Genomic DNA, 144,179 nt, shown 5'->3' with positions numbered 1-144,179 from the left:
TTTCCTATACCTGTGATGAAATAGCATGACCAAGGCAGCGTGACCATTGTGGCAGGGAGCATGGCAGCAGGCAGAGTCTGGAGCAGAAGCTGAGAGCTCACGCCCTTATCTGTAAGCATGAGGCACAGGGAGAAATAACTGGGCCCGGCAGGGGCTTTTGAAACCCCAAAACCCACCCCTAGTGAAACAACTTCTTTGACAAGGCCACACCTCTTAATCCTTCCCTAACAGTTCCACCAACTGGGAACCAAATACTTAAACATATGAGCCTGGGGCGTGGGGGCACATTCTCAATTCAAAACACCACAGGGAGGAAGATCCCTGTGTCCTCCCTCCCCTAGTGGATGCCAAGCTGAAAAACCACTAATAGAGGTTAGTTTAATGCAAGGGGAAGTAGAATGGGCCAGGGTTCCTTCTGTGTCAAGCTCAATGCCCATATCATCCTTTGGAAGAGAGACAAAACGTAAAAGATGCTAATTGTGGTTTGAGCAGGGATCAGACAGAGTGGGTGGGCAAAGAGAGGGAGGAGGCCAGAAGTTAGGTCGGGATTTTGGATTTCATCCCATGAGCAAAGAAACAGTTGATGAGAGTGTGCAGAGGAAACATTTTTAAAGTTAGAGCTTCGTTTACTTTTATTTAACGAGTATGGGTGTTTTGCCAACATATATGTATGTGCGCAATGTGCCTGCCTGATGTCCCTGGAGGCCCAAAGTTGGCATCAAATACCCTGAAACTGGAATTACAGATGGTTGTGAACCGATATGTGGATGCTGGGTACCAACCCTGTGGCCTCTGAAAGTACAGTAAATATTCTTAACCACTGAGACATCTCTCTAGACACCAAAGCATAATTGTATATAAACATCCAGGAATTGGTGAACAGAAACAGATGCAGGCTCACAGTCCACCTCTGTCTACTAGGACAGGACACAGGAAAACTAAGGGACCTAAGAACCGAAAAGGGGTCTCCTGAAGCCTCTTGTCAGCTGAGGAGCAAGGATCACTGCACCGTCAACATTTGCTGTGAGACAGTGTTTCTTATAGAGAGGAATTGCCTCAGCAGTAATGAACGACGGCTCTATGACCTTACTCACTTTCCAGACATTTCCTGGGAATCTCATCAATAAGACCAAACCTCTGTTTACAGGGAAAACATCTTAACTTCTCCTCATCCCTGCTGACCCAGGGTTTTATCTTATCAGCTGTAACCGTAGCCAATGAATAGGAGCCACTCTGTGGCTGCATTTCTGTCCCTTGGCAACCCTAATACCTTCCAAAGGCCCCGAAAGCCAGCACCCATGCCTATGAGAGACACCCACAGGTGACTGTGTGTATGTATGTGTGTGTGTGGTGTGTTTGTGTGCGTGCACATGTGTATAAGAGAGAGAGACCTAGACAAAGAGACGAGGAGAGGCTAGAGGTGAATATGAGTGTGCAGTGGTGTGAGTCATGTGTTCCACGCCACACATGAAAAGGGCGTGGCTTCTTAATCCATTCTAGCTGGCCCAAGAGCTTCCCGAGTCTCCTGTTTTGCTTCCCATTTCCGGGATGCACCCTAGGACTCCTGATGTGTGTACTGATGTTTGTGTAGGCTGTAGAGATCTGAACTCAGGTTGTGGTGCTCCTGTGGCAGTCACCTTTATACCCTTAGCCATCGCCTCAACCCCTACATAAGAAGTTTGAGGACAGCCAACTACATAGAAGGCCTTATTTCAAAAGGAAAAAGAGGTGGTCGGGGCTGGAGAGACGGCTCATCAGTGACGCGCACTTTACTGCTGCTGCAGAGAGCACAGGTTTCCTTTCCACAACGGTCTGTAACTCCAGCTTCTGCGGTCCAGCGCCCTCTGATGGCCTCCACAGGCACTGCATGCACACAGTGCATATGAACTCAAGTAATCACATACACATGAAGTTTAAATGTCTTGTATTATACTTACATGTGTATACAGGTGCATAGGTATGTATAAGCATATGGAGGCCATAGGTTAACTTCAGGAGTCTTCCTCAGTTACTCTCCACTTGGTGTTTTTGTTTTGTTTGTTTGTTTGCTTTTGTTTTTCCCCACATTTTTCCTTTTTTAACTTTATTTGTGCATATGTGTTTTTGTCTGCATGCACATCTGCATGCCAAAAGAGGGCACTCAATCCTATAGTATACTGCAGTTATAGATGGTTGCGAGCCGACACATGGGTGTTGAGAATTGAACTCGGGACCTCTGGAAGGGCAGTTAGTGTCCTTAAACCGCTGAGCCGTCTCTCTAGCCCCACCACCTTGCTTTTTAAGACAGGTCTTCCACTTTGCCTAGAGCTGGCCTACTCTGCAGGCTGCCTCCTGCCTCTACCTCAATCCAGAGTGTGTGTATGGGTGTGGGGGCGGGAAGTGGGGAGAACCCAGACGTGAACACTACTCTCAACACAAGGCTTCTTCAATCTAGTTTCGTTTCCTTACATTTTATTTTATTCTGTGGAGGTTGGGGTGTGGGGCAAGTGTGTAGGTGTGTGGGGAGGTGTGGGTTTGGGAGGAAGGGGGTGGGCCTAGGTGTATGTAGGAGTGTGGGTATGGGTGTGTGGAGATGTGTGTGCTGTGTGTGGAGATGTGTGTAGGTGTATGGGTATGAGTGTGTAGGTGTGTTTGTGTGAGTGTGTGTATGTGTGTGTGAGAGAGAGAGAGCGAATGCCCAGGAACACCTGTGAACGTCAAGAGACAACTTTGAAGAGTCTGTTCGCTCCTTCCACCGTGTGAGACTGAAGACTGAATTCATTGTCAGGCTTGGCAGCAAGAGCCTTTACCCACTGAGCTGTCACAGCAGCCCAACACTTTTCTACCTCCGTGCGGTGTTTGTAACGAGCTAGGTTTGATTAAATACAAAGCACATGTCTCTGGCAGGAGAGGAAACCATCACTAGGGAAAGTACAGCTAAGATGGTCTGACCTCAAGACGTGGCGAGAAGTGTGCTTCTCCCATTCACAGTACTTAGAAGGAGGCTTGGGCTTCTGTCACTAGGCTATTTCCGTACTGTGCGGCGTCTGCTGGGTTTGCTGCTAAGAGATTGCTTCAAAGCACAGGTCTGCAGGGACCAGGGGCTGGTTTCCAGTGAAGCTGTTGGAAGTAAAAGGCCAAACTGCCTGGATCTCAAATTAGGAGCCCCCGGATTTACTTTATAAAAATGAGGAAAACTTATATTAGGGAAAGACTAAATGGCCCTCACTGCCCAATTTGTAGATTTTCTACTAATATGCACGCTGTTAAGGCTAGTTGTGTTTTCCTTCAATGTTTCTGCTTTTCATTGCACCTGACACACCTTCTGCCTTTATGAGCAAAATTATGAAGCCAAGGCTATAAATGGGATGAAGGTCATCTTACCGAGCTCACTCACCCAGAAGCCATTAACTTGACAGAAATGAGATAAGGCACAGGCCGCCGTAGGTTATTTCTGAGGCCAAGTTTCTAGTTTGTTTTAGATGGAATCAAGACATCCACACTCCTGACACACCTGTTTTAGGGAGCAGGGGGCTCCGTAAAGTTGTGGTTACACAGAGTTACCAACATGTTTAATCGCAGGCTGGTAGATGTGTGGACACAGCACACGGCACGTTTTTGAAAGCTACTGACAAAGAATTCCTCTGCATGGTTTCCAGGACGTAATTTCAGCAGCCAGCCAGCCAGTAAACAGAAATATCTTCCAGTGAAATCCAAGAAAAGCAAGTCATTGCTGTGTGTTCAGAAACTAGAATTATAGCAAACAGGGTGCCAGCCTTGGGGACACCTCACCTAAGACCCGTCTCCCAATAATCCCTCCAAAATATGTATAATGCAGACATTTCTCTCTTTCTTCAAAATCTGGAGGGTAGTGTGGGAGCTGAGTAAGGTCTGTCCTGTGGCACTGGGTTAACTGATGGCACTGCTAACCGGGTTCATTTAAACAGAAGCTTTTAAAGGGTCAGTAACTCTACAGGCTGGAAAAGATGCTTGAAGCTACGAAGGTGATAAAAGCTGCTGGGCTGGGTGGCAAAGGCCAGTACCCCACAGCTACTGGGGTAGCTGAGGAAGGAAGGTCATTAATTAATTAACCATTGATTAAGGTCATTGATTGATTAATCAGGTCTAGTAGGGGTATAGAGTGAGTTCAGGAAAATCTAGGCAACTTCTCAAAGTTAAAACAGCCTAAGCTCACTTAAAAAAAATGTTAATGTTCTTTTAAAAAAATTAAGGATTTACTTTGTGAGCTCTTGCCTAGCATGTGTGAGGCCCCAGGTAAAACTCTCATAGCACATGCACAAACAGAATTAATAGACTCATTAAATTTTTTATACATACTACTTTTAAAATCTCACGTAATGGACATTAGGGCTGGTGAGATAGCTCATCACTTGTTGCCAAGCCTGATGAGCTGAGTCAGTCTCCATATACATGACAGAAGAAGAAAACCAACTCCCAACATTGTGCTGTCCCCTGACACACACACACACACACACACACACACACACACCTGCAAATATAATTTTACCATGAAATCTTGGTACATGATTCCAGCATTTTTGAGAAGGCAGGAAGAGCACTAGTTTAAGGCCAGCTTGGGTCTGTCTTGAGATTTAAGTAAATAAATAAATATTATATGCCCAAAGAGTTCTGTCTACCCAGTACTTATATTCACACAAAAGCATGTATACAGCTGTTTATACCATAATTCATAACTACCAAATGACAAACAAAACAAAACCAGAAAGGATAACAGGGCTGGGGTGAGTATGATCAAAATACTTTATGCACATATACGAAAATGGCATAATGAGATTGTGTGTAGTTTACATATGCTTATATAAAACATTTCCCCCATTTATTAAAAAGTGGTTCTTCTCTCATACAATGTCTCTTGATTACAGTTTCCCCTCCCTCCACTCCTTCTAGGTCCTCCCCTCCTTCCCCCTCCCCCCCCCCCGCATCCACTCCCTTTCTGTCTCTCATTAGAAAAAAACAAGCTTCTAAGGAATAAAACCAAACATAACAAAATAAAATATAATAAGGCAAAACAAAAACTATCACATCAAAGTTGGAAAGGACAAACCAACAGACAAAAAGAGCCCAAGAGAAGGCACAAGACTAGGAGACCCATTCATTCTCACACCCAGAAGTCTCATAAAAATCAACGAACTGAGCTGCTGGAGAGATGTCGCACAGGTTAAGAACACTGGCTGCTCTTCCAAAGGTTCTGAGTTCAATTCCCAACAACCACATGGTGGCTCAGAACCATCTAGAATGAGACCTGGTACCCTTTTCTGGTGTGCAGGCATACATACAGGCAGAACACTGCATAATAAATAAATAAATCTTAAAAACAAACAAACAAGAAACCATTGAACTGAAAACTATAGCATATACACAGAGGACCTGGTGCAGACCTGTGCATGCTACCTCAGTCTCTGTGAGATATAAAACATTTCTAAAGATTGGAAACAAGCCAAATACCTTTACCAGGCACATAGATAATCGCAAATAAGGGAAAGATACAGTCATTCTTGGTTGTTGTCATTTTGGGACAATTGCACTACACAGCCAAGGCTGTCCTTGAACCCACAATGATTCTCCCACTGCAGCCTTTCAAGTGCTAAGGTTAGAGGCATTTGCCACTATGCAGCCCTCTAGACTCTCCTCAGCTCAGCTCTCCCCATTTGATAATAGACAGTACCCTGAAAGGTCAGGAGGTGGTGCTTTGCTGTATGTCTGCAATCCCAGCATTTGGATGCTGAAAGAAAGATGCAAGTTGGAGGCTAGCCTAGAAGGATTAAGGCGACATCTCCGCCCCTATCCTCAAACAAGCAACTCAAGACACTGTCAAATATCCCCTCTGGCAACAGTCATTTCTGCTCAGCAGTACTGTGCCCAGTAAAAGATGTGCTAGAAAGATTATAGTGCGGTTAATTCTGTTTACATGCCATTCTGCACAAGAAAAACTGTATAGAGATTAACCAGCAGCTGCCAAGCACAAAGGGAAGCAGAAAGGTTAACCACAAAAAAGCTGGGGAGATTCTGGGATGAGGGCCTTGTTCGTGTCTTGATGCTAGTAATGCATTACTCACTGTCCATGCCTCAGGACTCACGGAACCTTCTACAAAACCAGCTTTACCTTATGGTAAAGTAACTTTGTGGAGCACACAAAACCCTGTCTCGGGAACATTTTAAAAACATGTAATGAGGTTGAGATGTGGGGCTTTAAAGGAATGTCATCCAATCGCACATTAACTGGTGATGTTCTAAACTCTCACATCACTCTCAAATAAGTTAACATGAAATGACAACAAAGCATATAAACAGGGGCCAGTGCGATGGCTCAGCAGTGAAGAAAGTCCCACCAAGCCTGATAAGCCAGTGTTTAATCACCAGGACCAAGACAGCGGAGGAAAAACTCAACTCCACAAATTGTATTCTGGCCTCCACATGTGAGGTGGAAGTAGATGCACACATGTGCGTGTGTGTTTGTGTACACACACACTTACCACACAGGGAAACCATATAAATATAAATATATATATACATATATGTGTGTGTGGTTTAACTGAATTATCTATGAACAAACATGGTTATCAGTACATAGAGGGGTTTCCTGTGTAGCCCTGGCAGTACACTGAAGACCAGGCTGGCCCAGAACTCAGAGATCCGTCAGCCACTGCCTCCCAAATACTCGGATTACAGGCGTGCAACATCCATGCACTCCCAGAGGGTGGCTCATTTCAATGAAATGGGTTTATAGAGCTCTATTTGTTTGGTCTTGGTTCTGGTGTTTGTTTGTTTGTTTGTTTGTTTGTTTATTACATATACATGCTCTGTCTGCACTCGAGAAGAGGGCATCAGATCTCATTGTAGATGGTAGGGAGCCACCATGTGGTTGCTGGGAATTGAACTTTGGACCTCCAGAAGAACTGAGCCACCTCTCCAGCCCAATTTTGGTTTTGGCTTAAAGACAGGGTTTCTCAGTATAGCCAGCCGTGGCTGTCCTGGAACTAGCTCTGTAGATCAGGCTAGACTTGAACACAGAGCTCCACCTGTCTGCTTCCTGAGTGCTGAGATTAAAGGCATAGACCACCACTGCCTGGTGAAGGTATAGACCTCTTAATTTCTAATATGAGACTGAATGTCAATAGAAAAGACTCCATCCCTCAGATGTTTTAGAAAAGATGGCATACATCTAGGTATGGGGCTGGGGGGGGCTTAATGTGTACAGGCACTTTTGTTTTATTTATATGAACCTACAGAAAAACTTCAGAACTGTAAAACAGAGAAGCAGCTTTCTTGACTTGGAGCCTGGAATATAGCCTATTGGTAGGACACATGCTTTAACTTGAGGAAAACCCTGGGTTCACTTCCCACAGTCAAAACTTTTTTTTTACCTTTTTTATTATTATTTATTCACTTTGTATCCCAGCTGTACCCCCTCCCTAGTCCCCTCCCAATTCCATCCTCCCCCCCTCTTTTCCTTCCAAGACCTTCCCCAGTCCACTGATGGGGTGGTCCTCTTCCCCTTCCATCTGACCTAGCCTATCAGGTCTCATCAGGACTGGCTACATTGTCTTCCTCTGTGGCCTGGTAAGGCTGCTCCCCACTCAGGGGGAGGTGCTCAAAGAGCCAGCCACTGAGTTCATGTCAGAGACAGTCCCTGTTCTCCTTACTGGGGTACCCACTTGGAGACTGAGCTGCCATGGACTACATCTGAGCAGGGATTCTAGGTTATCTCCATGAACGGTCCTTAGTTGGAAATTCAGTCTCAGAGAAGACCCTTTGCCCAGATTTTTTGGTTCTGTTGCTTTCCTCGTGGAGCTCCTATCCTCTCCAGGTTTTTCATCTCTCCCTTCTTTTATAAGATTCCCTGCACTCTGCCCAAAGTTTGGCTATGAGTCTCAGCATCTAAGACACACATGGTATATACACACTTGTAAGTGGATATTAGACAATAATATAGGAAAAACATACTAAAATCTGTACATCTAAAGAAGCTAAGCAAGAAGGAGGATCCTGGGTAAGATACTCAATCCTCATTCAGAAAGGCAAATGGGATAGACATCGGAAGAGGGGGAAAACGAGGAATAGGACAGGAGCCACCACAGAGGGCTTCTGAAAGACTCTACCCAGCTGGGTATCGAAGCAGACGCTGAAAAACTCAAAACATGTTTTTAAAAATTAGCCCTGGGGGGTGGGGGTGGACTGGAGAGATGGCTCGGAGGTTAAGAACAGTCGCTGTTCTTCCAAAGGTCCTGAGTTCAATCCCCAGCAACCACATGGTGGCTCACAGCCATCTATAGTAAGATCTGGTGTGCAGGCAGAATGGTGTATAAATAATAAATATATCTTTAAAAAAAAATAGCCCTCAAAGTGCAGCTTTAGTGACAGGAATAACAAGGACTCCAGACGTGACTTCCCGTGGGTCGTGAGTAGACATTCTGCCCACCGTCTGCCGTGAATCAAAGAATGGTAGCCCTAAAACCGAGCAGGAAAAGCCAAGCTAGCTACGAAGAGCGAAGAACACACTGGGGTCAGGAGAGCAGCTGTAGCCAGGCGGAACTTTCTCATTGCTCCCTGGAGAGCTGGAAGACAAAAGATATTCCAAGCTGGACACCAAGTCCACCCGCCTCTGAGTCTCAGACTAAGGTCTCCTCCTTTCACCAGCTCTGCCCAAACTTTAAAATGAGCGGTTTATCTTTGGTAAATACAATCACTATATGCTGCTAGATCTTGGTATTTTTGTAAAACATGCTACACGTCCAGAAGAGTATTCCTTTTGACCCAGAAAAGACCACTGATGAGCAGAGAGAAGCTCTTGAAAGATAGCTCAAATGGGAAGTTGCATACTTGAAAATGAATTTCACAGGAATAGCAAACAGCTACAGAACAGCGCTGGCTCGGGATAGACAGTGCTGCTTGGAGTAAGATCTGCCCTTTCTGAGAGGACTTGGGGTGCAAGGAAGAGGAGCTCGGCAGTCTCTTGTGCCCCTTGAGCACCTAGGAAGCAGAATGAGAGTCTCCGTGGGGCTGCTGAGAGGGGGCAAGCCACAACAGACGTCCCTGGATTGATGGTATGGACCTTCGGAGACCTGTGTGTTTGGACAAACCATGCCCAAAAGGAAGCTGTCTCCGCCGTCATCAGCTGCTCTTGTAGGTATTACCTACCTGGGGACTTTTGACTTGTTTTTAACCTCTGTGTATTTCAAATACACTTTTAATTTTTTTGAGACAGGGTCTCACTGTGGAGCTCTGGCTGGCCTGGAACTCAAGGAAATCTGCCTCTCAAGTGCTGGGCTGAAAGGCATGACCCACTATGTCTGGCATAATTTTTTTTTTAATTTTTGAGTGTGTGTGTGTGTGTGCACGCGCGCGTGCTTACACCATAGCAAGGAAGTTAGACAGCAGCTATCAGGAGCTTCCTCCCTCCTTCTCCCTTGCTAAAGTAGGTCTATCTTCTTGTTTCTGCGGTACCCACCACATTCGGGTTATCAGTTCACTCCTCCTCTGGCAAGCCATCTTTCTGTTAACTAAAAGCTAGTTTGCTGGGGCGGGGGGAAGATTGTTTCTTTCTTTCTTTTTTAAATATGCTAGGCCGTGGTGGCACATGCCTTTAACCCCAGCACTGGGGAGGCAGGTGGATCTCTGAGTTCCAACCCAGACTGATCTACAAAGTGATTTCCAGGAGAGCCAGGGCTACACAGAAAAGTCTTGTCTTGAAAACCAAAAAGAATAACAACAACAACAAAAAAAAAAAAATAGTATATTTATTGGTGATCAAAGTAACTTGGAATTAAGCCTCCTGTCTGTAATTCCAGCACATAGGAGGACTGAACACCCTTAAGGGCAGCCAGGGCTACAGACCGGAACCCTATCTCACAAAACTTCCTTCTCATTCTCTAACCCCCAAAAAAGAGAATGAAACTCAGTTTCCAACAAGTAAACACAGTATTCCTCTTGTGTTTGCATCTCTTGATACCCCTACGTCTCTCCCTTTCTCCCTCCCTTCCTCTCTCCCTCTCTCCAGCTTTCCCTCTCTTCCTCCCTCCCTCCCTTCCTTCTTCCATCTCTCCTTCCCTCCTTACTTCCGCCTCTCCTTTGCTTATTTTTCCTGTTCTCTGGTTTTATTTCCTTTCCCTATATTTTTGTTGTTGTTGTTGTTGTTGTTGTTGTTGTTGTTGTTGTTCCAAGTTTAAAATATGACTCTGGGCTTTAAAAAGCTAAAAAAGCTAAGGCCAGTGGAGACATCCCCAGAGATCTCTCCTCCCTGACACTAGAGAACAAAAGTTTACTTCACTTAGAAAATGGAAAGTCTAGGTCTTTTAACCTTGACCTCCAAATCCCTATCTTTCCAGAAAAATGTGATTTCTATAGACACATGCACACTGTCACCTGCCTGAGGATACAAGTCTGTCTCACCCAGCTCTGGCCTGTTCACTCCAGTGTTTGAAGAAGTCAGCCTTTCAAAAGAAAGACTTAGCCTTGTCTTCTGGCTTAGACACAGTTTAACTTATTTGGCAGAGTACTTAGGTAAATACAATTGTACTACCTTGGGACAATGTATTTCACCAGATCTTCAGAACTGGAACACCATGCTCATTGAGAGCTCCACCCTCAGCCATGGCTTCACTCCTTTTCAAAGACTCTCCCCAGCACCTTAGTCTTCTACTCTCAGGAAAACTTAGGGTGAATGCAGTATTTTGCAGATGTCTTTGAACTATTTGTTTTCATTGGGGAATGGTGCAGGCATTGCCAGTGTTATTTCGACTCCATGATCCTGGCTTGGAAGAACATTTTTTAATTATTTTTATTGTTATTAATTATAGTTTATTCACTTTGTATCCCTCCCGGTACCTACCTCCCTCCTCCCCTCCCAATCCCACCCTCCCTCTTCCCCACTTGTGTCCCTCTCCCAGTCCACTGAAAAGGGAGGTCCTCCTCCCCTTCCCTCTGACCCTAGTCTATCAGGTCTCATCAGGAGTGGCTACATTGTCTTCTGTGTCCTGGTAAGGCTGCTCCCCTCCTCAGGGGGAGGTGATCAAAGAGCAGGCCAATCAGTTCATGTCAGAGACAGTCCCTCTCCCCATTACTATGGAGACCACTTGGATACTGAACTGCCATAGGCTACCTCTGTGCAGGGGTTCCAGGCCATCTCTATGAATGGTCCTTGGCTGGAGTATCAGTTTCAGAGAAGCCCAGAATTTTAGGATCTGTTGCTGTTCTTGTGGAGCTCCTGTCCTCTCCAGGTCTTACTATCTCCACTTCTTTCATAATATTGCCTGCACTCTGCCCAAAGTTTGGCTATGAATCTCAACATCTGCCTCGGTACCCTGCAGGTTAGAGCCTTTCAGAGGCCCTCTGTGGTTTGCTCCTGTCCTGTCCCCTGTTTTCTCCCTCCTCTAATGTCTATCCTCTTTGCCTTTCTGAATGGAGATTGAGCAACTTAGCCAGAGTCCTCCTTCCTGATTAGCTTCCTTGGGTGTACAGAACTGGAAAGCAAAGGATACTGTCATCAAAACAAAACGACAGCCTACACATTGGGAAAGAATGTTCACCAACCCTGTATCTGACAGAGGGCTAATATCCAGTATATACAAAGAACTCAAGAGGTTAAAGAGCAACAAATAAATTAATCCAATTAAAAAATGGGGAACAGAGCTAAACAGAGAATTCTCTGTAGAGGAATATCGAATGGCAGAGAAACACTTAAAGAAGTGTTCAACGTCCTTAGTCATCAGGGAAATGCAAATCAAAACGACCCTGAGATTTCACCTCACACCCATCAGAAAGGCTAAGATCAAGAACTCAAGCGACAACACATGCTGGAGAAGATGTGGAGAAAGGGAAACCCTCCTCTATTGCTGGTGGGAATGTAAACTTGTACAACCACTTTGGAAATCAATCTGGCACTTTCTCAGACAATTAGGAATAGCGCTTCCTCAAGATCCAGCTATACCACTCCTAGGCATATATCCAAAAGATGCTCAAGTATACAATAAGGACATTTTCTCAACCATGTTGTAGCAGCTTTATTTGTAATTGCCAGAAGCTGGAAACAACCCAGATGCCCCTCAGTTGAGGAATGGATACAGAAATTGTGGTACATCTACATAATGGAATATTACTCAGTGATAAAAAAAAAAAAAAAAAAAAAAACAAGGAAATCATGAAATTTGCAGGTAAATGGTGGGAACTGGAAAAGATCATTCTGAGTGAGCTATCCCAGAAGCAGAAAGACACACAGAATATATACTCACTCATAAGTGGATACTAGACATATAATATAGGATAAACATGCTAAAATCTGTACACCTAAGGAAACACATTTTTTAACACCATATAATAGACATGGCAATGTGTGTGTTCGGGGAGTCACTGTTGAGTCTAACTGCTCCACTTCTGCTCATAAGAGCTAATTCTTCTCATGACTAACAATATTCAAAGTGGGACCACTGAGACAGCAGCAGAAAAGGGCACTTGCAGCCAAGTCTGATGACCTGAGTTCAGTGCCCGTGGGATCTGAATTGTGGAAGAAGAGAACAAACTCCCACGGCTTGTCCTCCGACTTCTATATGCGTACATACTCTCATAAAATAAATGAATAAATGTAATTTAAAAGAAAACTATATTTAGAGGCTGGAGGGATGGCTGAGCAGATGAAAGCACTGGCCACGCCTGCAGTGGACCCAGGATCGGGTCCCAGGAGCCACGTGGCAGCTCACGCCCACCTGTAACTCCAGGGCCAGGGCATCCATGCCCTCTTCTGGCCTCTGAAGGCACTGCATGTACATGTACACAGAGAAACATGAAGGCAAAGCACTCATATACATAAAATAAAAGTAACTAAACGTTTGAGGAACAGAATCTTTCCCCAGACACACACTGTTGTTTTCCTACATACTAAAACCACAGCTGTTTCATAAAAGAATAAACAGAATCACAGAAACTAATTCCAACAAGATGCTACTGATGGAGAAAAAATTTTAATCAATTACAAGTGTCCAGTCCTAAACTATATGATGGCACACACCTGTAACTCCAGCAGTTAAAAGGAAACTGAGGCTGGAAAATTGCAATGAGTTCTAGGCCAGCCTGAACTACAAAATGAAATGAAAAAAAAAAAAAATCCCAGCCAGTGAGGAGGGGCACGCCTATAATCCCAGCACTCTAAGAGGCGGAGGCAGGCAGATCTCTGTGAGTTCGAGGCCAGCCTGGTCTACAAATTGAGTCCAGGACAGCCAAGGCTACTCAGAGAAACTCTGTCACAAAAAGCAACAGACACAAGAATGAGGAGTAGTGGGCAGGAATTGTGATAAATGTGATCAAGGTACATTGTTTACATGTGTGAAATTAAAAATATTCTGATAGAAATGCTTTTCTCGAAAATTTTAAGGGTGACCTGGCTCTGTTATGCAATGGATAACTCCAGTGCACTGGAGTTCTAATTTGGCTGTATATATGCATGTGTGCCTGGGTAAATTTGTGTATCATGTATGTGTAAGAGCCCATGCAGCCCAGAAGAGGGCACCAGAGGCCCTGGAGCCACAGAGAGGGTTGGTTGGGTGCTGAACATGGGTCCTCTACAGAGGCTTAACTGCTGGACCATCTCCAGAACAACTTACTTTTTTGGCGTTTTTTGTTTCTAAGACAAGTAGCCATGGCCGGCCTGGAACTCATTTTGTGGACCAAGTTATCCTCCAACTCTGAGATCCACCAGCCTCTGCCTCCCAAGTGCTTGGATTAAATTTGTGTGCCATCAGGCCAGGCCAGGGATATAAAGTTTTTAAACCTTTTTCATGTGCCAGGTATGGTAGCACACACACCTACAGTTCCAGCACCCAGGAGACAGAGGCAAAGGATCTGCAGTTTAAGCTCATTCCCAGCTACACAAAGTACCAGACCAGCCTGGGCTACATGAAAACTGTCTCAACAACGACAACAAAAATGGGAATTTGAGGAGTTCTCACAAACATATCTGCATGGGCTGGAGAGACGGCTCAGGAGCTGAGCGCGGCTGCTCCTGTGAGGACCTGTGTTCTACTCCCTGTACCCACATGGGGGCTCACAGGATGCCATAACTCCAGGTCCAGGGGCTCCAACGCCTTTAGTGCCCTCCTCCGGCAACAGGCACACGAGTAGTGCACAGACGTGCATCCAGGCAAAGCACTCATACACATAAAAACACACAAATGATCTGGCTCTGTGGCACAATGGATAGCACATTGGACTGGGATACTGGGATACTGGGATACTGCAGCTGGGATACAAAGTAAATAACCTGTGATTCATATTAAAAAAATAAAAATGAAATATGAAACACGGTAATGACGGAAACAACAAATGGGAAATCTGAAAACATATGAATTAAGCAAACACTTCACCTGGCATCGCTCCAAATGACTATATTTAAAAGTTCTTTCTAAATAGATTACCCTTCGAGTAATAAACTAAACTCTAAAACTGAATTATTTGCACATTTTACAGATTGCAAAATCCCTATTAAAGTAATCTAATAAATTGTGCCACATGAGTAACTGGCTTTAAGTAACTGCACATGAACTTGTAAATTCTTAAGGCTACAAATAAAGTTAATTAGCATCGGTTTTGACTCTCCTTACACCCGTAACCATGGTTTCTGAAAAATAAAAGAAAACCTCAAAGAGAACAAAGTCAGTTTTAACAAGAAAAATAAAAATGCTCAGGGCTAGCATTTTCCAGTCAAGTAAGAAATAGCCTTATTCATTTGTTTGGGGTGCGTGCGTGTGCGTGTGTGTGTGTGTGTGTGTGTGTGTGTGTGTGTGTGTACGATGCTGCATGGTACATGGTTCTGTGTGCATGCATATATAGAGGCCCAAGGAGAACGTCCAGTATCCTCCTTTGTCACTGTCCATCTTATTTAAGTCGGTCTCTCCTTTGACTTGAAGCTGGTGTTTCCAGCAAGGTGGGCAGCCAGGGAACCTCAGTGTGCACATTACCAGTGTGTACATCACCAGTGTGCACATTACCACATCTGGCTTGTTACACGGGTCCTGGGATATGAACCCTGATCTTCATGGGTGCAGAGAAGGGACTCTTAACCACTCAATCATTCCAACCCAGTAAATTATCTGCACTGGAGAAAAGTCTATGTGTTAGGCATATTCTCTCTATTGACATCAGAGAGGGAGAGGGGGATTGGAAGGGAGGAAGAGAAGGAGGGAAGGTGAGAGGGAGAGCGAAAGCTATCGGACACCATGGACTTGTAATAACTGAGGCAACCTCTGTAGCCCATGCTTGCCAGAAACTCACTTTGTAGTTCAGGCAGGCCTCGAACTCCTAAAAGGCTTCTTGCCTCATCTTCCCAAGAACTAGGATTGCCCCGCAGCCTGACCTTGTCTCCTTGATCCTCTCTGGCCTCTATGCACTCACCACCTCTGACCCACTCTGTCCTCTGTTTCTATATGGGATCTCTTCCCTGGTTAACCCAGGGAAAACCACATTGTACTCAGGTCCTTCAATAACTAAAGTAAGTTTCTACTTTTTTCTCATTGTTAACTTTGTTTGTTTGTTGTAGAAGATGACCAGCACCTAAAGGAAAGGAGAAAGAAAAGGAAAGAGTTTAAAAAGAAGAAAAATCTCCCAGAAGAACAGAGAGTTGAAACAATGTAATGGAGCTCTCCCAGGCACCTGTGAATGCACAGAGGCATCCCTAAGGATGCGAAGGAAAGGATCCCTGGGAGTTGCTTACCTACAGTACTCAACAGGCCGGCAAGACCAAGGACATTAAAAGAAGCCTTCAGATCTTCCAGGATGTCAGTAATCACTAGGACTCAACACGGGGATCCCACTCCGTACTCTGTTTTGGACCTTCTTGTTCAAAAATATTTACGGTGCCTACTGCGAGCACTAGCTGAGACTCAAAGGAATACAGTCAAAGTAAAGTCGTTCAATGAAGAGAAAATATATGTATGATAATCTAGTTAGAGAAAATAACAGAAGCTGGGACTGTGGCTCAGTGGTAGAATGCTTGCCTAGCATGTTTAAAGCTCTGAGTTTGATTCCCAGCACTGACAAATAAATAAACAATACTATTTTAAAATTATGTGCATTTGTGTGTATCTGTACGTAGATATGTTTACATGAGTACAGATGTCCATGGAGGCTGAAGGAGGGCATCACATCCCAGAGCCAGAGCCTCAAGAACTGAACCCAGGTCCATAGCAACAGCAAATGCTTTTAATTGCTGAGCCACTTCTCCAGCTCCAAGAACAATACATTTTAACTGCTTTGCTTTCAACTGTATATGCACAGAGTGACCTATAAGCTTCAATTTTTCAGTTGCAAAACTACAGTTAACCATGATACTGCTTCTTCTATATCTCAAATAAACTCTAATGGCAAAATTATATTTTTCACAGCCCCGAGGTAGAAATTTGAAAGTTCCTATCAAATAGAAATACTGTCATTGCTTCAAAAATTTCAAGACTTAAAGCAATACAATTTACAAAGAATGAGGTTTTGGATGTTTTAGGGGGTAGTTTTTTAAATGTTTATTACCTTTTTTTTCCTTCTTTATTTTTGTGCATCCTCATGCATGCACATGTGATCTGAGAACAAATTGCTAGGGCAGGAAACTGCACTCAAGTTGTCAGGCTTTGGGAGAGACACCTCTACCTGCTTAGCCATCTCACTGGTCCCATACGAGTTTCCGTAGGAGGAGTTTACACAGTTCTAGCACCGTATAAAACAAATTATCTGAGCATCTAGGAAAAACTCTTATCTTTTGTCCTTCTTTTTCTTGAACTTTAAACGTACTTACCACATTGATAGATTGCAGTGAGTCATTACAACCAGTGTTGACAGGATCACAAAGACAGGAGGGAATAGGTGATATTGCCAACAGAGCCAACCCAACGGTCCTGATGTGAGAATCACAGAGTCACAGGTATAGGTCTCCATTGCTGGCCACTGAGTTCCAGCAATGTGACAGACCTCACTCACCTGCATCCCTCCCTACTCTACACTTTTTGTACTCAGGCAAGATTTACTACAAACGGAATCTTGCCATACATTCATGGAAGTAGAATTATAAACCAACTATTTAGCAGACTTAACCAAATAGATCCCAGGTCAGAGACAGGGTTTCTCTGTGTAGCCTTGGCTGTCCTAGACTCAATTTGTAGACCAGGCTAGCCTCAGACTCACAGAGATGTGCCTGCCTCTGCTTCTCCAAGTGCTGGGATTCCTGGCATGTGCCACCTTGCCCATCTTGTTGCATTGCTTTTTAAGACAAACATAAAGTAGCATCATGGTACTTGCTCCTGATCCTCTCTGGTACTCAGAAAGTAGAGGCAGAAAGATCAGGAATTCAAATTCACCCTCATACCTCATACACAAGAAGTGTGAGGCCAGTCCAGGTGACAGAAAACTGTCTCAAATAACAAACAGAGCAGGCAAGCAGAGATGAGTCTGCGTCTCTTACTTCCTCCTTTTTCTGCCTGCTAGAAAATTAATTCAATGTTCTTCCTGAAAAACCAGGATAGTAGAGATCTTCACAGGGTTGTTAAGTGAATAAGAGACAGCATGTTATTCAACGCCGGAGACGCTGCTAAACAAGAATGCCTGTATTTGAATGTTATTGTTTTTCCTTTAAGTCTATTACATACAATGTTTCTGGAAAGCAGAACAACCAAAAATAAAACACTTGGCTGCTGACCAGTCCACTCCTGTAACCTCATCTTCCCTCAAACTGTGCTCATGGGAATGGGAAGCTCTCCGCAATTCATGAAGAACACCATCAGGATAGATGTGAAGAGAGATGTAAGAAGAGCTCTCTCTATCATTCTGTGGGATGACTGCTAAAACCTCCTCCTAAGCTGGTCATGGTAGGACATGCCTGAAATTACAGCATTCTAGATGTGGAGGCAGGAAGGGCAGGAGACAGAGAGAGAGCATGCACATGTGCACAAACACACACACACACACACACACACACTCCTAAAAATACAAACAAAAAGATTACACAATGGGGTTTGGAGTTTATTGAAACTCTCAGACCCTTTGGAGTTTACAACATGAATGCTTTCTCTTTCACTGTGTGCAAAATTCCAGGTTTCAGTGTGCTTCACCTCTGAATTTGCTTATAAACATGAATTGTGATTTTTCCTTTATAAGAATGTTAGAAATAAGCATCAATTTTTAATTTAATCACACTCAATTAAAAAATTCTTCTGATTTAACAGCAATGTTCAAATGAACAAATAGTAAACCATGAACCTCTGCTGCTTGGTTTGGCTTCCTACACCCAGGGAATGAGCTGTTTTTATTCTCTCCGTCTCGTGAAGCATTTAAGAAGCAGTAAACAAAAGCTAAGACCTGGAGAAATATGGCGGATAAGCATTGTTTTTAAGCAAAGGCCTGTCTCCCATCCACACAGAGAGTAAGCATCAAAGACAGAAAAAAATGTTTACCCAGATAAGAGAAAGATTCCAGCAGAGACAATGAGACGAAAAGATAGGGGAGAGCAACGGACAGACCCCCAGAAGGTATGGTGTTCCCAGTCAGTAAACACTTCATTTTTGCTTTACAATGCAGGGAGAAGCGCTCTACTGTGTATCTTGCTGCTTCCTCACTATCTGTGTTTTAGCTGAGTAAAGACGAGTTTGCCCTCCTTTGGGAAGAAAGGTCAAAAGCAGAACTTAGAGGTTAGCCTTTTACTAGGAACCTTTCGCTTCAGGCGCTCGTGACTAACGAAACACTGAAATGTGCAGAGGACTCCATGCCGCCTCATCAGTGCCCACCCAAACACAGTGAACAGTGCCCAAAGGAGAGAACAAGCACGCTGGCCTGCCAGGGACACCCTCTGTTCATTGTTTGCGCTACCTGAAGACAGAAAAGCGAGAAAGCCTGATGAAATGGCTCAGCAGGTAAAGGGGCTTGTTGCCAAGCTAATGACTTGAGTCTGACCCCAGAAAGACTCAGATGGTGGCGAGAACTGACACAAGCAAGTTATCTTCTGACCTCCATGTGACCCCCACCTACCCCCACCTACCCACATACACACAGGGACAGAGCCGTATGAAATCTCCCAGTCTCTTACTGTTATCAGAATGCCCGCAGGAGCTCCCTGAAGTTGTTCGGTGACGTCATGCTAATCTCTCTCCTGGAATTTCTTTTTCTTCTTCTGAAGCATTCTTCGCAGCTGACTTATGTAGGTTTTCAAAGCCCGCCCCATCCCCATAAGCCTCCTACATTTATAGCAGGCAAAGTTGGGCTTATGAAACAGATAAGCAAAAACAAACCACTTTGTTGTTGCTGTTTGAGGCAGGATCTTTCTATGGAGCTCTCTTGTTATACTGGAACTTACTGTGTAGACCAGGCTGGCCTCAAACTCCGAGATCTGGGTCTGCCTCCTGAGTGCTGAGATTAAAGGTCAACAAGTGTCATCATACCTGGCTACAAATCACTTTTAAAAGACGGAAAAATCATGAACTTAATAAAGTATAATTACAAAAAAAAAAAGTGTTATGTTTGCTCATAACTATGCAAACTTACATGTACTATGATGAACTATTAATTTTGTGTGTATGAGTACCTAATGTCCTTCATGAAACTGTGCATTACAGAAAACTTGGTTTTGTTTTTTGTTTTTTGTTGTTGTTGTTGTTGTTGTTTTGTTTTGTTTTCCCCTGCAACAGTATTTAGTTCCTTGGTGTCTAAGTAACATGCAGTTAAGCTTAGCTCACTTTTCTTCTTCTAGGTTCCTCCTCCTCCTCCTCCTCCTCCTCCTCCTCCTCCTCTTCTTTGTTGGTTAGTTTTATTTTGAGACTGGGCCTCAGATAGTTCATACTGGATCTCACTTCCCATGTGGCTAAGGATTACCCTGAACTTTTGAGCCTCCTGCCTCTACTTCCTGAATGAGGCATTACAGGAGCCACTTAAATGCCTGGCTTTTTAAGTTACATTCAATATTTATTTTTATCACATTTTATTTTAAAATACTAGTAAAATCAGATTACAGTCATCTTTGTTATAAATTTACCCCTTAAAGATTTCCTGTTCTCAGCAATGGGCCGGAAATTGTACAAACTGCTAGCAGTGCAACTAAGGGACACAGATAGTTATGGAAGGGAGGTCTTTAAGGGTAACGCTTCATTAAGACATAACACACTTAGGTGAATACATTTGATGTCAAATGCTCATGGAGTCTGGGAAGATCTGCAAAAGGAGAATAGAAAAACAAGTTGAGCAAATGTTCTGCTAGAAATAATTAACAACACACACAGGCACATACACACACATGCATAGGCATGCACACACACATACACACACAGACACATCACATTCTCCTGTCGTTTTTTTCTTCAGGCCCTCATACCAGCTACATGCACTGGGTGTGGTTATATTCAACAAAGACGGACAGTAGAGGGAATTATGTTTTTTATTTGAAAACAAAAATGATTTTAAGATGGTTCTGTTTATTTTTCAAAGATTTGTTTTGTTTTAATTGTGTGCATATGTGTATATGTGTAATCGGGCAGATGTGAGTAACGTTCCTTTGGAGTCCAGAAGAGGGCACTATGTTCTCTGGAGCTGGTGTTACGAGCAGTTGTGACCCTCCACCCCTGACAAGGGAGCTAGGAACTGAACTCAGGTCCTCTGCAAAAACAGCAATCTCTGTTAGCCACTGAATCTCCCTCCAGCCTTGCCTTAGCCCTGGGTCAGTAAAGTTTTTAACAAATAATTTTCAAGACAAGTTTTAAGTGAAAGTCTAGAAGAGACAGGATGAACCCAGAGAACTCTGGGAGGAAATGGAGCATGTTTTCCTGTCAACTCACCTACCTAGGGCCTGGAACCCTTTCCATACAGGAAACCCAACATGCCTAAACTGAGTGATGACTCAAACTCACCAGCCCTTGCAGGTGTAGAAAATGCCCTCCAACAATGGAAACCATCTCTTGTACTTGGGAGAAAACAAACAGCACAGGCATTTTGGGATCGCTATGATTTTTTGTGCTTTACGGATGTAACTCGGCTTCAGCCGTGTGGAAAACTCAATACAACACATTGCGCACCCAGCAGTTCAGACTCTGTCCACTGTGCGGTTCCATCAGTGTTGAGTCATCAACTGCCTCACAGCTCATCACGTGACCAATGGATGGGGGAGCGGGTTCTGTGATTTGTTTGGTCTGGTTTTTTGAGACTGGGTTTCTCTGTGTAGCCCTGGCTGTTCTTGAACTCACTCTATAGGCCACAAACTAAGAGACTCACTTGCCTTTTATTCCCCAGAGCTGGAATTAAAGACATGTGCTACCATACCCTGCCTGACATACAATACTTTTTATTAAGTATCCAATTAAATGTATCACTGTAAGTACTAGAATATGTCTTTTGTGGCCCATTCACACAAGGATGTTTAAATCGATATTGAACAAATAAATTAATTAATCTTAATTTCTTGATATATCTTGTTCCATGTAAAAAACAGTTTGACTTAATATTTTCTTTCTTTCTTTCTTCCTTTCTTTCTTTCTTTCTTTCTTTCTTTCTTTCTTTCTTTCTTTCTTTTTTTTTCTTGAGCCAGGCAGTGATGCCATATATCTTTAATCCCAGAGCTCAAGAGGCAGAGGCAGGTGGATCTCTGAGTTTGAGGCTAGCCTGGTCTACACAGAGAGGCCTTGTCTCATAAAACCAAAAAAGAAAAAAAAAATAATTTTTTCCAGTTTCCTTGAAATGAATTGTGTTTTGTCCCTTCAAAAGTATAGATCATGGCATCAGCAAGGGATAGTGGTTTCTATCTTTAACCTCAGCACTCAGGCAGCAGAAGCAGAACTCTGTGAGTTTGAGGCCAGCCTGGTCTACATAGTGAGCTCCAGGACAGCTGGAGCTACATAGTGAGAACCTGTCTCAGAAACCAAAATTACAGCAGAAAAGCAGGCTCCATTCCACATGCCAAAATAAGCCAGGACCCCTCCTCATCTTTAGTCTTCCTTTTGTTTCTCGTTGTTTTCCTTCACCTTTCCACATGCTTTCGAAACTATGAACAGTTTGAACTATTCTTCTTGCCTTTTCTGTCACCATGAGTCTGAAGTAGCCGTGTTTCTCATGGAGACAGCTGAGGAGCCGGCCCTCTGTGGTCCCCATGTCTGCACTCACTCTCTTCTGTTTGCTCTCTGCCATGTAACCAGCATGATCTTTTCAGGCATCTGCTCTGGGCCTGGAGAATTGGCTCAGAGGCTGAGAACACTTGTTTTTGCAGATGACCAGGATTCATTCATTTGGTGATTCACAACCATCTGTCACTCTGAGTTCCAGAGGGTCCCTGGTCCTTTTCTGTCCTTTGCAGGCATAGGGCACACACAGAGGGGCACAGACATATAATTAGGCAAAACACTCAAACAGATAAAAATAGAAATTTTAGTCTTTTTCTTTTTAATCTGCTTGGCACCTTCACCTAACTTCCATCACCCCATCTACCTCTCCTACACTCCATCTCCCGCCAGGTATCCTCTGCCTTGATGGTCAAGTTAAAATCCCTGAAAGCCACCAACAAGATCTTGGGGGGGAAAAATCTGATACCTATGATGAGGTTGCCACGCTCATCTCAGGCTGGGCTCATCTTCACCACCTTGGCCCCACTGGCCTTCAACCCCCTCACTCTGTACCAGGACTGTCTTTTAACCATTCTGTTCTTTTTTCCTTCAAGACAGGGCTTCTCTGTGTAACCTTGGCTATCCTGGACTAACTTTGTAGACCAGGCTAGCCTAAAACTCACAGCAATCCAGCTGCCTCTGCCTCCCAGTGCTGGGATTAAAGGGACAAGCCACCACTGCCCAGGCCCCTGCAACCACTCATAAGGACAGCAATGAATACAGCCTAGTGGAGAGCTTATAACACTGTGGGGCTTGGTGGTTACCTTGTTTTGTGTTTTAGATGTGTGTGTCTGTGTCTGTGTCTGTGTGTGTATGTCTGTGTGTCTCTCTGTGTGTATGTGTTTTCCCTGCATGTATGTATGCCTGGTGCCCATGGGAATTAGAAGAGGTATGTAGAATTCCTTGTAACTGTGGCTGCAAAAGGTTGTGAGCCACCATACAAGTGCCGGGAACAGCTCCTTTGCAAGATCAGCAAGAGTCTTAACTGCTGTGCCGTCTCTCCAGCCCTGAACACACAGATTCTCAACATGAACTTTGCAAACACTAAGGTCCTGGGGGAAAGCTCAGTCAGTAGAGCCCTGACAGCTGAAGCCTGGGGCCTGGGTTCAGTCCTCCACGTACTTGTTGAAGGCTGCTTCAGTGACCTCACTTGAGATCTCAGTCTGGGCAGGTGGAGACATGAGGACCCTTGGGACTGCTGGCCAGCCAGGCTATCCTAATCAGGGAACACAAGGCCAAAGAGAGATGGTGTCTCAAAAGAGCTCAACAGCATGTCTGAGGATAACAACCAAGGTTGTCCTTTGGCTCCACGTACATATGCTGTCGTGATTATGCAAGCACACGTGCACACAGGCATTAAGACAGGGAGGAAAGGGCAGGTAGGCTGTCACACTTTCTGCTTACTCTCTTATGCCTGAAATGGTCTTGCCTGTCTGACCGATTCAGCTCTCTAATTTTTTTTTTAACGTTTTCTTATTTGTGTGTTGTGTGTGAGAAAGAGAGAGCATGTGTGCTCGTGTTGCGGCATGTGTGTGGAGGTCTGAGGACATCCTTTCAGGGAACTAACTCTGTCCATTAGGCTGAATACATTCTGGCAAAGCCCTTCTACCTGATGAACCATCCGGCCAAGCCTGTGTCTACTTTTTTCTTTCTTTAAAAATGTTTTGTTTTGTCTTTTTTCTTGTCTTATGTGGTTTGGGCCTCACTATGGAGTCCAGGGTGGCACTTACCTCATTATGTAACTCAGAGTAGCCTAAAACACGGCTAGTCGCCCTGCCTGAGCCGCCAGGAACTGGGATTGTTAGTGTGTTATACACAGCGCCCACTCCTCTGATGCTCTTTTCCGCAGATTCTAACCCTCTGTGCTTTTAATACACCTCTAGCAGATTTTATGTGTTTTTTTTTTTCAGTACTGTAGTTTGAACGTAGGGCCTTGTCTAGGCTATGTATCTTTTCTACCACTGACCCGTCCCCTCCGCTCTCCTTCAGTTTCCAGCTGACAAGTCTGTTGTCAGAAACTTTTCTTCCCCACCCCCTTCTCTCTCATATAACTCTGGCTGACATAGGGCTTCTAGATAACTGAGACTAGCCTTGAACGCCTCATCCTCCTAACTCTACCTCCCAAGAGCTGGCCTTACGGGTGTGTGCCCCCATGCCCAGCAATCCCTTACTTTGGCCCTCCTCATAGGTACCCTCTACCAAGCTGCTTTGAAACATGATTGCATTTGATGATGCTTGATTTGGTTCTGTCTCTGCCAGCATGAGACAAGACCCACTTTGGGAGAAAGCAGGATGCTACCAGGCAGGCTGTCTCTAACTTGCCTTACTCACCAACCTCTTCCAGATCAAAAGAAACAGGAGCATGAATGCAAACAATGGAAGCTGCAGACTGGAGCAAGCCTGCCCTTCGCGTGCCGGAATAAAGAGCTGAATGAGCAGCAAGTGTGTGGGGGCTTATCTGAACCTCACCTCCTGCTTTCCTAAATGGTTCCCAAAGAGGAAATGGACCTTGAATTATCTAAAGAAACCAAGTCCACCATTAACCTGAACCTTGATGATCAGCTGTGCTACTGGGATCAGATGGAGGCAGAGGAGGGGGCAGGGGAGACGTCTTTTTCTCTTTTACAAACCTGAAGAATGAGGGCCTGAAGCTTTTCCAAGAGCTAAGACATTGCAGAAGGCCCTCTGATGTCTTATCAGTGTTTACTCGCCCCTGTTGGTTAATGGTGGTCACAGCGAGGCCTGCCAGATAAACCCGCATCATTGTTTCAGTGTCTCTAACATGAGTGGCAGGAGGTCTGTGAATGTAGGTCAAAAGGCCTGTCAGTGATTACACAGAGACAGTATGCAGTGGCTATGGAAACCAGAAGTCAGTTGATTTGCATACTAATTAGGAACTTCTGAGTAATGCTTTGGGGGTCAGACCTCAAAGGATCATATCAAATAATGAAATTTGTGGCAAAATGTTCACATTCATTTTGTTTTATTGATGGAAGAACTGCTGTGATATATTTCCTCTTTAAAATCATTGTAAGACATGAGGGAACATTGGAAAGTGGGGTTTTCTGGATCTAGAAGCACATTCTCCCTTGACTTTGACATAAGATGAAAGATATATGTGCCATGGTGATGCTCAAGAGATACGTTATATTAAAGCTCACTGAGACAAGTCTTTCTTTCTAATTCCTGTGGCTTCTTTTTAATTTCTAGGCTTTGGTAGTTTATTAAGGAAAACGGTAGTGTTCTTTTTTAATCTGAAAATTGTTCTTTGTAAAGTGGATCCAACTAGGTGTGATAGCCCAGACCTGTATTTACAGAACTCACAAGGCAGAGGCAGGAGAATGGCCACCAGCTGTAGACTATCACGGTCTACATTATCGAATTCTGGGCCAGCCAGAGCTACATAATGTCTAGCCTGGTCTTTGAAGAAGAAAAAACAGCAGATACCCTGATTATCTAAAATACCTCAAGCTGGCCCCTGGAGACGTAAGAAAACAAAAATGAACCTAATCCTTATAAAGGCCTAATTTCTGACCAAAGAGTTTACCACAATCTAAAGATAGAAAACAGTCTAGGGGTATAAGCTCAGCTGAAGCAGTGCTTGCCTGACTTGTGCAAAGGCCTGGGTTGAATTCCTAGGATCACATAAAAAGAGGATGAGGTGGCGCATGTGTGTAAACCCAGCACAGAAAATTAGAGGCAACAGGATTAACAGTTCAAGGTTGTCCTGGGCTACATAAGAAATTTGAGGCTAGCTGGGGCTACATGAGACCTTATGATAGAAAGAAAAAAAAAAGGAAGGAAGGAAGGAAGGAAGGAAGGAAGGAAGGAAGGAAAAGAGACTGATTGATTGATTTTAAGAATACTTTTATAGAGACAAGAGAGATGTCTTAATGCTTAAGAGTACAAGACCCAAATTTGGTTCCCAGGACCCAGGTCAGGCAGCTTACAAACCCCTGCAACTCCAGCTCCTGGGCTCCTACACTCACCTGTTCATGAATGTAAAATAAATCTTTTCCGTAGCCTTTAAAAAGGTGGGGCTGGAGAGATGACATAATGGTTAAGAGCACTGGTTCTTGCAGAGGACCTGGGTTTCTTTCCCAGCACCCACATGGTGGCTCACAGCAACTCCAGTCCCTGGGGATCTGATGGGGTCTTCTGACCTTCATGACACCAGCCGTGAAAGTGGCTCAGATATACATGCAGGCAAAACACCCATACACATCAGTAAAAAGCAAACCAATTTTCTCCTTTATTCTTTTATTTATCTTTATTTCTTACTCTTTAAAATACTTGCTATGAAAGTGGCCATTTCCCACTGTGATGTCTGGGGAGGTCCCACAGATTGTTCTTCCCTTCTAGGAAAACATTCTTTTCCAGAATGTTAATTCAGGTTGGGGATAGGCCCCAGGTGCAATTCCCACCCTTGCCGAAAGAAAGAAAAAACAAAAAACTACAGATGTTAACATTCACAAGACCCTGTCTCTAATACTGTACTTTAAAGGCAATGTTTCATCCATTATCACAATTCCAAATTCCAGAAAGTCTGAAACTCAAGCTTGCTCTCCTTTTGTAAGACGAGGTAAGGTGGTCATGTGCTGCTGAAATCTGACTTGAAGCTGTTCACAGTCTTGCCCATGGAGGGTTACAGGAGCTGGATCATTAGATCAGCAGGACGGTGTGCAGTTAAGAATCTTGCGTGGACTCCAGCCCTGCCACTGCCTTCCGGACTGCAGACAAGCTAGCTAAGTAACCTCTCCTAGCCTAGCTTCATCTCCCTTCCTGGAAAGCACTGAGATTCCTAACTCAAAGGTATCCCTATGGTCTTAAGGTTTAAAAGTGTAGCAGAGATGTATATAAAGCATAGAAGCTGGCCCACGAGGAAAGATAATGTGTAAACGTGGTCATGTCATCAGTTCCATCTCATGAGACATCTTGATAGTCTCTCCGTACCCTCTACTCAGATGAGTTTCCATGGCAGTTTTGTTATTTAAATTCACCATTTTTATTCATAAATAAACAAGGACAATTTGTATTGTATTGCATATACTCCAATTTATGATTGTTTTTCCTTCTGCAGGACTATTTCTTCATTCCACTGTTAAACAGACATTCTTCCATTTATGCCATTAGCCATCTGTATGCATAATACATAAACAAAGACTTCTGAGGACCATCCAAATGCAAACAATGCAAGCCCCTTTCTCATCCTTATACAGTCAGAGCAAAAGGGAATGATATTACCTCTAAAGCCAGGAAATACAGAAGCATGCAAAAGCGCTAGCAAAGTGACCATGCCTTTAACCCACCCTAGGCACCAGTACCAATCTTAGTCACATTGCACATATTTGATAAGCAGAAATATGAGAATAGTTGACTTGACGCTGGAATGGGGGAGCGTTATTTAGCCACCTGAGGTGCTAGGCACCTTTCAATGGCAAATTCGTCCATCATGTGACAGGAAGACAAGGGAGGTATGCTCCTTTGTAACCAGTTTGCAAACTGCTCAGCTAAGCTATTGGAATGTAGTTTTATTGAAGCTGTGATCATTCATCCTCACTAGGCACAGCCACAGTTTTGTTGACTTTGGGTTGTTTCCCAGCCTTCTCCTTGGTATTATTACTCTTTCTTAAATCTTTTGTTGTTTTAGTTAGTGTCTTCTAGACAAGAAGAGTATGGTTAGTTTCTTAAAATTTTAGTAGTGCCTCTCTGACTTAAATTATCACAGTATTCTGATTGCAAGAATGATGTCAAAGAACATTAGCCCAGAGAGTTTTGGAAGAAAATGAAAAAAAAAAAAAAAAAAAAAAGGTATCTTTAATCTACCTTAGTCCAAAATCAAAGGGCACTAGATATAGCTCAGTGGTTGAGTGCTTGCTCAGCAAATATGAGAGTCAGAGTTCAGTAAGTAAGTAAATAAATAAATATCTTTAATGGACCTAAAGATCAGTTGATTAAGAATGTTCTTGTACACACCCCAGCCTTGACATCAGATGGCCTATAAAAATTCCAGGTCTAGGGGATCCCACGTTTCAGGGATTTTCAGGTTCCTGCTAGACACATAATTAAAAATAAATCTTTTTTAAACAAGAAAGTAGATGTAGTTGTTACTGACGAGTACAACGCTAATGGTATGAGAGGACTCTTTACCTCACTCAGGAGGCATCCTTGTTATTTTTCTGGCTGTTGGAGGGCTACAATATCACAAGGAATGCCACAAAAGAGACTTATTGGGGGTACGGGGTGGGGTGGGGGCAGTGTACCAAAGGCTGCCTCTGAGTGGAGGGGGCAGGGAAGGGGTGCAAGCCAAGGAAGCAGGAGCTTTAGAAAGGGCCACAGGGCAAACACACTACCGTCTGACAGTGGAGGCTGTGGCATAAGTCATGGAAGGCAGGCTGGGGAAGTGCCTCGTTCTGGAGTGTGAGCGGTTCTTAGTTTCTAGCATAAGCTTAGAGAAAACGACCTCTTAGATGGGCTTGATGGCACATGCCTTTAAATCCCAGTACTCAGAAGGCAGAGGCAGGCGGATCTCTCTGAGTTCAGGGACAGCCTGGTCTACAAAGACAGTCCAGGACAACCAGTGCTGTTACACAGAGAAACCCTGACTCAAAAAGCAAGCAAACAAATGGAAGGAAGGAAGGAAGGAAGGAAGGAGGGAGGGAGGGAGGGAGGGAGGGAGGGAGGGAGGGAGGGAGGGAGGGAGGGAGGGAAGGAAGGAAGGAAGGAAGGAAGGAAGGAAGGAAGGAAGGAAGGAAGGAAGGAAGGAAGGAAACTAAGTCTTTCTGCCTGTTTCTGCCTTCCCAGAGCCACATTGAAAGCATGAGCCACCATACCAGCCTAGAAAACGAAATCTTGATCACAAAGCTGGTTTCATATGATCCCTTGAAGTTATTTTTGACATCAGGAAGTTTTTGTAGACAGGAAGCAAAGCAAGTCTTTGACTCTAAGAATTACCTTTATCTCAACATCTACTGGACTCACCCAATCAAACCATGGCCCATGCTTGGGTTGATGGACCAATGTCCCATTTCATTCTAATTGCACAAGGAATAAACGTGACTTGTGCTATGTCCATCAGAAAACTACATCGCCAAGCCCTTTAAGTGTTCCTTGGGTATCCTGTGTGCCAGGGCTGTCAGCCTGCCCGAGTTGTGCTGAGGCCACTCAGTTTGTTGAGGAGCTGTGGCAAGGGATGACACTACAAACTAGAACAGAAAGAGAAGTCTAAATAGCAGTGCAAAAATAAAGTGCTCCTGCAACATTTCAGCTCTCCTGACAGGACGCGTAACAGCCATTTTAGAAGCACTGTTTTTGTACTCCCCAAAATCAATGTATAGTCAAGTTCCAAACTCCTATTTGTAGTAAATGATTTGTCGTCTGCAATTTTTTTGTCAATTTTTTCTAAACTTTCTATCGATTTCTTTTTATCCACATTGGCCTCAGCCTACAGAAAACACTCTGACTGTCAGCCCAAGTGATTGGAAGAAAAAAAAAAAAAAAAAAAAAAACATGATTTTTCAGCAAAACCTTGTTCCTATATTACCTGGGAGAGGGAAGTCTCATGACCTCAATGTAAGGTGTTGGGGGTAGGGGAAGGTTTTAGCTTCTCATTTAAATCTGAGCAACACAGAGAAATATTAACATCTTGTTAAACTGTGAAGTTACTTTTCTCTTTGTTCCTTTGGCAGCTATAATATTTACTTAGAACACATTGTTCACACATGGCCAAGCTTATTTTTTTTCTTCTCGAAATCTTAGAACTTCCTATTTTAAAATATTCTATAAAGCCATACACTATACCCTTATTAAGATAGCAGGGGTGAGCCCCAGTCTGCACTGCAGCTAACTGCACTATTCAGCCTGCAATGCAAATGAGGATCCAGTATAGTCCACTCTGTCCTGGTCCCTTTTCTTTCAGGCTACTCAGGGAGGCTTACTCCAAGAGCCTACATTTTAGCTTTTCTTCTTTTCACCCCTTAAATGACAACTCTGCCTAAAACTGTCAAATAAATTACTTTGGTTTTTTCAATATAGGCAGGGCAAGAATGAATAGCACCAAACCTTTGGGCACCAACTGGCCATATGTTTCTCATTGGGTTGGACCTGCTTTCACAATGCACTCCTGGATGGGGGTTGGGGGTGGGAGGAGTCTCATCAATGGGCTTGGGGGGATTAAGCTTTCTCTCTTCTCTGCGCATCTTTTATTAGCCTTCCTGAAGTTTCCTTGATCAGTCTTCTCTATTGTATCTCTCTGTGTACCTTTGAGAACTAATCTGCGTTTTACAAGCCCAATTCTTGTTCAAGGAAAATGTTAAAAAAAAAAAAAAAAAAAAAAAAAGTTTATTTTGTGCTGGAACAGCACTAGAATTCCAGAATGGGAATGGAATCTAGTGAAGGTTCAGATTTCCCTCTCTTTTCACTGTGATCATTCACCTCAAGATGGGAAAAGCTACAGGATATGGCTGGAAGGAAATCATTTTTTCTTGCCCATTGAGTAGCTAATGGTTGCTTCACAAGCAGAACTTTTCATTCAGGCCATTCCAAGTATTAATACTGAGTCACCATGATTTCTCAAAGCAACAGCCAAAGGGAAGTCAAAGGTCACTCAGCCTATGTGAGGCCCTGATTTCCATCCTCTGCACCAGGGAAGGGGGCTGGAGATCCATCAAAATCAGGCCATTTTCCTCACTTCCTGATTCATTGTGTGCCTAAAACGGAACAAATTTAAAAGTTTATTTTGTTTTTATTATTTTATTTATTTTATTTTTTAAAAAATTATGTATTTGGTTTTTTGAGACAGGGTTTGTATAGACTTGGCTGTCCTGGAACTCAATCTATAGACCAGGTTGGCCTCAAACTCACAGAGCTCATCCTGCCTCTGCCTCCAGATTGCTGGAATTACAGGCATGTTCCACCACTGCCCAGCTTTTATTTTATTTTGTTTAAGACAGGGTCTCAACTAGGTAGCCCTTGCTTGTTGTCCTGTAATTTGTTATGTAGGCTGGGCTGGCCTTGAACTCACAGAGATCCTCTTGCCTCTGTTTCCTGAGTGCTAAGATTAAAACTGTATGCTACCATGACCAGCATGAAAAGAATTTATGTAGACCTTGGTTTTGTGTTATGGTGTTTTGTTTTGTATTATTTCTGAGGCAGGGTCTCCTGTAGCCCTGGCTGGCCTCAAACTCCCTATGTAGATAAGGAGAACTCAAATTTGAGATCTTCCTGCCTCCAAATTCTGAGTTCTATGAAGACAGATGTGTCTCACCATGGCCAGTTTATGTGTTACTGGGCTTGACCATGGGGCCCTATGGATGTCAGTCACTGTAGCAACTTAAGATATGTTCCCAGCCCTTTGTACTTGTTCTTCTTTAAAGGCACTGGTTTGGAAACAGCCTCACATGTGTACACATGTACCATATAGAATGGTGTGTGTGTATGTGTGTGTATGAGAGAGAGAGAGAGTTTGCTTGCTTGCTTGCTTGTTTTCAGAGTTTTCTAGGGGCTGGGTGTAATGGTGTACGCCTTTAATCCCAGTACTTGGGAAGCAGAGGCAGGCAGATCTCTGAGTTTGAGGCTAGCCTGGTCTACAGGGTAAGTTCCAAGACAGCTGGAGCCAAACAGAAAAAACATGTCTTGAAAAACCAAAAAAAGAAAAAAGAAAAAGATATTTTGTTAGGTGCCAGAAAGGTGGCTCAGCAGTTAGGAGCCCTGGCTGCACATACGTACACTCAGGTAACACACATATACAGAAGAAAATACAAATATATGATGAATTAATTGTAACAATATTATATGTGATATAATAATTAATAACACTCATTAATGATTCATATTATATATGTGATAGGTATTAATTTTCTGTGTGTGTGTGTGTGTGTGTGTGTTTGTGTGTGTGTGTGCTTGCATACACCATACTGTGTATGGGGAGGTCAGAAGACAGGTTATAGGAGTAACTTCTCTATTTCCACCATGCAGGTTCTGGGGATCAAAGTCAACTCATCAGGCTTGGCAGTGAGTACCTTGATCCACTGAGCCACCTTGCAAGCCCCCACACCCAGCGTTTTAAATCACAGGGTCACAGGAAACACTGAAGGGAAAACTTCAAAGACCTTCCCTCCCAAGGGAAGGTGAGAATAGAGCATAACTTGTTCTACCAGCTTCCTGTTCATTTCAGGTTGCTGAGCTGCTAGCAACTTCTACAGTTACTTTAAAAAAAAAATAGCTGAACAGATGGCTCAGAGGTTAAGAGCACTGGCTGTTCCTCCAGAGGTCCTGAGTTCAATTCCCAGAAACCACATGGTGGCTCACAACCATCTATAATGGAATTTGATTCCCTCTTCTGGTGTGCATGAAAACAGAGCACTCTCATACATATTAAATAAACAATTATTTTTTTTTAAAAATAAAACATAAGTAAGAAACAGGGGGAAGAGGGTAAAATGAAAACTGTCCTGCCCTGTTGGCCTCTTTATTGTCCAGTGTTACCAAGAATCCTGCTAAGTCTGCCAGAACTGGCCACCTAAGTATGCGATCACTCTGGATGTCTGATCAGTCTTCCCATCATCACCATCCCCTGGGCTCCCGATCTTCCCATCCTCAACCTCACATAGATCAGGCATGGTGGCTCCCAGCTGCAACCCCAGCACCTTGGAGGGCTTCCTGAGAAGGTCAGAAGTTCAAGGTCATCCCTGCTTCCTAGCCATTTGGGACCCTGACCAAATTTATAAAAGCTGTCCTTGGCTTTCCTCAAAGATCACACACTAATAAAAAAATGTGCAGTGTTCATTGACACGTTAACTAATACTCCTGTGGTCATGATGGGTCTCTCAAGGAACACAAAAACCTTGCTTTTCTGATTGACATTGTATCTGTAAAAGTAAAGGAATGAAAAAGACCCCCCCAGGGTGGCAAATGGTTAGACATAGAGTTTTACACATTACAACATATAAAGATCTCTTCAGGAAGCCTTGAGTTGCTACCATGACAGATTAGAAAACTCAGGGGAGCCATGAGGCTTTTTTTCTCTAAACACTGAAAGGAACTAGATTCATTGTGGAATGACGCAAAGTTCAGAGCTAAAAGCAATAGCTATATCTTTCAAAGAGGGATAGATTAAATTTACTCATTTAGAAAATAATGGTATTTAAAATGTACAATTTTTTTAAATTTAAAGAAAATGCATTTTTAAAGGTAAATTTATGGAAGAGGCCCTGTGAGGGTGTTTGTTTGGCTTTTTTTGTTTGTTTGTTTGTTTGTCCCCTTTGTTTCCTTCTTGAGACATCATCTTGGCCTGAATGCACTGTATATCTCAAGATGACCTCAAGCTCACACTCTTCCTGCTTCAGCCTCCAAGTCCAACAGGCATGTGCTGCCAGCCCAGGCTCTCAAAACAGTTTTGAACTACCAGGCCAGTTCCTGACCTTATGTTAAATGAGTGTCCCTTATCTAAAACTCAAAACCGAATTGAAAAACAAAAAACAAAACATTAAAAAAAAAAAAAAACTACCTACTCCCCAGATTAGAAACCTGCATTCCAGCATGAACTAAGGAGTTAACTCAGGATCTAAAGAACAAAGATCTCAAGATCTAAAGAAGCAAAAATTCCAGACCCACCAAGTTTTACCTCCCACATGATAAAATTCAGTAGCAAACAAATTGCGTCATTTAAAAAATATTTCTTTCCTGTAGAGAGTTTCAAATTCATGTCTTGTAGGGCTTTGTTTTGCTTCTATTATCATGCTATGCTATGCTAATAGGTCCTAAAGCCAGGTTTGGTATTCTGCATTTCAGAAGGTTTCTCTGAATGCTAGCTAAAACGCCGGCCTGCCCATGTTAACTCTGCAGTCTTGAAAATACTGAAGGAGCAAAGGTCCATGGCCACAACCTCAGTGCTGAAGGTTACTTGAGAATTCACACAGGAGGAAGAAGCAAGTCCATGACGGCGTTATTTTCTCAGAAGGGTAAATGTGACTCTCCCCTTTATACATGCCTTCCTTGGATCATTTACTCCCTGTGTGAATAAAATTTGTTTTCTCTCCCCCAGTGAAGGGTACTTTGATGTCAAGACAGGGAAACTGGTCACTGTCTCACTCTATTGCCCAGGCTGTGCTGGGGCTAAGGGCATACTGTATATACCTTTCATCTGCACTCTCGGGGTACCCACTGCCTATGCCCCCACTTCTCCTGGCCCATTCGAAGCCCTGGATGCTGATCTGTTTAATTGACCTCTGGAACCTGTAGAAAAAGCTAAACGTATGAAACCACAGGTCCATACTGTTGTCTTGGTGGGAAGTTCTCCCTCTACCCTCTAGACTCAAAAGTTTCTGTAGGATTTCTTGAGAGTGAAGGAACCAAATGAGAGTGTTAGGTCTGACAAAGTGTGGCTTATGCTGCCACGGTGCAGGTGTCCATTCGTCTGTAGGGAAATCTAAACATAGGAGGGATTTTCTAGGCTGGGGATGTATTTCAATTGGTAGCATGCTTCCCAGCCTAAAGGAGACCCTGGGTTCAAGTCCCAAATCACATAAACTGAGGATGTTGGCACATGCCCACAATCCCTGTGTTTAGTGGAGGCAGGAAGGTCAGAAATTGTTCAAGGCCATCCTGGAATTCATAAGACCCCGCCAGAGAAAAAGGGTTTCCTCTTATGGATGTCAATTCTCTTTCCCCTGATTGAAATGGCTGGTAGAATCATGACTGTCTTCATGAAAGACAAGACCACCATTCCTACCTATTTGTAGGTAGGAGTGTAGGTAGGGACACATTGTCAGCATCTATAGACAACCCATCAATTCTATGTGCTCGTCCCAACACATGAAGGTGAGTTGCAAATGCAGCTCAGTTGGCAGAATGCTTGCTAGCAGGTACAAAACCCTGGGTTGGAATTCCCAACAGCATAAACTGAGCACAGTAGCACATACATGCAATCCCAGGACTCAGTGGTCAGTGGTAGAAGCAATGGGTTCCTAAATTCAAGTGTGAATCAATCAACCAGTCAAGACTACATGAGATCATGTCTCAAAAATTAAAAAAAAAAAATCAAGCAAATAAACAACAAAAAGATTCAGATAGGTGATAGCCCATAACCAAGTTTGGAATATATGCTTTGGGGTAGAGAGATGGCAAAGAAGGGCAGTGACTGGTCTTCTAGAGGACCTGGGTTCGAGTCCTAGAATCTACGTGGCAGTTCACAACCATCTATAACTCCAGTTCCAAGGGATCCAGTGCCTTCTTAGAGCCTCCTAGAGCAGTGAATATATGTTGTGCAGAAACATGCATGCAGAAATACCCATACACACAAAAGAATTAAAAAATTTTTGAAAAAAAATCTTGTTTTAGGTTTTTTTGTTTGTTTGTTTTTTATTTTTTGTTTTGTTTTGTTTTTTGTCTCCCTTTCTTCCCCCAAAACAGGGTTTGGTTTGGTTTTGGCTGTCCTGGAACTCACTTTATAGACCAGGCTGGCCTTGAACTCACAGAGATCTACCTGCCTCTGCCTCTGGAGTGCTGGGATTAAAGGCATGCATAATCACTGGCAGGTTATTAGTTAGGATTTTACATAACTATGGCATCTCTTATAAAGGAAAATATTTAGCTGGGGCTGGCTTATAGGTTCAGAGAGTTATCTTTGGTGGGAAGCATAACGCATGCTGGCAGACATGGTGCTGGAGAGGTAACTAAGAGTTCTATATCCAGATCCAAAGGCAGCGGCAAGAAAGAGGAACACTGGGCCTGGCTTGAACATTTGAAACCTGAAAGCCCACTCCCTGTGACACACTTCCTCCAACAAGGCCACACTTACTCCAACAAGGCCACATATCCTAATAATGCCACTCCCTGTGAACCTATGGGGACCACCACAAACCTGCTTGGCAAGTTTTAACCCACAAGCCTACCTACTGAATCTGGTGGTGATTCTCAGAAGCTTGCTCTCTTTGTCCATTTGTTTTTGTTGTTATTGTTACTGTTTGAGAATGTACCTCATTATATACTCCTGGCTGTCCTCTAACTCACAGTGTAGATAAAGCTGGTCAAATTTACAGCACTGCATACTCCTTTCCTCGATGCCTCAGGTGCTGTGAATGCAGGTGTGGGTCACTGCACACAGCTTTAAGTCACTTTCAATACCGATGCCCAATAGTCTCAATGACTCTGCAGTATAGGAGTACAAATGCCAAGGCCAAGCATGGTGACACACACCTTTAATCCCAGCACTCCAGAGGCAGAGGCATGCCAGCCTATCAGTGTAGTGAGTTCCAGGACAGGCAGGGCTATGTCTCAAAAAAAAAAAAAAGCACAGAAAACAAAGTCACCATCCCCAATGACAAAGGCTACTTTAGAAAAGAGAAAGATACTGGCTTTTGGATCTGCCATCTGCGGTAGAGTCTCCGCCAAGATGCAGATTTTTGTGAAGACCATTATGGGGAAGACCATCACGCTTGAGCTTTAACCCCCGGACACTATAGAAAATGTGAAGGCCAAGATCCAGGATAAGGAAAGAATTCCTCCTGGTCATCAGAGGCTGACCGCCGCTGGTAAGCAGCTGGAAGATGGCCGTACTTTGTCAAAAGGAGTCCAGCCTTCATCTTGTGTTGAGACTCCGTGGTGGTGCTAAGAAAAGGAGGAAGTCTTACACCACTCCCAAGAAGAATAAGCCTAAGAGGCTGTGGCTGAAATAATATACGGTGGATGAGAATGGCAAAATCAGTCGGTTTCATCAAGAGTGTCCCTCTGGTGAATGTGGTGCTAGAGTTTTCATGGCTAGCTATTTTGACAGACATTACTGTGGCAAGTGTTGTCTGATTGCTTCAACAAGTAGCTGTGTATGAGTTAATAAAAAGAAGGAACTGATATTAAAAAAAAAAAAAAAAAGGATATTGAGGGTATGGTCCAGGAAGCTGAGAAGCAAAAAGTTGAAGCCAGGAATCAGGGTGACAGTTAATCACTCTAAATTAATTTGATTCAAATATTTGATTATTTGAGTCCACTAATGAACTTTGTCTAAGAAAAGAATCTCAATACCTGTTGTATATTCGGTGAGATCATCAGAAAATGTAATTTTTATTCTTTGTGATTTCATGTAAGGAAAAAAACATCTCACTGTTGTTTTAAGTTCTATTTACTGAACTCTTATTGAGGCTAAGCACTTTCGTGCATATAATCTCATATTCTGTTGTTCCATGTATATTTTACTGGAATTGAAAGAAATGTCACTACATGAGGTCTTAAAAACTCAACTCTCCTTAAGTAAAAAAAGTTATTCCTTGACTATTTCATTATCAGCCCAGACTCAAAAATTCTAAGCTTTAAGTCCATGTAAAAGATTTGGCTTTCAGTATCTGAGCACAGAACATTAGAAGCTGGAAACTCGGTCCCAGGGGGATGGAGGGGGAAGCTCCCTTCTGCTACATCAGGGAGTCTGTCCTGCAATGTCTCATTAACCAATTATTCCAACACATACCTTCTGCTGGTATGCTGTGGGAGCTTTTATGTCCACCAGATACAAACATCACTTGCAAGCTTTAATTTTTGGAGAAAAGCACTATATGCACATTAGACACTGTAGGAAGGAAAAGAGAAAGGAAGGGAGGAGGGGGAATGTACCAATTTTGTGTTATTTGCAATTTAGCTTCTTCGGTTTAGTCTTCAAAGATATTAAAACACTGGTTCTAATTAAATGCCTATCTAAACATCTCACAAGCCCTGGGAGGGAGGGAAGTGTAACATTATTTTACTACAATACTGGAACAAATAAACTTTTTCTTAAAAGGACCAGACAGAGAATGTTTCAATCTTTCTTGCAATGATTCTACTTTGCTTTTATACCAAGAAAAACAGAAAGAAAAAAAAGGAAAGGCAAATATGGCTCTATTCTGGCAAAAACCTTATAAAAGGACTCTAAAGTTGTACTTTTATAGACTTTTCACATGTAACAATATGCTATTCCTATTTTAATTTATTTCTTTCAAGTGCTGGGAGTTGAACTCAGGGTCTTACACACGCTAAGCACGTACCCTACCTACATCTCAGTTCTTGAATTCTTTTCAACTATGTAAAAAGAAAAATCAAAGCTCAGTGGATAAAGGTACTTGCCTCCAAGCCTGAAGACTGGAGTTCAGTGCTTGGAACCAACTCTCAGAATTTGTCCTCTGACTTCAGTGCACACAGACTGAAATAAAATAAAAATAAATAAAAGCACATAAAATAAAAATAAACAAAAGCAAAAGTTATTCTAGAGCTCAGGGATCAGGAAATGGTAGCACATGCCTTCAATCCTAGAACTTGGGAGGCAGAGGCAGGCAGATCTCTGAGTTCGAGGCTAGCCTGGTCTACAGAGTGAGTTCCAGGACAGTCAAGGCTACACAGAGAAACCTTGTCTCAAAAAAAAAGAAAGAAAGAAAGAGAGAAAAGAAAAGAAAAGAAAAGAAAAGAAAAGAAAAGAAAAGAAAAGAAAAGAAAAAAGAAAACCCACAAAAAGTTATTCTGGGCACACAGACTGCGCAAAAATAAGCCTCAGGCTAGTGCCCAAGTCAGCACTTTGCCCACTCCTGATGTAACAGGCTGCCTATTTTTTAAACGAATCATCATTTCTGAGTGGGTTTTGAAGGTAAATGACGCATCTTGCTCTCTGAAAGAAGATATAATCCTAAGAAGTACACAAATGACCAACTACAAAGAGCAGATGACCACTGGCGCCTCTGAGTTAGAGGTAGTATTAATTCAAGAATTTGAGCAATTCACAAGACGCCATGGACTTAAAAAGGCAAGAACAACGGCAAAGTCCTTGTCTAGAGCGGCCACCTGTGTAAGCGTGGTAATCCCAGAGCGGCAGAAAGGCCACCACAAGCCTAAGACCATCATGAGCTACATACAGAGGTCAACATTAACTACAAAGGGAGGCCCTGTCCCAAGAAAGAAAAAAAAAAAGTTTTGTCTACATACGTCAGTGCTCAGCAGCAAGATAAATGTTTGTGGATGAAGCCCAGGAGGGGAGCTCATAGCTATGTTATGAGCAGTAATAAAAGATATGATAATGGGTGCGGATCATTAAAACTTTCTAGACTCCCTCGTCTGTACGATAAGGCCATCAAGTTAGATTGAGCCTGAGTGTTCTGTCAGCTGCGAGACCTCATCAAGTCTATTTAGTTACAGCATCCACCCAGCCACATAACCTTAGAGTTTACAGGCCCTGAATGTATAGCAGATTACCAAGTGACTCGGGTGGTTTTTCTGCCCTTCACAAATGTACCCTAGCTTATGTGCACTGCTACACATTAAATAAATAAATAGCTAGATAGATAGATAGCTAACTAGATAAGTAAATAAAATAAAATAAAGATTATTCCTATCCTTCTGATCCCTACATATTTTTAAAAATATTCTATTCTATTTATTTATTTATTTATTTATCTATTTATTTATTTATTTATTGTGTTTAGGAGTCACACATGTACCAGAGCACACCTGTGGACATCAGAGGAGAATTTGAGGGCATCAGTTCTCTCCTTTCACCACATGGAGGCCAGGAATGGAACTCGGGTCATCAGGCTCAGCAGCAAGCACCCTTGTTGGCCCCTGATGCCTAAGGTTAGAAATGAATAAACATAAACAAAGCATGGAGTGGCATGCCTGTAATTGCAGGTAGCAACAAACAAAAACAGATCCAGGCATGATGGCACATACCTTTAACTCCAGCCCTTCAGAGGCAGAAGTGAGTTCCAGGCCAGCCTGACCCACATAGTGAGAGCCTGACTCAGAACACAATAAGCAATAAAATTAACACCCATCAGTGATCAGGTATGGTAGTATTTCCAGGATTTGGGAGGCAGAGGCGAGCTCCGTGAGTTCAAGAACAGACTGGTCAACACAATGACCTCCTAGCCAGCCAGGGCTACATAGTGAGACCCTGTCTCAAAAACAAAACACCAATGGGAATTGGAGGAAGGCAAAGCCAAAAGGATTTTCTGACTTAGATATGAGAATTGAATATGAAAAGAGGTTAGCGGAAGTATACAGGGTGATTTTTATGTGTGTGTATATGTGTGTGTGTGTCCATCTGTCTGTGTAGATGTTGTCCTTTTACCTCCACATGGATACAAGGGTATGTAAATATCTCACTCATACACACACACACACACACACACACACACACACCATGCACCCATGTGAATCGTACATACAAAGAGACAAAACATTTTTTTAAAGAAAGCCTCAGTATGAGTCACTCATACAGTTAATCACTGTGGACCACACAGTGTTTAGTTTCTAGAACTATAATTTTAAATGCTTCTCTAAAGAAAGAATTCATCATGCTAAATATCTGCTGTGTTTTACTGCATGGTCTGCATTTAGATTATTTTTATTATATACTAAAACATGTTTTATGGTGAAATGGTAAAAGTATATATAAAAGCAGAGACAAAATATTATAAATCTGTACTCTTACCATCCAAAAATCAATTACTGTTAAAATTTTGTATACACTTTTCCAAATACATGCAAACCTCATATATACACCTTGTATTTTGCGTTTCAGCAAAATGGGTTTATACTCCATGGTGTATTTGTATCATATATCATATATATATACAAAATATATATATATTTTGTATTATGTATATATATGATATATACCATATATATCATATATATATGATATAAAATAAATAAAAGTCTATTAATGGCTAAGCAAACAAGCAAGTGACCATCTCTAAATAGGATGGAAATTGAGGACGGATACCTTATGTTGTCCTTTGACCTCTACACACACATGCAAAGGTCGTTAGCCTTCAAAATTCAGAGATGTGTTTCACCAACTCACTTCTCCATGCCTGTAACTTCAAGCTGTAGGAGCCGGTAGAAATCCCACACATAAACCCATGTGTGTGTGCGCGCACAATCAGAAGACTTTGCTCTTTGTCTGTGCCAACCTTATTTCCTCCACTTCGCATTGTTACCACTGTGATGAACAGAGCAAGGAATTCTCCCTAGGGTGTGAGAAGCCCAAGTCTTCCAGTCTTCCCTTGACTCTCTCTATTCAAAAGATTTCTCATAAAATAATTCAAATGAACTCGACAGCTAAACAGAAGACACCTGGGAACAACTGCCCAAAAAGCTGTTGTGGAAGTTGTTAACCTCATATAAACATAAGTAAACACACCAAATGACAGCTTGAAATATTTAGTTTAACCCTCCATGAATGCACCGGATGTGCGACTCATTTGTCTTGTAATTACCTCCCATCTCCTAGGCACAAATTTGTCTACTTCAAACATTCCCCAGCAGGGCAGCCTTCCCGTCCAAACGGCTCAGAACGGTTTAAAGAAAAAAGCCATGGCTTCCAGAACTTTGTGTAACCACATGCAAAGACAGATTTGCAATTTTCCCAAACATTTATCTCCATTTCTTATTCCACAAGAGGAGAATTTTGTCTTTGAATTCCAAACCAAGAGATGAAATATAGAAACCCTAAAATTTAAAACCCCTCACTACTGTGGATGCTCACACTGGAGAGAAACTTCAGTATTTTACTTTTAAGTATGGTTTACCAGACACTGCAAGGCATTAAAGGCTACGCGGAGCTCAGCACCTGTTCAGGAACACTTAATGAAAAGCAGAAGCATGTCCCTTCAGCCATGAATTCAGGCAATTTTAAATTATTACCAGTAACGGGCCTGAAAGCCATTATAATGGAAAGTGTGGGGTTCTGTACCCTGGAATTTATCTCACCAGTGACCCCCTGGAGTTGCTGGAGGTTTGGCTGCATCAGCAAAAAAGAGCAGGAGTCCACAACTGCCTTTTACCTCACTAGCCAATCAGGGGAGACACAGCCCACAAAGATGTTTTCGCCTCCATTCAGCCATGGTCTTTCTCTGTGAGACTCAAACACCTGTAATCTAGGCATTTAGGAGATAAACATAGGAGAATCAGGAGTTCAAGACTCCCCTTGGTAACTGAGCTTCGTGAGACTCAAGTTCAGTCCTCAAGGTGGTGGTGCATACCTGTAATCCCAGCACTCAGGAGCTGAGGCAGGGAGGCCACAGTTACACCCTGTCTCAAAACATTAACAAGGATCTAGAGAGATGGCTTGGCAGGTCTTCCAGAGGACCTGGGTTGAATCACAGCACCCACAATGGGTGGCTGTCTTAGTGAGGCTTTCTATTACTGTGATGAAGCACCATGACCAAAATAACAAGTGGGGAAGGAAAAGGGTTATTTGACTTACACTGTTCATCACTGAAGAAAGTCAGGACAGGGACTCAAACGGGGCAGGAACCTGGAGGCAGGAGCTGGTGCAGAGACTGGAAGAGTGCTGCTTACTGCCTTGCTCAGTGTTCTTTCTTGTAGAACCCAGGACTGTCCGCCCTGGGATGACACTCGAAATGGACCCTCCCCCATTGATCACTAATTGAGAAAATTCCTTACAGCTGGATCTTAGGGAGGCATTTCCTTGACTGAGTCTCCTTCCTTTTTGAAGACCCTAGCTTGTGTCAAGTTGACACAAAATCAGCCAGTTACAGTAACTTTCAGCTGCCTATAACTCCAGCTCCAAGGGATCCAATTCTTTTTCTGACCTTTTTGCAAACACACACACATGCACATGCACAAAATAAAATAAAAGCAATTAACTAAATGTTTTTTAAAGTCTCATTATAGAAATGTTAACTCTTTGTATTTTACCACTTAAACAATAACAACAAAATCACACACTGTCTAATCTATGGCAAATGTAGGAAGTGAGATTCCATTTGCTCTTGCCAATAAATCCCTGATAGATGGAGAAGGGACACATAATCACCTGTCGTTACGGAAGGAACCCAAGAACCTGGGTGCTCCTGGGAGCAGAAGATAGAGGAGAGAGATGTCACTGCTGACTTTCAAAAAAAGCTATTGCTAAGCTCCTACAAACTTCAATCTGGTAAAGGACACACACAATATCTAGTTCATCTTTACTAAGTATGGAATCTGTTCAGGACCTCAGAAATGCTGGGGGAAAAAACAACAACTCGGTTACCAAATCCAGTTCGCAATGCTGTCTTCATGGCCATCAAATAAAAATAAAAATAAAAAATAAAATAAATCCACCTTATTGTCACCACTTTATTGTTCAGCCACCTTATTGTCAACAATCTACCCTCTCCTCACACCTTATACCAGGACAGGTGAATCAGGGTGTAGGAAATGAGACTAAGATCCCTGGAAGTAATACTGAAGAAATCATGCACCATGCAAGACAGCAGTTACAGGGGCTGGCAAAAAGCTCAGCAGGCACAAAGCCTGATGCCCTGAGTTCAATTCCCAGTTCCACCTGGTAGAAGGACGTAACTAATTGATGTAAATTGTCTTCTGACCTCCACAGGAGCACTACATGCTCACACACTTCAACAATTTTTTTTTAAATTCCACTCATATTGAATAGATCATCATCATCATTCATTGTTTCAATATTAATATTCTTAAAGATTCATTTTTATTATTTTTACTTATGGGTGTGCATGATTATGTGGGGTTTGTAGGTGTGCATACAGACACCTGAGTACATGCAGGCACTCATGAGAGTACAACCACAAAAGAGCATCAAATCTTTGAAACCTGAGTTACAGGCAGCTGGGAGCCAACTAATATAGGTGCTGGGAATTGAACTCAGGTCCTCTAGAAGAATAGAATTATCTCTGAGAGAAGCCTTCTCTCCAGCTCTCAGCCTTATTTTCTCCTAGAACTGGGAATTGAATTTAGGACCCGGAGAAATGTCAGGCAAGTGTCCCCCAGCCCTTCAGTCTAAATTTCACATGTACCCTCTCATTTATCCTCCACCCCTTCCCATCACACCATATTCCCACTTACACAGGTGAAATTTAATTAATGAGGTAGAGTTTAAATTTACACCATAATCTTTCTGATTACAGATCTCGGGGTTCATAATCACTATGTTATACTGTCTTTACTGAAAATGGGATTCCCAAGAATCAAAATGAATGAAAGGAGGAGATGGGAAATAGAAATGTGTGAGGAAATAACCAAATTCTTCTCAAAAACGGCAAATTCCATTCCCGTGTGAAACATGTGGATGATGTTTCCTGCTGCATACACAAAATGTCACTATAAATGACTCAAGAGAAAAGTTCACTGTACTCTATGCGAGTTCCCCCATCCGGGTGACTATGGCATCGCCTGGGACCAGCTGCTGCCGATAGCCGAGGAGGTGGCGACTCCACGGCTCTTTTTGACCTGATATCCTCTGGAAAACAAATAGCAGCCTTCTCTCATGAAACCAGTTCGTCTTGATTTAGTGGCTAGACAGCAAATATGCAAAGTGCAAAGAAGAGATACAGGAATCAGCCACTTGGGGGAAAATCTATTCTTATCTGCTTTCCAAAGTGGGGAATTGCTGCCTTTTAAAGAATAGTTATGGGGCATGGCAGTCTTCTGCAGCAAGAATAATTCTATTTGATGGGGGCGGTGGGGCTGTCATCATCTGGGAAAGCATAGGGGGCTTGTTTCTACCTTTTAATTTGATCAGTATTATCGGTCAAACTAGGTGTTTTCAGATTCATCATCAATGTCCATTTGATCAAATGAAAAAGTTTAGGAAATAAAATAAAAAGATGGCTACATTTGTTTCGGTGATGCAAAATCATGATATTTAATACATTTAAAATAAGTTTGGTGTGCTGGCTAGTTTTATGCCAACTTAATACAAGCTAGAGTCACCAGAGAGGAAGGAGTGTCAGTTGAGAAAATGCCTCCATAGTCTTAGTTGTTGTTTGTTTTGAGACAGGGTTTCTCTGTGTAGCCTTGGCTGTTCTGGACTCACTTTGTGGACCAGGCTGCCCTCAAGCTCACAGAGATCTGCTTGCCTCTGCTGTGTGTTACTGGACAAAATGCAGCCAGGCTCTCACTCTCATGCCAGGTTTCCCTCCATAGAAAATGACAGAGCAACAAACAACACAACCATCAGAAAACAGGCAGAGGAACAGTCGTTAGAAGACAGGAGTAGCACGGAAATGAGGACACTTTCTAAGAAAGGAAAGGATATTGCAAAATGTTGATGACAGCAGCCCAAAGGAAGTAGTCATTCTTTATTTATTTCCTTCTTTCCCACGTCTACATTTTATGAGTCTTGTGTATGTAAGTGTGGAGTGAATTCAGAAAGATTTATGGTTTGAACCAGGCATGGTGGCACATGTCTGCGACCCCAGCATTTGAAAGGTTTAGGGAGGAAAATGCAGGGTTATTATTTTCTTAATTACATTTTTTATTTACTCTGTGTGTGTGTGTGTGTGTGTGTTTTGTATGTGTAAGGCTGTGCACATGCAGGAATGCACATGTGGAGAACAGAGCACAACCTACTGACATCAGCTCCCTCTTTACCAACTTGTGAAACCTGGGAAATGAATTCAGTTTGTCAGACTTAGCAGCAAGCTCCATCTCAACAGCCAGAGATCAGGAGCTCCAGGCCAGCCTGGGCTACATGAGATCCTGTCTCAAATAAACAAAAACAAACATGGAAACAGAAATCTCTGGACCAAATCCTCATCTGTGAAAGGAAAATGCTTAGATGATTTTGATTGCGACTGGCAGTTCCCACTGGTCAGGCAGGTTTCTGTCGCACACCACATAGTCAGGTGTTCCTTTTATTTATACAACTGTCAAGGAAGATAGTGCAGGGAGTTTTGCTGACATAAGGTAATTGAATTAAACTTGTTCCTGTGTGGTTGGAGCCACGGCTCAGTGGGTTTTCAGGACCCACATGGAGGCTCACAGCCATCAGTAAACACATCTGTAGATACACACACACACACACACACACACACACACACACAGTCTGATGCCCATGCATATAAATATATATTTATACACACAAGCAAAACACTCAAACACATAAAAATAAGCAGTAAAGAGCTCTTTAAAAGGAAACAGTTCCTTGCATTTAAACGTCAAGATTTTTTAAACATTAGTGTTTTAAAGAAAACAAAAATAATACAAATAACAAAATATCAGTGTATAGAACAGGGAGAAGATGGGGTAATACTTGTAATCACAGTAGAAGAGGTTGAGACAGGAAGGCTTCTCCTGACAACTTGGGCCACATAGGAAGACTACCCAGAACTAACAAATAATTAAAAAACATATACTTGTGATCATGGAGGAAAATTTTTTAAACATTTATTTATTTTTATATGTGTGTATTTTGCCTGCATGGACGGATGTGTATTATGAGCATGTCTGGTGCCCACAGAGGCCTGAAGGTGTTGGCTCCTCTGGAACTGGAGTTACAGATGGTTGTGAGCTACTATGTGGGTGCTTGGAATCAGATTCAGGTTCTCTTTGAAAGCAACAAACTCCCTGAAGTGCTCAGCCATCTCTCTAATCTCTGGAAAAGATTTTTTTTTTTTTTTTTTTTTTATGTTTGAATTTTAAGTGTCTCTAATAAAAGTCCTACCTCTGATGCCAGGTGTGGTGGTGCACTCCTGTAATCCCAGCACTCAGGGATCCAGAGACAGGTGAATCTCTACGAGTCCTAGGCCAGCTTGACCTACAAAGAGAGTCCAGGACAGACAAGGCTACACAGAGAAGCTGTCTCAAAAAAACAAACAAACAAAAAAAGCAAAAAGAATTCCTACCTCTGTTAAGTGTGGATGCATTTACTCTGCATTCACAACTGCCTTGTCTGTCATAGTCCGTTGTCCTATTCAGTTCCCTATAAAAATGCAAACTCAACAGTTGTACGACAGAGACAGTCAGTCGGTGGGTAATGGCCTGATGCTGCAGGCCTCAATCATGGTGTTTTCATCATAGCAATAGTAACCCTAAATAAGACAGCCAGCTTTCTCAAAATATCTGATACTAAGCCAGGCAGTGGTGCACGCATTTAGTCCCGGCGCTAAGGAGTCAGAGGCAGGTGGATCTCTGCGTTCGTTCGAGGCCAGCTTGGTCTACAGAGCGAGCTCCTGGACTGCCATGGCTGTACGTACACAGAAACCCTGTCTGGGGTGGGGGAGTGGAGAAAGAAAAAAAAATTAATCTCTTGAATCAAAGAGAGAGATCTCTGCAAAGAGAAAGGCTGATAGCTCTCTGTCCATAGGATGGTACCCCACAGTCTCCGCCCTCGTTAGAGGAAACACAAATTTGTTGACCGCCTTCTGCCTGGGGTGATGAGGGGTAAGAACAGGGTATCCTGCCAGCTAAGTGGTTTCCAGAAGACCTCGCTCCTGCTCTTAAGCTTCCTCAGATGCCTCTGCTTAGCCTCCGCTCTCCTCTGTTGACCAAGCCAAGCAGCATCCTGGGGCCTGGGAATTACATTTGCAAAGTAGATCTTTCCCAAAGCAAACAAATTAAAAAAAAACTGTTGAAATTCCTTCACGCCCAAGCTTCCTTTGCACCTTTCCCTTTGTCTTTCTCCCTCTTCTTTCTCTCTCATCATCATCAGTATTCCTCTTCTGCCTTACTCACTTTACTCTATGCCCTTTTCTGAGGAATAGATGGCTGCCGACAGGAGACGTCAATCTCTCTCTCAGTCTTTGTCTGTCTGCATCTACTGATCCGATTATATCTAAAACCCAACACAATTCCACCCAAGTAATGGGATCCATATGTACCGCCTTAGGGGATTTTACAAAGAAAGTAATTCCCAGGTGTTGTTTGGATTCAGAGAGTAAAGACAGAAAAGGCAGAGCACGTGCCTGAGATTATGGATCTGATTGGAAGATTATGGCCACTTGGAAATCAGCACAACAGCAAGAAGACTTTAATCTCGGTTTTATTGTAAAGTAATTGAATGTTTAAAAGAAAATAGCAGGTTACTTGATCCTGTAGTTTCTTTTCTTTTTTTCCTTCTTTCCTTTGTACGTTCTTTCCTTCCTTCTTTCCTTTCTTCCTCCTTTTTTTCTTCCTTCTTTGTTTTCTTCTTTCCCTTCCTTTCTTCCTCCCGTCCTTTTTTTAGACAGTGTTTAACTGTGTAACCCTGCTGGTCTTGAACTCACAGAGAACTGTCTGTCTCAACAACAACATATGCACAAACTCAAAAGAAAAATAAAACTGTAAACACACACACAATAGGGGCAGCAAAGTGCTATCAATATATATATATATATATATATATATATATATATATATATATATATATATATCTTAAAGACTTATTTTAGGCGCAAAAAATATTTACTTTACATTACCAACAGGCATGTATTTGTGTGGGAGTCTATATTTGTGAGTGCAGGGACTCATGGAAGCTAGAAGCACCCAATCCCCTGCAGCTAGAGTCACTGGTAGTCCTGAGCCATCTGAGATGGAGATCTCATCTCAGATGGCTCAGCATCTGAGATAGATGCTGGGACCCAACGGGGTCCTCTAGAAGGGCATTCTCGTTTCCTCTTTTCTTCTTCTTCTTTTTTCCCATGTACATTGGTGGTTTCATCTGCATTCATTTCTGTGTGAGGGTGTCAGATGCCCTGGATCTGGAGTTACAGACAGTTGTGAGTTGCCATGTGGGTGCTGGGAATTGAACCCAGGCCCTCTGGAAGAGAACCCAGTGCTCTTAACCTCTGAGCCATCCCTCCAGCTCCTGAAAGAGCATCCTTAATGGCTGAGTAATCACTCCAGCCTCGAACCTGAATATATTTGAGACAGGAATGCTTTGTCACATTCAGTATTTTCTCATAAAATATTGCAAAAGTCCTGTATGTACTAAGTATTCATTTCACACTTATTAAATGAGTGTGGTGATTCTGCAATTTTCAGCCAAAGGCAATCAATATTTTTTGTTCTTTTGTTTCTCAAAAGGCTGTCCTGGAACACACCCTATAGACCAGGCTGGCCTCGAGTTCACAAAGATCCAAAGTGTTAGGGTTAAAGGCATGTGTCGCCACTGCCCAATTTCAATTTTTTTTTATTTATTTCTTCCATTTTGTGTGTGTGTGTGTGTGTATGTGTGCAAGCGCGCACGTGTGTAAGAGTGAAGGGGCCAAAGAGGCCACATAATGTCTGAATCCTCTGGAGCTGGAGTCACAGGTGGTTGCAAGCCACCAGATATGGGTGTTGGGAATATTGAACTTGGGTCCTCTGGAAAAACCATTCACTCTTAACCATCTCTAGCCTCTCACAGATAATCAAAGTAGAGCTAAAAGTTAGGGTATCGAGGTATGGTGGTGCACACCTTTAATCCCAGCATCTGGAGGCAGAGGCAATCGGATCTCTTAGTTCAAGGTCAACCTGTCCTGAACTACATAGTGAGACCCTATCTCAAAAAGGGAACGAGGTAAGTCATAGAGCTTTGTAATGTCAACGCAAGACTAAATGTTTCACCTTACACTTTTTAATTAATTTCTTATTTTTACAGATTTTAGTTAAAATAGAATGGCGAGAGGGACTGGAGGATACGAGGACCCAGGATTAGTAGCGGCGGCTTCCGAAGAGGATTGGGCAGCAGTCTTAGGGGCTGTGGCCCTGGCCGAGGCCATGGCGGTGGTTGAGTCCGAAGAGCTCCTTCAGCGTAAAGTCGAAGACAAGGAGTGGATCTCTGTCGCCAAGCTGGCTGCCTGGTTAAGGACATAAAGTCCTTGGAGGAGATCTACCTGTTCTCCCGGCCGGCTGAAAGATCTGAGATTATTGGCTTTTTCCTGGGTGAATCCCTAAAGGATGAGGTTCTAAAGATCACGCCAGTGCAGAAGCAGTCACGGGCTGGCCAGCGGACCAGGTTCAAGGCTTTTGTCGCTGTTGGGGACTACAATGGTCACACTGGTCTTGATGTTAAGTGCTTCAAGGAGGTGGCAATCGGAGGGGCCGTCATCTTGGCCAAGCTTTCCATGGTCCCTGTGAGGAGAGGCTGCTGGGGAAAGAAGTCTGGCAAGCCCCACACTGTTCCCTGCTAGGTGACAGGCCGTTGTGGCTCTGTTTGTCTCATCCCTGCCCCCAGAGGCACTGGCATCGTCTCCGCTCCTGTGCCCAAGAAGCTACTGGTAGTCATGAGTGCTACTACACATCAGCCAGGGGCTGCACTGCCACCCTAGGCAACTTTGCCAGGACCACCTTTGATGCCACCTCCAAGACCTGCAGCTACCTGACCCCTGACCTCTGGAAAGAGACTGTGTTCACCAAGTCTCCTTATCAGGAATGCACTGATCATCTTGTGAAAACCTGCACCGGAGTCTCTATTCAGAGGACCCAGTCGGCTCCAGCTGTGGCTGCCACATAAGAGACTTTTTTTTATACGAGAAAAGTATAGTGACTTAAGTCTGTTAAAAAAATAGAATAACATAACTTCTATCTATTTTTAAAGTATTTTATTTATGTATATGGTACATATGTTTGTCATGGTGTGGGTACCCTCTGCAGCCAGAAGAAGACATCAGATCCCGTGGAGCTGTAATTGCACGTAGCTGTGACCTGTAACGCTGACGATGTGGACATGCTGGAAATCAGAGTCAGATCCTCTGGGAGTGCCCCTAGCCATCTCCTGCCCTGCCTCACTTCCTAAACGAAGAGTATGATTTTTTTTTCTTTGTTGACTAAAGTCAAATGTCTTAGTGACAGAAGCCAAGACAAAAAAAAAAAAAAAAAAAAAAAAAAAAAAAAACATCAGAGGCACTAAAGCCCTAAGGTCTCATGGCTTATGTCACACCTAGCTACTTTCGATTTCGGTTATGAACTAAGCCTCCAATCTCAAGATTCAAACAATGCTTCTGTTATCTGCTTACTAAACTCTCAGACTTTCAGGCTCTGTAGCTCAGCGAAGAGGAAGAAAAGCCATAAAGAATTCCAACAGAGTTGGAAGCTTCACATCATGTGTAATTACAAAATTTATATCAGTAATTTATATCAGTTGATGATAATTATTGCCTAGGAGTGACTGAGGTTTATGATGAAAATTCCTGAGACTGTTTTTGAAGAAACAAAGCACTTGGGTAAAATGACAAGCCGGAGGGGTGAGGGTAGGCCCAAATGTGTCTGACTGCAGTAGATTCCCCTTTGGTCAGCAAATTGATACCTGTGTGTGTTGCATGGATATGTACACGTGTGGAAGCCGGAGGACAGCCTTCCTCAAACACTCGTCATCTTAGCTTTTGAGACAGGCCTTGACGTTCTCTAATCCAGGCAAACTGCTAAGCAAGGCCCAGGATGGTAGGCACGTGCTGCTGGGCACCCAGACTCAGATCCCCATTTGCTCAATTAGCGCTTTAACAAGCAAGCCATCTCCAGATCCCCCCGGGGTGGTTTAAAATCTAATATGTTCCTCATTGGCATATTCTGTACTGATCACTAATCTCTCCTACACTGTCAGAGTAACACAAAGATCTTCTCGGTCAAGCATTCCAGCTCAGCTGGCTGGAGATGAGCCACCCCCTGAGCGTTTCACATACGTCACGACTCTATTATTTTTGTGGGTAACAAAATTGGGAGTCTAGTATATCCGTGGACCACATTATTTTTTTGTCATGTTTGCTAGATATATGAGGTTTGGGAGGATAGTTTTATACCATCAAAAGTGTGTCCCTTTTTTGGCATTATGGGTTCTTGAGAAAATATGTGCTTTGGCTCTGTTATTAACTTGATGCTGCACTTATGTTCAGTAATGTTTTTTCAACTAGCACATGTGCCCAAGAAGATCCTGGGAAAATTTTTGAGCAAGTATTGTACTGAGTAAATGTTTTACCACACTTAATATTCTAATTTTATATATTTGATATCTCCTCTAAGTAGGGAGAATGCCAATTTCTATTACACAAGTTTTCAGATTTCTATTTCTATTTCAGTTTTCTATTACACTACTCATTTCTCATTTTTTTCTACCCTCAATCAGCTTGGGTATTAGCCTTTTCATCAGTGTTAATTTGGAACTCCGGAATGTCGGTAGAAAAGTAAGGCCAGACGGAGGCCTGGTGAGACAGCTGGGGAGCTTATTGCACAGGCCTGGCAAACTGAGAACCAATTCCACAGTTGTCCCCTGACCTCCGCAAATGCCCATGTGCCCATACACATCACATATCATACACATAATAATCATGATGAGGATGGTGATGCTAATGATGGTGATGGTGAAATAAGAACTGAAAACACCTGACAGAGGCCTCTGACCACCACAGTGCATACACGACCAAGCAACAAAGCAGAAAGCCAACTTACACAAGTTGTCTTACATCTTCAAGTGCGTATGCATACATATATACATACATAAAATTAAACAAAGGCTCACAAATAAGCAAAGGTCACAGCGTCAGAAAGCTGGAAAGGGCCAAAACCTCATGCTAACTTTGCACTTGCTGACTTAATTCAGAACAAGTCACTAAATTTTCTGAGTTTGCTATTTTCTATGTAAATGGAGATGAAAATATATAAGATCACAGTCTGGCCCGCACCGTGTAACACCATAAAAGTGTGTTTTATTCAAATACATAGAAGCTTGGTTAGTGTGCTGGAGTGTATCTGCGATCAGCATTCAGAGACTGGGGTAGGACAACGGCAAGCTCAAGACTGGCCTGGGCTACACAATGAGATCCTGTCTAGAAAATGAAAATAAAAACAAATATATGGAGAAACTCCACGGACATATACAATATATGTATACATTGAATTATATAAATTTCTAGAACTGATATAATAAAGTATCACAAACTTAATGGCTTAAAACAACAGAAATTATTATTATTATTATTATTATTATTATTATTATTACTATTACTATTAGTTTTTTGGAGTTCAAGAGACCAAAAAGTCCAAAATCAAGGTCAGTAGAACTGATTCTTTGGGGGACTGGGTGGGAGGAGGGATTAAGCAATGGACCTGCTCTACCTCTCTCCTGGCACTCATGTCTTAGTTTGTGGCAGCATGTTCAAATCTCATCTGGCATTTCATTTCTGAGCTACAGACTAATGTTGCCCAGGCTGGCCTTTGCCTTTCTGTGTAGCTGAAGCTGGTTTTGAATCCCTCATCCCCTACCTCTGTCTCCCAGGTTCTGGGATTACAGTATGAGCCAATACACTCAGCTTTAATTTCTACCTCTGTTGCCTGGTGTTCTCCTGTTTATCACGGAGTGCTTTCGTCCCTTCCTTCCCCCCCCCCTTTTTTTTTCTTCCTCTAACTGTTTCTTCAAGTCTGCATTATGTTCTACAACCAACTTATCTTTCATTATGTAGTGAGGGCTGTCCTGGAACTCTTTACATGTGCCAGACTGGCTTCTGTCTGTTAAGTGATGAGATTAAAGCCATATGTCAGTACATCTCTCTATCCTCTTTTTCCTAAAAGGACAGATACCACACTGGATTTAGGAGTCGCCCTACCATAGTCCCTGTTGACCAAGCATTTGAACGCATGAATCTATGGAGCCATTCCTATCCAAACCACCACAGTCTGAGTTCCAGACTGACAGAAATTTTGAAGGGACTCTACTGAACTTTATTCAATAAAAGCATTGTTAACATATCTTTAAAAACAGTATTCTTTGAGGTTATAGTACATGCATATAATGAATTTTAGTCCTTTTCACCTCCATTACCTTCTCTTACCCCTTCCTTCTCCCATGAACCTTTCTTCTTCCTAAACTAGTTCTTTTCCTGCTTTCATTCCTTTGTGTGTGACTGGTGAGTTTAACACAGGTTGCTATGTGAGATGGGTGTGGAGATACTGGCTGGAGCACAGACAGCTTGTAAGTGGCTACGCCATTGATGAAAGTGGCATCCTTTTCCCAGTCATCATGAACTGCCAGCAGTCCCTCAGGGAGGGGTGGGATCCCAAGAGCCCTTCCCCCTTCCATGATGTCATCTTTTGTAGGTCTTGTTCAGATAACCATAGCTGCAGTGAGTTCATGTGCTCATCAACCATGTTATGTCCAGAAGACATTATTTGACAGGCCCTTCCCCAACCCCTGGCTTCCTTCCAGTTTTCTTCTACCATACTCCCTGAGTCTTGGAGTTGGGTGTGATACCTATGTCCCATTTAGGGATCAGCATACTGTTATGAAATATAATGTGGTGAGGTGTACCATGGCAGGCCATGACAAGGTGTGTCCCTGAGAAATTACTCCATGCAACAGATCTGGTTTAAAGGGGATTTATTGGGGGAAGACAGGAGAATGAAGACCTGGGAAAGGATGGAGGCAGCAAGTGAGCCATGAGGACAGAGAGAGAGAGAGAGAGAGAGAGGCCTCTGAGGACAGAAAGAGGGAAAAGAGAATGCTGAGAACAGAGAGAGAGCACGGGTGGTAAGCAGTCCTTTTATTGGGCTGCACATACCTGTTGCACCTGGCTGTGGTGGCAGGTGACGATGTAAGCAATTGCTAGGTCCCTGAGGGCAGACTAGCAGAATAGCCTGCAAGCTAACACACACCACAATCATGTTTTCTGCACTTTGACCCTCGGTGGTTCTCTCTACTATGTATTACAGCCCATTGCAAACGAAGTTTCTATGATAAAGGCTGAGAGTTGCACTCAGCTAGAGGTAGATAAAAATTTAAAAGACATGGACTTAGAGAGGAGCATTGGAGGAGATGAGGGAGGGAGAGTGGGATTGGGAGGAGAGGAGGGACAGGGATACAGCTGGGATACAAAGTGAATAAACTGTAATTAATATAGAAAATAAAAGTTTAATTAAAAATTTTAAAGACAGTTTGGATATCTTATTCTATTTTTCTTTTTCTTTTTTAAAGACAGGATCTATATGTGGTTCGAGCTAGCTTGGAACTCCTAAGTAGTGAAGAATGGACTTGAATTCCTTCTCCATTTCAGTGCTGGAATTAAAGGGATGTGCCACCACACCCAACAAATATCCTTATATTTACAATCTTTTGTTTTGTTTTTAAGACAGGTTTTTTGTTTTTTGTTTTTTTGTTTTTGTTTTTGTTTTTGTTTTTGTTTTTGTGCCCTAGATGTCCTGGAACTAGCTCTATAGACCAGGTTGGCTTTGAACTCACAGAGACCCACCTGCCTCTGCCTTCTGAGTGCTGGGATTAAAGGAGTATGCCACCAGGCCCAGTCTACCTTTATTTTTACACTGGCTTCAGTAAGCTACTTTTAAAATAGGAACTAGAATTTGCACCTTAATGAAGGAACTAGAACAAAATGATTGAAACCTCCGATCATGGAACTGACACCTACTTATTCTTCTTCCTTAACTACCCATTTTTTCATCAAGCAATCTGGCAGAATGATAGATACTTCAGTATTTGGGGTAGATTCAGTGAAGGAATGAATGAAAAATATTTAGATGGTACCTGGCCCAGAGGGACCATGATTTTGGCCCACCGTTGGAGGCAAGTCTGTGTGGGCACTAGCGTGGAAAAGTCATCATTTCAGACAGCTGCATGATGCTCTCTGCAGAGCCACCTGCACCATTCTGCCTCCACTTTCCTACCAAGATTTCTCCACCCTGGTTGGTCAATGCCAAGATGAATCATTGAACTGCACCATTGCCTCACACTTGCAGAAATGATGGTCACATGACATTGTTCTCCAGTGCCAGGCATTTCAGCTGTCCGTAATCATTTGTTATTGTAAAAATAACTCCTGAAGGCAGGTGTGGTTATACACAACTTTTTTTTTCTTTTTTTCTTTTTCTTTTTTTTTTGTTTTTTTGTTTTTGTTTTGTTTTGTTTTGTTTTCAAAACAGGGTTTCTTTGTGTTACACTGTCTGTCCTAAAACTTTCTCTGTAGGTCAGGCTGGCCTCCAGCTCAGAGGTCCTTCTGCCTCTGCCTGAGATTAAAGGTGTGCGCCGCTATCATTCGGCATCACAATTTTTCAAAAATTGTTTAAACTATATAAATAAATGTCTAAGCTGGGCACAGTGACTCGAGCCTGTAATCCCAGCACCTTGTCTCAAAAAGCTAAAAAGAAGTTTAACATCTCACTAGTTTAATATATTTCTTCACTAAACCTTTATAAATCCACCAATAGAAAAGCAAGTATTTAAATAGGCATAGTAGTACACACTTTTTTTGTTTTGTTTTGTTCTTGGGTTTTGTTTTCTTGTTTCTTTCTGCATAGCCTTGGCTGTCCTGGACTCACTTTGTAGACCAGGCTGGCCTTGAACTCACAGAGATCTGCCTGCCTCTGCCTCCCCGAGTGCTGGGATAAGAGGCATGTGGCACCATACCCAGCTGTAGTGCTACACACTTTTAACCCCAGCACACGGGAGATGGAGGAGAATCAGAAGCTAAGGGTCACTATAAACTACATACTACAATGTCCCTGCAACTTCCTGTGTTTTGTTGTCTCAACAACAAAACACAAAGCAGTATTTTGTCTGCATATGAGTGACCGTTTTGTTGTTAGTTAACAATTTTTAACATCTATATACTTATTTTTTATGTGTATGGATATGAGCACACAGTTGCCATGGTGTGCATTTGGATGTCAAAAGGATAACTTTCAGGAATTCCTTCCTGAATGGATCCTGTGGAATTAAACACAGGTTGTCTGTCAGCTCTGGCAGCAAGTGCCTTTACCAGTGAGCCATCTCACGGGCCTCCCTTTGTTCTTAGTGAGGTGGTGCTCAGCAGTCTCGGCAGCTACAGGAAATGAATATCATGTTTTTATTGAAGTCCACCAAGAGAAAGCTATTTTTTTCCTGGTCAAAACAATGGAATCTGCCTCTGTTCCTGGGTAACATGACATTCTGATCAGCTGCAAAGGTTGGAACATTATACACTATTATTGTTTCCTTCCTTAGGACTTAATACATCCGGGCCAAGAGACTGCCCCCAGGAAAGCTGATTCACCTAAAGCCAGGCTAAGAAAATGGGAAGAATAATTAATCCCTTACTGGGATAATACACCTGTCCTCCCAGAACCCTCTCCCCTGCAGTTGCTTACAGAGCTGTCATGCAGGAGTTATTCACGACAGCCTTGAACTCAGAAAAGTATAGTTTTCATTTTCCTTTTCTCATTTTCTCTTCTACTCAGAAAAGTATAGTTTTCCTCTTTCTTTTCTCCTTTCATTCTCCACTCATTCTGACACTTCTCCAAACCTGCACATGCTTCCTGGGGCTCTCCTGCTCTGTCTCTGAAGCTACTTCCATCATCCAGCATGAGGCTGCACTAAACGCCCTGGTCTTCTCTCTTCCTCTTCTTCATCCTCCTGTTTTGGGCAGTGTCCAAGATTTACATCTTGCCTGTCCTGTTCTTTTTTTCCCTCATACTCTGACAAAACTATCCTTAAGTTTCCTTTCAATTCTGTTTTAAAATTCTTTTATTAACCAGGCTGAGAATTCATGAAAGGGAAGCCCAGTTTCTCCAGAAATAAAAGTCTCATTCTATCATCCAAGCTGGTCTGGAACCCCTTATGTAGGCCAGAATGGCCTTAAACTCGTTAAAATCTCCCTGGACTCTGTCTCCCAAGTGCTGAGATTACAGGTGAGTGGCAACACATGGGGATTTCTTCTAAATCAATATTTGCTGTCTGGATTACGTCATTATTTCATTCATAGGAAGACTCTGTGCTGGGGCTCAAGAGACAGCTCAGCTGTTAAGAAGGCCATAACATTACAGACATAACATTCATTCATACATACGTACATACATACATACACACACCAAAATTTTCTTTTTGTTTTTTTTTTTTTTTTTTTTTGAGATAGGGTCTCTCTGTGTAGCCCTGGCTGCCTGGAACTCATTCTGTAGACCAGGCTGGCCTCAGACTCTGAGATCCATCTGCCTCTGCCTCCTGAGTGTTGGGATTAAGGGTGCCACCACACCTGGCTTAAAAATTCTTAAACAACAACAAAATATAAAACAGGTCTGGAGAGATGGCCCAGCAGTTAAGAACAGGAGCTGCTCTGTCAGGGGACCTGAGCTATGCCTGCACTCAAATGAAGGGTCACTGCTGCCTGAAACTCCAGCTCCAGGGGACCTGATGTCCTTTCTGGCCTCTGTGGACCTAATGCCCTCTTCTGGCCTCTGTGGGCACTGCATATACTATGTGCACAGACATACATAAAAGCAAAAACACCCACACACATAAAATAAATTTTTTCTATCTATCTATCTATTTTTGAGACGTGGATATTTTGTTATGTATCCCTGGCTGTACTAGAACTCACTATGTAGCCCAGGCGGACCTGGAACTCACAGAGATCTACCTGCCTATGCCTTCTGAGTGCTGGGATTAGAGGTGTACCACATTTGGTGTTAACTATTTTTTTTAAATATTTTAAAAATGGCTTTTTTTAAGTTTGCATAAACTGTTGTGTGTGCCTAACTCCTGACTCTAAAGATGCTAAATATAACAAAATTCCTGAAAATTCAAAATCACTTGCATGTACTTTAGATTTGCTCTCTTGGGTCTAATCACATTTCAGAGTATAGCTGCATGTCCTTCTGGCTTAGAATAATTACAATAATCCTCAAACACAGCAGCTTTTTTATTACAGGTAAGAAAGCCATTAAACAGGAGATCTTCCTGTGTGAGCAAGAAAAAACTAGACTCCTTTTGTTTCTTACGACCTTGTTTTGAGATGAACTACAAAATTCTTTTTCCACCTATAAGCTGGCCTCAGTGCCTGAGATATTCACCCGACATTCCACCACATGCAAAGTTACAGCAGGACCCTGATTTTGTGTCTGTGCCTTGCCAGAACTTCTTTTTGAAAACTCTAAGGTGTTTGCAGATGTAAACGATCTCCATTAGTTTTTAAATTGCACTTGAATAAAAAGATAAACATTTCACAGATTTACTTCTGAACATTCTAAACTCCAGAAATCTCTGATGCTGGGCGCCCACACACATGAAGCCATTCGGCCATTCAATATAAATAGGCACTGCTTTTTGGTAGGTTTGGCAAGGAGAACTCCCTCCAACTTAAAGTCCGCACAAAGCACTTGGGAATCTCGATTTAGAGCTCCAGCATTCCTTCTGCAAAAAGACAAAGGAGAAGCTTCCTGTCATTTCCACTGCTTTCTGCATGTGGGACCAATATGGGCAATGCAAAGTTTAAACAGATGCAAATGTCGAGGAGAGGAGGCATGCCAAGCCGCGTTTTACATATTTCTTCATAAACAGATTGAACTGGAGTCACTCTCTTCTGAGCTTTGCGGAGGAGAGACTTCCCACTGAAGTTACTTCACGCCTGAATGGTCCATTTCACCAATATTTGCTTATGGAAATAAAGGGGAGTGGCTGGGGAGAAGCACAGAGGAATGGGGGAGGGGCTTGAGGCCTGGGAGCTCTGACCACAGCCTAGTGCACCAGTAACCTTGTCTGATGTGATCATTAACCTTTTCTGGAAAAAGCAGCTGGCAGCCCTCTGAGGTCTGTCTGTAGGATGTGGGGTGAGCCGGACAGATACTGCCCAGGCTATTTACAGACGATCTCTTTACTTGGAGAGCTATTGTTCACTTGCGTGTAAATAATTAAAAAAAAAAAAGAAAAAGAAAAAGAAAGAAAGAAAAAAAGAAAGAAAAAGAAAAGAAAGAAAAAAGAAAAAAAATGAGATTTCATCCTTTTTTGATATTTTTTATTTTTGCGATGAGTCTGCTTCTGATCAGCGAACAGAGACCAGGTAGGTCTTTGGAACTTCTGGCCAGGGTACCTTGGGTTTTTGCCTGTTTGTGTGCCTGGGTCTCTGAGTGTGACTGCTTAGAATGAGAATGATTTAGGTGTACTTACAGTTAATAGTACTGAGGGGACATATACAACCTCTGCACTACATTAGCGATCTCATTGTGGGATAGCATTTGGGCATTTTTCTCCCCAACTGGCTGTACTTTAAAATATTGATAAATATTTTACAATTATTTTTCTAAGAAAACCAATCTTGAAACTATTGTACATTGTTGCCTTACAAGTAGATAGAAGTGAGAACGTTGGTTTATAAATGAACCTAAATTTTTAAGTAAAATGCAGGATCCAAATAGGTGTATCTCAAGAGGACGCATGTTGATGATTGGAAGAGGGCAATGTGAATTGAGATAGCGCTGTGCCAAAATCATGATGTGACAGTGTGAAATGAGAAAACACCCACCGGATGCAGTCTCTGGTTACGTAACTACACAGGGCAGGGTTGTTTGTTTGTTTTTAATCACTATGGAGTTTATGAAGGCAAAAATGTAGAAGGTGTGGATAGTCGACATTTTTTTTGCAAGGAAGGTGTCTGTTGCAAGTTTTCTGACTTCTAAAGCTTCAGGGTCCAGTTTCAACAGAAAGATGACAATAGTCACATCCAATCACCTGTCACTACGGGCGTGATGAAATGTTTCTTTGGCTAGGCGAAAGACAATGTGTGTCTGACTGAAAAGCTGAGCACTGATTTCAATTAGAACTTTTATTGCTCCAGGATTATTCAAATCATTCCTTCCACATACATTAAAAAAAAAAAAGTTACGAGTTAGCCGGTCTTTCTTCACTGCCTATTGCAATTGCCTATTACCCAATCCAAAATACAAACACTTGAGTTCTAGTTTTGAGAAATCCAAGAACCCTGGAAGAAACATGCCCAGGAGGGTGTTACCGTCCAGGTCAGTGCTAACACGGGGCGTTAGGAGTGTACCTGGGTGGCTATGTACTACAGAATTAGTTTACAGCTTAACCTCATAAACAGTTTTGCTGAAAAGACGCTGTCATGTTCCTCATGACAGCTATCTCCATGATAGTTTTTTTTTTTTTAATTGTTCTTATTTCTCTTTTCTGCAGTTAACTTTCCCAGGAGAAGAAAACTACACAGACACAACTGCTTTCGCAGGAGATGCGTTTCACTTCACTCCAGGGTGCCCTTCCCTTGAGGTATTTCTCGACAAATCCTTTTCCTGTACTCAGTTACACTCCATTAGTCCTGCTTTGTATTGAGATGGTGGCTTACAGTCATGTAAGAGATGCACCAGGCGGGGAAGAGTGAAAGGGCGTGGTCGTTTGGAAATTGCTTTTATAGTTAAGGAAGAGAATGGGATTGATCAGGGGAAGGTACTATGGCTGCTGAGTCTGAACGATAGTTCTCTGAAGATAATACATTGTGTGGTGTTCAAGAATTTTAACAATTTAAAGAAAACCAGGCACTGGGAGGTGTTAATCATAAAAATATCTCTAAACGTGTATTTAGAAAACACTAGACACTCCAAATAGAGGCCAGAGCAAACACATTTCCTATTAAGACCAATGTGGGCTTGAAAGCATTTGGACATTTTAACCCAACCCTAACCAATGACAGAACAGACTTAGTACTTCAACCTTGATGTGGAAAATCAACTTAATAATGTCAACAGCAAGACAGTTTTCTAGCCTTGTTCAGGAAGCTGTAGTTACTTGATGGTGTATCCTCCAGAATAAACCCTGAGTTGAATTTTGCTCATAGCCTTGGTGTTTTCACTCACTAAAAAGCTGATGAGTTTTCCAGCACACCTCTAGTAATAGTGCTTATTACCATTTACTACTTACTAGCTTCAACTAGTCCCCAATCCTGCCAAAGTTTAAGTCATTTCATACCCCACTTCCCAAAAAAAGAAAGAAAAGAAAAAGAGTTTGACATCCCTTTGTAATTAATTTTAGCTTTATGTTTCATTCAAAGTATATCTTGAGAGATAAAAATACTATAGAGATAACCCCAGCTGGTAAAAAGGCACACAGGCATTGGCTAAATTACCTTATTCAGTTGGTCTGTAGACTGTAGCTTTTATGGGCCTATTCATTTGGTGTAAAGAATGGTTGCTATGTCTATTGTTTAATACATGCTTTTCAAACCCAGTTGAAAGCCTTAGAGAGGAAATGAAGAAAGAGCAAGTCAGTAATAAACATTTATCAGAGAAGGGGACAGAAAGCCAAGGTTTCCATGAACATATCTGTGATGCTTTACTCTTTACTATCAAAGTTGTGAAAAGTGTATTTGGGAGAAGAACCTAGAGAAGTACAGTAGGAGGCTCCTGAGAGGCTAAAGAGTAGTGATTGAAATGGGCTTTCAGAGGATTTAATATGTTAAAAGCCTTGTCCTTTGGTGTGTGTTGATCTGCCTCACCTTGTAAGACAGCATAGAATGCATTTAGGAGGAGTGAAGGAGTTGCAGATTTCTCCCCAGCATTCCTCCATAAATAACAAAGACAAAGGGGGGCTTTTCACAGTAGCAAAAGAATTCCTGTATACACAAAGAAGATGCCCCGGAAAATACAAACACAAGTCCTTAGCTAGCCACCCCTTTATCTTGGCTTTCTACACAATTGCCCCACTATAAAAATCAGGGCAGTAAGTAAGCTTGATAAAGTAGTGCAATTTGACTTGTCAGAGTTAAGGGAAAGTTTGACCCTGACGCCAAGTTTACGAACCAAAGGGAAATTCGAATAAAAGCTAATGTAAGCCTGTTAATGGCAAGGACCCTCTAAAATGAGCTGGTGGCTCTATTGCCTGCTCATGTTACAGAATCCATTTTCTCAGTGTTTACACTAGCCCCGAATCAAGTACACAAATGTCACCTGTTGGAATCCAGTAATTATTATAAGAGTCCACGTAAGATAAACATTAAGATAACGTCCAAAGGTCCAGCTCAGCCAGGGCCAATCGCAAGTCCCACCTTCGATCTGAGACAATTCTCAGGGACCTACACTGTCACATTTTCTGTATATCCTGTAACAAAAACATGTTGGGTGAAGAAAGCCCCCATGGACACGGGTCGTAGCTTCAAACCTTCCTTTTATTTCTGCACATTTTCTTCATGCTTTAGATGAAATCACACATGGTCATTTGACTCAGGATCCAGTAAGAATGCAAAGGGGTTGATAAAGTAAACAAACTGGCTCCAGATATGTTGTAGGTTAACCCTGGGGGCTGAGGGTTTTAGCCCATCTAGTAGAAGGCCCATTGTCTTTATTCTGCTCATTTTGCCAGTTCCTTGCTGACCCTCATCATGACTGCTAGACTTTAAGATGGCCTCGATTAAATGCGCTGTGTACAGCGCGTCTCCTTCATCTGTTTTGTTTTTCCTCACAGAAATATTTCAACATCACCCACTGCTCTAAGTGATTGGTCCATAAGAAGGCAAGAGAGAGGTGTTGGGAAATGAAAGCTCTGAGATAATGTGAGAGGAGGGAGACAAGTGGGGTGCAAGATTCCAATGACTTCCTTCTTTCAGTAAACCTCCCTACTGCTCACTGATGCAGACTCTTCAGTGACAAGTGTGACACATCTTGGTGGTATAAAATGGATTTCTAAGCCTATAAAGGCTATCAAAGGCAAAAGTCCCAACCCTACACTAGGTCCCATTTTTACTTCTCAGAGATAGTAGCTATGAAAAAAATTTTCTTAGTAAAAGTGCCTTTTAATATATCATATTTTAACTTGCTTTCTTGTGAACCGGATGCTATGGCACTCAGCTCTGATTCTAGCACCTGGGAGGTAAGGTAAAAGGACTGGGACCAGCCTGGGCTACATGAGACCCTCCTTATGAGTCAATAATTCTCATCAACCTTGCTTATCATTCAAAATATGCTTTCGAGTAAGAGGTGGTAGCCTATACATCTAATTTCAGTACTTGGTCAAGAACATCAGGGCCAACCTGGGTTACATAAGACCTGCCTCAAAATAACTAAAATTAATAAGCAAATAAATATAAATATAAATATAAAATATAGGGCAGGAGAAATGGCTCAGTGGTTAAGAGCACTGTCTGTTCTTCCAAAGGTTCTGAGTTCAATTCCCAGCAACTGCATATTGGCTCACAACCATCTATACTAGGATCTGATACACTCTTTTGGCATAAGTGATCTACAGATTACTATATGTAATCTACCCATTATATAACGTAAATAAATAAATCTTTAAAATATATATCTGTATAAAACATAAGTAAGAAGTTATTCTCATCACCCTTAACTTTAAAATATGCCTCGGAACCAGGTGGGAGGGTCCACAGCTATGACTGTAGCACTGCTGAGGCAGGGTGATGTGTAGTTCAGGGTCAGCCTGAGCGCCCCGAGATCCAACCTCGAGAGTGTACTGTTTATCCTCTCTTTCTGCTTATTCTTCTCTTCAAATCATCATGCTATTCTTCCCACCTGATGGTGCATTCGTTCAGTCCTAAAGCTGAGGAAGCAGAGGTAGGTGGATCTCTGGGAGGTCCAGGCCAGCCTGGTCTAGCTAGTGAGACCCTTTTCAGAATAACAGAATTACAATCAAAATGGTGGTATTCTGACTTTCCTGACCAAGCTGCTGCCTCCCCACCCACTCCCACTTGTCCCCGTCTTCCTCATTCCATTCTTCTCTTGTGCATAACTGAAAACCAGTTCCACCTTTGGCACAGAATTCCTTTCCAGACTGGTGTGTCCACTGTCCACCACACAGAAACTCTACTGAGGTGTGTGACTTTCTCCCTAGTTAGGCTTCTCAGAGAAGACTGTTCCCATTCTACTGTCCTCATTCAGCAGCTGTGTGTTACAGCTTCCATCACTTCACTGTGGGTTTGTGCACATGAGCTGAGCTGAGCCTAAAGGCAAGGTTGTAGCCTCCTGCTGAGGGTTCTGGGAACCAAACTCCATCCTTCTTAGAGAGGAACGCGTGCTCTCAAGGCTTTGACGTTTCTCCAGCTATGATTTTACTGTTGCTGTTTTTATTTTTAATTATTTATTTTTGTTTTATGTGCATTGGTGTTTTGCCTGCATGCGTGTCTGTGTGAGGGTGTCGGATTGTGAGCTGCTGTGTCAGTGGTAGGATTAGACCCCCGTCTCTTAACCACTAAACCATCTCTTCAGCCCCATTACTGTTTTTTTTTCTTCTTTTTTTAAACCTTGGTTTCAAAAAACAACAACAACAAAACAAAGTCTCAAGTTGTTTAGGCTGGCTTTGATCTCCTAATCCCCGCCTGCCTCCCTCTCTCCACTGCAGAGGTTATAGATATAAACCACCCACCACCATCACACAGAATTTTGTTGTTAGACTCTTAAAGCTATTTGTCACATTCTACTTTGTTTCGTTAGATTTTTATCAGTATTAGGTTAGAAGTCCCTTGGAGACCAGCTTTGGCACTCGAATCGTGGGGTACAAACTTTTTCTTACTATAAATGGTCTGAAGAGCTTCCATAGGGGTTTCTGTGTGGACCGTAAAACCTGTGTCCTATCCATGTGGTTAGAACTGAATCCAATACAGAAAAGGCTTTGTTGTTGTTGTTTGAGACAGGGTCTCAGGGTGCAGCCCTGGCTGGCCTGGCACTCACTATGTAGACCAGGCTGGTCTACAGCTCACAGAAACCTACCTGCCTTTGCCCCCTGAGTGCTGGAATTACGGGCATGTGCCACCCACAGAGCCGGAAAATGACAGCTAGGAAAATTACAGTCTAGTGTGCATGCTCAGTGAAAAATCCTTAACACACATAATGTATAATTAAACTCTTTTTTTTTGCCAGAAAATAAGTTTATGCAGAGATAGATATTTGCAGTACATGTTTATAATATACATATCACTGTTTTATATTGACATATAACATGTACACACACACACACACACACACACATATCTACTGTTAAAGCAAAGGACAAAACTTTTACAAGGCAGGTTCCCCTCCCCTACTCATCCCTCCAGTCTTACTTAAGTAGACCCAGTATGCCTTAAACTCACAGTGCTGTGGGACGATAGGCTGGAGCTACCACTCCTAGTTTATCATTTCTCATTTTGCTTTGAGGTGTGTGTGTGTGGGGGGCTGTGCTTTTGTCTGGACTCATACTTCCAGGTCACATACTCAGTATGTACCCTTAAACTTCTAATTCTCCGGTCCCTATCTTCCCAGTGCTTCAGTCCCCAAGTGGCGGGGTTCACAAGTGTGCACCACTGTGCCTTTCTCTCTGTTTCTTTTCTTTGTTGCCCGGCTGACCTTGAATTCCTGGGTTTCAGGGATGCCCCTGCCTCAACCTTAGGCTGTGGGTTCCGGCTCCTGCCAGAACCATGGGCAAGAAAGCATTGAGCCCAGCTCCTAAGAGTCTTAGCCTTTTTTTTTTTTTTTTTTTTTTTTTTTTTTTTTTATTAGTCATCTATTGAAATCAGGTGAACCGTATTAGTCCTGGCTCAAATGTGTGGAATGTCACTGTGCTCGGACAATCACACAGAGGTAGTTTGAAACAATTTCATCTCCATCCTGTCGTGCTCGGCAGGCTGTTGTGCGCAAGCTGCCACTTGGCCCTCCACAAGAACTATTTCTTGCTTTCTCTGCTCCCTTCAAATTTCCAATTCTTACCGTTTTTTAAATCTAGTTTCATATCTTACATCACAGAAAACAAGTCACCAGATGGCCTTCATCCCACCCAATTCCCCTACACACTGCTCATCCTTACCCATGTCCCTTCCTCTGTCTGTGCCATGGGTACCTGAGCCTCCCATTTGTCTGCCTCTTTTTTCTTTCTTTGGGGTGGATGCGAGCATGGGGGTTGAAATACTCACAAGCCTATGTGCTGAAACAAATCCACCCGCACGCTCATGTGCCTCCTGGCATCTCATGACTGGTCAGCAGTCATCCTTTTCAGTTCGTTCTTTTTCAGCCTACTGTAATCTCTTTATATCTCCTGTAAATAGTTCTCACTGGGCCAGCGAGACGGCTCATCAGGTTAAGGCACGTGCTGCCGATGACCAGTGACTTTGGGTTTAAACCCTGAGACCCCCAAGGTGGGAAAGAACAGATGCCCTCAGGTTGTCCTCTTTACGCCTGTGACTCCACTCTAACACTCAAAACAGGTCGCAAAATGAAAAATTTTATGTGGCCATCAGTCATCTTACTAAATTAATTTGGTGTGTTTTCAGTATTTACATGTGCTTGCTGTTGTTTTTAATTTTGTTTCAAACAGGGTTTTTGTGTGTAGTCCTGGTTGGCCTTTAACTCATTGGTTAGGCTCACCTTGAGACTGCACTGATCCCACCTCTGCATTCAATGTGGCTGGAGCTAAAGACATCATCAGTTCTGGTGCACCCAGCTTTTATTCCTAATTTCACAGAAGGATTTAGTAATTGACTATTTAGTCTCAAAAATTTCTTCCTATTGGTCATGGTAGCACCACAGGCCTGTAATCCCAAATTCAGATATATAGAGACAGGGGTAATCCTATAGTTTAGTCAGTTTCAGGTATGCCAGGAGTTTGAGGCCAGTCTGTGCTACAGAAGATATATCTCAAAAAAAAATTTTTAAGTGGCAACAAAGACAGGCATGGTGTTGCCTACTTTTAATCCCAGCACTCAGGAAGTAGAGACAAGTGGATCTCTGTGAGTATGAGGACAGTCTGGTCTACATTGTGAGATCCAAGACAGTAGGTTATGTAGAGAGACAAAGAAAGGAAAGAAAGAGAGAGAGAGAGAGAGAGAGAGAGAGAGAGAGAGAAGAGAAGAGAAGAGAAGAGAAGAGAAGAGAAGAGAAGAGAAGAGAAGAGAAGAGAAGAAAGGCCACATAGATCTTTGATTGTTGGAGGCCAGCCTGTTATACAAAGAAAGTTCAAGGCCTGTCTCAACAACTTCAGACCTAATCCAGACACGATTCTCACTCCACAGGCTAAAACAGGATTGAGAGTTTAAGGCCATCTTAGGCTGCATAGTGAAATATTGGGACTCCATCTAAGACGAACAAACACAAAGGCCCTTCCCAGGTTCCAGGACAAAACACTTCCTCATTTTATCTGGTCCTCAGGCCCCTGAGCCGGCACCTTCTACCTTGTAAGGTAGAGTTTATCTGTACACTTTCTGCCTCTAGATGGCGTGGTGGGTAAAGGCATGTGCTGGCTGACCTGATGACCAGAGTTCAATCCTGGGATGCTCCTGGTAGAGGACAACAGACTCCCACACACGATAAATTCATAAATAAAAGATATGTGTGACATATATGTATATATATATATATGTGTGAATTTTAAGAAATTAACACTTTCATTTTGTTAACTTCCTGTTGGTCATATATATATATGAATTTTAAGAAATTAACACTTTCATTCTGTTAACTTCCTGTTGGTCTGCATTCAGTATATGTTTTAGATGATAAAAACAAAATAAACCAAACCAAACAAACAAAAAGCCAGAAATCTAACTCCAAAACATTAAAAGAAATAATTGAGACTGATAGTGGAACAAATTAAAATTATTAAGTTTAAAAAAAAGTGTTTAGTAGTTTAAATTCAGACTTTTGGAGAGACAGAGGAACTGTACTGATACAGGAGGGACAGTGCTTTGAGCACTGAAAACAGCTGAGTTTTCACAACTCGTCTCCTCCTACTCTTCTTCCTCCTCTTCCTCCTTCTTGTATTTGAGATATGGTCTCTCTACATCGATAGGCCTGGCTGTCCTGGAACTCCCTATTTAGGCCAGGCTGGCCTCAAACTCACAGATCTCTACCTGCCTCTGCCTCTGCCTCTGGAGAGTGAGATTAAAGGTGTGTATCAATGCTCATCCAGATTACTGATCTATCTTGATTATACTTAAACAAACTTTAAAAAATGAGTGTGTGTATATATGTGATGTGTATGTGTGTGCATGTTTGTGTATGTGAGTGCACACACACATTCCTACATGTACATGCAGAGGACAGAGAACAATCATGAGAGTCATCTTCAGGAATGCTGTCCATCTCCTCTGACACAGGGATTCTCACTGGCTTGGAGTCCATCAATTGGATTAGACTGGTTGGCCAGAAATCCTCCTGGCTGGAATCCTCCTGTCCCCACTTTCTCAAGTGCTGGGATTCCAAGTGTCTGCCACTATATCCAGTGTTCTGGTGTGGTATGTGGAGACAGTTTCTATGGAATGAATTGACTGGTCTGTTGCTGGAGACTGAGGAGAGAGAGTATGTGCTTGGCACGAAGGTCAAAAGCTAGCACAGGAAAGCAGACTCCCAACATGGCATTACCTTCTTGGAAGGTCTTACTGCTTGCTAGATTAACAACATGAAGGGCCTGGGGAGTTAGGTGGCTCAGGACCTGGTTGCTCTTGAGAGTACCCAGAAGGCTCGTAGCTACCTGTAACTTCACTCCCAGGGGACTTTTGCCTTCTTCTGGCCTCTATGTGCCCTGCACACATGTGCACAGACATGCATGTATGCAAAGCACACACACATAGACTACAAATAGAACTTACTTAAGATAATAAAAAAAATTAAGTGTAGGTAAATTGATGCATTGGATAGCAGTTCTTACTATACTGTGCTTATTTCTCCCTTGCCTCCAGATAGAAAGAAAATCTCTGATTTCCTTGGTTCTACCAGAAGAAGAGTAAAAGCAAAGACATTCAACCACCTCAGTATGGCAACCTTAGCATGGCATCTTGTGAGCTACTGTGCAACAGAAGTTGTTTCAGGGTACCTTGGATGGCTTTTTAGCTCTAGAGACGGTTCTTCCTGGATTTTCTTTGACAAGAACGTAATATAAATGGAAAATGGACTAGGCTGAACCGCACTTACTTGTCCATATAACAATCTCTCATCTTTTTATGAATATTATTTTATTGTCATATTCATTACACATAGTGATGTGTTTAGTGAAGCTACTTACATACAAGTACATCATGCACAGTGACTATATACATAGCTGTGTGTGGTATACATCGACTATGTACATGCATGTATGTGTACATTGAGTATGTCTACACGAGTGTGCGGTACACGTGTTGACTGTATTTACACGCGTGTACTTTTCCTTTACTCTGCCTTCACGCTCCTGCTGGCCCCTTTCATTCGCCCAGGCAATTTTGCTTCTACTTTAATGGCATGTACACATGAATGATTTTATTGCACATTAGTATTATTATATGGATTAAAAATATTACTTCTTTAATATTGTGTTTATGTGTTTATTGTGTGTGGATGGTGCCTCTGTGTCATTGCACTGTGTGGGGCTCAGAGGACAACTTTCAAAAGCCATTGTCCTTCTACCATGTGGGGCCTATGGATCAAAGTAAGGTTGTCAGGCTGAGCAATCTGAGCAATCTGGCTCAAGAAGGGCTGAGGAGGTAGCTCAGCTAGTGGAGGGCTTGCCTGCTGTGCACAGAGCCCTAGTCTAATCACCAACACTAGATGAAATGAGAAACGACGGCAAAACACTTACCATGCCAACGTTGGTTCATGTCTGGTCCACACGTATCTGGTGAGACGCCTGTGGAGTAATTGAGGCAGGGGAATCAAAATGCCCAAGGTCACCTCCAGCGACATAGTTTAAGGGCATCCTGTGATACAGGAGACCTTGTCTCAAGTCACTAGAAGTTAGGCTGAGTGTGGTGCACATACCTCAGCTGTGGAGCCTGAGGCTGGAGGACTTGAGTTTAAGGCCAGCTTAGTCTACATAAGGAGTTATAGACCAGCTTGGGCTCCAGAGTAAGACTTGTCGCAATGAAGAAAAAAAAAAATGCTAAATTTTGTTCATACTCTTATAATTACTCAATTTTTAATGTTTTGAAATTTTGTTTGTAAAGTATGAGATCTGAAATCAGTTGTGGCCAACAATTGATTTTACATGAGTTGTCCTCTAGCTGCACAGCCTACGTACAGTGTATAGACCTATAATGTGGGTACTCAGGACCTAGAGGCAGGAGAATCATGAAGTGAGACCACCCTGGGCTTCAGGAGACCTTGTCTCAGGAAGAAAAAAAAAAGATAAAAGGTTGGTCAGGGTGGGTATACCTTTAATCCCAGCACTTGGGAGGCAGAGATAGGCAGATCTCTGTGAATTCTAGGCCAGCCTGGAATAGAGGCTTGCCTAGTCTTCACAAAAGAACACTCTAGAATGAGTTCCAGGACAGCCAGGGCTACAATGAAAAAAACCCTCTCTTGGAAGAAAGAAAGAAAGAAAGAAAGAAAGAAAGAAAGAAAGAAAGAAAGAAAGAAAGAATATATAAAGCATTTAAATTTTAATTTAGGACTTACGAAAGTACGTTTTTATGAGCAGTATTGATTTAAGGTTCTAAAAGTAAATGTAAAATGTAAAATACTAATTGTCGGTCATCTTATTACAAAATGGAAGTGTTCATTTGTCAGTCTTTCATATAATTTTAAGAAGTCAATGGTACAAAGGGTAAATGTAATGCAAATGCATTGTATTCACACGAAACCCAAAAAATAAGTAGATACTTTTTCAAGAAGGAAGCCAGTGGCTCTTTAAATATTTCATATTTAATATGTATTTTTGTGTGTACTCATGTGTATGTGTGTGCTCTACACTCGTAGAAGTCAAATATCTCCCATTTTCTCCGTCCACTATGTGCTTGGGGGCAAACACATTTGTGAGACAGGATCTCTCCCTGTAGTCTATGCCTCAAACTCAGTTATCCTCCTGCCTCAGTTTGCCAAATCCTGAGATTGTAGGTGTGTGCCACAACACCTGGCAAGGAGCCAGTGGCTCCTTAGTAACACAAAATTTTAATTTAGTTTCAGATAAGAAATTTATAAATTGAAGCCGGGTAAATTCATTCCGTAGAAGAATGAGTCAGGAGGAGTGCTGGGAGTTGCAGGCCAATGTGGGCAACACAAGGAAACCCTGTCTCGAAAGCCAAATACACGTACAAATTCACAAGTTTACTAGAATTTATGGAATGACAGAAACCGTTAAAATACTGATTCTTAAGAATTAACAAAGGCAGCGGAGGTTATTACATAAAGAGTGTGGCAGGTTGTGGTGGCATGCGTCAGCAGGATGCCCTGAAGAAGACTTAAGGCCGGAGGATCATTCGTCTAAGGCCAACCTGGGCTACATCCACGATAAAGATGCATTGTTTGCGTGTGTGAATCATTATAAAAGGAACTCTTTTTTTAAAGAATTTGAATATCCTTAACAATACCTGCAGAGTATCAAAGCAGAAGCTGAGACTCATAGCCAAACTTTGGGCTGAGTGCATGGAATCTTATGAAAGAAGGAGGAGATAGAAAGACCTGGAGGGGACAGGAGCTCCACAAGGAGAGCAACAGAACCAGGAAATCTGGGCACAGTGGTCTTTTCTGAGACTGATACTCCAACCAAGGACCATTTATGGATATAACCTAGAACCCCTGCACAGATGTAACCCATGGCAGTGTAGTATCCAAGTGGGTACCCTAGTAAGGGGAGTAGGGTCTGTCTCTGACATAAACTGATTGGCCTGCTCTTTGATAACCTCCTCCTGAGAGGGGAGCAGCCTTACCAGGCCCCAGAGGAAGACAATGCAGCCAGTCCTGATGAGACCTAATAGACTAGGATTAGAAGGAAGGGGAGGTGGACCTCCCCTATCAGTGGACTTGGGTTGGGGCATGAGTGAAGAAGGGGGAGGGAAGGTGGAATTGGGAGGGAAGAGGGATAGGGATACAGCTTGGATCCAAAGTGAATAAACTGTAATTAATAAAAATAAAAACTATTATAATAAAAATTACCAAAAAAATGAAAATAGGAAGTCTGGCACTATTGTGGGTTTTTGTCTTGCTATCATGGTTTATTAGAAGTCCACTGGGGCTAATTACAGTGGCTCATTCCGGTAATCCCAGAGTTTAGGAAGCTGAGGCAGGAGGATTGTCATGAGTTTGAAGTTAGCTTGGGCAGCAAAGTAAGTTCTAGCCTGTCAGGGCTACAGATAAAATCTTGCCTCAATAACAAACAAACAAACAAAACAAAACAACAAATAAATAAATAGAACCAAGCATATGCAGGGGGGGAAGGATGGGGGGACCACAACAGCAACCAACCAACAAACCAAAAAACTATCTTTTAGGATGGAAGATTATAAAAATCTGCTTAGAAAATGCTGTTCTTATTTATGGTACCGTCAGATCTAAGCTGGAGTCACAGGCAGTTGTGAACTTTGCAGCGAAGGGCTGGGAGCCACGCTCCTGTCTTCCACAAGGGTGGTAGAAATACACACAAACCAAAGCAGAAATGGTTGTGAGTCTTCACATTTGCTGAAGTCTTTAGTGAGTTTTGAAAAACAAACAGCAACAAAAACCTAAACTCATAAGTTGAAAGAGATTCAGATGCTCTAGTAGCTGGTAACACACAGCTGTTGCTCCCAGCACTTGAGAGGCTCTGGCAGGAGGGCTGATGCAAGTTCAAGGTCAGCGTGGCTTTGCAGAGTGAAACCCTGGTGACCAAAGAAGAAGGAAAGGAGAAAGGGAAGGAGGGAGGGACATTACAAAGATCAAACCAGATAGACCAGGGAAGATTTGGATTTGAATTCCTGGAAACCTAGCTGAAAGGCAGGGCTAAACCACCACTTTAGCATAAAGTACTTAGACATAACTGTTCCTGCCATCTCATAGACATGTTTCAAACTACCTATAAAAAGTCTGCCGCGAGGTCAGGCAGTGGTGGTCCACGCTTTTAAACCTAGCCCTTGGGAGGCAAAAGCAGGTGCGTCTCTGTGAGTTCTAGGCTAATCTGCTCTACCAAGCAAGTCCCAGAGAGCTAGGGCTCCATTATACAAGAGCCCTGTTTGGGGGAAATGAAAGGAGGGTGGGCTGGGGTTGGGGGCAGAGTTCTAGGACAGCCCACATGTGTCCTTGCAAGGAGATGAAGAGTAACCTCCTACAGTCAGGTGGGATTAAGAATGAGGCTGAGGAGAGTAACAGGAGCTTAACCGACCTCTTGAGTGAGCCGCCGCTTTACACTGTGAGGAACTGTGCAGCCTCAGCGCAGGAGTAGGGCCGGAAGTCAGGCTGCGCAGACCTAGTCTGGCGAGGAAGGAACTGAGAGTTATAAAAAAGCAGTTGGTGCGGAGGCTGGGGATTTCCTCCATCAGGAGAGGGCTTGTCTGAAAATGGTCCCCAGTACCACATCAGCCTGGCTTGAGGACACCTGCCTACAGTCTTAGCCCTGAGGGGCGGAGCTAGGAGGCACAGAGACAGAATTTTCTCCGTAAAGGTGTAAGAACAACTGGTCCAAGAGAATGCACTAATCCCTAAAGACCAGCCCTGCAGGTAATGAGCGGGTAGCGTAGAGCCTGGCCTCTCTCCTGCTGCCGTTCCTGTCAGGCATGGTCGGCTTTTCTATATTCACCGTCACCCTGACGGGTTTTATCTGAACTCATTTGGAAAAGAATTACACTCTTTTATTTTTGCGTGGCTGTGCGTGCTTGTGGGCACGCACAAGCCACAGCAGGCACGTGGAGGTCTCTGGGATGGAGAAATCGCCGTAGTGCAGCTGACGGTTTGAGTGTCGCCAGGTGCAGTGCTGCAGGCCTGTAGTCATAGCTCTTGGAAAGCTAAGGCAGGAGGATAAAAGCCGGGGGCAGGAACGATGTTTCGGTGGTTAGGCGCACTTGCTGCTCTTCCGTAGCACCCGGCTTCCGTTCTTCAGCATCTGCACGGTGGTCCACAAGAGTAACTCCTGTTTCCAGGAATCTGCTGCCCTCTTCTGGCCTCAGTAAGTACTGCACGGACTCACGCTGCATAGACACACAGGTAGGCAAAACACCTACACGCATAAAACAAAACTAAGTAAATCTTTAATAAAAAATAAATAAATTTAAGGGGCGTGTTTGAAGCTAGCCTGGGCTACACACGGAGACGTAGTCTGAAAGCACACGCAGCCTAAAACCCTGAATAGCACTGTGGCACACACACACACTTTTAAGATAGGGATCAAGCTAGGCATCACGGCACTTGCTTCTAATCCCAGTTCTCAGGAGGCAGAATCAAGAAGATCTCTAGGATTTTGAGGCCAGCTCTTCTATACAGCAAGTTCCAGGCAAGGCTCCTGGCAGCCACTGGAGTAGGCGCGGAGCCCGCCATCTCTCACAGGCGAACGGGGGGCACTGCGTCTGTGACACTTGTCCGACAGAATTTAGGATTGGGTTCAGATTAACTTTTTTTCCCCTCACAGGGCTATTTATATAGGTAGCTGTGGTTTGAATGTGAGCGTCTCCCACAGGCTAGTGTGTTTGGACTCCTAGTCTGCAGCGGGTGGAAGGCTGGGTCCTACGGGACAGGTGTTGAGGATTTGTAGTCCAACCCATTTCATGTTCACATTCACTCTAGTTTCGTCAGTTTCATGGGGCAAGGAGGGTATGTGAAGGTAAAGGCACAACCTGTGAGAGTTGGTTCTTACCTTCCACCATTTTTTAACTGATTTGTGAGTTAAGCCTCTGCAGTATAATGTGCTTTATTCCCCAGGATTTTTACACAATGAGTTTTGCACTCATCAGTTTGGTGTGTTTCCCCCCCCCCCCACACACACACATTTATTTGTGCATGTGTGAATGTGTGCTCTCAGTAGGTTTTTGCACATACAGTATGGCCATGGAGGTCAAAGGACAAGTTTCAAGAGTTGGTTCATTCCACCATGTGGGTCTCAGGGATCGAACTTGGGTCCCATCTACATAGGGTGATTTAATACAGTGGTTTGGTTTTGTTCTGCTTCTGATCATGTGCCCAGACTGACCTGAAACTTAGAGACTGTGTGTTACCACATGAAGCCCAGACTTTTAAATAAATGGATGGATGGATGGATGGATGGATGGATGGATGGAGATTGGAGGCTAGAAGGATGGCTCTGTGAAGAAGTGTTATTATTTAAAAACGATGCACACAACAAATATTATATGAAAGAGGTTTATTGGATGGCGATGGAGAGGAGAAGGAAAGAGAGAGAGAGACATGCTGGGAGAAGTGAAGGGGGTACCTGGACAGAGAAAGGGGAGAGAACGTGAGAGAGGGAGAGAGCAAGAAAGAGGGGTTAGAGGGTCCATTTATAGCTCCTGTGAAGTTGAACCACGTCTGCCAGATGAATCTGCCATACACCTGGCAGGTGACGCCTGATGACATCATAGGTTACTAGGCAACCAAAAAGCAAGCTGCCTAAATGCTAACATTCCTCCCTTTTTCTATAATTTTCTATAATTTCTATTAAAAAATGAGAACATTGGACTGCTTTTCATGTAAGGCAAGTTAAAGTATATAAATTCAGGTTCATTGGAAGCAGCTCTTGGCTGCCATGCAAGGGGGTAAGAGAGAGAGGGGAAAACGTAAGAGCACCAAAATGTCTGGGTTACATGAGGAGAAGAGGAGGGGAAGCCCCTGCCTTGGAAAGTTCAGGGTAGAGGGTGGAGTTGCCAGCTATGCTCAGGAGCCAATAGAGACTGAGGAATGCTGGGAGAACCTGGAGCCATTTGTCTGGGGCCTGAAGCACACCATTCCAGACTTTGGTTGATAATAAGTGGGTAATGGGTGAAGATTCTCTTCTGGTTACTTCCTACTGACACTAGGGCAACTGTAGGGAGGTCAAAAGGATGAAACATTGGCCAAGCCCAGGAAGAACAGGCTGTTTTGATGTTGAACAGGATCTGTGAAAACATCCATGGCTGGGAGAGAAAGTGCAAGTCCAGCCAGATGCAGTCTTCAAGGTTAGACTGGAGCATCTGTGGGCAGTTGCTTTGGGACTGTCTTGGGTGTAGGAAACACTTGGCAGGATACTGGAACATATATATGAGCAGAAGACAAAGTTAAGTAGGCTAAGGAGAAAATTTCTTTAGGTGTATATTTAAAACTTTTGGGAGAGTGAACAGAGATGGGAGGTTTGAATCAAAGAAGAGACTTGAACATGGGAACCTCCATTTTCCCAATCACTGACAGTAATTATAAAGGTTTTGCTTTGGATCTGTCATCTAAGGAAATTGAGGCCAAGTTTGGTTACAGAGGTGTGTAAGCTTAGAAGTCCTTAAAGTGGGCACTCGGTGTAGAAATCCAAAAATTTCCAGAAGACATCCCAGAGGAGAATTTGGAGGAATGGACTAATGGACTATTCCCACTGGGTAGGTAGGAGTCAGTGACCTGTCAAGGCATCCCAAGAGCAAGGTTTGGCTCAAAAGATTACTATGGTACAGTCTGTTCCAACAGCTCGTCAGCATTGGACAGAGACCATGGGCACAGCTGCCCATAGCAGACATGGTTTACCTAGCTAGGATTTTGTAGATGTGTGAGAAGGGGAGGGAACAAAACCATGCTGGTAGAGAGAAAATATCACCCAAGGAAGAAGAAGGTCCCAGATGAAGGGTTTAGATATAGGTTGGCGAGAGCGGTAGGAAGCATTTTGCCAACAGAAGTGAAGAATCACCAACCAGCTGGTGTTGGATGTAGGAATGTAATAATTGGGTAGCCAGGAAAGGGGAGTCCCAAAACCAGGATAGGGGGAGGAATCCCATCCTCTGAGACAGGCAATAGGTGGGAACTTAGGCTATTGATTGGCAGTACTATCTGCACTTCATTTGACCTGAGAGGAGGATTTAGGTAGATTTCCTGAAGCTTACAAGAATCCCCTTTTAAGTTTTATGAAGAAGATAAACTTTAGACATGTTAGCATCACAACTGTAATTTGCAGTGAAATATACAATGAAATATACAGTGAAAAAGGCAATAGATACATACATTTGTATTACTAGCATAAACACTCTGTAAGGTGAGCTCTGGAAAGGCAGAAGCCTTCCATGAAGTAGAAGGGGCAATTGTTCATGTGCTCTTGACCTTCAGTGTGAATGCACATCATGGAAGAGAGGCTGCTTCCCTCTCTCCAGAAGACTGGATGTGTGTAGATCTAGCATAATGAGAAATAGCTTTTACGTATATACTTAAAAGACAAGCCAAACGAGATTTAAAATCTTGAGCTTGGAACCATGGTAATGGGTAGTGTACTGGAATTTTTTTTATTAGAGTTAGATTAATAAATCAGAGCTTTAGGGATAAATGTCAAAGCTCTGGACAGTCAATACAACAGTAGCATAGCAACAGGAGGAAACATGAAGCATTTTTATCTATTTAGGATACCTTCAATCACCTTAGACCTTTCAACCTTCATTGCATTTATCAAACTTAAAACATTTTTTTAGATCCTCATAATTTAAAATTCTGTATTCATAGGCCTTGTATCTAATGTTTCCTATAAACATTAGATACAAGAGACTGCTATGAACATGTATTGTCCTTTAGCTAAAGGAATAGTAAAAAGTATGTCTGAGACCTGCTTTTTGAGTCTGACTGTGTCTAGACCTGACAGTAGCAGCTCTGGGAGTAAGGCTTAAAGCCTGGTCTCCTGCATATGAAGAGGACTGAGAAGGCATCTGAAGCTTCCCAAGACAGAAGTTGGCAATATGACTGTGGGACCTGAGTATGAGGTTAAAAGAGACCTTTAGCATTACCCTGGGCTTGGTGAGGCTGGTGGAGGTTGCTGAATATTGAAGCCATTTGTCACCCACCAGACCAAGGAGCTTGAAGGCTGGAATTATTTGTGGCACTTGTGCTGATTAGGCTTCTTTGTCTCTGCACACAAGACTAGCCTGCGTGGGAGCATTTTTATTTCCAGAGGCCCGTGTACTAGCTGCCAGTCATGGCTTGTGTTGGCAGCTAAGGGGCCAATATCCTTCCTGGCTGCATTTGAAACAGCTACCTGGTGGAGTTGACTTTGGCTATACCCCCATATGATGGAGGATTATAGACCTCTTGTTTTCTCTGCAGGAGTGCCGACAGCCTCAGAGCAGAAGCCAAGCTCTGGAGTTTTTGCTGTAGGTGAGCCTATCAGGAAGACTCCTTTCAGGCTTTAAAAATTATTTTTATCAACTCCTGTATGGTGACTCAGGGATCATCCTTAGTTGTTTAGTTAAGATGGCAGTGAGACCATGTTTGCATCTGTAGGACTATAGACATATTTTTGGACATGTTAGAGGACTTGATTATCTATAAGATGACTGAATATTTATTTGCATTTGTTAACCATCAAATATTAGGACTTTAGGTTTCATCTCTGTTGAGTTGGAGTCTTAAAAATAAACATAATCCATTAAAGTGAGAGCATAACAGTCGTCTGTATGGTTTAGCTTATAAAAGTCTAACGCTATACTATAGATTAATAATATTACCATATTCAGAAAACACAGACAAGCATATTTTAACCTTTTTTGAGAGTGGAGGTATAGCATAACAACCAAGTCTTAACATAAACAAATGAATGTCTCTAAAATTAATAGATTTAAATTTAGAGTATCGTTGGAGTTATTATATAGTTGAAGGGTATCTAGGCAAAAAGTTATGCTTAGTAATCCCTGAGTTATAAGTTTTAGAATAAACAACATAGTAGAACAATTACAAAATTATATTAGAATTTACTATACCAAATCCATTGGCCAGCAAGTCTAGGTGTGAGCCCGGATCATAGGCAGATGATGGCAAGAGAAAAAAGAATTTATTTATTAATTTAGAAATTGGTAAAGATATAGGCAGTGAGACACATATTTTAAATTACCTTGTTAATCTAATAGACCTTTATAACGTTGAAACGTTAATATCATATAATAATTATTTTGAACCAGGGTTGAAAATAATTACCTAACAGCAATGGTTTAGAAGCGGGTCGTATGCTTTTTAGATTTCGGCCTGCTGGCGCAGGTGCTGAAGCATCCCAGTTTCCCGCTGGTTTCAGTGCAGCATCAAGAGATCCTAGACCAACCCGGCACACCAGTGGTAGGGGAGGGAGTAGCCCAGCATCCATTGAGGCTGCTCGCTTCTGAGCAGCCATGGGCAGAGGGGCAGGTGTGCAGTGGTGCAGTGTTAGTGATAGGTGGGATAGAAGACAAATCTGTCGTGGGCACTGTGGTTTGGGTAAGAGGTCTTGGCATGACCAGACCAGGCGCTACCAGGAGAGTGCTTCCCAGCCCAACGCACCAATGTTATCATTTAAAAATGATGCACACAACAGATATTATATGAAAAAGGTTTATTGGATAGAGATGGAGAGGAGAGGAAAGGAGAGAGAGAGAGATGGTGGTGGAAATGAGGGGTCACCCCAACAGAGAATGAGGAGAGGGAGAGAGAGAGAGAGAGAGAGAGAGAGAGAGAGAGAGAGAGAGGAGAGAGAGAGAGAGAGAGGTAAGAGGCAGGGGTCCATTTATAGCTCCTTCCCAGCTGAACCTTGTCTGCCACACACCTGGCAGGTGACATGATGACATCATAGGTTACTAGGCAAAGGAGAAGCAGGCTGCCTAAATGCTAACATTAGGAGCACTGGCTACCCTTACAGAAAACGCAGTTCCTTTACCAGCACTACATGGTGGCTCACAACCATCTGAAACTTAAGTCCCAGGGAGGCAGGCCCTAATTTAACTCAGCACCATGGACAGAGCAAGGCCAGCATTGTCTGTACTCACTCAAGTCCAGTCCTGGGCACAATGGAGCACTATGCGGTGTTTCCAAGAATTCAGACTTGGGGAATCTCAGAGTTCCAGGCTGAGTCCAAGACACACACCTGCAAAGTTTGCAGGGGACCCACTGGACCTGCCTAAGCCCCATACTGTTCTGTTATCCCAGAATAAGAGGATACTTCTCTGGGCCAGTTGGACAGAGAGCAGCACCCTTTCAGGCTGGTGGGGTTAAGTATCTTTGCAGCCCCTGGATTTCCAACCTGAAACGTAGGGATTAGGTTTCTTTCAAGCCTGAGCTCCTAGCTGAGAAAACTGAAGCTCGTCAGCTAGGGTCCTAGGTCACACCAGGGCACAGGGGCAGGGTTCAAAGTCTTGAAGAACCATTCTTAAGAGTCACCAATCTAGCGGGTGGGGGATGGGACTCCCAGACAGCCTTCCCCTGAATAGTCCTGATGTTCAAGATAAGACACATGGATGGGACTGTGGATGGAGTTTACACTTAGAGCACTTGCCTCTCATCCGTGAAACCTTGGGTGTGACTCCCAGCACATCCAAGGTGTGGACTGGTAAGTCGCATTTTATATTCAGTAACCAGCATTACAGAGGAGACACCATGTGTGAATTTGTGGAAGCTTATTGAAATCATGTTGGTTGTACAGTTACACAGTCAAGCCGTGTTCTTTAAAGAACACTGTATGTGTATTTTATGGGAGTCTCAGGTAGGGGGCAGAGACCAGAAGAGGGTGCTGGAAATCCTGTTGTTCATTCTCTCTTCCTCGGAGGCTTGTTCTCTCCCTGAACCTGGCACTTGGATTTTTCATCCTCCTGTCTCAGCCCTACTTGTATTGGGTGTTCTAGGTGTCCATAGGCAGAACCCACGGTTTGTTAGTTTATTTGCTTTTCAAGATGGGTTATAGATGTACAAGTTTATCTTCATCACTGCCCAGCAAGTACTCTTAACCACTGAGCCATCTCTCCAGCTGGGGTTTTTGTTTTATAGACAGAGTTTTAGTATGCAGACTTGGCCAACCTACAACTTACCATGGAGTCCAGGCTGGCCTCCAGCTCAGAGACCTACCTGCTCTGTCTCTGCTGGGTTTAAAGACCCTTTCCACTACATCAGGTGTTTTGTTTAATATGAGGTAAAACGTATATACACCCCAGACAGACGAAAGATTTCACCCAAATCTCAATCGGAGTTACAAACAGGTGTGTAGGTAAGGGTGTGTCTATTGGAGCACCCTCATAGGTCATCAAGGGCTGGGACTACAGCCAGGAACAACACGGGGCCTTTTAAACTTGAGCTGTAAACAGTTCAGTAAATGTTGTTTTCCAGTCAGAAAAAACTGCAGCCCTCTGCTCCAGTCTGTTTCTACTTTTTGGACCCAGTTCCCTCCCTTTGATTTGGGGTTAACTGGATACATGTTACAGGTTGCCTATTGTCAGCTTGCTCCAAAACCATTCTAGTCAGTATTATGAAAATTACAGCTCTCTCCCGTGGCCAAGTCAGAGATCAAGATGCTGAGAGTGGCCTGGACCTCACCACTTCACTGCACCACGAAGTACCTTGAATGGCTCTCCCTAAGGTGCTGAGTGTCAGCACCATTGCTGCCAGAGGCCCAGGGGCAGCAACAGAGGGGACCTAATGAGCACCTGCTTTTAAAAATAGACCTAGCTAGGTGTGGTGGCACACATCTTCATCTCAGTACTCAGAAGTCTGGAGCAATGGCGCAGTGGTTAAGAGCACTGTCTGCTCTTTTAGAGGTCCTGAGTTCAATTTCTAGCAAACACACCGTGGCTCCTAACCCTCTATACCCTCTACTGCCCTCTTCTGGCAGCAGGTGTACATGCAGATAGAGCAGTCATAAACGTAAAAGAAATAAATCTTTAAAAAAAAAATCTCAGTACTCAGGAGGCAGAACCAGGTACGTCCCTAGGTTCCCTAGGTTCCCTAGGTTCCAGGCGAGCCAAGACTACAAAGTGAGACCTTGTGTTGAGAGAGCAGGGATGGGGCAGGGGCAGTGAGGGACCCCAGCGGAGTGGAGACTGCTGCACTAGAGGGTGCCCTCCTCCTTGACATCTAGGAATGGAACATAGTGAGAGGCAGAAGCAAATTGCTTAAACAAGCAAAAACCACAAAAAAAATCCTATTTTTATACATACGGGTGTTTTGCTAGCATGTATGTCTGCATACTTCCATGCTGTGCCCTAGGAGGTCAGAGAGGCTTTTTGGATCCCGTGGGACTGGAGTTACAGACAGTTGAAGTCGCCATGTGGGTACTAGGAATCAAACCCCAATCCTCTCGAAAACAAACAAACAAACAAAAACCACCAGTGCTTTTAACTACTGAGCCATCTCTCCATCCCTGGTAGAAGTAAGTAAAAGCAGCCTTCAGTGAAATATTTTGGCCTAACTTTGACTCCCAAGTTGCTCCTGGGAATAAAAGTACACTGATAGGAAAGGGCAGGAGAGATGGCTCATCGGGTTGAGAGCATGGGCTGGGTTTGAAGAGGACCAAAGTTCAATTCCTAGAATCTACAGGGCAGCTCAGAACTCTCTGTAACCGCAGTCCCAGAGGCCCTCAGCCCCTTTGCTAGCTTTCTGCTGGGCACTGCTCACACATGGTGCTCAGATACACATGTAGGAAAAATACCCACGCACGGAAGTCACATCTAAAATATGAGGAAACACGGGGTCATTTCGCAGTCCATGGTACAGGGCCACATCCCAACTTTTCAGTAGGCTGAGGTAGAAAAAACCAGAGTAACGGCCTGCCTGAGCTACAGAAAAATTTCAAGGCCAGACAGTCCAACTTTGTAAAACCTTTATCATGGTTGTGTGAGGTGTGTGGAAGCATGTGCATGCCAAGATGCTTGCAGAGGTCAGAAGACAACCTTATTTATTTATTTATTTTGTCCTTGTTAATGTAAACAAGGATCCCATGATCGCAGGTGCTCATCTTCATCCAGGCCCACTGGGCATGCGCGGGTCCTTTCCCCGCCCACTTCCTGATATTGACTCTGCAGCTGAGGAGTCTGTGCCCGTCTCCGCTGTTTCTTGTGGCTGTCTGTGTGCCTCCTATAGGTGAACTGGGGTGTGGGGTGGAGTTGGAGGGTTCTAGAAAAGGTTGATGAGAGCATGACCAGCATAACTAAGCGCCGAAAGACCGTGCAGATTGTGCGCTGTTTTCATCTGCGCTGTTTAGGCTGCAGCGGCTTTTAAGAAAAACGAAATCATGTCAGGCATGGCGGTGCGTGCCTTTAACCCCAGCACGTGGAGGCTGAAACTGGAGGACCTCTGGGAGTTTCAGGCCAACCAGTTCCAAGCTACATAGTGAGACCTGCTCTCAAAATTAATTACTAATTAAGACGCGATAACTTGTGGATCTTCCTGCAGACCTGTAGGTCAGATCTCAACTACGACAGAGGCTGAGGCAGGAGGATACAGGTCTGAATTACTCATAAAGAATTCAAGGGCAGCCTGTCCAAAACCAAAACCAAACCACTTTAGTCTTGAGCCTATGGTAATCCTCCTGCCTGTTTCGTAAGTGCTGAGATTGGATGAGCCATCATGCAAGGTTTTTTCCACCTTACCCCACCCCCCACCTTGCTTTTGATTGGTGTTTGATGCACAGTCTACTGTAGACAAAGCTGGCCTCAACAGCAAGTGTGTGTGGCAGAGGTCACATACATCCCATGTTGTGCATGTGGAGAACACAGAGGACACCCTTTAGCCTCTGAAGTTTCCCATACCACTCATGCACGTATGCACATACATACACACACACACACGTAAACAAAATAAAATGTAATTTTAAAAAATGCACATAACATTTTGTATGATTCATAGTCATACATACAATCCATAGTCATACATTTTGTATGTATCATCTAAAGGAGTTCCCGGAGAATTGGCTGCAGGACTTCCCCCTAATACTCAAACCCATGGACATCCAAGGCCCTTCCATAAAATGACAGTGAACCTGGCATGAAAACAGTGTGTCTAATCCCAGTGAGCAGGGATCTGAGGCAGGAGTTCAAGGTCAGTTGACTATATAAAATGGAGGGTTTGAATAAACTCAATGGTGACCTTCTAAAACATTTCAGTATGACTTACAATAACTAATGCAATGTACATGACAAGAAAGCTATAGGAGACCTACCAATAATGCTCATGTCAGGAGCACATGACTTCATGCCTCTCAAACTATTTTCTGTAATTGTGCTTTTGTGATTGGGTCTCCACACTGGCCTAGAACCCTCAGGACTGCTGCCTCAGCCTACTGAGCATGGGGATTCTAAGACATAAACTACCAAGCTATGCTTTCATCAAGTGTTTTACATGAGGTTGGTTCTATCCATGCACTCAGAACCCATGAGAATAGGTGTGTCTACACATTCATGAAAGAAACAAAGGAAGGACTCACAGCCGTTAGCCTTCTTGAGGGGGACCAGGGGCCTGTGGTCAGGCGTTAAGTATTTAGAATCAACTGACTTCTTCCCAGTGTGTTGAGATTTATCTTAATTTGGGTTTATTGATTTTTTTTTTCACATAGTAACAGAAGCAGGTGCTGAGCAGCCCTAAATAAAACAAAGTGCTCCTGGCTATTTACTACAAACTATGTTAAAGAGAGACGACACTGGGCCTGGTGGCTCAGGCTTGTGATCCCAGACACTCGGGAGGCTGAGATTGTAAAAACGGGCCAGTAGAGGACAGCTAGGGGCACTTTCATATTCTGTAGTATGAAGGCATGGGAGCTGGAGAGATGGCTCAGTGGGTCAGGACACTGGCTGTGCTTGCAGGCTCCCCACATGGTAGCTCACAAGCTCCTTAACTCCATTGAGCTTCAGGCAAGCATGAGGCACACATGCTTATATATAAAATAAACCAATCTTGAAAGATGAGTGTCCATCTGAGTGTGGTGCTCATACTTGCAATCCCAGCACTTGGGGCTGAGGCAGAAAGAGAAAGTTCAAGGTCAGTCTGGGCTAAATTCGTAAACTAGTTCCTGACCAGCTTGGGCCACAGCGGTATTTCCAAGTACCTCTTTGAAAGATGAGAGATCTTTTTAAAAGATGACAATGGATGTGTGAGATGGCCCAGCGGGCAGAGATGCTTGCCATACCAGTCCAAGTCAGAAGACACAACTTTGAGCTCAGGTGTGTGTATATGAAGATGGAAGGGGAGAACCAACTTCAGAAAAGCTGTCCTCTGACCCCCACCTCCCAGCACACCTGTGCCATGATGCCATGCCTACAGCAGTGCTGGAGCAGTGTGTGCCACAGTAGGAGGGCTGGGGGAAAGGTCAGGGCTAGAGGCTTGAGCAGCCCTCCTGCTGGACCACTGCCGTTGTCTCTGCAGTTGGCTCACCTACTCTGGGTGCTACTGTACCAGGAGACTTCTCTTTGAAAATGATTATACTCCAGCGACGTTTGAACAGTCACTTAACACAGAAGGCTCACTGTTACATGTTAGAATTGGCTCAATTCTGTTTGTGCCTTGGAAATTTCAGAGTCTCTGCAGAATGTCAATGCTGCTGCAGGCTGCCTTTCAGCCTCTTTGAAGGAGAGCTCTTCCTATGCCTACCTCTGACAATCTCCTTCCTTCCTAAGGTCTGAACTGTGTCAGTGTTCTGCCTGTGCCTCAGTGGAACCTAAATGAAGCTATGTGTGACTCCCCAAAGTCACCCATCCCCGACAGTAGTGATTCTAAGGACTCAAGGAGGGGTCAGGTACACCCTTGTAGAAGGGTGTGACATTTAAGGACACCGTGGGGAGAGGCCCTCTGGACTCTTCAGTAAGGGAATGAGGCAAAGGACAGCTAAGAAGTTCTGCTAGAGCAAAGAAGCCAGTGCAGCTCCAGGAAGGAGCAGGTGGGGGAGGAGTTGGAGCAGAACCTAGATATATTATTTTGGAACCGAGAATCTGGAGATGTCAGCCACAGGTACAAACAAAATGTCTGCAGCACACAGACTGCTAGAAAACACCCCTGCAAGAGAGAAATGTTGAGCTGTTGTTACTGAGGTTTGCAGAAGAAAAACCTGACCTAGGTAGACCCATCAGGCTAGGCTCTGCTCAGGGTCTACCATATACAAATGAAAGAGACCTAGAATGTGAAGAATAGGGATGAAGACTGAATCCAGACGTGGTAGCTCAGGGCTTTAACTCCAGCTCCTACAAAGAAAAAGAATCCAGATCTCAAGGGCATGCCTCTATCTTAATTACATAGCTCCGGGCATATACTGGAGTTTGCCAGATGCTGGCTCATCATGAAAGGAGCCATGGGTTACTGATGTGAGCTCCAGGTTTCAGTAGAGAAAGAACTAGGGTTGGGCACAGGCATGCATAATTAATTGGTCCAGGTTGAAGTGTGTATGGTCAGTCTCAGTTTTGGCTGTGTAACATGGTCAGAAACCCTTATTATTGTCACTCTTGAGGGGATCAGATATGGCTCTTGGAGGTTGATCACTCATGTTCCAAGATCAAGGCTGCTCCAGGGTGCAGCCTCACCATCATGGAGGGTTGGGCTTTCTATCCAAGAAGGTTTAGTTCTTCCTGGAATCCAAGCTGAGTACAAGTTTAGGGCAAAGATTTATATTTATGCCCTAAGACAAAGAGAACAGGACAGACAGATAGAAAAGGAAGGTAATGAACTTGCTCTGTAGACCAGGCTGGCCCAGAACTCAGAGATCTGTCTGCTTCTGATGTGCAGCACTTACATTTCTTAGAGGGGAGTAGGGACGCAGCTCCACTGGTAACATGCTTGCCTAGTAGCACACACCTATGTAAGAAGCTGACAGTGAGTCCCAGCATTGCATACACCTGCCTGTAATGCCTGAAGCTGGGATAGGAAGAACACAGCTTCTAGCTTAGACTGAGCTCCAAAAACTCCTAGAATACTCAGCCTCAACTTCTCTCTTCCCTGCTCCTCCTCCCACTCCCAGGAAGCACTGCTTTTTTTCTGGGTGGAGTCTTCACTGCTTGCATCTTTTGCATAATGTATATGCGAAGACCAGTGACTCACTTCTGCTACGACCCAAGGGACTGCTCAGAGAGAACTTTTCAAAGTAATTAGGTAGCTGGGGTGAAGTGGGAGGCGGAGGCTGGGTAAAATAAGACCAGGGTTTCCTGACGCTTCTCAAGGGCGAGATCTGCCTGTCCAGGGAATCTGTTTTAATGTTTTGCTGTTTGTTGTGGCTTTTGACAGCTCAGTGCTTACAAGACATCCCCATGAAGTCTGAAAGGATGAATAACTGTTTCGCAACAGTACGTGGTGGTGTGGGAGGGGGGTGGGGCATGCCTGTGAAGGAAAGCTGGAGACTTCTTCCAGGATGTTGCAGAAAGGAATTGTTTCTGTTCAAAGCAAGAAAGAGAGATGGGTGGAGATATGATCACAGCCCTGATGTGGTGTTATTGATTTGTTGAAGTGCCTGAACATTCTCAATTCATTTCAATGAGTGTAACTATTCTAGTTGCCTACAAAGAACAGACTAGCGCCTATGGAGGCTAGTACCTGGATTTCATCTCTAGCATCATTACAACAAAAGCCCCACCCAGTGGTTCTTGACTGTAATCAAAGCACATGGGAGGCTGAAACAAACAGCATTCCTTCCAGTTCAAGGCTTTATGTGTACACAGGGAGTCCCAGACCATCACCTGCTACAGTATGAGACCTTTTCAACAGATCCAAGATGAATACACAGCTTTTAAGCCCAGCACTCAGAAGGCAGAGGGAGATGGGTCTCTGTCAAGTCATAAATAACTAAGACCTATAGACCTAAAGAAGCTAAACAAGAAGGACCATAGGGAAGATGCTTAATTCTCATTCAGAAGGGAAAACAGGATGGAAAGCGGAAACAGTAGGAGAGGGAACAGGATGGAACCTATCACAGATGTACTCTAAAAGACCACCCAGCAGGGGATCAAAGCTGATGCAGAGACTTACATCGCCAAATTTTGGGCAGAGCACAAGGAAAATATTAATGGCCCTCAGAGCCTTTATGAGAGTCTGCATCAGATCCTGAGACATCAAAGTGGTCCCCCTGCCAGACAATCCTCCAGCATCCCTGGGGATAGAGGACTGTCTTTCCCTGATGAGCAAATCAGATTTGCAGGTACCAGTAGCCCACTTGGGCTTCTCTCCTGCCTGTACCTCCCAGAAATGTTTCCAGAATAAAATTATGGAAGCCCCAAAACAACAAGGCTCTTGATAAACCTTTTTGAAGAGCCAGAATCATGTTGTCTTTCCTTTGCAAAAGTTACAAATTTTTTATCATCAGAAACAAGTAGGTTTGTCTAGATGTCCATGGACTGTAAATTGCTCTATAACTTTTTCTAGGGCTGAATACTGTAGAGAGCTGCTCTTAGCTGAACTGAAAAATGGAGTGGGCTGATCAGACTCTTTAAATTCTGGTAGAAATCCTTGACTATCGACAGCAGTTCTGCTTCAGAGCTCTCTGTTCATCACCAAGTGGCTCAGGAGACCTCAGCATGGAACTATAGTTTTCCAATGCTGCTATGTTTACACGCAGTTTCTGCTCAGTATCCTTCCCCTCATCCTCTATCCTGGAGAATGCTGCCTGCTGTTCCCGATCTAAAACCCACTGGGCTGCTCAAATTCAAAAGTCAGTTTCAACCTTGGTGCTTCCGCCTCCGCACTTAGGCTCAAGATTCCTCCAACACTTGAACTTCTCTCATGGGCCTCTTCAGGCCTTCGATGAAGCACTGAGGCTTTGCCCTGTGGTGAGACGCAGCCTGTGCAATGGGTCTCACCTGATGGCAGCTGTGGCTCGAAGGTCATCCTCACAGAAGAGGGTCAGGACTTGGTGTGCTTCTGGCAACTGCTACTGCTCTAGGCCCCTGGCTTTTGCTCTTCCTGCTATGGAGCTGCTGGGTAGCCTCAATCATGCTCCCAAGCTGGTCTTTGCTTCTCAGGAGAACCTGCCCAGCAGTCTGATGGAAGACTGACAGAAGTTGTGTCCACAACTTCGGTAGTGACCGGGTCTCTCAGGTCGTCCAGACAGATGGGGCATTTGGTCTCTGCTGGAGTCTGACCAAGGCCTCTGCCCATGCCATCAAGCTGAGCATAAAGGTATGGACCTGGGCGGGCTTCTTTCTGAAGCCTGGTCTGGGGTACTCTGCAGAGACAAGGACACTCGCTTGTCCTGCAGGTCTCACAGTCCCTCCTGGAAACTGCTGTCACCTCTCTGATGTCCCCTACGTTCCACACAGTGGTGGAAGCCTTGAGTCCTTTGTATTTTTAGACTCAGTAATTCCAGCTGCCAACAAGGTCTTTTGCATGGGCCTGAAGCCAGTGATGGCTCAGGTGGGCAGCTACTCTTCTGGACTCTGGCAACTCACAGCTGTTTTGAGTGAAAGGAAATTTCTTTAAAAAAAAAAAAATAGTTTACTTGAGCCCACTCACTACCCGGCTCCAGTTAACCTCAGAGCGGCATCGCACCTTCCCACGTCTTTCCTGGGCCTGTAATTCTGAGCCCTAGGCTACACAGCCACACTATATTCACCAGTCCCTCCAACCAGAGCTATGGGAATAAACAGAGAATAAATCAGGCCCAGCACATCCTTGATTAAATATCTCTCCCTGTAACTCCTGAGCCTCAGGCTTCCACTTGCCAACTGCTCAAGTCAGAGAGCTGGGATCAGAGTCCTGCTGGGGATCGAACCCAGGGCCTCAAGCCTGCTAAGCAAACACTCTATAAACGGAGATAAATTCCTAGCCTATGAGAGGATTTGCTTTTTCAAGACACGGCCTAACTATGTAGCTCTGGCTGTCCTGGAACTTACTATGTAGACTAGGCTTTATTCGTAATACAGCAATAAGAGCATACTTAAAACTCCTATCACTTTCAGGTTGGTTGGGCTGCTGATGCAAGCCTATGATGCCAGCCCCTTGGGAGGCCTGGGCCAGGACAAGCTGCAAAGTTAGTTAAGCCTAGCTTGGTTGACTTACCAAGACTATTTCAAAGATGAAAATGTTGAAGTACATAGCTCAGCCCTATATCATTACTAGGCATAGATCAACAATAGTGCAGTTCTAAAAAAAAAAAAAAAGTTTAAAAATGTTCCTGAGTTTTCATTTCAGTAATTGAATCACCACGGTTATCCTGTCTCCCTCTCTCATACTGTTTTCCCATTTCCAGTACTGGGCATTGGATGCAGAGAGCTAACATTTGATCTTGATGTAGTCCTGTTAAGTTTCCCGCTAACCTTGAACTTACTATTCTTACCCTTTAGCCTCCCAAGTAGCTGGGATTGCAGACAAATGCCTTTATGCCTTGATACATTTTTAAAAACTGTTATCTGTGTAGGTGGCAGGATCAGACAGACAGATGGCATGTAGTTGAGGGTGTTGGAGGTCAGGAAACACTTCTCTTCTTTCATCCTATGTCCTGGAGATCGCATTTAGATACTCGCATTTGCATGGCAAGCACTTCTACCTGCTCAGCCCTCTTGATCCCTAAAATTGGTCCTTGATAGAAAAGGGAAACAAGGGAAAGAAGGGGACTGAATGGCTACTAAATTAGACCTAGATTAAACAAAAACTGCTCTGCGTTTTTTTCAAAGTGGAGTGATTATAGACAGCGATACTGTACTTTTTATTTCAAAAAGCTACAGGAAAGAATTTGGGATGTTGTCAGAGAGAGACAAATGTTTGAGGAGACAGTTGTGACCTGACGTAAACACTATGTATGTTCGCATGCTGGAATGTGACAAGGTTCCCATTAATGTTCCGTTTTCATCCATTAAACTGATTTTTAATAAAGTGGGTCTTTGTATGTAAACAGATTGTTCCTCAGAGTCTTGGGTTATCACTTTTGCCTTCTCACAGTTTTTCACTTAAATCTTGAAAGGTCCAGGCTTGGTGGCTCATGGCTGTATCTTGGCACTTAGGAGGCAGAAGCAGGAGCATGTTTTTGCTTTCTGTGGGAAGGGGTGGTAGTGGTTTTTGGCCCTTGCCTTCCTGCTTCCACCTCCCAAGTGCAGGGATTACAGGCACATGCTACCAGACCCAGCTGTATGCACTATGGAGGACAGGACCTGTGGCATCGTTCATACCAGGCAGGCAGTCTACCAACTGAGCTGTAGCTCAGGTCCACCGTTGATGCACACCTTTAATCCCAGCCCCGGAGGCACAGATAGATCTCTGTGAGTTCCCGCTAGCCTGGTCTATCTACAGAGCTAGTTCTAGGACAGCCAGAGAGACACAAAGAAATCCTGTCTCAAAAACCAAAATTGCATCTGTTGCATGTGTTTATGTGTGGACACCTGCCATGATAGTCAAGTGGAGGACACCAGGACAACTTCCTGGAATCAGTTCTCCCCCTCCACCTTGTAGGCTCCAGGAATTTAACTCTAGTTCCAGGGAATGGGTGCCCTCTTCTGACCTCTGTAGGCATGAGGCACACATAGAGTGCACACACACAAACACACACACACACATCCATACACACAGGCAAAGCACTCATACACATAAAAATAATTGTAAAATTATTATTAAGAGCATCTGCATGCTCATTAGTAGCAGCACTCATGAACACTGGTGCTCTAGTCCAGACCTGGTCTTTGCCTCCAACTTGGTGCTTTCAGGAGGTGGTAGAACCTTAAGGGCAGAGGGGAACACCTCACATTTCAGTTAACATCCAATAGTGTCTTCTGTTGTTCCAGCCTGTCACTGGCTCACTATATAGTTGAGGATGATACAAATTCTTGATTCTCCCACACTGATATCACAAACCTGGGCCACAAGGCTGGCCTAAAATAGTACTTAGTTATAACTTGTTTTTGAAACTTTAGCAAAGGCTAGCCTCAGACCCACAACAAGCCTTCTTCAGCTTCTTGGGTACAGAGATTACTGATAGGAGCCACCATGCTCATGTGCATGTCTGTGTTTAGACATGTTTGTGCATGTGCCAGACCAGAAAAAGCCGTCAGATCCCCTGTAGCTGGAGGTACGGCAGGCAGTGTGAGCCACCTGACATGGATGCTGGGGACTGCTACAGCCTTGAGGGTTACAATGCATCAGTCTTCTGGTCTTCAGGCTGTGGCTTTCACTGATGACTGATTTTGTAGTGCTGGATAGAATCTGACCTCTAGGTTGAATACTCTAGGCAAACACTATGGAACTGGAGAACTAACACTGAGGCTACAGGTTGTTGTCACTGAGATGGGGTATCATGTAGCCACAGCTGACCTTGAATTCCGTGTGTAACCAAGATAGCTCTGAACTTGACCCTCCTGCCTTCACTTCTGAGTGCTAGGATTATAGTCATGAGCCATCACTCTAGACTTTATGGCTGCAGTTTTAGAGGGCCATTCTTATGAAGTGACACAAAGGAAATAAGAAATATGTGAAAGTTGACTATTGTAGGCAAAGAGGAAAACAGGTATAAAGGCCCTGAGGTAATAATGTGCTTGGCAGTCCAGAACACTGAAGCATGGTTAAAGCAGTGCCAACAGAGAAGCGGGAAAATCAGTGGAGCAGGGAGGAGGAGTTGTTTTTCTAAAGACCTTCACTGTTGGGCCTTCGGGTTTGAGAAGGATTCACGTGTATAGTAACGAGACCAGTTTGTGGTTCAGATCTTCTGGGGCAGGACAGATGGCTCAGTGATTAAGGAGTACTGCAGCTCTTCTAGAGGACCGAGGTTTGATTCCTTGCAACTCCATGGTAACTCAACCATCAGTAACTCCAGTCCCAGGGGATTAAATGCCCTCTTCTGGCCTTCTCAGGCAGCAGATATGCACATTGTACATACATGTAGGCAAAACAATCTACAAAAAAAGGTCTCAGACTTCTGAGTTAAGACATGTTTAGAGAAGTAGACGGTTGGGGGTGATCGCAATCAGTGGTTATCAGCACTTGATGCTCCTCTAAAAAACCTGGGTTTAATTCCCAGCACCCACATGGTGGCTCACAACCACCAGTTAATTCCAGTTGTAGGATCTGACACTCTTCCGGTCTCCATGAGCACCTGGCATGCACACTACACAGGCATATAAGCAGGTAAAACATTTAGACATAGCAAAATTAAAAATAACCTATTGACAAGAAAAAGAAGATAGGGGATGGAGACGTAGCTCAGTTGGTAGCATGCACAAAGCCCTGAGTTCAATTCCTATTCCATAAAAGGGACAAGAATCAGGATACTGGTAATCCCACGACTTGAGGGGTAGGGCTGGAAGGGTCAGTGTCATTCTTGGGTCTATAGGGAGTTATATAGGCCAGCCTAGGCTACATGAGACCCTGCCTCAAGCAATAAGAACAATAACAACAAAATCACACAAGAATATCCCAGGAAAAAGATGAGCAAAGGACTTGGGATGTCTGTTACAAGAAAGTTATGAAAGGCCACAGATCTGGGAATAGGTACCTGTTTCATACAGTCAAAAGAAATGGCAACCTGGATTTGGGAACTGGACTCCGTCCTCTGCAAGCTCTGTATGCACTTACCCACGGAGCCATATTTCTAGCCCCTGGAAACTGTTCAAATACAGTGTGGCTTCAATATGGGAATGTTATTACATTTTGGAGATTCAACCATATTAACAACAGAAGACATGTATGTGTTTAGTTTGGAGGATGAAAACTTTTACAATGTCCCAGCGATGGCTGTATATAAAGGAAACAGGAATTTACTGTACACAAGGAAGAGTTTATAGGATCAAATGGACAGTCCTTGCCTATTAAACTGTATCCATCATATCCCTAAATAGATGGCTCTGCAAATAAAATATTGAGTGTTAGGTTAAACTGTAGCCTGTAAGCAAGAAGGACCACCCTGGATAAGATGATCAATCCTCACTCAGAAAGATAGATGGGACAGACATTGGAAGAAGGAGAAAACAGGAAACGGGACAGGAGCCTACCACAGAGGGCCTCTGAAAGACTACCCAGCAGCGTATCAAAGCAGATGCTGAGACTCATAGCCACACTTTGGGCAGAGTGCAAGGAATCTTATGAAAGAAGGGGGAGATAGAAAGAACTGAAGAAGACAGGAGCTCCACAAGGAGAGCAACAGAACCAAAAACTTTGGGCATAGGGGTCTTTTCTATTCCAACCAAGGACCATTCATGGAGATAACCTAGAACCCCTGCTCAGATGTAGCCCATGGCAGCTCTCCAAGTGGGTACCCTAGTAAGGGGAACAGGCACTGTCTCTGACATGAACTCAGTGGATGGCTCTTTGATCACCTACCCCTGGGAGGAAAACAGCCTTGCCAGGCCACAGAGGAGGACAATGTAAACAGTCCTGATCAGACCTGATAAGCTAGGGTCAGATAGAAGGTGAGGAGGACCTCCCCTATCAATGGACTTGGAGAGGGGCATGGGAGGAGATGAGGAAGGGAGGGTGGGATGGGGAGGGAATGAAGGAGGGATCTACAGTTGGGATACAAAATGAATAAACTGTAATTAATATATAAAAATAAAAATTTTAATTAAAAAAACCTATAGCCTGCAGAACAAAGATCTCACTAGTAAGCCCTCAACAAAAAGTCTTTCTCTGCTAAGCATGGTGGCCTGACACTCCTGATCTTACCAACTCAGAGGTAGAAGCAATAGAATCAGGAGTTCAAGGCCAGCCTCAGCCACATAAGCTCCTATCTGAAAAAACAGTCTTAGGTGAGCCATAAAGGTGCCAATTGATTAAAAGGGGCTCTAGGAGAAATGGAGAAATAGTGCCACATAGAAACACTTCATTTTCATGGCCAGAATTATCTGTTTAATAATACCTATCCATAAATTAACTTGACATTTTAATCCCATCATAATTTTAACTATAAGACCAAAAAGTATCTTTTTCCTATTTAATTAAAAATTCAGTATTGTATTTGTGTGGTGTATGTATGTGATACATGTGTATCAGTGCATGAACAAGAGCGCCAGGTTGAGAATTTGAAGGTCAGAGGACAACTTTCAGGAGCTGTTTTCTCCACCAAGGATTCCTGGGATCAAATAGAGGTTACCAGGCGTGCATAGCAAGCACTTTTCCTACTAAGCCTTTTCACCAGCTGTATTTGGTCGAATTTTAACCCATGGATGCATTAACCCACATTCCTCTACTTAAACACATTCTTCTTTTGTATGTTTTTGTCAGATAGGACCTCTTTATAGCTCCAGCTGGTCTGGAACTCACTGTTTGGGCCAGGTCAGTCTTGAACTTCCTGAGTCTCCCTTCCAAGGATCAGGGTGACAGGTGTGAGTCTCCATGTTCAGCTAATTAAACGTACTGATAAAATCACAGTATACCACAGACATATATGGCAACTTCTGAAGGGCAAAGCGAGAGCGACAGATTATGTCCTACAGTGTTACTCTTGCCAGTGGAGGATCTTACCACATAACAAGCATCACCACTCGGTCTCCTATTGGCCCAGGAATTCTTTGCATTATATTTCTCAGTGACACAGTATTCCCCAGCATACGTCCTGGTGAGATCTTGGTCCTGAGGAAACTGTTTTATGCTTTTGGAACAAGGTCTCATTGTATGCACTGGGGTGGCCTCAAGCTGGTGGTGATCCTCCTGTCTCAACTTTTCAAGTGCTGGGATTACAGGTGTGAGTCACCACGGCTGGATGAAGGGAATTCTTTATAGAAGCGGCCTGAGTGGCGGAGTATTTGATTATCATGTGTGAGAAGCTTGGGTTGGAACTCCAGCACTGGAAAACAAGCAACTAAGCAAAACCTTAGGTGGCCTTGTCTCTCATCCAGTGCGCCCTGCACATTTAAAAATGCACTCGAGGCTCTTCAGGAGAAAACGCTGCCCGCAGGAAATAATGCCTCCTTCTAGCAGCTTCATGGGGTAAGAACTTACAGGCTTATAACCCTGTTTTCAGCAGACTGTCATGTCACACTTCTCTAACAAAGAACCATGTAATTCAAGGGTTCTTAAACTATACCTGTATTCCAGAAAAGGAGGTAAATCATTTCACAACATATTGAGCATTGTCAAGTTTTCCAGACTTTTATAAACTACCCAGAGGCCCCCATCTCTGGAACACACATTGTTCTTCATAGGCAGAACTGAATTCCGGTTACCAGCACACACTCTGAACGTGACTTAGGCAGGGGCGGTCAGTGCCATGGCGGCCAGGCAGTCTGAAGCTACTGTGAACTCAGTGGTGTCAAGCCACAAGCCTCTCATGTCTTTGCTGGCTGAGCGGCCAGGTCCAACAACCGCTTACTCAGCAGGGCATTGTGTCGCTTGAGGTACGCTATTATGTCTCCTTGCTTTTCAACAATTTCTTCTAGACTTGAAATAGTCCTGCAGAATTCGAGATACAAGCAGGTTACATGAGTTCACCACCATTCTTTGGTCTCATTTCAAATGAGTTCTCAATAGTGTTCAGTAAAACAATACTTTCCCTCAAGTTTTATATACCAGCGATATTCCAAAATCAGTCTTTTCATGAATGAATTTAGTGACTTTTGCTCTGGAAATCAATCTGTTTTGTACATGCTGCCTTTATTTGTTTGTTTGTTTACTTATTTAAAGTTTTTACAATTTAAAGTCAACACGTGAACCAGGAGATGTTCGTGGACGCATTTGATCCCAGCACTCAGGGGTCAGGCAGGCAGGCAGATCTCTGTGAGTTCAAAGCTAACCTGGTTACTTAGCAATTTCCAGGACAGCCAGGGCTAAATAGTGAGATCTTGTCTCAACCCCTATTCCACCCCCCAAAAATCACAGCATCCAAATTTGTTAGGAATGACAGTGATGGCTAATCTTGGTTGTCAGCTTGACTACATCTGGAATTAACTAAAATCCAAGCAGCTGGGAACAACACCTACCTGTGGAGTTTTTCTGAGTTGGATTATTTGAGGTAGAGACTCACTCTAAACCTGGGCCACACCTCCTGGTGGCAGCCTATATGAAGGACACAGACAAGAAACTGCTTCCTGCCTGCTTCTCACCAGCAGTCCTGTTCTTGACCATCCCTTCTTGGTGTTAAAACGGACTTCTTCAGGATTCCAATGTGGACTGAAAACTGCCTGCTCTCTAGGACTTCTCTAGGACTCCAGAACGAGACTGGGGCTGCTCAGACACCCAGTCTCATGGACTGAACGACCTTTGTGTCCTGAGATAGCCATTGTAGGACTCCTCAGACCAGACTGAGCCACTCTAATACACACACAGTCTCTGGTAGCTCTGGCTGTCCTGGAACTCACACCCTGGGCTACAGAGCAGCACAGTAAGAGATAGTTGGAGGCCAGCCTGGTCTATATAGTGAGCTCCAGTACTCAGGAGGCTAAGGGAAGAGAATCAAGAGTCTGAGTCTACCCTGAGCTACACAGGCAAACTACAGTCTAGTCTCAATCCCATAGTGAGACGTGATCCCAAACCCCAAACAAACAAAAATAGCCCCTACTCTCCCCTACTTCATATCCACACCACACGTCTGTCATCTCAATTCAGTGAATACTATTACAATTTTAGACTAAATCTATATTCAGATCTACGTATCAATCTATATCATTGTCATAGTTAAGCTAAGGTATGGCCTACTATTATATTTCATACAAAAACTTCTATTTTCCTAGGAGTAATACTTGCTCATTTTAATATTTATGTGGAGTTTATTCTGGAATGAATATTTTTAAACATTTTGTTCTTTGTGAATTGCATATCATGCACCCCAATCACACTCATCTCCACATAGCATCCTATCTGCCCTCCACTCCTGCAACCGACCCTCCAAAAGAAAGCCACAAATCGAAAACAACAACAAATCTCGATGTGTAGCTGTAGTGTGTCACAGTATACCCTTTTGTTCACACATCTTCACTTGCAAATGTTCACTGCAGTGACTCATGTTCTGGTCCAAGGCCCCTGGCTTCTGCTACACCATCAATACTGGATCCTCACTTGGATACCCTGTACCTGGCCCCTTCGCATGCTCCAGGAGTTCGCACGTGGGGTAGATGTTGGGGTGGGACAACTCAAAGCCCTGGATCTGAGGCAGATGGGTCTCTGAGTGCAAGGCCAGTCAGAACTACATAAAATAGCCTACCCTGTTTCAAAACCCCAAAATATTATAGTTGGATATATTACAGTACAGAAAAATGTCATATGGGAAGAAAATGCTTATTTTTCTGAAATAAAATTCTGTCTGCTGGCCTCAAACTCCCACCTCAGCCTTCTACGTTTGTGTTTGGGTGTGTGTATGTGATACGAGGGATGAACCCTGAGACTCAAACATAGAACCTCTAAATACAGTCTCAGCCTTTACAAGAACATTAAAACAAACAAATAAACCTTTGGGCCAAGAGTTTGCTACAATGCTCTGGGCTAGGGATCCGCCCTGTCTATGCCTCCCAACTAGCTAGCTAGCATCACAAGATCATTAGGTAACCAAAGGGGAAAAAGTTAACTCCGATTTTTTCACTGCAAATTCAAGCCTTACCTAAAGCCGGTCTCTGAGGCAATATTGCTAGGGTAAGCATAATGTTTTTCTTCTTCAAGTACATCAGGCTGGGGCTTGGCTTTATTGAATCTCCTAATTTTCACTGAAATAAGAAAATCATTTTTACTCAGGTTACTATTTCTGAAGAAATTGCTTTATTCAGTTATTCAAGCTATACTAACTAGTTGTTCTTTTTGCATGGATAATATATTTGAGGTTTCATAATTCATAAACAGTTTGATGCTTGTTTATCAACATATGCATTTCAAAGTTTACTAAGCAAGGACCAGTCACAGGGATTGTTGAGATTGTCATTAGCAACAAAATAACAATAACAATAGGTGACTGTCCTAGATGGATGTCAAGATTGTCATTAGTAACAAAATAACAGGATGGATGACCTCATTCCATTCTGACTACATCTTGAAGTGGACACTCATTTTTCTTTTCTTTCTTGAGACACAGTCCCACTATGTAGACCAGGCTGGCCTAAAATTCAAAAGAGACTCATGTGGGTCTGCCTTCCAAGTACTAGGATTAAATGTGTCTGCTGTTAGGCCTTGCCTTTGTTTTTAATTTATATTCCAATTTTACATGCAGGGCCTAGCTTGCTGACTTGGCTATAATTCCAGCACTTGGGAGGCAGAAGCAGGCACTTGACTGTTAATTCAGGACCATTCTGGTTGCCTTATAGCAATAGTTCTCAATCTGTGGGTCATGACGCCTTTGGGGGATCAAATGACCTTTTCATGGGAGTTGATCAGATATCCTGCATACCAGATATTTGCATTACAATTAATAATGGTAGTACAGTTATGAAGTACTGATGATAACTTTATGGCTGGAAGTCATCACACCATGAGGGATTATATATTAAAGGTTGCAGCATTAAGAAGGTGGGGAAGTAGGTTTGATGTTTTGTTTACTGCGAAAACTTTACTGTGGTTGTCTGAAAATTCATTCCTCTTTAAAGATGTTTAAATGATATGCGTGTGGGGGGGGGCGAGTATGTGCTTGTGCTTTCAGGAGGCCAGAAGCACTGGCAGTTGTGAGCCTTCTGGTATGAGGCTCTTAACTGCTGAACTACCTCCCCAAGCTCAAAGGTTCCCAGGACGTGAATGTAGAAAAGTGACTGGTAGTGGTTTTCTGTCCCTTCCTGTTGGTCTGAAAGGAGACAACACCGGAAGTGGTCAGAAGCGATTGACAGATGCTAAAGGAGTCCTCGGCTAAGGGGGAAGGCTTTTCACTAAAGTATCAGGCTGTACTTCCACCTGTGCAGGAGAGAGGCAGGTACGTCACAGGACAGAGGCTTCCTTTCCATTCTCACCTGTATAGAAGAGCAGACAGCTAAGGGAGCAGATCATCTCCAGGGTCAGGACCGCCAGAATCAGCTCCAGGTACAGCCTGCTGGGCTCAGGGAAAGAATGCTGCATGCACAGGAGGAGCAGGAGTGCTGTGTTGCCTGAGAGAGGGAGGGAAACAGGTAAGGATGGGATGCTGCTCTTGAGTCAATACACAGCTCCTTTTGCTTTGCTGTCCATAAACTGGAATCTGTCTGTCTGTCTATCTATCTAATCTTTCTTTTTTTCTTTATCCAGTTTTAGTAAGCCCTTGTGATTTCCTAAGTGAAAAAATTGTGTTGCTATATGTAGCAAACTCTTATGCTAATAAGGGTGAGCACTACAGAGCCCAATCATGGGTCCAGTCACCAGAACAACCAGGATTGGAACTTCTGTTCCACTTGCCAGACTTGGGGAAGCTCTAGATGTTGGAAATGTAAATTCTTTAATATATATATATTTAAGGATCAAACCGGGAATTCAAAGAGTAGAGGCAGGACGATGAAGCCAACACAGCTACATGAGACCTCATCTCCAAAAAACAAGGAGTTAAAGATTTATTTAGCTCACTGGCAAGATGTTTGATGGTATGTGTGTGTGATGGTGGTAGTGGGGGGTGAGAAGTCCTGGGTTTGACCACTCGCACCAAAAATAAAAACAGAAAAACCAAAGACTCTGACCTTGTTTTAAAACTAAAGAATGATTTCTTGGCTTTATAAAATTATTAAACTGACTTCTTTCGTTGCTTCTGCACATGTGAAAAAATATTTATTGAGACAGTGTTCCAACATAGTGTAGGCTGGCCTCAAATTCACTGACCATTCTCTTGCCTCTGCCTCCTGAGGGCTCAGATTGCATCATACCCAGATTAAAGTCAGATTTTAAAAAAGTAAAGACCAAATAATTTTTTTGTTAACTTCAAAGCTATTATTTCCAGATTTTAAAACAAAACAAAACCAAAAACCTATCAAACTATTATTTCCAGACCATTCCTTAAGAGTATTCTTTCCTCTGGTTTTCTTCTTGTGTTATGATGACATCTTCTGGCCACATAGCAGAAACACCAGTCAGAACCCACAATCATCCCTGGTGGTCTAGGGGCAATAGCCTGTGCCCACTCCCCCAGGCTCTGAAGACCACTGGTTCTCACTATGTTCTCTCCAGCTGAAGTGTGTTCTTTAGCCTCCACTGATGCTCTGGTGAGTGGATGAGCTTGTGGCTTACCCTTTGATAATACACTAACAAAATTGAGAGAAAAACTTCAATTCTATAGAACTCAAGAGGCTTTTCTAAGGTCAAAATTTGACACTCAAAACTCCCCAGTTCAGCTCAATTTAATTCTATTATGCCTCTGAAAGGCCCACTGTAATAGAGAGAAGCAGGCCATACCCTCATCTTGCCTTGACTCAGGACCCATGAGGCTTCTGTTGTCTGTCTGTCTATATGTGTGGGGCACAGGGAGTCAACCTAGGGCCATGTAAGATAAACAAGTACTCCATCACAAGTCCTATTTACACTTTTTGTTTTACTAACTGTGGTGGTCTGAATAAAAATGACCCCCATAGGCTCACAGGAAGTGACACTATTAGGAGGTATGGCCTTGTTGGAGGTATATCCTTCTTGGAAGAAGTATGTCACTGGGGGTGGCCTTTGAGGTTTCAGATGCTCAGGCCAGGCCTAGAATGTATCTCTCTGCCTGCTGATTAGGATGCAGAACTCTTGGCTCCTTCTCCAGCACCATGTCTGCCTGAGCACAGCTATGCGTCCTGCCATGATAACAATGGATTAAATCTCTGTACGCCAGTACCAATCACATATTTTCCTTTATAAGAATTGCTGTGGTCATGGTGTTTCTTCACAGCACTAGAAACCCTAAGTAAGACACTAATGAAGCAGAAAATACCAATTATGAGCTGTTGATTTATCGGTTTATTTAGTGACTTAAAGCACCACCTGTTCCGCCTGTTTGTCAAGCATGACTTTCAGTTGCTACCTGGAACACAGTGACCTGGAGAAACAGCTGAAAAAAATGGACTGTTGCTTTAACAGCCTGCTGACAGCCATGTACACCTCTGTAAAATCAGCTTGTAGCTTTAGAGTGTAAAACAGGAGTGTAACCTAGACCTGGGGCTGAGGCCTTTTGGAGCTATCCCAGGTGTGGTCCCCTGCTGACATCTCCTCTCTCCCACTGTCACTGGGAGTGCTTATTCCAGAAGTGCTAGATAGCTGCTACCACAATACTGAGTTCCCCAGGATGACCTTCTCCACACTCTGTACTTCATGCAAGCCTGGCTTAAGGCATAGTGTTTTACATTTTCTTTTTTGAATAATTTAGCTTATTTGTCAATATCCTAGCAATTTACTATCATTATTTTCTATAGCACAAACACCATGGAACTTCATTCTAAAAATCCTTTTTTGGGGAGGGTGAGGTTGTTTTTTGGGGGGCGGGGGGAGCATGGGGGTTGTTGAGATAAGGTTGAAGGTAGTATAAGCTGGCTTCCAACCCACTACATACACCAGGCTGGCCTTGAACTCCAGGTCCTCCAGCCTCCACCCTGTAAATGCAGATACCTTTTCTAATCCTCAAAACTGTCAAACAGCAGCAGCATCCTTCCTCCTTGAGCAAATGAGATGGCTGATACTAAAAAGGTGGAAAATTCTACATTTTGAAAATGGATACACTGATATCACACATACAAATTTCAAATAAAAATTAAGGCTATATGCCGGGCACAGTAATACATGCCTGCAATCCTAGCACTTACTCAAGAGGCAGAGGACTGTCATTATTTGGAGGCTAGCCTGATGGAGAAGAGAGTCCTAGGAGTGCCTGCCTATAAGACACAGTGATAGCCTATCTCAAAACAACCACAAGACCCTGTAGGAAAAGCTTCAAGAGGAGGGTGGACATTGCTCAGCAGTGCAGTGCTTGCCCAGCACACGCAGAGCTCTTCCCACCAAAAGAAAAAGTCAGGATAGGGACTACAATACAGGTCACTCCAAAAGAGGGATTATAGATTGTGATTACAGACTCAGTACAATCAGGTTTCACATGTCCTTCCTTTATCACCCCTGACATTGGAGCCACAGAGCAGCAGGGATGAAGTCCTTACCAGAAGAGTGAATGGTGAGGGTCAGCGACTTGAGGTGCCTTGTGGACCAGTAGATCTGGGAGTAGCCGCGGCACCTGACCTTCCTGTGGTGATACTGGATGTAGCGTTCAAGAAGCAGATGCAGGAGCCACAGGATGACTTTCCCAAGGATTATGACTGTCTGAACCTTCAGTGGGTTGGTGTAGTTTTCTGGGCATTTGTCTTCACTTGGATTAGGGTACGAACACAGCACACCTGTTAAAAATGCTAAAATGACAAACACAACCTGGTGGAAAGAAAAGCAGTAGGATTCATAGTAAATATGCAGGCTGTGGTCAGGGACAGTGAGATGGCTCAGTGGTAAAGGCCCTTGTCACCAGGACTGACAACCTGACCCAGGGTCCACACAGTGCAAGGAGAGAACTGACTGTATGTCCTGGCTTCTGTGTGTGCCGTGGCACACCCGCCTGCATGCACAGATGTGTGCCTGTACACACTCACATATCAACGCAAGATAAAAAATGAGAAGAAATATATGCCGTTAGGAAACAGGAACTGCAATGGCAGTTCTTACAGACTCTGTGACGTTTCCTATCCTATTCTTACAAATGACTTTAAAAACTATTTACCGAAGGCATTATAAATATCTGTAGTACACTCAGGAGGATGGAAAATTCCAGGTCAGCCTGGGCTACATAGGAAGACTGCATGTCAAATTTAAAAGAGAAAAGTGTAGGAAAACAGACTAAAGCACAAATAAGAAAATAAAATCACGCTAAATCCCACTTAAGGAGATAATCCCTTAATGTTGACTTTTTTTTTTTTTTTTGTCTTTCTCTTATTAAAAACAAAAGGTATAAAAAGAATTGACTGTGTCAAAGCAACTAAAAAGGAGAGATGGCTTGGTGGCTCAGAGTTCAAACAGCTTTGGCAGAGGACTCTAAGGTTCATTCTGTAGCACCCATGACAAACATCCTCTGAGGGCACACACACACACACACACACACACACACACGCACAAATCCACATATAACTAAAAACAAAAACACTAAAAAAATGTTTACCCCCAGCTTCAGTTTCAGGCGAACAAGTACTTAATGAGATTGACAAACATTTAAATGGTGCCAGGACATAGGAAAAGATGCTCTTATCTGTTGCTAACTGGACTGGGAATCACTTTTAGAAAATGATTTGGAAATATCTTGACTCAGCAATCTTCCTGTAAGGATCCTATCCCTCAGAAATAAATTCAATAGCCAGCACTTGGGAAGCAAAAGCAGGTGGATCTCTGAGTTATAGGCCAGCCTAGTCTACGTTGAGTTCAAGGTCCATGAAACTACAGAATGAGATCTTATCTTTTAAAAAAAAAAAAGAAAGAAAAAAAAGAAGCATTCCATGTATATTTGAAGGCATTATCAGCTACTGGCTCATAAGGTAGCCTCTACTGATATGGACCCATAACACAGTAAAAGGAGTAAGCTGTAGAACAGTGAGTGGCTCTCAGATGTAACATGCAGACAAGTCAGGAAAACACAGAGTACTGTTAATTATTAATATTTAATATTGACTCATCTTTCAGTTAAACAGTAGTTATTCCTAAACTAGCTGTATATCCAAATCACTACACAGGGACTAGGACTTACTTAATTAACTGGGCAATAAATATTCCACCCTAAACCTCCAAGCCCGCATAGCTTCTTCCCATTGTTATACTTGCTTTTTAGTCATATCTTAGGTCCAGTTCATCTCTCCTGGTGTTTCCAGGTCCTCTCCTCTCAGAACCTTCCTCCCATTCGCTTCTCTCTCCTCCCTCCAGACCAGGACGTCCCACCCTATTCTGTCCATTGCTCAGCATTGGCTGGTTGTTTTATTGGCAATACAGAGAACAAATGGTGGCATGTTTACACAAACTTGAGACAGGTGATGCTTTAATAAGCATCATGATGCAATGTCTGGATTGAAACCAGATAGTAGGGTAGAGAAATCAGCATCTGAATGAACAAGGGTAAATTGTATACATTCCACAAGGACGTTATACCAACACCAGAGCTTGCTGGAAATGTAGTGTGGAGCCAGTCTCTTAGGGCCCAGCAGTGCACTTTCTAGTGGAGTCTGGGAACTTAGCAGAGGAGGGATAGAATGCTAAAATGAAATATAGATTAAGTTAATTAATTAAAACTAATATGGATTTGCATATATGCTAATCTCTGTATGAATTTAGCAAAGGGCTAAGGTTTTTACTATGTAGCCCAGATGGACTTACAACTTTTTAATCTTTCTGACTCTGCCTGATAATTACTGTACTGACATTACAGACATGTTTGGTGTTTTGTTTTGTTTTTTTTTTTTTGCTGTTTGTTTTTTTGAGACAGGGTCTCATTGTATAACCCTAACTGGCCTAAACTTGATATGTAGTTCAGGCTGGCTTTGAACTCACAGAGACTGCCTGCCTCTGCCTTCCAAGTGCTGGAATTAAAAACTGTACCACCATGCCTGGAGATGAGGTCTCTGACTTGGATCTGAGGCTCACCTCCTATTAGATTAAGCCAGCCAGAGAGTCCTAGGGATCTTCCTGTCTCCATCTCCCCACTGCCAGGAGCACACTCCTCCATCCCCAGGTTTCTACACAAGAGGTGGAGGTGGAACCCACGGCCTCAAGCATCTTGTGCCTGGGCCATCTTCACCTCCATGCTTCTGCAGCGAACTCACGTGTATAAGCAGCAGCAGATTCGCTACGATGACCGTGGGAAGAGGATGGAATCTGGGTCTAAAGTGAGCATGCAAAGAGTGGTGTGGAAGAGGCTGGGCGTCCAGAAGGGGGTCATCATCCATACTTTGTAGGATATCCAAGGAACCCTGTGAGGGAAAACCACGCAGGTTACAGTCAAGACTTTCTGGATCATGTTTCTACAACACAGGCTGTCCACAAACTCAGAGATCTGGCTGCCTCTGCCTCCCTGAGTATGAGATTACAGGTGTGCACCACCGTGCTCAGCTTTTTTTTTCAACTTTTTGGTTATTATTTTATTTACATTGGTGTTCTGCCTCCATGTATGTTTTTGTGAGGGGGTCAGATCTCCTGGAACTGAAATTACAGACAGCTGTGACTGCCATGTGGGTACAGTCCTCACCTAGCCTACTGAGCGCTGGGATTCCAGGCATGGGCCATCAGACCTGGAGCTTTTAAAACTTTTTTGTATGATTTTTTTTGTGTGTGTTTGCTTGTGCATAAAACTGTGATCTCAGTACTCAGGAGGCTAAGACAGTAATCTGGAACGTGAAGCTAATGTGGGCAATAGAGCTCCTCCCAGGCCAGCCTAGAATACTCAGCACAACCCTTTCCGTAAAAGACTAAACAAGCTGAGGATACCGCTAAAAGCAGAGTATGTAACACCCTGGGTTCCTTCCCCAGGACTGCAAAAACCAAAAACACCCAAAGGGGCTGGGGTGTAGCTTAGTGGCAGAGAGCTTCCTGGACGCACATGAGGTCCTGGGCTCTGATCCTGGCACCACACACAACAAAAGAAACAATACACACATCAGAAGCAAACAGATCCTACCGAAAAGCAACTCTGAAAAGTTAACCTCCCCTTTAGGGAATGCCATATGACTTTATTTTATTTCTGTTTGTTTTTAAAACAGGGTTTCTCTGTGTAACCTTGGCTGTCCTGGACTCACTTTGTAGACCAGGCTGGCCTCAAACTCACAGAGATCGCCTGCCTCTCCCTCCTGGAGTACTGGGATTACAGGCGTGCGCCACCACCACCCAGTGAACTTTTTTGGTTGTTGTTTAAAGACAGTGTTTCCCTATGTAGTCTTGGCTAGACTGGACTTGCTATGTAGACCAGATGACCCCTAACTCATACAGATCTCCACCAGCTTCCACATCCCAAGTGATGGTATTAAAAGGTGTGTGCTACCACACTTAGACCCATAAAGTAGGTTTTTCTCCCTCTCTCCCTCCTTCCCTTACTTCCTCCCCCCCCCCCTTTAATTTGCTTGTTTTGAGACAGGGTCTCTCTACATAGCCTCAGCTGTCCTGGAACTCACAGATTCATTTGCCTCTACTTCTGGTTAAAAATGTACACCATAAAAAAAATGTACACCATAATGCCCAACTATTCCATTTATCTCTGTAACTCCAGAACAAAGTAATACATGATGTATTTAAGCAAAATATTTTCTTTAAATTGCAATAAGGTCTCCCTATTTTGCTTAGGCTGGTCTCAAACTCCTGAATTGATTGGTAGTAACTCACTCAGTCATATGTTGTCAAAATGGGTTGGGCATACATGGTAGAGCTCTTAGGCTCTCAGTCCTTAGCACCACATAAACCAGGCATGGTAGGACACGTCTGTATTCCCAGCACTGAGGAAATAAGGGCAGGGGACTCATGGTTAAGGCCAAAAGTGACTAAGACAAACTTTCAATTATAACGGGAATGCTCTATGTCCCAGTAGAAACAGAACCCAGTATATAAGTATCAAGGAAACATCAATGTGTAGGAATGAGTCACCGCAAAACCACCTGGCTGTCAGTCATTAAAGCAGCGAACAAATGTCCTGAGTGGTTGCCTAAAAACCTCAGCCATGTTTAAAGGTCCATTTCTGCAGTCATGTTACTTCCCGTTCTCTACTGCATACAAATGAGACTGATCTCAATCCAAGACCCTTACTAGACACTATTATGTATGGGAACATTGGCAATTGCCTATAATCTCAGCACTTGGGAAGCAGACTGTAGGATCAATGGCCACTGAAAGCTAGCCTGGACTACACAGTGAGTTCCAGGCTAGCATGGACAAGGTTGTGAGATCCTCTCTCAAATGAAATAAAGAAGGCTGGAGACATGGACCAGGAGCTAAGAGGCGTTTCTACAGGACCTGCATTTGTTCCCGGCACTGACACGGTAGCTCACAACCGCCTGTAACTGTAGATCCTGAGTTCCAGGCGGTCTGGTACCTTCTTCTGACTTCCTCAGGCAAGTACATGGTACACATACAAGCACACCGTCCAAACCCTCATAGAGATAAAATGTGTGAGGCCCTGGGCTCAGTATTCAATACTGGACTTAAATATGGGAATCTAAGGGTGTGACCCAGATCTGCAGTGTTACTCAATTTTCAGGTGCAGGCACCTAATACTTACTACTAAGGTGCCTTTGTATTCAATAACCTAGCAGCTCTAACTTGGCTTGCCACAGTCTACTGTATAATTCTGATGATTTTACTTGTGGGTTTTTTTTTTTGGGGGGGGCGCTCTTTCTCGGGAGGTCTGGCTGACCAGCAGCTTGCTGACCTCATTTCAACTTGCGGTGAGCCTCTTGCCTTTGCTTCTGAGTCCTGGGATGGAAAGATAGCATCTCCACCATGCTGGCGTTTCGTAATGTTTCCGTTCTCAACGCCCTCCTCCGTGAACACTGTCTCAATCTGAAGGCCATGGAACTTTAGAAGCTCTCTCCTCACCTAATGTCTGAGCATCCTTATATGCCCAGGATGGGGCAGTTCCCATCAGCGAGCCTTCCTGGACACCTGAGATCTGGATCCTGTCATTTCTGTTTCCAAAGCACTATATGTAGCTCCCCTGTAAAACTATTCTGTCATCCTTCTCTCTGTTTTTTGTTTCTTCTTTTCGTCCAAGGCCTACTTACCCACTTTTCCTGGCAGACGACACTAGAGTCACTAATTCCCCACCCATTACTTGTCTGTCTTAGGGATTCGCTCAGCAAACACTGATGCATGAATGTTCCACATCTCTCTTTGCAGGTTTCCACAACTCATGGGCAGCATTAATCGCTCATCAGGAGAAATCAGGTCACAGGAGAGATTAATTCTGACCAGAGGTAGTAAAAGCTGTGGCTCTGGGAGGGTCCTTAAGTTACACTGAGACAAAATTTAAGTCCTATTGCTTACTGGCTGTGGGTAAGTTACTTCACTTTTCTCTTTTTCTCAGTTTCCTCATTTTTAAGTCTTATTTTTTATTTTATGTGTATGTGTGTATGTATACCGTATGCATGTAGGGGCCCATTGAGACAGAAAAGGGTATTAGAACCCCTAGAGAACACTGTGAGGCAGGGGATGTGGGTATTGGGCATTGAACCTGGGTCCTCTGCAAAACCAACCAGCAATCTCTCCATCCTCAATTTCCTCCTCTTAAAAAAGACACTAATAATAGCGCCTGTGCCCAATCTTGGGTAGGAAGATTAAATGAGTTACTACACAAAAAACTGCTACACAAACTGCTTGTTCGAGGCAGGATTTCTCTGTGTAGCCCTGGCTGTTCTGGAACTCGTTCTATAGACCAGGCTGGCCTCAAACTCAAGAGATCTGCCTGCCTCTGCCTCCAGGATGCTGGGATTAACGGCCTGTGCCACCACCACCTGGCCTGAGGCATCATTATAGTTAATAAAAAGAAAATGAGATAACCCTGCTGGTCTGGAGCACACAACGTAGACCATATGCTTGAGCTCGCACAGAGCCACACCCTTCTGCCTCCCAACTGCTGAAATTAAAGATGGAATCTACTGTCTGATCTCTGTATTACCCTTTGGACACAGGATCTCAAACTATGGCCCAGGCTAGTCATGAGCCCCAGATCTTCCTACCTTCATCTTCTGGGGGCTGGGATACGTTTGTTTATTTAAATCATTAGTTGCTGTGTGGCCCTGGCAACTGAACTAAGCCGTACACCTACCTCAGACCAGTGCTCTGTCACTGAGACACAACCTGGCCCTCTACGAACTCGTTATTCTCCTGGTCTTTACATGATCACACATTTCTGACACCCATCACACTCTGTCTTAACCCAGTTTCACAGTCTTCTGTCAGATCCTTTCAGTATCTTGGTCTGAGGACCCTTCCTCACTGTTCTCACTGGGGTTCTAAAACACCTGTCATGTTTATCCTCATAAAACCTGTGAGTCCCTCCCCATTTCCCTCAGGACAGAGTCCAAATTCATCAGGTTGCTTGCATTATGAAAGAGCACTGCACCACTTTTCCAGCTTTACCCTCACCATTTCTCTTCCCCATGTTCTCAGCTCTCAGGAAATCCCTGCAATCTCTACAGCACTCCTCTTTGTTCTTCTCAATCACGGTAAAAAAAAAAAAAAAAAAAAAAAAAAAAACAAAACAAAACTTCTCTTTGACTCATTTCCCAATTGTCATGTGACAAGTTTCATCTCTACAAAATTACGCCGGGTCAACTTTAAGCTTCTGGGCATACAGAAAAGTTTTATTTTCTCTTTGTTATTCTATGTTGTTTTTGAATCAGTTTCAATCAACTCCTCCTAGGTCCTATTTTTTCTGTCTTCTTACAAGTCTTTTTTTTTTTTATCCCCAAACCTAGCACCTCATGCATACTACGCATGAACTACATCCCCAGAACCCCAAATTATTCCTTCATTTCGTCTATTTTTGGCCTATAACTCCCTGAAGCCAAGGTTGGCCTTGACCATAAGAGTCCCCTGCCCTTATTTCCTCAGTGCTGGGAATACAGATGTGTGCCACCATGCCTGGTTTATGTGGTGCTAAGGACTGAGAGCCTAAGAATTCTACCATGTATGCCCAACCCATTTTGACAACATATGACTGAATGAGTTACTACCAAACAATTCAGCTATTGTTTTGGCCCAAACACTATCTCTTCGTATCCCCACCCCCAGCCCCACACTCGTGTGTCCAGTAACTGCTTCCTTTGGGGACTCGATATCTACATTATTAAACCTTACTGGAACCCAGGAATAGTGGCACATGCTGTTTATAATCCCAATATATGGGAGGCTTCAGCAGCAGGATTACTGTGAGCTGGAGTATAGCTTAAATTACATAGTGTGGCCTGTTAAACAAAAAAACCTGAGAATAGAATATCTTTAAGTATTTTCCCTCTCCTTGTCTTAGTCTGAGGGTGACTGTACAACAAAAGATGGTTTGTCCAATTTACTCTCCGTGAGAAGCAGCAAAGGAAAGACAGATCACAGGGAAGGTAACAGCGTCACATTCACTGCAGTGTGGAATAAAAGGACTCCTATCACTGAAGACACTTTGAGCTGCCCTTGTTTGGGTCCTTGCAGAGGCCTGAATGTTAATTCACCTAAATCTGCAACAGGTCATGGCCTTTATAAATGAGCCACTAGTTCACTGACCCACGTAAGTGCCTGCAACAGTCCATTTAGCTAACTAAATGTGCACTTTGTTATCTACAAAATACCAAAAGCAGGCAAACTACTCTGGTCCACAGTAATTGAGCTATTTAACTGTTGGTGGAATGATCATCTCCAATTGTTTGTCGAAAGAAATATCTAGGACTGTACTCCTGAAGGTTACATATCCAAGTTACATACCCTGAAAGTTACATGTCCAAAGAAATATCTAGGACTGTACTCCTGAAGGTTACATATCCTGAAAGTTACATATCCAAGGCAGTTTAGCACCAACAAAAAAACACTCACTGCTAATGTTTTTTCTAAAACACTCATTTTAAATCTTCCATGAAATCTCACTTTGTTTTAAAACTTTAAAAACAATGGCCTGTGCTTTAAATATATATGAGTCTTAAGTTTCCAAGTATTATTTAGTTTTCCATTTTTCTCAACTGAAACATAAAACTAGAGTTGTTTCTGGGCTTAGTGTTAGAAACAGTTATTTCATGAAGAAAATTTAGCTAGGTGTGGCAGGGTACTCCCATTAGCCCAGCACGAAAGAGATGAGTCAGGCAAATTTGAAGCCAGGCCAAACTATATGAGTACCAGGCCAGCTAGGGCTACATAGTAAGTCTAACAGTTCTGGAACTTTGCTTTTCCTGATGGACTTTAGTAAGTAATGTTCTTACTAGTTATATGCTCAGGTCGGTGTGCTAAGGTCACGCCAGCCTGGCATTTCTCAAAGGCAGCAATTTTATTATGCCAATAGACAAAATAATTCATTCTGGACACAAATGCATGTTTCCTCCAAAAGTGACCCCCTCCCCCCGCCCCCCCCCCCGCGCGCCCAATTTCAAATTAACATTTAATGAAAGTTAATGAGCTTTCGAACTTTTTTTTTTTTTTTTTTTTTTTGCAACTGTATTACCATTCTATACTGGCTACTCCATGAACTGGGCCACCGGGTCCTTTTTTTAAGCACTCAAACTTGCATCTAAGATTCAAACATCTTTCTGTTCACGCCATGCCCACATTCAAAGCAGCACATGATACTGTTTTTCTCCAATCCGTGTTTCTGGGACGTGAGAGCTAGAGATGGGTCCAGGGACACTGGGGTTCAGGCCTGGCATCACAGTCACACCAGGTCCCCGTCCTCTCCAGCCAACGCAGGAGGGCCCAAAGGTTCACCGAGATGTGCAAGTCGCTCCCTCCCGGCCTGTCAGTCTCCCGCAGGCGGGACGGGTCAGGCTAGCAGCGTGTCACGTGACGCTCCCGTTTCCGGAACCAAAGACGCGCACCGCACGTGAGCCGCTGGCCGGAGAGCCCCGCGCGCCCACCCCGCGGCGTCTCCCCGACCGTCCTCCGGGAAGACGCGCTCCCCGCCCGGCGCGTCACCCCGCACCCCTAGTCCCCTCGGGTTGAGGCCACCATGGCTCCGGGCGGCCTCAGGCGGCAGTCGCCACCCCCGGAGCCCAGCCCGGGAAGCGGGGATGGCGGGCCCCGGCTCGGCGCCTCACTCACGTCCTCCAGCCGGCCGCCCGCCGCCATGACCCGCCTTCGCGGGCCCACGCCCCGCCAGCCTGACCTCGCCACCGGCGCCCCGGCGCTGCGGCCCGGGACCGTCGCACCTCCTCGGACCTGCACGCCCCGCCCCGGACACACCCACTTCCTCGCCCGCCCCGCCCTGATGGCCCAAGACCACGCCTCTTGCCTAGGTCAGCCAATCATCAGCCAGGGGCGTGGCCCTCCCTGCAGACTCAAGCCGAGGCCCGCAGTGCAGCCCAGAAGCTTGTTTTCCGGGGTTTCCCAAACTGTGACTTGATCTGTGTATTAGAGAGCTGGCACTGATAGGACAACCGTCTAGTGCAACCGTCTGAACAAATTTGAGGCCACTACTTCTCTTTAAAACATTAACTTATTTCTGTTGAGCAGTTTTTGTTAGCAGCGATAGCTTTGTTTGGAAAAAGGCGCAGTAAAAACCATCATTTCCCCCTGCAGAGAGACTGAACTAGAATAAAGATTCCAGTTTGTATAACACGTTTTACAGATGTCCCCACAAGGACACAAAGCATCCTGTGGATTTTTTAGGAGTTCTGTTTCTGTTTTCCCCTTCCACATCTCTTCCTTTTCCACCCTTTGATTTTTCATTTGTTTTGTTTTGTTTTTGTTTGTTTGTTTGAAACAGGGTTTCTCTCCCCAGCCCTGCCTATGCTGGACTCATTATGTAGACCAGGGTGGCCTTCCTCTCAGAGATTTGCTTGTCTCTGTCCCCCTAGCGGAGTGCTGGGATTAAAGGCATGTGTCACTGTACTTGGCCCAAGACTGAGGTAGTTCTCTTGCACTCTGTGAATCAGGCACATGCCATTGGCCAGCCCCTGCCCCCCCTTCTTTCTTTTTTTAATTAAAACACGATTTCAAGTAGCTCTTGCCGACCCAGAACTTGACGTGCGCTTAAGCTGGACTTGCATTCATGGTCTTCCTGCGTTAGCCCACTGAAAGCTGGCATGACCCTGTGTGCCACCACACTTGATGAATTGTTTTGTTTTGTATACAAAGGATTTTTTATTTTATGTGTGCCAGTGTTTTACTTGCATAAGCATGCCTTTTGCTCAGGGAGGCAAGAAGAGGTCATTGGATCCTCCGGCACTGGAGTTAGACAACCTTGGAGCCATCTTTGCAGCCTGAGTGTTTAATATAAATAGTGTGTGCATATATAATTATATATAGTATATATATAATCAAACTGAGGAACTGGGTATGATGGCACATAACTGTGATCCCAGGACTTAATGGAGGCAGTAGGATCATAAGTTCAAGGCCAGGCTAGGCTTCATGGTGAGTTAGAGGCAAGCCTGGCTTACGTGAGACTATTTCATGAAGAAATAAGCAGGGATGTGATGAAGAGTCCTCAAGGATTGAGGAAGAGGAATTGAAGGACAAAGGTGTCATTGGCGCAGAGAAGGCTGGGCCTGAAGGACCGTGACTAGACCTGTCCACTGGAAAGAATGCCTGTGCACATGTCCTGGAATAGCTAGCTGAAGCATGTTGCTTCCTTCTTCTCTGTCTGAAATCAGCTTCTCTGCAGGCCGTGGAAAGGAAAGAGCCTGAATCCTCAAAGCATTTTTCCTTATGGAATGCACAGTCTTAATTGGTCCTTATTCTTTTAACAAAGCTTTTACTGGCATCTGTTAATTATATGTAATAATAGGTTTCATTATGACATTTTCACACATGTGTATAAGATATTTCAATCATATTTAGCCCTCATTGCCTTCTTTTGATCCCTTCCACTGGTTCCCTTCCTTTCCCCACAATGTTCCTTTTCTGCTTTCATGTCTGCAGTGTGGGATTGTGTGCATGTATGTGTGTGTGTGTGCAAAAGTGTGATATAATGTCTTTAGGAATTACATAGATTTACATACTTAGAGGAGATGTGCCACCAATCCCTCCACTCCTGAAGAATCTCTCTCTCTCTCTTTGATTTTATTCTTTATTAAGTAAGAATACAGAAAGTTAGGCAGGTCAAGGCATGTGCTTTAGAAGCCTGACCTGAGTTTCAGTCGCCGAAACCCATGTAAAAGTAGCAGGAAAGAACCAACTCCTCAATGTTATAACCAGCTCCTCTGACCTCCATATGTACACCATGCCACAGCTACCCCTGCCCTAAAAAATATTAATAAAGAAAATAAAAGTTTAAATACATTTGAAAACAAGAAAAATTAAACTCAGAGGTCTGGTTTAACTGTGCTGGGCTTTTTTGTTTTGTTTTGTTTTGTTTTGTTTTGAGGCAGAGTCTTATGTGGCCCAGGCCATTATGTAGCTACAATGACCTGAAACTCTTCATCCTCCTGCTTCCATTTCCCAAATGCTAGGATTACAGACGTGGGCTACTCCGTCCAGCTACTACGTCCAGCTTAGGCGCTAGCTTTTAACATTTATTTTTGGCTAGGATCCCAGAATTAATGACTTAATCCTGTAGTTACTAAGAATATCATGGTTCGGGGCTAGAGAGATGGCTCAGCAGTTAAGAGCAGTGACTGTTCTTCCAGAGGTCCTGAGTTCAATTCCCAGTAACCACATGAAAGCTCACAACCACCTGTAAAGGGGTCTGATGCCTTCTTCTGGTGTGTGTGTGTTTGTGTGAAGACAGAACATATATATATATATATAATATTTTTTTTTAAAGAGCATCATAGTTATATCTTGTTCTCACAAACAACTGAATGGTGAATCTTGTACCACACAGCCATCACACAGCCCAGCTGTGAACTCACATTCAATAGTGGTTGGGCTCAAAGAACAATGAAATATGAGATAGTATAGAGTCCATGAAAACGTAGGAGACAGAAGAATAGGGAGAGGCATGAGGTGGACAAAATGAGGGAAGGAAGTGTCAGGAACACAACAAGGCACTTATGCAGGCTGAGGAGATGTGAAACAGGCTGGAGAGGCTGAGGTGGCACCGCCCGGGCAGCCACCGTGACATGCTCTCATTCTTTTTCTTCCGTTCTTTCTTTTCAATCGCCGTCTTTATCTCGTCCTTTTTCTATTTTATTTTATTTTTCTTCTTTTTCAATGTGGAGTCTCGTGGGGTACAGGTTGGTCTTGGATTTGCTGGATTTGAGGATGGCATTGAACTCCTGATTTTTGTTTCTATCACCCAAGCACTGTGGGGTTATAGGCGTGAGCTGTGCCAGGGTATTGAATACTTCATTATTTATTTGTTATCATTACTGTGTGTGTGCGCCCTCGTGAACGTGTGAACCTGTGGATGTACACGCACTACAGCATGTGTGGAGGGCGGAGAACAACCTTTGGTTGTTTCTCCTCTTCCACCGCCGGTTCCAGGGCTCAGACTCAGGTCGTCGGCATGTCTGGCAGGTGCTTTTCCTGGTTTGGCCGTTGAGTCAGCCGCGTTTTACAGATTTAAGGAACCTTCTCATTCTGAGCACATCGTTCTCCTGCCAATCTGCCCTCCTTCCAGGGCAACCCAGTGATGTAAAGAGCATTAGAATCCCAAACCCCACCTACGTTTGAGTTCCTGACTTTCCTTACCTGTAAAGTGGACAAAACGGTGTTTCCGGAAGGGGAGTGGGGGCTGAAGGTGTAGATAAGTGGAAGACGCGTGCCGCATGGTTGAGGAAGAGCGGCTTCAATCTCTAACGCTGAAAAAGAAATCTCTTCCTTTGCATGAGACTGCTAAACTTGAGGAACTCACGAAATTCTGGCTTCCTTCCTGTCCACCCACCACACTCTCCACTTCTCTATATTATGCACTGCTGTGGGGGGAGGGGCCGGGCGCACACAGTGCTCTTTGTGCACCCAGCCCTGCACTAAGCACAATTAATAAATGCCATTTAATAAATGCCTTTTGATTAAGTTTAGCACTGTCCTAACACTCTGCTCAATCTCGCTGATAAGATGGTCCACCCCACCCCACCCCACCCCAACCCCCGAAGAAGTTCAGATGGCACCTGTGCTAAATTCAGATCGTTGTTTTAGCAAATGGCATCAGGAGGCTCCGGTCCATCTCTCCCCTGGAAGAGACAATCACCCTCACACCTGTCTCCCAGCCCCACCTCTATTCTGAGGGACAGTCGGGCTCCCAGCTCGGGTGCACAGTCCATCTGGCAGGATACTCCGGCAGCAGGAGCTCCTGGAAATTGTTACATTGTCTCCACAGGCTGAAAGCACAGGGGTGAACCTGGGGCTCAGCTCTCTGTGCATGGAGCTCACAAGGGAATGAGGGATGAAACCAGATGAGGGATGAAGCCAGTGCTCAGTTCAGAAGGGATGCAGCTGGTGCTCGGCTACAGAGAATGGAGCTGTGCCTATGTCCTTTGCTCTTTTTTTCTTTTTTTTTAAAATTCAGTCCAGGATCCCAGCCCATGGGATACTGCTGCCCATATTTAGAGTGAGTCTCCCAACTTCATTCTAACCTAAAAGCTCCCTCTACACCTCCCCACAGCTTTGTTTCCATGGTGATTCTAAAGCCCATCAGGTTGACACTCAAGATTAATCAGAATCATTTGGTTATGCTACCCTGGGAGCTGAAGAGGCTGAGAAGCTGAGGGCTCATGGTGTGACTGTTGAGTGGCTCTGTGGCTCATCATTGTAACCCAGCACCTCAACAGCAGAGCATGAGCAGATAATTCTGCACAAGAGGCTTTCAGAAGTAAGCCACATTTCCTTTGGTTCTCTTGCCATCACTCTTCTGCAAGAAAATAGTCAATAGCAGATGTTTACTGATACCACAGAGTTCCTGAAGGTCTGGGGAGAAGGGTAGGGTCTTCGCCTGTTTCTGTCTTGCTGGCCCTGCCCCTTTCTCTTCTCCATATTTCTCTATTTTTTTTTTCCAAGACAGGTTTCTCTGTGTAGCCTTGGCTGACCTGGCTTTGTAGACCAGGCTGGACTCGAACTCACAGAGATGCACCTGCCTCTGCCTCCCCCAGTGCTTGCATTACAAGCATGAGCCACTGCTCCAGGCCATATTTCTCTAATTTGCTAGGAACCCAAAGGAACATTTCTCCTGTTCTCTTCATAGGTGAATAGCCCACATTTTGTTGTCTGGGCAATTCCTCCATGCCCTAGTAACCTTTCCCCCAAATCATTTATCAAAACGTATTTGCTGTTTTACTTTTGTTGATACAGGGTCTTATGTAGCCCAGGTTGGACTCCAATATGTGGCCGATGATAACATTAAACCTCTGATCCTCAGGCCACCACCATGACAGTAAGTCCTGCAGGTGTGTATCACTAACCCTGCCAGGCCCTCCCCACAAATATATCTTCCCTACAAAGGTAGAACTGTTTTTTTCTTTTTTCTGTTCTGTATTAATTGTACGTAATAGTGTTTCGTTATGACATTTTCATTTGGATTGGTGGATCCAACTCGGGTCATCAGCTGAACTATCTCGCAGGCCCTGCGACGGTACAGTTTCGCCACCTCTTTACATTGCTCTCTGCTGAGCACCGCGTGGCGACCCAACATGAGCCGAGTAGATGCTTCCTAGAGTCAAGCAATAGAGTCAAGCCAAAGCTAAGACCTAAGCCAGCAAACGGTTAGAAGTGCAGTTCCGACGCTTCCCACTGGGCGGCGCTGTTCCCCTGTTAGCTAGATAATTCAGCTGTGAAGTATCAGAATTTCAGTTCCTGTCTAAGCCCTTGGGATGGATGTTCTTGCTTCCTTTGGTGGTGTATTTGAAGAGGCTTCTTAAGTGACTTCTAGGAAAGCGAAGTAAGCTGTGCTTTGAAAAGAACTCAGTGTCGCCCTTGGTGATAGGTGGATAAACTCCCAAAGACAGAATTCAATTAATCTCCATCTTTTTGCTATGCAGCCCTGGCTGGCGTAGAACCCACTATGTAGACCAAGTTGGCCTCCTGGCCTCACACTTGGGTGGTCCTCCTGCCAAATGTGGGGACTGCAGCCTCAACCGCCACACCCACAGCTGGAATTTTAAAATGTAAGAGTTCCATGGGACATACACTTGAGAAGCAGAGGCAGGAGGATTCTTTGAGGATTCTAAAAGCTAGAGGCCGTCCTGGGCAATACAGCGAGCTGTATATCACACCCCTTAGAGCAGGCTGCAACTACCAGCACCAATCTCACCATCCGTCACCTCGGCCAGACGGTGAGCACAGCCTTAGCTTATGCCACTTTATGTCAGCGTGGCCTTAGTGTGAGGGGACAGAAGCTTGAAGTCAGTGAGAACAACCTCTGGCCTTGAGAAAAGACAATCTAAGTGACCTTACTGCCCCCTTCACAGAAGACAAGGAGAAGAGACTCGATATTCATCGTGTACCCACTGACATCAAGTGCTAATAAAATAAGGGATATTGCACTGCGTTTGCGGAGAAGAAAACTGATGCTCAGAGAGGGTAGGAGATCTGACCACTCAGAGCACCAGCAAAGTGTAAGCTCATGTGAGAGCAAAGTCCCCGGCATTCCACCACCTATGGGGAGGTGTGGTTTGAATGAGAACCCCCCCCCCCCCAGGCTTCTAAGTTTGACTACTAGATCAGCAGTTGGTGGAACTGTCTGGGAGGAATTAGGAGGCCTTGCTGGAGGAGGTGTGTCACTGGGGGCAGGCTTTGAGGTTTCGGAAGAGGAGCACCATTCCTGTGCGCTCTCTCTGTGTTTCTTGTTAGCGGATCTGGCATGAGCTCTCATTGGCTGCTCCAGTGCCATGGTGGTGATGCTCTCCCACCCCTCTGGAACTGTAAGCCCATATTAACCCTTCCTTCTGTAAGTCATCTCAGTCATACTGTTTTACCACACCAAGAGCAAAGTGAATTTTTCTTCATTTTGGTTTTTTAAATCTCTCTCGTGTGTGCAGGTCAGAGGAAAACTTCTGCTGTCATCTTCAGAAACACTGTCCACCTCCTTTGAGACAGGATCTCTCACTGGACTGAAGCTGGTCAATTAGTTGAGTCTGGCTGGTATGTGAGGCCCCGGATTCCCCCTGTACTGAGTCTACAATACATGCCACCATGCCCAGCACTTTCACATGGGTTCTGGGGACCCAGTTCAGGCCATTTACTAACAGAGCCATCTCCCCAGACTTTGTATTTTTAATAGAATATAATAGTTACAGGAAGTGAGACGTTTTGTTTGAGGTTTTTTTTTTTTTGAGACAGGGCCTCTCTCGGTAACCTCGGCTCTCCTGGGACTGGCTTTGTAAACCAGGCTGGCCTTGAACTTGTAGAGATCCACCTGCACCTGCCTCTCCAGTGCTGGGACTAAAGGTGTGTGCCACCAGGCCCAGCTTGTTTTGTAAACATTTATTTTATGGATAAAAACTTTATAACCCCCCCCCCGGGCCTGAGCAGTATGAAGAAGCAGCTAGAGCAATCCCCCTGAGAGACCAAACCTGTGCACCGCTGTATCTCCCCCAGCATCCAGCACCGAGGACCCCACCACCGCCATGGCCAAAAGAAAGGCCGAAGGCAATGCTGAAGGAGATAAAGCCCAGGTGGAGAGAGAAGAGCTGCAAGGGTGTGTGCTAACCTAATCCTCCGAAGCCAGAGCCCAAGCCTAAAAAGGCCGCTGCAAAGAAGGAAGAGAAGGTCCCCAACTGGAAGAAGGGGACCACTGCAGCCAGTAAGGATGCTGATTATCCTGTTTGGAGACGCTAAAACAGACCAGGCACAGAAAGCTGAAGGTGCTGGAGCTGCCAAGTGATGTGTGTGCGGTCTTAATAACCGCACACATTTTTAATAACTGTGTTTTTAATAACTTGTGACTGTACAGTTTGAAAAATTATTTTTTATCAAGTTTTATTAAAATGCGGGATTGTGTTTTATTTATTTATTTATTTATTTATTTAAGCTATGGTGTTAGCACACAGAACACTTCATTGTTTGGGGGGAGAGAACACGTGTCACTGACAAAATGTCTCCCAAGCTGGATTGATGATGGGAAACACTTTTCCCTGATCCTGTTGGCTCCCAGAAGGGACGTTGAGGTGCTGACTTATGTGGTTACTATGGCACAAAACGCCTTGTGGTATGGGAAAACTCGAAATTCATTTTTGTATCTTCCTCCCCCTGTACCATCAACATTGACTTAACTCCCTTAAAACCAGAAACCTGTTGGAACCTGACCCCCAACATTGGTTTTCTGGTTTATTGGGTGATCTGGACTTTGCAGTGACATCATCGAGTGTCCTCAGAAAAGTGATGGCTCCTTTTGTAAAAGATGGTGGATCTTCAGAATGATAATTCTGCCATTTTCATTTCATTTCCTGAAAGTCAGGGTCGGCTTGTGAAAAGTTGTTAAACAACATCCTTAATGCGAAATGTCAACCCTTACTCTAAGATACTTCCCCCTTTTCAAAGCATTGACTGAAGATTTCATTGGGGTTTATAGTGGCTTTCTGATTTTGGTAATCTATAGAAGAAGGGAGTTTGGAAGTTCTTGAATACTGTTAATGATTGTCTGCCCATGTCCTGCTGAAATGCCATGATTGCTTATGAAAAGTCTCTTTAATAAAGCTGATATTAGGCTTGGGAAATTTTATTTTATGATATATATGCAAGTGGTTTTTTTCCTTATATGTACATCCATGCGGTGTGTGGGGCCTGGCACTCAGGGAGACCAGAAGAGGTGGTTGGATCTCCTGGAACTGAAGTCAGGCTGCTTGTGTGTAACTGTGTGGATGCTGAGAATGGACCCCAGTCTTCTGGAAAAGCAGCCAGTGCTCTTAACCACTGAACTGTTTCCAGTCCTCTGCTTTGCTTTTTTGAGACAGAATGTCACTATATATACCAAGCAGGAAAACAAACAAACAAACAAAAACTTACTGTATGATACAGGCTGGCCTCAAACCTGTGTGGCTCCTCCTACTTCAGCCTCCTAAGTGTTGGAATGACAGGTGTACACCATCAATCCAGGCAAAATAATGGGTTTAATTTTGACATACACTGTGGGAGAGAGTGTGTGTGTGTGTGTTGTTTGTTTGTAGTTGAGACAGGGTCTCCCTGCATAGCCCTGGCTACCCTGAAACTCACTGTATAGACCAGGCTGGCCTTGAACTCACAGAGGGAGTTGCCTGCTGCCTCCTGAGTGCTGGAGCTGAAGGCATGCTCAAGTACACAATAAAGACATTTGCTCAACCATGTTTGTAGCAGCTTTATTTGTAATAGCTGGAAACAGCCCAGATGCCCCTCAACTGAAGAATGGATGCAGAAATTGTGGTTCATCTACACAATGGAGTATTACTCTGCAATGAAAAATAAGGAAATCATGAAATTTGCAGGTAAATGGTGGGACTTGGAAAGGATAATCCTGAGTGAGCTGTCCCAGAAGCAGAAAGACACGCACGGTATATACTTACTCATATAGACATATAACATAGGATAAACCTACTAAAACCCTGAACATCTAAAGAAACTAATCAAGAGAGCAGAACCTGACTAAAATGCTCAATCTCCATCCTGAAAGGCAAAGAGGATAGACATCAGAAGAAGAAGAAAACAGGAAACAACCTAGGAACCTGCCACAGAGGGCCTCTGAAAGGCTCTGCCCTACAGACTATCAAGGCAGACACTGAGACTTAAGGCCAACTGATGGGCAAAGTGCATGGAATCTTAAGTAAGAAGTGGGAAATAGTAAGATCTGGAGAGGACAGGAACCCCACAAGGAGAGCAACAGAACTGGAAAATTTGAACACAGGGGTCTCCCCAGGGACTCATATTCCAACCAAGGAACATGCATGGAGATAACCTAGAACCCCTGCACAGATGTAGTCCATGACAGCGTAGTATCCAAGTGGGTTCCATAGTAATGGGAAGAGGGATTGACTGCCTCTGACATAATCAGATTGGCCTGTTCTTTGATCACCTCCCCCTGAGGGGGGAGCAGCCCTACCAGGCCACAGAAGACGACAATGCAGCCATTCCTGATGGGATCTGATAGACTAAGATCAGAAGGAAGGAGAGGAGGACCTCCCCTATCAGTGGACTTGGGAGGGGCAATTGAGAAGAAGGGGGAGGGAGGGTGGGGCTGGGAGGGGAGGAGGGAGGGGCTATGAGGGGATACAAAGTGTATAAACTGTAATTAATAAAAAATAAAAAAATTAAAAAAGAGAGAAAAGGTTAAGAAGGGAGTTGGAGAGATGGCTAATCAATTAAAAGCACTGGCTACTCTTACAGACAACTTGGGTTTGGTTCCCAGTGCCTACAGAGCAGCTCACAACCATCTGTAACTACAGTTCTGGGGATTCCAAAACCTGTGACCTTTGAGGACACCAGGCACACATGTGATGCACAGACATACAGGTAAGGCAAAACATCCATACACATGAAATAAAATATAACTAAAAAAAAAAAAAAAAAATTTAAGATGAAAGAAAACTCGTCTCCTGGAGAGGATCTGTAGAATTATTACAGAATTTCCCTCCCCTCACTATTTTTAATCTAAATTTGGGTGTTTGGAATTCTTGGGGGTCTCTGGCACCTCTTCAGATATCCTTACCTGCATCAGAGAATGTGTCTGTGTGTGTATGTGCAGGACAAGTCCAGAAGAGGGCATTGGATCCCCTGGACCTGGAGTTACAGGCAGTTGAGAAGGGCGCAAGCCGTCTCCCCAGCCCCACCCCTAGCAATCGTGATGAGCTTTTCAAATACTTTCCCCTTCTAATTAGATAACGGTGACAAGACGAATCAAAAGCAAAGTTGTTTGGACTGTAGTTTTATAAACTCTCTCGCCTCATCTACTTACCAAACAACATTTAAGGTTTCCCGTCATCTGTTTCTAAAAGAGGAAGGAAAGGGAAATGATTTGCAAGTGTTTGAAATATGGTGTCTATATTTAGATTAGAATTGGATCTCACATTTCTTCAGTTTCTGTGGCTTGTGGGGGGTGGAGATTTGGTTAGTTACTGTTTCTCCAATTGACAAAAAACAAACAAACAAAAACTTTCAACTTTCTACTTTTTTTTTTTTAATATGTACGTGTGCATGAATGTGAATGTACATCACACGCATACAGGAATTCGGGGCGGGAGGGAGGGGTCAGATGAGGTATCAGGTGGCCTTGAACTTGTGAGTGCCGGGTGGGCGCTGGCACTGAACCCTGGACCTCTTTGAGACCTCTGAGTGCTTCTCATCGCTGAACCATCTCTCCAGCGCTGTACTTTTTACTCTTCTTTCCTGGGGATGTTTCCTTAGCACCAGATGGAAAACTTGCCTTTTGCTTTCTGCATTCCGACTTCCCATGACTGCCATGCCGCGCTGGTTTGTGTCTCCCCTCACACTTCATTCTCTAAGTCCTTTGGTCTGGCAGGAACAAGAGCCGCAGCGGAAACACTTGGTAATGGGTCAGAGAGCGGAGACCTTTCCGGGTGCGGGTGGAGTAAAGAAGGGGGAGTTTTGTACTGTACCATGTCTCACTCCACTCTGATTTTGAACTCATGCATCCTGAGATTGACCTGCTCCCCCCGCCCCACCCCCCACCTCCACACACAGTGTTTTTCTATGTTGCCTTGGCTGTCTTGGAACGCAGTCTGTAGTCCAGGCTGGCCTTAAACTCCGAGATCTGCCTGGCCTTGCCTCGAAGGTGCTGGGCTTAAAGGCCTGCGCACCCGCCGACCAGCCCTGACTTTGACCTCCTGACCTTCCTGCAGATTCAGCCTCCCAGGTGTGAGGGTTACACCTGTGCCACACCTGGTGGAGACTTGATTTGAAGCTCAGCGAAGTGCGCTTCCTGTGCATTGCAACACCTAGGTGCAACACCTTTGTGCTCAAGTTTTAGTACCTAACAATCAGTTAAGATGTGTTAGTGAATTCGTTAAAAGAAAAAGAAAGTTTTGTTTTGTTTTTATGCCGAAAGTTGACCCACGTCTAACATATAATTTCAAAATACTTAGGGGAAAAAGTCTGTGAACTACGCAATTATAAATATTCTTTCTGGTGGAAAACAGAAAGGTAAAAAACTTTCTTTTCAAGTGGCTGTGAAGGCCTGCAAACTTGGAGCTAACCTATACCCAAGCCAACACGGTAGTCCTACTGGTTCTAGTCAGAAACTATGCTAAAAATCTACTCCCTACCCTCTCTTCTCCCGTCACCCTAACCTAGGCTCTTAGTACTTCCTACCTGGACTAATTCCGCTTGTTTGCCAGTTGTTTATCTTGTCACAATCTCTCACAGCCCGGCTGGCCCACAGCTCCTGCGTGCAGCTCCCCAGGGCTGGGGTTACAGCAATCCCCATGCCTCTGGGTATTTCAGTGGCTTTGTAAGCGATTTCTTTGTCTCAGTCCCAGTTCTCATCCCAGGCTGTTTTCTATACATTAGTCACAGTGATCTGTAAGAAGCAAAAATCAAATTATGATGTTCCTTTGTTCAAAATGCTCAAATGGCTTTGCCCTCACACTGAATAAAATCAGACTCTGTTCCGGGCCTTTCAGGTCATGAGACATTTCCTCACTCGCTTTAGTCTGAGAGGTTCTAGCTCTCCACCCACGGGATTCTTACAGAGGCAAGATGGTCCCAGGGCATTCAGATAAGGCATTTGAGGTAACACACCTTAGAACAGACTACTGAGGGAACAAAAAAAAGAACTTCCGAATTTCAACTTCAAAAGGAGACTTCGGAGAAAGAGAAGTGGCTAAGCAAGCCCACCTGCTTTTAAAATTTGAGGTATCCCCACCCCCACACTACACCCACCCCCACCACCATGGTACTTGGGCCCAAATTCAAGACCCTGCACACACTATGCTGAAGGACATAGTAAGAGTCTCTTGCTGAGCAGCGGTGGCACCCTCCCTTAGACCCAGCACTGGGGAGGTAGAGGCAGGCAGATTTTTGAGTTTGAGGCCAGACTAATCTATACAGTAAGTTCCAGGACATCCAGGACTACACAGAGAAATCCTGTTTCAAGAAAACAACAACAACAACAAAATTTCAAGCATCCTTTCTTGGGCCCTCTTTGTAACTGAGCTTTTTTGGGTCTGTGAATTGAAGCACGGTTATCCTGTACCTTATGGCTAATAACCAATGAGAAGTGAGTATATAATATGTGTGTCTTTCTGGGTCTGGGTCACCTCACTCAGGATGTTATTTTCTAGTTCCATCCACTTGCCTGCAGATTTCAAGATGCCCTCCTTTTTAATAGCTGAGTAGTAGTCCATTGTGTAAATATATCACAATTTTCATTATTCAGTTTTTGGTTGAGGGACATCTAGGTAGTTTCCAGTTTCTGGTTATTACAAATAAAGCTGCTACGAACATAGCTGAATCTCACTCAGAAGGGGAAATAAAATAGGCAGTGGTGGTGGATTCAGGGAGGGAATTGGGTAGGAGAGGGGATGGAGAGAGGAGCAGAGCTGGGGATTAGGAATAGGGGGGATGATGGGTGAAAGAACGAAAATTGGAGGGAAGGGCATCTCTGGAATTTCCCAGAGACATGGGTGAGGATAGGCCACAGGAAGTATGGGATTCAATCTAGCTGAGACTCCTAGCAACAGGGAATATGAAGCCTGAAGTGGCCAGGCAAGACCTTCTGTGGAAGGATAAGGATACCAACCCACCCACAAAACCTTCAACCCAAAATTTGTCCTGCCTACACAATGTGCAGGGACAAAAATGGAGCAAAGATTGATGGAATGGCCAACCAAAGACTGACCCTATTTGAGACCTATTCCATGGAAGAGAACTAATCCTTGACATCATTAATGTTACCGTGCTGGGCTTGTAGACAGGAGCCTAGCATAACTCCTCTGAGAGGCTTCATCCTGCAGCTGATGGAAACAGATGCAGAGACCCAGAGCCAAATATTAGACAGAGCTCAGGGAGTCCTATGGAAAGGTTGGGGGAATAACTGAGGGAGCCAGAGGGATCACGGACTCAACAAAGGGTGAAAAGAAAAAATCACCCCCTCCAAAAGGGAATAAGGCCCCAACTTATTAGGTCAACATCCAGTGTTTCAGAATAGCATCTCCATACATTTGCTCTTGTTTGTTTCTTTTCCAGTTGCCCTTTCCATCCATCCTTCCCATTCAATTCCTTGCCCCAGGTAGGTTTTCTTTCTGAAACAGTGTCTAAAGAATTAGCTCAAGATGCTTTGAACTTGCTACAGAACTCAGTCTGGTCTTGAATTCACAGTACTCTTGGCTCAGCCTTCTGAGTGCTGGGATCACAGGCCTGTGCCACCATGACTGCCTTTGTCTTTTTGGTTTTGTTTATTGCTGCTCTTACTGGCTAGCAAGATAAATAAACATTGGGTTTTTGTTTATTTATTTAACGAATGGAGACACTAATCATATCTACCATAGAGAGCTTTTTTAAAATTCTAAATGAGTTAGTAGTACACATAAAATGCTTACACCTTTTTTTTTCTTTTTTTTTTTTTTTCCTTCTAAGATAGGGTGTCTCTGTGTACTCCTGGCTATCCTGAAACTCATGCTGTATTCCAGGCTGGGATTGTTTTTCAGAGATCCACCTTCCTCTACGAGAAAGTGCTGGGATTAAAGGCGTGTGCCATTACCTTCGGGCTTACTTACAACTATTCTAGACGCGTAGTAGGAATTTCATGAATTTTCTGCTGGCATTAAGAGAGCAACAACCTCTTGATTGCAGCCAATGGCAATTGACAGGCCTTGTTTCGAGCAGGAACTATTTTTATGTACCTGCCGCTGATTTGCACAGCCATTTACACAGGCAGAGACAAGGAAGGACAGGTTCATCTCTGGAAATGTTGATGGCGAGTGACATGTGATTGAAACTGTCTATGGGATTTGCAAAGCCAAGCTTCATAAGGTCATTCTGCAGTCCTCTAACCACCAGGAAAGTGAGATGGCTCAGGTCATGTAAGCCCGAAAGCCTGTGCTGTGCTCTCCTCTGACCTCCACATTTGTGTGTAAGCAGGGAAGAAAGAGGTGGTAGAGAAGTTGTGTATGCACAGTTTGTACACACAAACAAACTTAAAAAAAAAAAAGGCAGCAGACTTCCCTTGCAATGCATCACTTGAGTGTATCCCAAGTCTCAGAAGTGGGACTATTATATGTTCTCCTTCAAAAGGTTCTTCATTTTTTCATTAAAAATTTTTTTGATGGTGGTGCATACCGTTGATCTCAGCATTCATGGGCAGAGGCTGGCAGATAGATCTATGTGAGTTTGAGGCCAGCCTGGTCTAGAGTGAATTCCAGGAGAGCTGGGATGACACAGAAAAACCAATAAATAAGTGAATAAATTCAGACAATATATTTTGAGCATATTCTTTCCCCTCCCCCAACTCCTCCCAGATTCTCTCTACCCCCACCCACCCAACATCTTGTTCTCCCTCTCTTCTTCGCAAAAACAAAGAGTGCACAAGACCGTGGGGTTCATTTTGTGTTAGCTGACTACTTCTGAGAATGGGGCCTGCCCTGGAGTGCTATTCATTTACCCATTGTCGCTCCATTGGAGAAAACTGATTTTCCCTTTCCTCGAAGGCATTACCTTCAAACAGTTTTATTGTTGAATATTAATATTTATTATTTATCCTCTAGTTAAACAGCGGTTATTCCCAAACCAGCTGTATACACAAATCCTCACACAGAAACTAGGATTTACTTAATTAACCTAGAGCACAATGCTGAGCAATAATTACTCCATCCTAAACCTCCAAGCCCGAATAGCTTCCTCCGGTTCAGAATTACCAACATTATGCTTGCTTTTAGTCATATCTTAGGCCTGGTTCATCTTTCCTCACGGTTCCAAGTCCTGTCCTCCCAATCTCTACTCTCTGATTCCTCCCACTTGCTTCTTTCTCTTCCCCTCCGGACCAGGATGTCCCACCCTATCCTCTCCATTGCTCAGCACTGGCTGGTTGTTTTATTGAAAATATAGAGAACAAATGGTGGCATGTTTACACAAAGTTGAGACAGTTGATGCTTAGAATAAACATCACAATGCAATGTCCGGATTGAAACCAGATAGTGGGTAGAGAAATCAGCATTTGAATAAACAAGAGTAAATTGCATACATTCCACAAGAATATTATATCAACATTTTCCTCTTTAAGTCCACTTCTTAGTTAGGAGTGTAACACCATGTCCACTGCCCTCTTAAGTACTAGGACTGGCTTAAACCCGAGTGGATCTTATGCATGCTGTCACAGTCTCTGTGTTCATGCATACATTGGTCCTGTTGTATCTGTAAAACCCTGTTTCCTCGGAGTCATCCATCACCCTCTGGCTCTGACAATCTTTCCATCTCATCTTCTGCATATATCCCTGAGGTCTGAGGGGACACGCGTAATAAAGACATCACGTTTAGTGATGAATGTTCCAGGTTCTCTCACTCTCTGCACATTGTCTGGCAGTGGGTCTCTGTTAATTACCAACTACTGCAGGAAGAAGCTTCTCTGATGAGGGCTGAGCAATGCTGGGATCTCTTTCTTGCAAAAGAGAGAGTGAGAATATGAAGTTTGGGTGGATAGAGAGGTAGGAAGGATCTGGGGGAGCTAGGGGAGGGGGAAGAATATGATCAAAATATTTGCAATAATCAAAAAAATTATGAAAAATTGTTTGGAAGTTCTAGCTGGAGAGCTAAGCTAGTTCTATACTGTCAACCCAAGAACAGTACCAAGGAAGTGGCTCAGCGGGTAAGATCACTTGCTCTGCAAGCATGAGGACCTGAGTTCAGAAACCCAGCACCTATGTAATAAGATGGGTGTGGTTTTGAGTACCTATAACCCCAGTGCTGTGTAGACAATGACAGAAGATCACTGGGGGTTGCTGCCTACCCTCTTCCTGGTTCGGTGAGGCAGCCTGTCTCAGGAAATAAGGCAGAGGCTGACAGAGCAGCACTTCATGTAGTCTTCTCCATCTTCCGCCCATGGATGCGTGGTGTGTATCTGGAAACACATCTACACATACACCACCCCCAACAGAGTCAAACCCTTTCACAGACCCTAGAGCAACGAAGGAAGAAGGAGACACCAGCCTCTTCAGCCAGACTCGCTCAATCAATCCAGACTGTCAACTGTGTGGATGATTCCACCAGATTGTCCTCACATCCTTTTTTGAGACAAGGTTTCACTATGAGGCTGGCCCTGAGCTCATGTTCTTCCTGCCTTCACACACCACGTGCTGGAAATACGGTTGCAGATTGCCGTACTCAGCTCACATTGAACCTTAATTTGGGGTGGAAATATTGATGTTATTATTATGTTGCATATTAGTAAATATTAGGGCTGGAAAGATGGCACAAGGATTAAGAGTATATACTACTTTTCCAGAGGAAAAGCATTTGGTTTCCACATCCACACTGGCCACTCACAATTGTCTGTAACTGTAGCTCACAGGGAGCTAATGTCTTCTAGCCTCTGTAATCACCTGTACACACGCCTCACACACACACACACACACAAACTAGAAAAAAATTGAAGAAAAAAGGATTCATAAATGTACTTTTGAGAGTTCATTTTCACAAGGTACTTTGGCGTAGGGGCTGACTTGGGGACACCTTTCTTGCTTGGCTGCCTGTGCAATGCAACTGAGACTCATCCCAGCACACTTAGGAAACCCCATCCTGTCATTTTGCAATATGGCAAGGATTCAAAAAGTTCTGCACACACTCTTTCTGGAACAAACCGAAAGGGAAGCCATGCAATCAGCTGCCGGCAATCGGAGGACAGGGAGAGTGTTCTCAGAGTGATTAAAGGTCCACTTTGGAAGACCATAAATAATTTAGCTTTGTTACAAGCTTTGTCTCTGGCACTTGTTTCAACAGGAAATGCTGGATTCTAGCAAGGGGGAGGACAGGCTTGGTGCGCTACAAGGACAGTGATGACAGTGAGGTCCAGTTTCAGTACTGCACCATGTCCTGAACACTGCCCCAGCCAGACACCCTTCTTTCTCATTTCATTTTCCTCCTTTCCATTTCTTCTTTTCAAAATTAACTTAAAAAAATAATCAGGGTCCTTACGTGGAGGTCAGAGGTCAGAGGACAACTCCATGGGTTGCAGGGTAGGGCTCGGGTCAGGCTTGCCCAGCAGGTATCGAACCTGCTGAGTCATTTCACTAGCACACAAGCTCATTGCTTGTGGAGAGTGCAGTAGAATATGGGATTTGGTGAATATGATAACTAGAAGCATTTTGTTTGCAAGTCATGACACTGAACCCTAGTCATAGCATGTATGTGCGCATGCACGCACACACACACAGAGAAACAGAAACAAAGACAGAGATAGGGATAATCACATGATTCAGAAACCTGTGGTAGACTAGAATGACAGAACTACCATGAAAGTATTTACTATCAGAAAGTATTTCACCCGATTTCTCATCTTCCACTGTAAAAGTAACTTTCAGTTTTGTTTTTTGAGACAGGGTTTCTCTTTGTAGCTCTGGCTGTCCTGGACTTGTGTTATAGAGCAGGCTGGCCTCCAACTTACAGAGATCTGTCTGCCTCTGTTTCGCTGAGTATTGGGTATAAAAGCAACTTTTATTCCCCTGATTTAATTGTCATCTCAGAGGCTTACTGTCTCTGTTTGCTAACCTAGTTCTAGTCCTTGAAGCTTCTAGCCACTGTACAATCTAATCTAGGCCTAGAATGTTTTCAGCTTCTGAGACTCACTGCTGAGTAAACTCACCCTTTCTAGCTCTTTTTGAACTCTGCCTATCTGGTTCAACTCAGTTATTCTGGCTCAAACTCCTCTCCAAATTAACAGATTCAAACTGGCTTTTCTCTCAGCTTCTGACTGAATTGTTCTGCTTGGCCTCAAACTAACTCTAGCAATCTGTTCTAATCTTCTGGCTCCTTCTCATTCTCTGGCTCCTCTGTCTTCAGCTGTGCCTATCCTGGTCTCTCTTTAACCTGTTCCTGTATAGCTGCCTCCTCTCCCCTTTTTTTTCTCTCTGTGCTGCTCTCTTAAGTCACCTCTCTTTTCTTCTCTGTTCACATAAGAATTAAGCATGTCCTCTTCTGTTGAATCTTTCTCTGAATCTTTATCTGCCCCTCAGTTAGACATCATTTTCAAACATGGGTGCTTTCTTCTACAAACTAACTTTACCTTCATTGTTTGGGACTAAAGGTGTATGGGACTAGAGGTGTGTCTGCATTCCAGCTGGATCACACACACCTAGAAGGACTTTGGATATGATCAGAGCAATCATGTTGTTGGGTTACAATTAGAATCTACCTTCCACCTTCTTTCAACCCACTGAAGACCTTTGCTTCTCCAGCAATGTGGCTGTCAGGGTTCCCTTTTCATTCCAGTGCTGGTCTGGAACTAAGACATACTGTCTATCTTAGTGTTCTTTTGCTGTGAAGAGACACCATTACCATGGCAACTCTTATAAAGGAAAACATTTAATTGGGGCTGGCTTACAGTTTCAGAGGTTTAGTCCATCATCATCATCATTATCATCATCAGTGCAGGCTAGACCGTGACCAAATCTTTCTTAGCCTACAGGATCAACTACCCACCAACAAAACTCTTCACCAATGACTGGGGTTTACCCCTTTGGGCATGGATGTCCTTAGGCATTCATGGTCCCTTAAGTAGATTTTTAGTAAGAAAAAAAATTTCAGAAGACAAGTCTGAGAAATCAAAAGGCTTCCATTGGTGAGGTGTGGTGATAGGAGCCTGTAATCCTAGCACTCAGAGGGTGGAGACAGGAGGATCTGCAGCCATTCTTAGCTACATAGCAAGTTCAAGGCTAGCCTGGACTACATAAGATCCTGTGTCCAAAACACAGCACAACACAACACAACAAAACAATAACTACAACAACCAACGTGGCAGGGCTAGAGAAAATGTCTCACCAGTTAAGAGCATTTATTGCTCTTGCAGGGAACTAGGGTTTGATTCCTACCCACCTGGTGGCTCACAGCCACCTGTAACTCTAGAGATCCAATGCCCTCCTCAAGCTTCCACAGGCACCAGAAACACACGTGGTACACACACACACACACACACACATATGTATGTATATATATATATATATACACATGCAGACAAGACAGACATGTAAAATATAATAAATCTAATTTTTTTAAAAAGGGGTCTTGTTATAGTAATCTTCAAGGTTTAATCCATATAAATCAGATAATTAATCTTTGAGTGTTCTACATTTCTCTTCCCTCACAACTCTTAGCCAGAAAAAAAAAGAAAAAGAAATGTACTGACTGCTTTGCTTGAAAATTAATGTCAATCAAAATTGCAATGTCCAGTGTCTTCTGTCAGACTTGAAGGAAGCAAGGAGCCTACTCAATCATAGCTGATAGAAATGTAAAAAAAAAAAAAAAAAAAAAAAAAAAAAGATACAGTCTGACGATGCACACCTTTTAATCCCAGCGTGAGAGATGAGTAAGTTCGAAGCCAGCCTAATATAAATACTGAGATTCTGCCTGAAAAACAACAAGAACAGGTAGGGGTCTGTTTTATTGTAGTCTTTGGGTGAACTGGCATGAATATTGACGACGAACCAGCGCTCAAGATAACAAAGGCTCTATTACTGGCTGAGTCTCCGGTGTCCACTCGAGTTTTCCATCCTGCCACTTAAATAATGAAGAGCTATGGGGAGCAGAAGCCAAACGCCTTGATTATGCAGACACAGCCTGACAGGACTCAGAATAAAGCCCTCTTCTGCAGAGAGCATCACTTCTGGTTTGTCATAGTTTGCCTTAAGAAGGGGGTTTAAAAGTGGTCTATGAGAGCCAGGGGAGGAGGCTCAACGTGCACAGTGCTTGCTGCCCAAGCATGAAGACCTAAGTTCTGAATCCCCAGCGCTGATGCAAAAGCTGGGCATGTGTTTATAACCCCAGTTCTGGTGTGGGTGTTGTATGGAGGTGCTCAAAGTAGGTGGATTCTAGGGGCTTGCTGGCCAGCCAGCCTATCCAAAAAATCTCCAGCAAGTCATGTTTATAGGGAGAGATTTTTGTCTCAAAAAGTAATAAAGCAATAGAAGAAGACATTAAACCTCTGGACTCCAAACCCACATACATGGGCAAGTGTACCCTCCAGTACATATGGACACAGACACACACACACACACACACACACACACACACACACAACACAAACATGGTGTAACTGGCTGCTTTTGTGTCAACTTGACACAAGCTGGAGTCATCAGAGAGGAAGCAGCCCCAGTTGAGGAAAAGCCTCCATGAGATCCAAGTGAAAGGCGTCTTCTCAATTAGTGACTTATGGGCAAGGGACCAGCCCATTGTGGGTGGTGTCATCCCTGGGCTGGTGGTCCTGGGTTCTAATAAGAAGGCAGGTTGAGCAAGCCAGGGGAAACAAGCCAATAAACAGCACCCCTCTATGGCCTCTGCATCAGCTCCTGCCTTCTGGGTTCCTGTCATGACTTCCTCCAGTGATGGACTATAATCTGGAAGCATAAACCAAATAAACCCTTTCCCTCCCCAACTTGCTTTTTGGTCTTGGTGTTTCATTGCAGCAACGGAAACCCTAACAAAGACTCATGTGTGTACACGCTTGTAAAGAGTTGTCTGTGGAGGTAGCTCAGTAGGTAGTGTGCGTGCCTATCATGCACAGATGCCTGGGTCCAGTTTCCAGCACCACATAAACTGGGAACAGTGACACAAATCTATAATTCTAGTACTCAGGAGGTAGAGGCAGGAGGGTCAGAAGGTCAAAGTCTTAGTTGGTTACATCAAAAGTTTGAAACCAACCTGAGCTACATTTGTGAATGCGATGTGATCTAGAATCATCTGCCAACCCACCTAGATCGATCTGTGGGCGTGTTTTGAGAAACTGTCTTGATTGCATGATACAGGAAGACCCTGCCCACGGTGGGCAGGATCATTCCCTGGGTTTGAGTCTTGGACTCTGTAAGAGCAGAGAAAGTGAGCCAGCCACACATGGTTCATGTTCTCTCCATGCTTTACTGCGGGTGTAATGTAACCATCTGTTGCAAGCTCTAGCTGCTGTGACGTCTACACCGAGGAGGACTAAGTAGCCTGGACTGCTAAAACAAGACCCTTCTCCCTGAGGCTGCTTTCTGTCAGGGTTGTTTATCACAGCAGCAGCAATGAAAACAGACAACAGCAGAGCAGAAGCATCTACGCTTCTCTGCTCGGTGACTGTATATGCAAAGTGGTCATTGCTTAGGCTGTCCCGGCCTGTCCCTCTGTGATGGAATGTATCCTCTAAGACTGTGAACTAAACAAAACCTCCCTCCTTCAGTTGCTTTTGTGACAGTGACAAGAAAACAAACAAACACATCTACCAAATAACCAGATTCCTAATATTCGCCTTCCACCTGCATTTCCTTTGTTCAGACCCCTCCTAGGCTCCCTCCCGGCTCGTCATGTCCATCATTACATTTGACAAGAATTGGCATGTTTTAAAACTTTGCTTGTTTTTTTTTTCTTTCTTTCTTTCTTTTTTTTTTTTTAAATTACTGTTGTTTTGCACAGGCTAGGTTCAACTTCCAGATGTAGCAGAGGACTACCCCGAACCTGATGTGCCTGCCTCCTTCTCCTCCCAAGTGATGGAGTTTCCAGTGTTTGATATTACATCTGGTTGAACATAGTGGTCCTTAGGGCCTTTCCATTTCAGCGCTACAGTTGCATTTCCTATGTATCATCATAGCAGGTAAAAATCCTGTGACTGGCTCAAGGCTGCTCACTCACCTCCTCTCTCCAACGTTCTCCAAGCCTGTGTACATTATTTTCTACCCCGTGGTTTCTTCTCCTCCAAGAACTATCTACTGTCTCTTCCTTACCTCAATAAACAAATACTGCCCAAGGAAATGTGAAGCACATTCACTATCTCTGCCTGGGCAACATGGAAACTATGATGTCAGCTGACAGACTTGTACCCAGCTCTGCCATTTGCAATGGAACCTCGTGGCCCTACTCCATTGGGAGCTCGGTTTCTTCACTCACAAAATAAGGCTGATAGTACCCAGCTTGGGCTTGTTGTGAGAACCACCTGGATAGTTGTGAGGTGGCGTTTTGTAAACTGTTAGGTTATGTGAAATAATGTGAAAATTAAAACGGAGAGCTAAAGATCAGGAGCTGCGGGGTAGAATGTGATATTTATCTCGAATAGCATGAATCAAACAAAACAGTTTCTTGTAAATTTAAGTTAAAAAAAAAAAAAACCTAACCAGACAGCAATAAAAACACCTGACTTGTGGATATACCATCCTGCTAGTCTCTGGCATTTTCTTGAGAATTCATTCTGTGCTCAGCGTCTCCGTTCATCATCATGACAAGTAAATCCCCGCTCCTTAAAAGTTGGCAGGCAAAATTCTTGTCTCTGGGGATATTTAAATCTTTCTTGGCTCATGATTGTTCCCTCTTGGGTGTTGAAATGAAACGATTCCTCCCAGCCTCTTGAAATAGAGCTGTAAGAAACACTCTCGGTGCTGGGGTTTTGACAAAACAATCTTCATAAATCACAGATGTAATGGGCTGTGGTCGCAGGGCAAAGCTCTCAAGGTCTCTCTAATTTCCTACTTTGCTTTTAGGTTCTAGCTATGTTGATTCTCTCTCTCCTCTCTCTCTCTCTCCCTTTTCTTTTCTACTTTTAATTAACTGAGGCTATTGACTTGATATTTTTTCCTGTTCTTTTCTCTAATGCTTGCTTCCCTTCCCATAGTTCTGGCAGACCATCTGTCAGACTTTTGCTGGCTTCCTTGAAGCATCATGCTATTTTCTTCCCCTTATCTGTTATTTTAAAAAAATACACAATTGACACACAAATATGTTATCGTTGCAAATGGTTCACACAGTACCAAATTTATAAAGGGTGGTCATAATTTACCGCTTTGTCATTCCTAATTTTTGGAAAGCGTTAATCACCACTGACAGTCTCATTCATATCCCTCACTTCTTTTTCTGCACACATACATCTGCACACACACACATCTGTTACACGTGGATGGGTGGTGCATGCCTTGATTGCCTTTTTATTAGATTAGCATACAAAGTGATGTGTTTCATGATGGCATTGACATATGTGTTTGTTCTCATTTATCCCTCTTTCTCAGGGTTACCCACCATGCCTCCTGCTCCTGTTTTGTTTTGTTTTGAGGCAGTCTCATGTAGCGCAGGCTAGCCTCATTCTCACTGTGCAGCTGAAGATGGAGTTGGCCTCCAGCCCTTCTGCCTCCACCCCTTGGACACTTGGGTTATAGGCATGTGCCACCATGCCCAGCTTTTGACGTCAGTCATTTACTGGCTGCGTGGTATCCTATCATTACTTTATCATTCCTTGCCATTAGTTGTTCTTTAAGATAGAAAACGGCCCCAGGCTTTTACTTGTGCCTATGTGGACTTGAGGATGTGTGTGAAGCTGAGCATGGTACTTCAGGCCTGTAATCCCAGCCCTTGAGCACTTGGAAAGTGGAGGCAAGAGGTTATTCTTGGCCCTCTGGTATGTATGAAGCTGGCCTGTGCTATGTTTCACTCTGCCCCATAAAAGAAGAAGGGGAAAAAAATGAACACACTCTACACATCGTAGAATAAAGTTCTAGAGCAGAAGTGCTGGGTTGAATGGATACTCTAGCATGGACACTTTTGTCTTTATTGTTTTTAAGACAGAGGCTCACTATCCACCCCAGGCTACCCTTGAACCCATAATCCTCCTGTCTCAGCTATCCCCAAAGTGATAGTATTATAGGGATATGTCACTGTATCTGGCTATTAATATACAATTAACAAGGACAAATAATTCATATAAAGTTTCTTCTGCCGGAATACCCAGGGCTTAAGTTAGGGACTGACATATTAGCATGCAACATGTATTTGTTTTATTACTTAAAATTATACTTTTTGTTTTGCAGTGCCAAGGATTGGACCCAAAAGCTTTTGTCCTATTTATATCATTATTTTCAAGAAGTTCAAAAAGGGAAATATATGTTTAATAGGTTGATAAAAATACTCGATAAAATTAACATAATTCTAACTTCCAAGCAAGAACCAAGAAACCATTAATACACTATGGTTTTTTTTTTTTTAATAAAAAGCCATAAATTACCAGAAAGAAGGTAGTTCAAGAAAGAGAACATGTCAAAAATATAGCTAAGGTCCTTTTTAACAAAACAGTAGAAATATTGGTAAGGTCAGGAACCAAAACACATCTATGTGGTCTCTAATATATGATTGAACATTTTCCCGGGAATTTTAACTAAGACAACCAGAAGTGGGCTAGGCTTATTGGGGAAGGGTGATGATCATGCCACTGTTGATCGGTGATATGATGGTTTCCCAGATAGTCCAGGACACGTGAACCATAAGATAACCAGGACCAAGGCAGGAGAATAGGTCCCTCAGTCAGAGTGCCTGCTGTAAGCATAAGGACCTGAATCTTGATCCTAAACTGGCATAACAGGCTGGATGTGGAACCATGCACACTTATGATTCCAGAAAAAGGAAAGGAGGTGAGGGGGAGATATCTGTAGAGCTTGCTAGTCAAAAGACAAAGCTCTGGGTTCAAGGAGAGACCCTGCCTCAAAGGAACAAGGCAGAAAGTGATAGAGGAGGACGTCTGATACCCTCTGCTAGCCTCGAGAGTGCAAATACACATACATGCTCACACACACAAACCCATCACATACCAAAAAAGATAATTAGGATGAATTTATTTTGTTAGGGCTGTTAGATATAAGGTACAAACACAACTAATATTCTTAGTATAAAAATAAAATGATAAATTGTCTTCATTTATTGAGTGTGTGTGGGGAGGGGTGTGTGTGTGTCCCGTGGCTCACGTGTGAAGGTCATAGAGTCAGTTGTCTCTGTACATCATATGGATCCCAGCACTGGAATTCAGGTTGGTCAGGTGGGTGTCAAATGCTTTACCTACTGAGCCTCCTCCTCCTCTTTTTCTTCATGTAGTTTACTGAAGAAAAGGAAGACTTCTGAGCAGAAAGGGATCCACGAAAAGGTCGCCCTCACCATTCTTTATCAATACAATAAGATGTAAGGATGAAAGAGATCTAAGATACTTCTAATAGCCCCTTGTCCTACCCGATCTCTGGCAACCACTTCACAGGGCCATACAACAATGTCAATCTAAAGGAAAAAGAACCTTCAACTTCTGAAATCTTGTTTCCCCAGCTACCCTGTTCTGTACTTTTAGTTTCAGAACCACTCATTCTTTAATCTCCTGGGCTATACAATCTCTTTCTCTCTCTCTTTCTTTTTTTATTTGTTTGTTGGTTTATTTGAGATACATTCACTTTATAGCCCTCACTAGCCTGGAAGTCACTGTACAGAAAAGGCTGCTGGCCCTAAACTCACAGATGTCTGCCTCCTGAGCCCTGGGATTAAAGGTATTCACCACTATACCCAGTTCATTCGCTCTCTTGAGCCTGTCAGTTTCAGGCCCCCACTAACAACAGGATATTCAAACCCACAACCCAGCACCTTAATTTCCCTGAATTTTGAGTAAGAATTGGAAGCAAATTGGTAAAAGAAAATTGGTTTGTTTGCAGATTGGGCCCAACAAGTAAGGAAAACAAGCAAATGATCCGTATCTCCCCATAACGTCTTACAGCCTATAGACAATCATAGACAATCAGGGTACACAGTCTAGACGATGCAGAGCTCTCACTGAGAGACAGGCTGGGAGGGGGTGTCGTAGCTGCTGGTTGTCTCTGTTCTCAACACTGGCTTACATGCTTGCCTCACTACACTCAAGCTAGGCAACTTCTCCATCTCTGATAACCCTAGCCCTGATGCTCAAAGCTTCTTCCCTTCCTTGTTGGTGTGGATTCCGTGGACTGGCACTTCAATACTTCCCTTGTGGGTAATCTTATCTCTTTCTTATCTTATCTCTTCCTTTAGTATTCATACTAAAGATGGAAAGAGTGTCCAGAGAACAATTGTGTTTGAACGTTTTCTTTGACTGTATTGGCAGAAACAATTTTTTTGAACTACCAAGTCAAGGAAACTACCCTTATTTTAAACTCATGGTCATAGATCTCTTACAGATATGTCTGTTCCTGCTCCTTGTTGTTTTCCATTGGCCATTTTTCCTTTCTTTTCTTTTGTTTGTTTGTTCTTCCTCTCCTTCTCCCCGGCCAAGGTTTCTCTGTGTAACCCTAACTGAACTCACTTTGTAGACCAGGCCAGCCTCAAACTCAGAGCTTTACCTGCATCTGCCTCCCAAGTGCTGGAATTAAAGGCATGAGGTACCACCATCTGGCTCTTCCTCTCCCCTCCTCTCTTCTCCCCTCACCTTAGTTTCTCCCCTCCCCTCCCTTCCCCTTCCTCCCCCCTCTTTCTTTCTTTCTTTCTTTCTTTCTTTCTTTCTTTCTTTCTTTCTTTCTTTCTTTCTTTCTTTCTCTCTCTCTCTTTCTCTCTCTCTCTCTCTCTCTCTCTCTCTCTCTCTCTTTCTCTCTTCTCTCTTCTCTCTCTCTCTCCCCCCCTTTCTTTTTTGACATTGGGTCTCATATAGCCCAAACTTGCCTCAAACTCATTCTGTAGCCCAAGGCTGACTTTGAGTCCCTGGTTTTTGTTCTCCAACCCCTAAGTGCTGGATAACAGGTGTGCACCACACCCAGGAAACTGGTTGATTTACTTCTTAGTCTCCCTGCAAACATCCTGCGCTCCCTCCTGCATAGTCATTCACTGCACGAATCCTCACCTGACAACATATTAAACCGTGAGATTTCAGCTTTCTCATGTGCCTGACAGCAGTCTATACAGCTGGCTATATGGATCTTCATTTTTATTCTTTCTCATCTGTTACAGTAAAGGAAGCCTTGCTCCATCATCGTTTTGATACATCTCTTTGCTACAGTGGTGCTTGTCTGTAATCCCAGCCCTCAGGAGGCACAGGGCTCCCAAGCAGATAAAAAAGAAAAGAAAAAATAAATAAAATATTTTCTTTTTCCCTTCCTTCTTTTCTCATCCTGGGTATCGAACCCAGGACCGTGGGCATGCTAGGCAAGTGTCCCAGCACAGAGCTATATCCCTAGCCCTAAAACATTTTTAAGAATATGGACTGAGAATACATAGCTCAGTGGGGGAGTGCATGCCTCCCCTGTGTGATTCCCTGGCTCCACTCACCACTTCTCACACACCAAAAACATCCCCAAATGATTCTGGTTTAAGCACGAAAGCCTGTGCATTAGCTGAAGTGAGGCCAAGGCAGACAAAAAAGCCATGGAATCCAGAAGTTGGAAACCAGCAAGGGCAATATACTGGAAACCCTTCTTAGAAGATAATCTGAGCACGATGTGCTAGAACTGCTTTAATCTTCAAGTTGCTGAGTTAAAAACAAATCTTGGGCAAGTTTCTGTGGATGGCCCGAGGTGCCTGGGAATTGCCTGCAACGTTGTTAGGGGAATATCTAAAAGTAGCTTGAATACAGCAACATGATGTAATTCAGCTGAGCTCTGGTCTTACAAAATAGTTCCATGAAGTATAGCAGAAACAGCAATAAAAATAGAGATGGTTCACAACCAATGTTCTAAGGAAAGAATCCTCTATTCTGTTTAAGATAGTTTTCTAATCATTCTGGCTATAACTTAGACTTTTTTAGAAACACAGTTTAGTTTTATCTTCTGTTACTTTTGTCTTCTTTGAGTAACAAGTTCTACAACAGTGAGTCAGCTCTCTGTTTCCAAGGACTTCTGAAATGGATGCCAGTCCTTGGATAGCCCCAAACAAATGAATATGCAAACACACAAGAATATTGGTTGTTTGGCAGAAACATTAAAAAAATAAATAAAAAAAACCAACAACAACTTAGAATAAGTTTTTTGTTGAGCCTGGTCATGCATGCCTATACACTTGGGAGGCTGTGAAAAAAAGATGGAAAGAGCTCAAAAGCAAAGAAGTCTGGGAGACCAATAATCCACCATTAAAAATTGTTATCTGCCATTAATTGTCTATTGATTTTCCTTATCAGATAGATCTAAATTTGTGGTGTAGACCTGAAGGAGTGCTGGCTTGCTTTACCTTTTTGAGATACTTGTCATTTCTGGTAGTCCAGAGATGGGAATATTGGGAGCAATTCCAAGAGGTTGAGGATGAAGGAGAAGAAGGGTCCGGATAGATGGCTCAGAGGTTAAGAACTATTGCTGCTCTTTCAGAGGACCAGAGTTCAGTTCCCAGCACCCATGCTGGGTAGCTCATGATTGCCTATAACTCCAGCTCTAGAGGAGCTTCTGGACTCTGCTGGTACCTGCAAACATATATCATATACACACATAAACAAACAAACAAAAACATTAAAAATGAAACAGGAGGAGGAAGTGAAGTCTTGGGGAAAGTAAGAATTAGGAGACATGGCTCAGTGTGAAAATATTATACCATGCTTGTTAGGATTATTGTAAATTACGATGGGCCTGGTGGCACAGCCTTTAACCCCAGCTACTGCAGAGGGTGAGGAGAAGGGCCAAAGGATATAAGGCCCACCTTTGTGACAGAGGGAATTCAAGGCCGGTCCGGGGAACTTGGTGAGACCCTGTCTTAAAATAAAATCACCAAAAATGCACTAAGGATAGGTCTGAGAGTCACTGTATCACCTCGCGGAGCCTTTGGTTCAATCCTCAACACTAAACAAGCAAACAAACGAACAAATAAAATTGGATTCCATCAACCAAACTAGAAAAATAAGTTTCCTTTAACACAACAAGACCAAATAGAACTGAGAGGTGAGTTAAAAACCTGGATATGAATTCCCTGTTCTTTTTGAGAGTTTCTTGTTTTTAACCACAGTAACCTGAGTAATGCCTTCTTTGACGTCATCCTGCCTCCCAGCATTCATATAAAGCTATCTCCTGTACCAGCTTTGCTTGCTCTTTCCTTTCTTTAATATTGTTCTCAGTTAAAAACAACTAGGACTTTTCAAAATATCTGATCCTACATCTTGGGAATGAAAACAAAAATCAAGATAAGTCTGGACCTTTTCTTCCCACAGAAAGCAAAGATGCTTACAAAGGTTTTTAGTATTAACTGGGTAAAGAGGCCAGCCTGAAGAGCGGGGCTCCCTAATGAAAAGCTGAGGCACAAGAGAAGCAGCAACAGAGGAGGGATGTGGCTCTGGTGGTAGAGTGCTCGTCTGGCATGCACAGAGTCCCGCCTTTGATTGTCAGCGCCACATAGTACCAGGCATGGAAGCACAGATGCCCATAATCCCAGCACTTAGGTCAACACAGGAGGATCTGAGGTTGTATGTTGTTCTTGGCTACATTCATATCCAGTTCAAGGCTGACATGGGCCACATGAGAAGTTATCTCAAAACAAAATCAAAACACGGAAGTAACAAATATCATTAGTTTGTCTCGGTATCTTTCTCTGTGTCTCCCTCCCTCCCTCCCTAGAGTCAAAGGCAGCCAGAGTTGACTTGAACTTCCTTTGTAGCCAAAATGACATTGAATTCTGGATCCTCCTGCCCTTCACCTCCCAAGTGCTGGAATCACATGTACCTTAAATATCATGGTATCCTTTAAGATACTGAGTTGTTACAATTTGTTAAATTACATTAATTAGAAAAATTTTATTTTTGATCTTTAACGCAGGCATTCTGGAATTTCCTCCAACATATGCAGCTCCAGATGAACCACAGGAGCGAAACTACAAATGTGACATGAACAGCCAGTATAATAAATGAGATGAACAGAAACATATGCAATTTTTCTTGTGGGTTATATAACCTTAAAATCCCAAAATATTTACTCTCTATCTTGGTAGAAAAAGTTCAGTGTCTTTGAAGTGTTTTTTCTTGGTATATATTAATTTCACACATGGGTTTGTTGTGGCATTTACATAATGTATTTTGATCACATTCATCTCCATTTCCATCCCTTCTTTTCTTCCACGTCTGCTGATCCCTTCCTCTTTCTAACTACTCTCTCTTCTACTTTCATGTCTTGCTTTTTTTTCCTTTCTGTTTTGATGTGTTTCCCCCACCTGGTCCTGAGTCTCAGTAGGGGTGCTTATGGGAACCTGGGGGAGTAATTATTTACAGGAGCACAAGCACCTTAAAGTAGCTATACTACTGAAGAATGTGTCTCCCCTTCTGGCACCCACTAACTGCCCATAGATCCTCATGAAGGGATGGGTCTCCCCATTCAATATTTTTACTCAATGAGTCACTATCGATTTATTTGTTTGTATTTGTTCTGAGTTTGTTTTTTTTTTGTTTGTTTTTGAGATAGAGATCCAGTGTGTGTCTTAGGCTATAGTATTTATTTACTTATTTATTTGTATCCCTTATATCCCAGGCTGGCTTCACACTTGCTATATAGCTGAGGATGACCTTGAACTTCTTATTTCTTGCCTTCAACTCCTGAGTGCTGGGATTACAGAGGTGTGCCTAGTTTTTTGTTATGGATCAAACCCAGGATTTAGTGCTGAGCTGGCAACTGAACTACATCTCCAGCCTTTGGTTCCCCTTTCAAAACAAACAAACAAACAAACAAACAAACAAACAACAATATTTGCTGGGTGTAGAGGAACTGTTTTCCTCAGTTCTAGCCAAACTATAAACAAATTCAATCTACTTTTCCAATTTTTGATTCTCTGTCTTTTGCTACACGGGGAAACTAAGGTTGCAGGTTAATGCACTCAAGTGTCCAGTCACAACACCTTCCTCAAACAAAGGCAGTGTGGAACACTAATTTAGAGCACACACACAATCACGTATGAAAGCATTTTAAG

At 43.5% G+C, this 144,179-nt stretch overlaps 2 protein-coding genes and 2 pseudogenes across 3 annotated transcripts; 3 read left to right on the top strand and 1 right to left on the bottom strand.

Annotated features, from left to right (window-relative positions):
• Nucleotides 1-36,513: 36,513 nt before the first annotated feature.
• On the top strand, nt 36,514-36,946 carry LOC110549044 (ubiquitin-ribosomal protein eS31 fusion protein-like; annotated as a pseudogene).
• A 1,832-nt stretch (nt 36,947-38,778) lies between these two features.
• LOC110549043 (small ribosomal subunit protein uS5-like) lies at nt 38,779-50,310 on the top strand (annotated as a pseudogene).
• An 8,963-nt stretch (nt 50,311-59,273) lies between these two features.
• Nucleotides 59,274-69,807, top strand: Apela (apelin receptor early endogenous ligand). The gene is made up of 3 exons (XM_021637865.2): nt 59,274-59,602; nt 60,733-60,822; nt 69,203-69,807. The coding sequence occupies exons 1-2, from the start codon at nt 59,530-59,532 to the stop codon at nt 60,819-60,821; spliced, it is 162 nt and encodes a 53-aa protein (XP_021493540.1). The 5' UTR covers nt 59,274-59,529; the 3' UTR covers nt 60,822; nt 69,203-69,807.
• A 26,263-nt stretch (nt 69,808-96,070) lies between these two features.
• Nucleotides 96,071-112,777, bottom strand: Tmem192 (transmembrane protein 192). Of its 2 annotated transcripts, XM_021637870.2 has the most exons (6): nt 112,623-112,777; nt 105,674-105,820; nt 102,986-103,250; nt 99,857-99,991; nt 98,530-98,632; nt 96,071-96,389 (listed from the first exon to the last, which is right to left on the bottom strand). In XM_021637870.2, exons 1-6 carry the CDS (start codon nt 112,647-112,649, stop codon nt 96,266-96,268), a joined length of 801 nt encoding a protein of 266 aa, XP_021493545.1. In that variant the 5' UTR covers nt 112,650-112,777; the 3' UTR covers nt 96,071-96,265. The 2 variants fall into 2 exon arrangements, with proteins under 2 accessions (XP_021493545.1, XP_060237837.1); XM_060381854.1 differs by lacking the exons at nt 105,674-105,820; nt 112,623-112,777 and adding an exon at nt 105,495-105,608 and having other exon boundaries at nt 102,986-103,231.
• Nucleotides 112,778-144,179: the final 31,402 nt, after the last annotated feature.

Source organism: Meriones unguiculatus, chromosome 4, assembly GCF_030254825.1.
Source record: "Meriones unguiculatus strain TT.TT164.6M chromosome 4, Bangor_MerUng_6.1, whole genome shotgun sequence".
Classification (NCBI taxonomy): Eukaryota; Metazoa; Chordata; class Mammalia; order Rodentia; family Muridae; genus Meriones; species Meriones unguiculatus.
This window is presented reverse-complemented; position numbering and strand designations above follow the sequence as displayed.

Bases quoted from the DNA above. Each gene is read 5' to 3' on its own strand.
- Apela (XM_021637865.2), top strand. From the start codon at position 59,530: ATGAGATTTCATCCTTTTTTGATATTTTTTATTTTTGCGATGAGTCTG. The intron at 59,603-60,732 runs GTAGGTCTTTGG...TCTTTTCTGCAG, and splicing joins GATCAGCGAACAGAGACCAG to TTAACTTTCCCAGGAGAAGA.
- Tmem192 (XM_021637870.2), bottom strand. From the start codon at position 112,649: ATGGCGGCGGGCGGCCGGCTGGAGGAC. The intron at 103,251-105,673 runs GTGAGTTCGCTG...TCTTTCCACCAG, and splicing joins ATCTGCTGCTGCTTATACAC to GTTGTGTTTGTCATTTTAGC. The intron at 96,390-98,529 runs GTAAGGCTTGAA...CGAATTCTGCAG, and splicing joins GCCTCAGAGACCGGCTTTAG to GACTATTTCAAGTCTAGAAG.